The following is a 135,934-nucleotide window of genomic DNA, read 5'->3' on the forward strand; positions in this document are numbered from 1 at the left end:
CGGCAGCCATGTTTGATAAAACACATTAACATTAAATCTAGGGTTGCACCGATACTAGTATCAGTACAGATACCAAATACTTGCACCAGTATCTGTACTCGTGCAAATGCATCGATACTTAAACCGATACCTCCAGATCTTACCAATACGCCATCTTGTGGCGTTTTTTCAAACTTCATGTTCCCATTTAATTTTAAGCTGGAGTGGAGACTTAACTAAAAACTGTTCACTTCTGTTCTGCCAATAAAAAACAGAATTTATGCTTACCTGATAAATTACTTTCTCTTACGGTGTATCAAGTCCATGGATTCATCCTTACTTGTGGGATATTCTCATTCCCTACAGGAAGTGGCAAAGACACAGCTCCCCCTCAGGCTCCGTCCCGCCCAGTCATTCGACCGACGGTTAGGAGAAAAAGGAGAAACCATAGGGTGCAGTGGTGACTGTAGTTTTACAAAATTAAATTTGAACCTGACTTAATTGCCAGGGCGGGCCGTGGACTGGATACACCGTAAGAGAAAGTAATTTATCAGGTAAGCATAAATTCTGTTTTCTCTTACATGGTGTATCCAGTCCACGGATTCATCCTTACTTGTGGGATACCAATACCAAAGCTTTAGGACACGGATGAAGGGAGGGAACAAGTCAGGTAACCTAAACGGAAGGCACCGCTGCTTGCAAAACCTTTCTCCCAAAAATAGCCTCTGAAGAAGCAAAAGTATCGAATTTGTAAAATTTGGCAAATGTATGCAGTGAAGACCAAGTCGCTGCCTTACAAATCTGTTCAACAGAAGCTTCATTCTTGAAAGCCCATGTGGAAGCCACAGCTCTGGTGGAATGAGCTGTAATTCGTTCAGGAGGCTGCTGTCCAGCAGTCTCATAAGCCAATCGGATGATGCTCTTCAGCCAGAAGGAAAGAGAGGTAGCAGTCGCTTTCTGACCTCTCCTCTTACCAGAATAGACAACAAACAAGGATGATGTTTGTCTGAAATCTTTAGTTGCTTTTAAATAGAATTTTAAAGCACGAACCACATCAAGATTGTGTAATAGTCGTTCCTTCTTAGAAACTGGATTAGGACACAGAGAAGGAACAATGATTTCCTGGTTAATATTCTTATTAGAAACAACCTTCGGAAGAAACCCAGGTTTGGTTCGCAAAACAACCTTATCTGCATGGAACACCAGATAGGGTGAATTACACTGCAAAGCAGACAATTCAGAAACTCTTCGAGCAGAAGAAAAAGATACCAAAAACAAAACTTTCCAAGATAATAACTTAATATCTATGGAATGTAAAGGTTCAAACGGAACCCCTTGAAGAACTGAAAGAACTAAATTTAAACTCCATGGAGGAGCCACGGTTTTGAAGACAGGCTTGATTCTAACTAGGGCCTGTGCAAACGCCTGAACGTCTGGTACAGCTGCTAGACGCTTGTGTAACAGGATAGACAGAGCAGATATCTGTCCCTTTAAGGAAATAGCTGACAAACCTTTCTCCAATCCATCTTGGAGAAAAGAAAAATATCCTTGGAATCCTAATCTTACTCCACGAGTAGCCCTTGGATTCACACCAACAAAGATATTTCCACCATATCTTATGGTAAATTTTCCTGGTGACAGGCTTTCTGGCCTGGATCAGAGTATCTATAACTGAATCAGAGAACCCACGCTTAGCTAGAATTAAGCGTTCAATCTCCAAGCAGTCAGTTGCAGAGAAACTAGATTTGGATGCTTGAATGGACCTTGTATTAGAAGATCCTGCCTTGGCGGCAGTTTCCATGGTGGAGCCGATGACATGTCCACTAGGTCTGCATACCAAGTCCTGCGTGGCAGGCGCTATCAAAATTACCGAAGCCTTCTCCTGTTTGATTCTGGCTACTAGCCGAGGGAGAAGAGGAAACGGTGGAAAGACATAAGCTAGACTGAAGTACCAAGGCGCTACTAGAGCATCTATCAATGCCGCCTTGGGATCCCTGGACCTGGACCCGTAAAGAGGAAGTTTGGAGTTCTGACAGGACGCCATCAAATCCAATTCTGGAATGCCCCATAGCTGGGTCAGCTGAGCAAAAACCTCCGGGTGGAGTTCCCACTCCCCCGGATGGAAAGTCTGACGACTCAGAAAATCCGCCTCCCAGTTGTCTACTCCTGGAATGTGAATTGCAGAGAAGTGGCAGGAGTGATCCTCCGCCCATTTGATGATCTTGGTTACTTCCTTCATCGCCAGGGAACTCTTTGTTCCCCCCTGATGATTGATGTACGCTACAGTCGTGATGTTGTCCGACTGAAATCTGATGAATTTGGCCTCCGCTAGCTGAGGCCATACCTGGAGCGTGTTGAATATCGCTCTCAGTTCCAAAATGTTTTTTCGGGAGAAGAGATTCTTCCCGAGACCATATGCCCTGAGCTTTCAGGGAGTCCCAGACCGCACCCCAGCCTAACAGACTGGCATCGGTCGTGACAATGATCCACTCCGGTCTTCGGAAGCACATTCCCTGAGACAGGTGATCCTGAGACAACCACCAGAGAAGAGAATCTCTGGTCTTCTGGTCCATCTGTATTAGAGGAGACAAATCTGCATAGTCCCCATTCCACTGTTTGAGCATGCACAGTTGCAGTGGTCTGAGATGAATTCAGGCAAAAGAGACTACGTCCATTGCCGCGACCATTAATCTGATTACCTCCATGCACTGAGCTACAGAAGGCCAAGGAATGGAATGAAGAACTCAGCAAGTAGTTAAAAGCTTTGACTTCCTGACCTCCGTCAGAAATATTTTCATTTCTACTGAGTCTATTAGTGTTCCTAGGAAGGGAACCCTTGTGAGCGGGGACAGAGAACTCTTTTCTACGTTCACCTTCCACCCGTGAGACCTTAGAAAGGCCAGAACAAAGTCCGTATGAGCCTTGGCTCTGTGAAAAGACGACGCCTGTATTAAAATGTCGTCTAGGTAAGGTGCTATTGCAATGCCCCGCGGTCTTAGAACCGCTAGAAGGGACCCTAGCACCTTTGTGAAAATTCTGGTAATGCGTGTTCAGAAAGGCGAACCTTAGGAACTGATGATGATCTTTGTGGATAGAAATATGTAGGTATGCATCCTTTAGATCCACGGTAGTCATATATTGACCTTCCTGGATCATCGGCAAGATTGTCTGAATGGTTTCCATTTTGAAAGATGGAACTCTGAGGAATTTGTTTAGAATTTTTAGATCCAGGATTGGCCGGAAAGTTCCTTCCTTTTTGGGAACTACAAACAGGTTTGAGTAAAATCCCAGTCCTTGTTCTGCAATTGGAACTGGGTGAATCACTCCCATCTTTAGAAGATCTTCTAGGCAGCGTAAAAAACGCCTGTTTCTTTGTCTGTTCTGAAGACAAACGAGAAATGTGGAACCTTCCCCTTGGGGGATAGTCCTTGAATTCTAGAAGATACCCCTGAGCCACAATTTCTAATGCCCAGGGATCTGGAACATCTCTTGCCCAAGCCTGAGCAAAGAGAGAAAGTCTGCCCCCTACTAGATCCGGTCCCGGATCGGGGGCTACCCCTTCATGCTGTCTTGGCAGCAGGCGCAGGCTTCTTGGCCTGTTTACCCTTATTCCAGCCCTGCAAGGGTTTCCAGGTTGCTTTGGGCTGTGAAGCGTTACCCTCTTGCTTCGCAGCAGCAGAGGTTGAAGCAGGTCCACTCCTGAAGTTGCGAAAGGAGCGAAAATTAGCCTTGTTTTTGGCCTTAAACGGTCTATCCTGCGGGAGGGCATGACCCTTCCCCCCAGTGATATCCGCGATAATTTCTTTCAACTCGGGACCAAAAAGGGTCTTTCCCTTGAAAGGAATGTTTAGTAACTTTGTTTTGGACGACACGTCAGCCGACCATGATTTGAGCCAAAGCGCTCTTCGCGCCATAATGGCAAAACCTGAATTTTTCGCTGCTAACTTAGCTAATTGGAAAGCGGCATCAGTGATAAAAGAATTAGCCAGCTTTAGAGCATGAATTCTATACATGACTTCGTCATATGAAGTCTCCCTCTGGAGCGACTCCTCCAGCGCCTCAAACCAAAAGGCAGCTGCAGTAGTTACAGGAATAATGCAGGCAATTGGTTGAAGAAGGAAACCTTGCTGAACAAACATTTTCTTCAGCAAACCTTCCAATTTTTTATCCATAGGGTCTTTAAAAGCACATCTGTCTTCTATTGGTATAGTTGTACGCTTAGCAAGTGTTGAAACTGCTCCCTCTACCTTAGGGACCGTCTGCCACGCGTCCCGCCTGGGATCATTTATGGGGAACATTTTCTTAAAGATGGGGGGGGGGGGAAACAAAAGGTACCCCTGGTCTCTCCCACTCCCTAGTCACAATATCCGCCACCCTCTTCGGGATCGGAAAAGCATGAGTGTATACAGGGACCTCTAAAAACCTGTCCATTTTACACAATTTTTCTGGGACCACCATGGGGTCACAATCATCCAGCGTAGCTAAAACCTCCTTAAGCAGGACGCGGAGGTGTTCCAGCTTAAATCTAAACGCTAAGGAATCTGAATCTGCCCGCTGAGAAACTTTTCCTGTATCAGAAATTTCTCCTTCGGACAGCCCCTCCCTCACTGCCACTTCAGAGTGTTGTGAGGGTATGACAGATAAATCATCCAAAGCTTCTGATTGCTCCTCCTCTGTTCTTAAAACTGAGCTATCACGCTTTTTTGGAAAAACTGGCAGCTTGGATAGAAATGCCGCAAGGGAATTATCCATGACTGCTGCTAATTGCTGTAAAGTAATAGGGCACAATGCGCTAGATGTACTAGGCAACGCTTGCGCGGGCGTAACTGGTGTCGACACATGGGGAGAGGAAGGAGGACTATCCTCATTACCTTCCGTCAAAGAATCATCTTGGGCTACATCTTTAAGTGTCACTGCATGGTCATTAAAATGTTTAGACATCTTAGCACACTTTAAACATAAATGCAATGGGGGTACCGCCATGGCTTTTAAACACATAGAACAAGGTCTATCTGTAGGCTCAGACATGTTAGACAGACTTAGATAGCACTCAAATACAGAAAAAAACACTTTTTGAAAAAACGGTACTGTGCCTTTAAATAATAAACAGCACACACTTTTTTACCAAATCTCTAAAAAAACATCCAATCTTTATGAAATTTACACCACATGATCCTAATGCTTTGAAAGGATTGCACACCAAGTTTCAAACCAATTAACCCCTTATTGCCCAAACCTGAGCCAATTGAAGCAGGCCACCGTTTAAAAGCACTACAGCACCATGCTACAGACTTTGCTGTAGCCCTACCTTCCTTAGGGATTAGTTTTTGAACGAAATTAAGCCTCCCTGTAGTCCTCCTGCAATCTATGGGCTCTACATGTGAAGCTGCATGAAGCTGTCTTCATTGAAATGAAATTTAGGCCCCCTCCCTCTTCATTCCAGAGTTGTGGGGCCTTCCTGAGTCTAATTAGGTGTCTAAAATTATGCCAGGCGTATTAAAAAACCCTAAAAAGTGTTCCAAACATAATAAACACTTTTGCAAAGTCAGATTATAGTAGAAAAATAATCGATTTTCCCCATAACAGTGTCCACCAGTGATTTAAGCCCTTTTAACTAAGCCATCCTTCCATACAGAGTCTCAGAATATGGCTTACCTTCCTACATGGGGATTTCTGTCAGTCTTCTAGCATTATCAAGTCTTGTTAGAAAAAAAGGAGACTGAGCATACCTTAAGCAGTTAAGCCTGCAAACTGTTCCCCACAACTGAAGTTTGTCCGGTACTCATCAGTCCTGCGTGGGAACAGCAATGGATTTTAGTTACAACATGCTAAAATCTTTTTCCTCTCAGCAGAAATCTTCATCACTTTCTGCCTCAGAGTAAATAGTACAAACCGGCACTATTTAAAAATAACAAACTCTTGATTGAAGAAATAAAAACTACAAATCTAACACCACATACTCTTTACCCTCCCGTGGAGATGCTACTTGTTAGAGCGGCAAAGAGAATGACTGGGGGGCGGAGCCTGAGGGGGGGCTATGTGGACAGCTTTGCTGTGTGCTCTCTTTGCCACTTCCTGTAGGGAATGAGAATATCCCACAAGTAAGGATGAATCTGTGGACTGGATACACCATGTAAGAGAAATTTCAGTTATTTGTATTATTGTACGTCTAAGAGCAGTGCTCCAAAAGCTGCTACTATACAGCTGGAAGCCTACCTGGGAGAGATCACTGTACCTCATTCAGACAAACCCCTGAAGTACTGGGCAGTTAAACTGAGATTTAATGGCCCAAAAATATATTTCTGCCCCATGCAGTAAAGTGGAAAATGAAAGACTGTTCAGCTTAGTGTCAAAACGTCCTTACAGATAAAAGAAACAAACTTACAGCTGAACATGCAGAGATGCTTCTGTTCCTTAAATAGAACTTGCAACTAACGTTTGAAAAATGTATTATAATTGCTAGATTGCCTGTTATACTGCTAGTTCTCATCTTGCACAATTATGCTCAGAACATACTGTACTCTGAGGAACATCCTTAGCTTATTTAATTGCAGGAAGAGTGTTCATAGGACGAATTAAGTTATTTCCTGTTTACACTCATCCTTCAATTATAGGACTAAATTTAGATTACATTTGATTGATAAGCTTTGCCAATGCTCTGTTCACATTTCCAACTCCATACACTTCAATGGAGTTGGACATGTAATGAGAGCATGGGTATAGCTTACCAGTCAATGTAATCTATCCAATAGTGTTGTTGCCCATGATTAAACAGTGCACTGTTATTTTTTTTACTGTATTGCACTTTTGGCTAGTTGTGATTTTACATTTGTTATGTATTGTTATTATTAATATTATTTTATTGTAATATTTTTATTTCTAAACATGTTCTGTGAAATTTCTTTGAGTTTTTACAATAATAAAACTTATTATTTCATCATGTCTTTTGAGTTACAGTTCATCATTATTCTAAAGAAGCTATATGAAATCATTAGTCTGTATTGTGCTTGAGAAACCATCTTGACATAAAAAAAAAAAGTTGGTAATTGATATCGGCGAGTATTTGAAATGAAAAGAAAAAAGTATCGGTACTTGTACTCTGTCTTAAAAAACCCCACATAATTTATGTAAGGACTTACTTAATAAATTCATTTCTTTCATATTGCAAGAGTCCATGAGCTAGTGACGTATGGGATTTACAAACCTACCAGGAGGGGCAACGTTTCCCAAACCTCAAAATGCCTATAAATACACCCCTCACCACACCAATAATTCAGTTTAACGAATAGCCAAGTAGTGGGGTGATAAAGAAAGGGAGTAAAAAGCATAAAAAAAGGAATTTGGAAATAACTGATCTTTATACAAAAAATCATAACCACCATAAAAAGGGTGGGCCTCATGGTCTCTTGCCAATATGAAAGAAATGAATTTATCAGGTAAGTTCTTACATAAATTAGGTTTTCTTTCATGTAATTGGCAAGAGTCCATGAGCTAGTGACGTATGGGATAGTAATACCCAAGATGTGGAACTCCACAGAAGAGTCACTAGAGAGGGAGGGATAAAAATAACAACAGCCATTTTCCACTGAAGAAAATTAATCCACAACCCAAAAACATAATTTATGTAAGAACTTACCTGATAAATTCATTTCTTTCATATTAGCAAGAGTCCATGAGCTAGTGACGTATGGGATATACATTCCTACCAGGAGGGGCAAAGTTTCCCAAACCTCAAAATGCCTATAAATACACCCCTCACCACACCCACAAATCAGTTTAACGTATAGCCAAGAAGTGGGGTGATAAGAAAAAAGTGCGAAAGCATAAAAAATAAGGAATTGGAATAATTGTGCTTTATATAAAAAAATCATAACCACCACAAAAGGGTGGGCCTCATGGACTCTTGCTAATATGAAAGAAATGAATTTATCAGGTAAGTTCTTACATAAATTATGTTTTCTTTCATGTAATTAGCAAGAGTCCATGAGCTAGTGACGTATGGGATAATGACTACCCAAGATGTGGATCTTCCACGCAAGAGTCACTAGAGAGGGAGGGATAAAATAAAGACAGCCAATTCCGCTGAAAATAATCCACACCCAAAATAAAGTTTAAATCTTATAATGAAAAAAACTGAAATTATAAGCAGAAGAATCAAACTGAAACAGCTGCCTGAAGTACTTTTCTACCAAAAACTGCTTCAGAAGAAGAAAACACATCAAAATGGTAGAATTTAGTAAAAGTATGCAAAGAAGACCAAGTGGCTGCTTTGCAAATCTGATCAACTGAAGCTTCATTCCTATACGCCCAGGAAGTAGAAACTGACCTAGTAGAATGAGCTGTAATCCTTTGAGGCGGAGTTTTACCCGACTCGACATAGGCATGATGAAACAAAGATTTTAACCAAGATGCCAAAGAAATGGCAGAAGCCTTCTGACCTTTCCTAGAACCGGAAAAGATAATAAATAGACTAGAAGTCTTTCGGAAATCCTTAGTAGCTTCAACATAATATTTCAAAGCTCTAACTACATCCAAAGAATGCAACGAGTTTTCCTTAGAATTCTTAGGATTAGGACACAATGAAGGAACCACAATTTCTCTACTAATGTTGTTAGAATTCACAACCTTAGGTAAAAATTTAAAAGAAGTTCGCAACACCGCCTTATCCTGATGAAAAATCAGAAAAGGAGACTCACAAGAAAGAGCAGATAATTCAGAAACTCTTCTAGCAGAAGAGATGGCCAAAAGAAACAAAACTTTCCAAGAAAGTAATTTAATGTCCAGCGAATGCATAGGATCAAACGGAGGAGCTTGAAGAGCCCCCAGAACCAAATTCAAACTCCAAGGAGGAGAGATTGACTTAATAACAGGTTTTATACGAGCCAAAGCTTGTACAAAACAATGAATATCAGGAAGACTAGCAATCTTTCTGTGAAAAAGAACAGAAAGAGCAGAGATTTGACCTTTCAAGGAACTTGCAGACAAACCTTATCCAAACCATCCTTAAGAAAACTGTAAAATTCTAGGAATTCTAAAAGAATGCCAAGAAAAATGATGAGAAAAACACCAAGAAATGAAAATCTTCCAGACTCGATAATATATCTTCCTAGATACAGTTTTACGAGCCTGTAACATAGTATTAATCACAGAGTCAGAGAAACCTCTATGATTGAGAATCAAGCGTTCAATCTCCATACCTTCAAATTTAAGGATTTGAGAACCTGATGGAAAAAAAGGACCTTGCGATAGAAGGTCTGGTCTTAACGGAAGAGTCCACGGTTGGCAAGTGGCCATCCGGACAAGATCCGCATACCAAAACCTGTGAGGCCATGCTGGAGCCACCAGCAGAATAAACGAACGTTCCTTTAGAATCTTGGAAAAAGAACTATAGGCGGAAAGATATAAGCAGGATGATACTTCCAAGGAAGTGACAATGCATCCACTGCTTCTGCCTGAGGATCCCTGGATCTGGACAGATACCTGGGAAGCTTCTTGTTTAGATGAGAAGCCATCAGATCTATTTCTGGAAGTCCCCATATTTGAACAATCTGAAGAAATACCTCTGGGTGAAGAAACCATTCGCCCGGATGTAGTGTTTGGTGACTGAGATAATCCGCTTCCCAATTGTCTATACCTGGGATATGAACCGCAGAAATTAGACAGGAGCTGGATTCCGCCCATACAAGTATTAAAGAGACTTCTTTCATAGCCAGAGGACTGTGAGTTCCTCCTTGATGATTGACATATGCCACGGTTGTGACATCGTCCGTCTAGAAACAAATGAACGACTCTCTCTTTAGAAGAGGCCACGACTGAAGAGCTCTGAAAATTGCACGGAGTTCCAAAAATGTTGATTGGTAATCTCACCTCCTGAGATTCCCAAACCCCTTGTGCTGTCAGAAACCCCCATACAGCTCCCCAACCTGTCAGATTTGCATCTGTTGAGATCACAGTCTAGGTTGGAGGAACAAAAAGAAGCCCCCTGAACTAAACGATGGTGATCTGTCCACCACGTCAGAGAGTGTCGAACAATCGGTTTTAAAGATATTAATTGAGATATCTTTGTATAATCCCTGCACCACTGGTTCAGCATACAGAGCTGAAGAGGTCGCATGTGAAAACGAGCAAAGGGAATCGCGTCCAATGCAGCAGTCATAAGACCTAGAATTTCCATGCATAAGGCTACCGAAGGGAATGATTGAGACTGAAGGTTTCGATAAGCTGAAACCAATTTCAGACGCCTCTTGTCCGTCAGAGACAGAATCAAGAACACTGAATCTATCAGGAAACCTAAAAAGGTTACCCTTGTCTGAGGAATCAAACGAACTTTTTGGTAAATTGATCCTCCAATGTTCTTGAAGAAACAACACTTATAAAAGACTGGAAAGGTTCTTTCTAGAGAAAATGAGCAAAGGGAATTGAATCCAATGCTGTGGCCATAAGACCTAAAACTTCTATGCATATATAGCAACTGAAGGAAATAATAGAGACTAAAGGTACCGATAGACGGAACCCAATAACATTATCCCTTGTCTGATAGAGACAAGGACAGTGACACAAACTATCTGGAAACCTAAAAAAGGTGACCCTTGTGTGAGGAATCAAGAGCTTTAGAAAAGAAGATCCTCTAACTATGTCCTGAAGAGTAAGTGAATCATATGAGATTCCGCATCCTCAGAAAATAATCTGAATGAAAACAGAAAAATGAAAATATGCATTTATTGTATCTAATGAAAACAAATAATGCTATCAAAGACCATAAAAAGGCAAAATAGTTTGAATAAAACTCCAAAACCCGGTTCCTCAAAAGAAACTGGAAGAAATACCCCAGAAGATTCCAGGTCTGAGCAGCGCTTGAACCCCATGGGTGCCCAGCCATGCTTCAACAGTACCCAAAATATATAGGACAGAAACACAGTTAAAGAAAGTGTTAGCCTTGCTGGAATAAAATCAAAGAAATTTGGACAAAATAAATTTCAAAGAAGCCTTAACCTGCCCCTTACCAGCCAAGCTGGAATACGGCACGTACATCGCAAAATTAGGGAGCTGATTTCGAACTCCAATTATAGACATGTTACTTGGGAAAAAACTCAGGAATTCGTTCCTTAATAAGAACAACCAAACTAGCATAAGCTTAAAGTTTTAGTCTTAGAACTCAACCTTGAAGCCCAGAGTAACAGTTAAGAATTGAATCCAATTATAAAACAAATAATTGATTATCTTAGAACAAAGGAAATATGGATTTATTTTTTTTTAAAAATCACAAAATTCTTCTAGCTAAAAAAGCTAAAGACATAGATTAACCCTCATTTGCGAAAATATTCAATAAAATGAAGACACAAATGAAATTATTAGCATGATAGTTCAGTTTAAAGGACCAGCCAATACAGTGGACTTGCATAATCAATAAATGCAAAACAACAAGACAAATGCAACAGCACCTAGTCTAGTAAATGTTGTCCCTTTAACAATGCTAAAATAAATCATAATCCGATACTTGATCTTAAAGTAAACAGAGAAAATGAAGCAATTGCAATATCCAAATAAATCACAGGACCAAGAAAAGTACCTGAAACTAAATAATTTTCCATAAATAAGATACAACTATCTAAAGGAAAATAAATACTATTTTGCTATAGAAACAATAGCATAATTAGTAGAATTAGAGATAGCCCCAATAAATTGGAGAACCCTCCAAATTGAGTTTAACTGCTGGCAAAGAATATAGTTTAAAACCTTTGAAGAAGGAATAAAAGAAAATTCTCAGCCTATTCCATTCCCTAGTATAGGGAATTGGAAAGAAAACCTCTAAAGAAATAAATAGGCAGAAATAATGTCAGCTAGTCTTAAAGAACTAGTTACCTTAATATCCAAAATAATCAACACCTTTTCAACAAAGAACAAATGTACTTTAATAATTGAAAAATAATAAAAAAGTAGATTTGTTAGTGTCAATATCTGATGAAGAAAATTTCTGAAAAAAAAAACATCAGAGAAGGATAAATCAGTATGTTGTTGGTCATTTGAAACTTCAATAATTAAAAAAGAAATGAAAAAGACCTAAAAATTTTATTAGAAGGCACGAAGTCAGACAAAGCCTTTAACATAGAATCAGAAAAATATTTCTTATAAGTCTTCTAAATATTTCTTGTAAGAAAAGAAAATATATAAAGCATAAATACTAATGGATTCCGCATGTAAAAGTATAACATAATATCTTATTACAAACCATAGCTAAAGATAAACATTTATAACATTTAAAATAAATGAACTTAGCTTTGGTAGAACTGAAACTCAGTTAAGCGTTTTTCCAAAAGTGGCTTCTGATTCAGAGTCCATTTGAGACATCTTGCAATATGTAATAGAAAAAACAACATATAAAGCAAAATTGATCAAATTCCTTAAATGACAGTTTCAGGAATGGGAAAAAAATGCCAATGAACAAGCTTCTAGCAACCAGAAGCAATAAATAATGAGATTTAAATATTGTGGAGACAACAATGACGCTCAAATTTTTTAGCGCCAAAAAAGCCGCCCACATTATTTGGCGCCTAAATGCTTTTGGCGCCAAAAATGGCGCCACATCCGGAAACGCCGACATTTTTTGGCGCAAAAACGTCAAAAAAATGACGCAACTTCCGGCGACACGTATGACGCCGGAAATGACAAGAAAATTTTTGCGCCAAGAAAGTTCGCGCCAAGAATGACGCAATAAAATGAAGCATTTTCAGCCCCCGCGAGCCTAACAGCCCACAGGAAAAAAAGTCAAATTTTAAGGTAAGAAAAAATTGAATTATTCATATGCATTATCCCAAATATGAAACTGACTGTCTGAAATAAGGAACGTTGAACATCCTGAATCAAGGCAAATAAATGTTTAAACACATATATTTAGAACTTTATATAAAAGTGCCCAACCATAGCTTAGAGTGTCACAGAAAATAAGACTTACTTACCCCAGGACACTCATCTACATGTAGTAGAAAGCCAAACCAGTACTGAAACGAGAATCAGTAGAGGTAATGGTATATATAAGAGTATATCGTCGATCTGAAAAGGGAGGTAAAAGATGAATCTCTATGACCGATAACAGAGAACCTATGAAATAGACCCCGTAGAAGGAGATCATTGAATTCAAAAAGGCAATACTCTCTTCACATCCCTCTGACATTCACTGCACGCCGAGAGGAAAACCGGGCTCCAACCTGCTGCGGAGCGCATATCAACGTAGAATCTAGCACAAACTTACTTCACCACCTCCACAGGAGGCAAAGTTTGTAAAACTGATTTGTGGGTGTGGTGAGGGGTGTATTTATAGGCATTTTGAGGTTTGGGAAACTTTGCCCCTCCTGGTAGGAATGTATATCCCATACGTCACTAGCTCATGGACTCTTGCTAATTACATGAAAGAAATATAAGTTTATTCTCATAAATGAAAATAAAATAAAACCAACATAAGCAGAGGAATCAAACTGAAACAGCTGCCTGAAGAACTTTTCTACCAAAAACTGCTTCCGAGGAAGTAAATACATAAAAACGGTAGAATTTAGTAAATGTATGCAAGAAAGACCAAGTTGCTGCTTTGCAAATCTGATCAACTGACGCTTCATTCTTAAAAGCCCACTGATCTAGTAGAATGAACTGTAATTCTGAGGCGGGGCCTGACCAGACTCCAAATAAGCCTGATAAATGAAAAGCTTTAACCAAGATGCAGAGGAAATGGCAGAAGCCTTCTGACCTTTCCTAGAACCAGAAAAGACAAATAGACTAGAAGTCTTCATGAAATCTTTAGTAGCTTCAACATAAATATTTCAAAGCTCTTACAACATCCAAAGAATGTAAGGATCTCTCCAAAGAATTCTTAGGATTAGGACACAAAGAAGAAACAACAATTTCCCTATTAATGTTGTTAGAATTCACAACCTTAAGTAGAAATTTAAATAAAGTCCGCAAAACTGGATTATCCTGATGGAAAATCAGAAAAGGAGATTCACAAGAAAGAGCAGATAATTCGGAAACTCTTCTAGCAGAAGAGATTGCCAAAAGGAACACTTTCCAAGAAAGTAGTTTAATGTCCAAATAATGCATAGGTTCAAAAGGAGGAGCCTGTAAAGCCTTCAAAACCAAATTAACACTCCAAGAAGGAGAGATTGATTTAATGACAGGCTTGATACGGACCAAAGCCTGTACAAAACAGTGAATATCAGGAAGCTTAGCAATCTTTCTGTGAAATAAAACAGAAAGAGCAGAGATTTGTCCCTTCAAGGAACTTGCAGACAAACCTTTATCCAAACCATCCTGAAGAAACTGTAAAATTCTAGGAATTCTGAAAGAATGCCAGGAGAATTTATGAGAAGAACACCAATATAAGTCTTCCAAACTCGATAATAAATCTTCCTAGAAACAGATTTACGAGCATGTAAGATAGTATTAATCACTGAGTCAGAGAAACCTCTATGACTAAGCACTAGGCGTTCAATTTCCATACCTTCAAAATTAATGATTTGAGATCCTGATTGAAAAACGGACCTTGAGATAGAAGGTCTGGTCTTAAAGGAAGTGGCAAAGGTTGTCAACTGGACATCCAAACAAGATCCACTTACCAAAACCTGTGAGGCCATGCTGGAGCTACCAGCAACACAAACGATTGTTCCATGATGATCTTGGAAATCACTCTTGGAAGAAGAACTAGAGGCGGGGGATATAAGCAGGTTGGTAACACCAAGGAACTGTTAACGCATCCACTGCTTCTGCCTGAGGATCCCTGGACCTGGACAGGTACCTGGGAAGTTTCTTGTTTAGATGGGAAGCCATCAGATCTATTTCTGGAAGACCCCACACATCTGAAAAATCTGAGAAAACACATCTGGATGGAGCGACCACTCCCCCGGAAGTAAAGTCTGACGGCTGAGATAATCTGCTTCCCAATTGTCTATGAACCGCAGAAATTAGACAGGAGCTGGATTCCGCCCAAGCAAGTATCCAAGATACTTCTTTCATAGCTTGGGGACTCAGTCCCACCCTGATGATTGACATATGCCACAGTTGTTATATTGTCTGACTGAAAACAAAATGAACGTCTCTCTCTTCAACAGAGGCCAAACCTGAAGAGCCCTGAAAATAGCACGGAGTTCCAAAATATTGATCGGTAACCTCGCCTCTTGAGATTTCCAAACCCCTTGTGCTGTCAGAGATCGCCAGACAGCTCCCCAACCTGAAAGACTTGCATCTGTTGTGATTACAGTCCAGGTTGGACGAACAAAAGAGGCCCCTTGAACTATACGATGGTGGTCTAACCACCAAGTCAGAGAGAGTCGAACATTATGATTTAAGGATATTAATTGTGATATCTTTGTATAATCCCTGCACCATTGATTCAGCATACAAAGCTGGAGAGGTCTCATGTGAAAACGAGCAAAGGGGATCGCGTCCGATGCTGCAGTCATGAGACCTAAAACTTCCATGCACATAGCTACTGAAGGGAATGATTGAGATTGAAGGTTCCGACAAGCTAAAACCAATTTTAATTGTCTCTTGTCTGTTAGAGACAGAGTCATGGACACTGAATCTATCTGGAAACCTAAAAAGGTGACCCTTGTCTGAGGTATCAACAAACATTTTGGTAAATTGATCCTCCAACCATGTCTTCAAAGAAACAACACTAGTTGATTTGTGTGAGATTCTGCAGAATGTAAAGACTGAGCTAGTACCAAGATATCGACCAAATAAAGAAACACCACCAAGATAATCGACCAAATAAGGAAACACCACCGTTCTCCGATTACATTATCTTTGAAAAGATTCTTGGAGCTGTTGCTAGGCCAAATGGAAGAGCGACAAATTGGTAATGCTTGTCTAGAAAAGAGAATCTCAGAAACTGATAGTGATCTGGATGAACCAGAATATGAAGATATGCATCCTGTAAGTCTATTGTGGACATATAATAACCTTGCTGAACAAAAGGCAGATCTTTTTTTTTTATCCAGTAAATACCAGATCTAGTGCTATAGGAGGTTTTTCAAAAATCTGTAGAATTACAGCTAAAAGATATTCATGATTCTATCGATTGGTCTGACCATAGGGGTGGAAATCTCACAAAACATGAGTACCTTGCATTACAAGCATTGAAAAATAACACTGATTTGGTAATCAGGTGTTCAGACAAGGGAGGTAAGATTGTTGTCCTAGATAGGGTTGATTATATTGCAGAAGCCATTAGGCAGTTGTCAGATACTGAGGTATATGAGAGGTTACCTTACAATCCTATTTTTGTCTATCAAAGAGAATTATTCTTTATTGTAGACTGGGCTGTTAACAATGGTATAACACAGAAAAAAGTGGATTTTTTTTTTTTAAATCATTTTTTTATTGAAGTTATGAGAAAATGTAACATAAAATATATATCCACAAGCAATAATAACATAGAAATAAAATATACATTGTAGAAATACGATTACAAGAAATAACAGATTGTGATTCCACGTATCAATTACAATTATTTAGATAGGGAAATGGTGGAGCTATAACCATAGAGTATAGAGTTATATCTTGTATGATAATTATTTGTGAAAAGGTGGTGAAGTCTATAATGTGGGGAGAACATAAAGATGTGAGACCTCAAGACTAGCTTGATTACGGTGTCATAAAAAGGGTTTGGACTTAGTAAGATGAAACTTCAGTTTTATAATATGTATAGCATGTATTATATTATGGAAACTACAGCTTAGATTTCTTGTGGAATGAGTATGCGGTGAGCTGAGTTGTTAAGTGGGGTATTGGGTTAGGGGAATACAGCAGGCGAGAGCCGCTCAAGTGGAAATAGGGGGATCTTAGTATTAGTAAGCAGTTGCCTTGTAAAAAAAAAAAATATATATATATAAAAGAAAAATATTCAGGTCAAGTAAAATGAAGAGCTAGTATATATGCCAGTCAACACATATTTTCCCTTTGAGAGTTGGTCTAAGTAGAGGTTAACAGCAAACTAATAAAGACGAGCATGTAAATAGCAATTCCATGTAAGAGTACAAATAATCAACCACAGACTAAAAAAGTGTCCCTCTCTCTAGTTATTGGTCATAAGATATCTATAGGCGGAATCTGTATAAAGTTCAAGAGCAGTATGGAGATAGGGACATTAAGCTTGTCTGTTAGGCAATCTCAAAACTTCCTCATCAGTAATATAGGGTAGAAAGTGAGAACATGAATATTATATCTAGTCTTCTGTTAATTATCTATTTATATTGATGTGCAACTATTAAAAATGTATAGAGGTTGGGGGCGGAGCCTGGCTACAGACTAAGATGGCTGCGTTTTGTTAGAGCTCTGTGGTCCCCCTAGTCTTCAACATGTAATCAACGTTTCCCCATAACCTTATAAGAAGCACAGTACCATTTTTTAAAAGCACTCTGATCCGGGGAACAACTGGGGCAGAACATTCAAAGTGGATGGCAGTGCTTGTGGCGGCATAAAGCTAAGTAGCCGCCAGGAGGAGGGCCACGACGGAAAAAAAAGACAAAAGCCTGCACACGGCTGCAAGAAGAAAAAGAACGTACCCGGCACTGAGGCACAGCTGATTCCCTTACCGGCTACTGCCCGCGATACCGCATACACAGAGCGGGCAGCACTGAGGCGGATCACACAGGCGGCGCATCAGCGCAGTCCTCGAGGTCAGACAGAGGCCTACCAAACCGGCGCAGCCGACCATCAGGTTCAAAGGCGAGCAGCTAGGGCTGAACAGAGAGCGCGGTCATCTGACGGTAAGACCGGTCCGTGCTGGGCAATCACAACCTCACTGTCACACAGCCCAGAGAACAGTAAAGGGTAGTTGCAGGTGTCCACCGCCTGAGAAACAGGGTACAGAGCAGGGCATATACCCCTCTAAAAGCTACACAGGATAGCATTGCAGGTCCCAAACGGCCACAGCAACAAATATAAATCCCCTCAAAACAGGGACTACTAACTACTGTTGAGCACTACACTTAAACAAAGAGAAGGGAGAACACAGAGGAGGGCCGCAAATTATAAGCTCAGAGGTCTGAGAGTCACGCTACCAAATTCCCTAGGCAGCTAACTAAGAATAAGAGGGCTGAAGCACTAAAAGTACATCTGACATTTTACTCTGTGCACCCCAGCATTGTTAAACTACACTGAATAGATAAGAACTTGGCACACCTTTTCTGGGCTTTCTCACAGGCTGTGGTGAGTGGGGTGAGGGGCCAGGGCCACAAACACTGTCCACACTGAAGGGAATACAGTGAATAACAAGCAACTAGCATTACACAAAAATTAAAAAAGCAGATAATAAAAACCAAAATTTGGTGCTACATCCCCCCTGCCTGAAACAACGGCTGCACAGCAAAAGCTCAGAGCTTAATAGGAACACGTAGCACAGACAGCGGCCACAGAACATGGCTGCCAAAAGATCTGCTAAACCGCCTAAGAATAAACAATCCACAGCGCTGGATAACTATTTAATTCCAGTCGAACCAACCACACTCACAATGGACACAGAGAGTTGCTCAGCAGTGCAGACAGCGTCTGCCCATGTACACGACCTAGGCACACACAACAGGTCACAAAACTATCTGACCAGGGAGGATATCAAACATCTATCTAAGAGGACATCAGGGAAGCAATGAAAGACTTCAAGACTATGTTTGGGGAGCTGAAAAGAGACATCATGGTTGTGGACCGTCGTGTTACTCAGATTGAAGAGAGACAAGAAACCCTAAGCTCGGATCTACAACATCAAACCAGCCAAATGCAGGCCCAAGAGGGCACAGTGCAAACACTTATGGACCGCATAGAAGATTTAGAGAATAGGAGCAGGAGGAACAATCTTAGACTGCGGGGCATAACCGAAACAGTTGATCCACCCGCCTTACAAAAGGTACATACAAGACTTTATTAAACACCTCAAAAACAACGATGCTGCCCCAGACACCCCGATAGAAAGAGCACACCGGGCCCTACGCCCTAAGCCACCCAACAGGGCGTCACCTAGAGATGTTATTATGAAACTACTGTCCTTTAAAGACAAGGAAGCAATCCTAAGACTTGCCAGAACACAGCATCCACTTGAATTTAGAGGCTCTGAAATACAGGTCTTTTCCGATCTGTGTCCAACGACTCTACAGAAACGAAGGGACCTAAGGTTCGTCACTGCGGTCCTAAGAGACAAGGGACTGCCATACAGGTGGGGATTCCCTACCTGTCTGATTGTCACAAAAAATAATACTTCCCATGTGTTAAAATCTATGGAAGACCTCCCAAACTTCAACCAAGCACTGGGCATCAACATTCGCCAACCACAGGAAGCAGCAGAGGACCCACGGGGTCACCCCGGCCACAACCCTAGGGTGAACCAACAACCTCCAGCTTGATGGGACAACCTCAAGAAAGAAAGGACTATACAGCTAACACTGAAAAGTGAAGTATATCGAACGTTTCTCGAGTCGATGCCAGAAGAGCCCTTAGCAGGCTACACAGGTCGTATATTATAGAGAACTTTGTTGTCAATGTATGAAATAGCCATAACTGTCACTGTTAAATTTACCTAACATGGACTATCTTAGAATTGAGTTGGAATGTTATAGCAAAAAGCCAGTATGTTTACAAATGTGTTGCTTAACCAGTTTTTAAAATGCATTTATAAAGTTTGTATGTTTCAAAGACCAGAATGTTTACGTTTACCACACAGACAGAGGAGTTACCAATGAACACTAACCAGGGGACGGACAAGACACCTAAACACACACTAACTGCAAACACGAGCCAAAGGCGCCTATTAATGACACACACATATGATACATGACGATACTGTAACAAACAAGGCAACATACCATGACATATACCCATTCCACAGGCGACGCTACACGCACAACACAGGATGCAACACCAAACCTGAGAGACACTGGCAGACTATAGAGAAAAGATGACTCCTATGCATTTAGACATCTCAAACAAAGACTGGGAACAAATTCTGCTCGCAAAACATATGTGTTAATAAAGTTAAATAATCTTCTTTTTATGTTTCACTTTGAAAACGTTGATTTACAGTAAATATGTTAATAGTTTGTATAAAAGATTGAAGACAGGGGGACAACTACCCCTAGTATTTTCTTTGTAGTTTTTGCTACTTGTTGCTACTACAAAGTAGTAAACCTTTTACTTCTCCTTCTCTCTACCTCACGTCTAACCCTTTTAGAGGCACCTGCCTCGGCTATCTACAACTGTTCACTTACTCTAACAGTCCTAGACTCACTTACTTTCTCCCACCCCTTTTTTTTTTAATTTTTTTTTTTTCTTCTCTCTCTCTCTCTTCCCTTCTCTTATTCCCTCCCATTCATCCCCCTCTCAAACACCCAGATCTCTCTACCCCAAGGGGGAGCAGAACCACTATGGCACCAAATCAGGGACATGTACGAACACACCCAATAGAATTGGTTTCCATTAATGTTAAAGGCCTAAATAGCCCCAATAAGCAATCTATAGCACTTAGGGACTTCCAGAGAATGGGTGGTGATATCATATATGTGCAGGAAACCCACTTTGACACAGCCCACGAACCTACCTGGATTAGCCGCCAATACCCGACTGCATTCTTTGCGTCTGGGCCACAAAAAAAGAATGGGGTGGGAATTATCTTACACTCTAAACTATCTTTCCAGGTAACACAAACACATAGGGACCCTGAGGGCAGATACTTGATTATAACTGGTTCCCTGTACGGCAGGCCGATCACGTTAGCCACTGTATATTGTCCAAACCACTCACAACACCTTTTTCTCTCCAAAGTCGTACGAAAAATACTAGAGATGAGAATCGGATATCCTATATTTGGGAGGAGACTTTAACGCCCCCCTGGACCCCTCCTTAGACACATCTGATGGTATCTCCAGCGTCCCCCACAGGACACTCAAACGCATGACTGCCACCCTGACAGAATTGATAGTCCACGATGTATGGCGCGCACATCATCCAAAAAGTAAAAACTACACATTTTACTCACACCCACACAGAAAGTACTCAAGGATTGACCACCTGTACACTGACACGTCCGGCCTCACGATAACCCAAAACAGCAATATTGGCGTGATATCTTGGTCGGACCATGCTCCGACTAGCTGCTCAATCCTGTGGCCTAATGTCCCAGTCACGCCATACATATGGCGACTTGATGACACGCTACTCGATGATCCTGTCTTCAGGACAGACATACATAAAGAAATGAAAGAGTTCTTTCAGAATAATGACGATGGCCACATGGAAGGAACTATTGTTTGGGAGGCGCACAAATGTACTATCAGAGGACTTCTGATCAAAAGGAGATCCATTTTAAATAAAACCAAAAGAGAACGCTACCAGGCACTTCTAACGCGAGTAGCTCAAGCGGACCAAAATCATAAACTACAGCCCAACGACGATTCCAAAACAAAAACGCCAGCAGAAGCTAGGGGAAACCTTTTGCAATACTTGCAGGAGGAATACCAAAAAAAGGCGCTCATGATGAGACAACTATACTTTGAACACGGGGATAAGGCAGGGAAGCTGTTGGCTAGAGCGATAGCAAGGAAAAAACTAAAGGCATACGTGCATCATGTCAAGGTATTTGAAATATTATTAAATAATATATAGAGGTATATTTGTCTTTATTTAATAGATCTGTGGATATGAACATGGTCTGTAGGACAAAGGATTAGATCTCCCCCACTCCAATTGCACAGGAGACATTCTTGGCTGAAAGGAGAACAAAGGATTATCTCTGGGAGATATCACACACTCAATATGTTAAATTATGCAATTGTATAATTTAGCAAGGAACTAAAATATAACATAGTTTCAGGATACAGGCAAATATATGGAGACGAAATGTCTGAATTACCCTTTTGGAACTGATCAAAATCATGGAGAGACAGCTTTTATGCACATGGTGTTAATTTTTAAATACACATCTGCACTGCTGGCTAAACAGGAAATATGCTGTTTTAAAGACTCTTACAACTCCTCATGGATTGACCCCATGTGGAGCAATAAAGGCCTTGGAAAACACAGACAAATGCTAAGGTGTGACTCTGGAAGTTCACGTAAGCAGACAGCAAATAAACATTTTTTTTTCTCTCTCTGTTTAAATACATGCCCCAGAATGTATTAAATATAGAAATTTGGGAAATTGTCTAAATTCTATATTATTATTACATGGGTATTTGCTAAGCTTGGGAGGTAACTGTTTTAGTCAGTCAAAAATGTGTAATAACCTCTGTTTTTGCTTATATTTTTAAGACAGATAAATTCAGATATACATAGAAATGATATATATGTTTTGAAAACACAAAAGATCTTACTTAGCCTCTGTGTTTTTAAGAATATAAATAAATACTTATGGACCATACACATACTAATGATTGGATCATCTCTAATAATTATTTCTATTTTTATTGCAGACAACCATTGGTCATGAGCATCAATCTTAGAAAGAGACGGAATGCCGCATGAAATGAATTAAGTCATATCATATAAACATACAAATAAATGTTTATAAAGTTTCACATACATCTTTTAAAATATAGTGAGATGAAAATATGGAAGTTACTTTGATGTGATATGACTATGAGATATATATTTGATGTGATATAACTATGAAATATAAGTTATTTTAATATAATGTTAGATATGTGATGTTTCATATCAAAATGATCAGAAAATTCATTAAGATATAACTTATCCAAAACAAATATTATGAATAGTTGTCGCAGTAAATTATGATAAAAATTAATAACCATTTCATAGAAATACTGACTTAAGCTGTTTCAAATGTTGCTGTGTCTGTTTGTGCTGCCACCTGGTGTTATGTTGCGAGAACTACAGCCAGAAGGTTCTCTCTGGCTGTTAAAAATGAAATTTCCAAGGGCCAATCCGATTTAGACTTCCCAGATAACCAATGGGAAGGTCAGCTCCCGCAGGGCCACCCACAATTTACCAGTGATGGGAAAACCAAATAAAAAGTGAATGCAATGGAGAGAAACACAGATTTTCTGCTGAAGCTAAAACTTGTAACTGGTTCCCGCTGGTGTGAGATACCACTTTACTTGAGCAAAGCGAATCTACCCTTCTCATTGATTGCGATATACACTTATTGGTGATCTGAGGTAAAATAATTCCTACCAAGGAACATCGGATATCGACTGCTTTTTACTTTGGTAACGTATTCAAGGTTTTGTAAGATAAGTTATATGCATAGTTAATTTGTATTTAATAGATTTAAAGAAGCAGTGTGTTTTTCTCAAGTTAGCATTTCACAGCCTATATACATATATTGTTTAAATCTGCGTCTGATTGGCTAAGTAACTCATCTATACAAGTTCTGGTATTGTCAGTTAATTTTGTATTAGGATAAATTGCAATTAAATAGCAGAATATATATTATCCTATTGTTTTATAAACACTGTTTAGAATTGTATTGCTTGGATGTTAAAGGTTTTAATCCCATTGTGTTAAATAAATAAGGCTAAATTGTGAAGGTATATTTTTCTGGGTTTTGTAAGAAGGATAGCATATCTTAAGAGTTGGTTTTAACGCATATAAATTTTGTTTCATTTCCTTTTATTGCAAATATACTTCAATATGTTTATGGATATTAACTAAATAAAAGAATTCAGATATTTATATTAATTGTATGGTCTAGTAGGTGCATGGTTGATAAGGGTTTCTATTTCTTTGTATTGTGTTTATAACCCTGCCATAAACTTATATATATTATTTGGATAGCACTACTAAGATTTTCATAAATATACTGACATAATAATTGGAGGCATTGCATGAGATTTAATAATATCCATCATAATTGATATAATATATTTGTAAGTAAATAGAAATTATTATAAAAGAGAAAAAAAAAAAAATTCATATTTCGATATTAATATTTTGAAGATATAATTTTTTTTTGAAAAGTTGAAATATTGATTTTCATATTTCGAGATTGACATTAATATCTTGAAATATTATTAAAGATTAATTTTGAAAAATTAATAAAAATATTAATTTTTCATATTTCAAAATTAATCAAAAATATTAATTTTTCATATTTTCAAGGTTAATCAAAAAAATATTAATTTTTCATATTTCGGAATATTAATTTTTCATATTTCAAAATTAATAATATTTTTTTTTTTGAAATATAAAATTTTTCTCTCTTTTTATTGGCAAAAATTGTATTAGCATTTTAGTTAATTAAATACTAAACCAATACAATAATGTCTGTAGCCAGAAGTGACTCATTTAATTCTATACATAGCAATGAAATTGGTCCCATAACCATACCTATTACTAAAGGTCAGGTCCTTAAGAAAGATATCTTAAGTTACCTTAAAGGGAAGTTTAATATTGCGGGTGAATTAAATGATTTTATGGATATGCTTGAAACTAGGGCTAAAAATATTACCGTTAATAATAATATGTGGAATGAAGAGAATGAATTCTTCCAGGAATTATTAATGATTAATCAATGCGAAGCTCCCAAAAAGCGAGATGAACTAATACTAAAATCCTGGCCCCTTTTAATATGCATAATTGACGAAATGTCGTTTTGTGTCACAGACAAACGATTGCAAATACAGGAGCTAGAAAATAGTATTCGTTCCTCGCGCAGACGCGAAGAGGGTTTAAAAATAGCCAAAAATAAAATGGATGAATTTGCCCAAAACCTAGCCACCTTAGATAAGCACAATATGGACTTAATCGCGCAGATACAAGATTTAAATAAACAGCTTGCGCAAAGCCAGAGAGAATTAAGCGATTTAAAAAGGTCATATCGCCATAATGAAAACCCCTATATTAGCAATGAGAATAATACAGATAATGCTAACTCCTTTAGCGAACGCGTTAGGGACGAGGTACGAAAATATATAGAACAACATAGACAAATGACCCCTAACGGGTCAGAAGTAGATTTCCCAAATAGACAATCCCCTCAGGATGTAAATCCAGAGGACAGCTGTAGCGCAGCTGATGCGGGGGAGGGAAACTCTAACAGAGAATCCCAAAATAAGTCTGATAAAGTCTATGATTCCCATAAAATAATCACCTTCGTACAACGCGCAGTACCTATATTCTCCAATAAGGGAACAACATCTGTAATTGATCATTTACAGGCTTTTGAAAATGCGTTAGCTATAATGAATGTTACAAGTGAGAAATTGAAAATTGAATTTCTGCCTTGGGTATTTGACAGTAGGCATCACAAATTCTTTGTTTCACTAAAGGATATGAATATTCATTCCTGGAATGGGGTAAAACAACAATGCAGAAAAGAATTCGGGCAATATCGCACTAAAACTGCCGCGAAAATAGCAGTATATGGTTTAAAGTGTCGTGCGAATCAGAGTCCAGTCGAATTCCTTTCTGTATTGAAAAATGCGTACAGTATGGCTGAAGATAATCCCAGATTTGATGGCTCAGAATTTGTAAATTTATTTTTTGAAGCATTGCCTACACCCATCAAAATCAACTTAGCTAGAGATTTTGATGAGGACTGCTCATTGGAATGGCTGATCAAAGAGAGTACGAAGTTATACTCTATTCAGCAGTCCAGTGAGCAGGGGGTTAAAAAGGAGTCAAAACCCAAAATTGTGGCAGAAACTAGGGTGTCACCTAGCCCCCTCAATTTGGAGTCTAACAAGAGGACTTATGCAGAGGTGGCCAGTCAAAACAGGCCATCTCCACAGAGGTTTAATTCTGCCCCTCCCCCTACACAGGTTGAGGCGCAGGGAGACTATAACCAAAGTGGGGGACATAATCAGGTGAATAATTACTCACAAAGAGAATACTCACCAAATAATTGGTATCCGCGCAAGGGTAGATACAATAGACGGCGAAGATATTCTCAGGGTAACCAGACACCCCAGATATATAATGCTCCCCAAAGTACTAACGCTGAACAAGCTGAACCCCAGGGGCAACCACGCCAGAATAGAAATAGTGGCCCTGATTCTGAGGGAACGCAATGGTCCAGGAATCAGTACAATGGGGCACCAAGAGATAGGCCCAGGGGTAGAGGTAACTTGTACAATCAGGTAGATATGCTGTTTACCCAATTAAATCGGTTGAGCGAACAAATCGCTAATATGAGTCAAAAATCTACGGCTCAGCAACCGAACAATACTTTTTTAGGGGTACAGCCAGTGGTCAGCAGTGGACCACAGGCACAGTCATAAATACTGCAGTATCACCTGAAGGGGAGGGGAGAGATATACAAAATGTAGTAATAAATATCAATGATACTAATCATGTTATCTCCCCACAGACCGGAAACGGACAAATTAGCTGTGACAATGAGCGACATCAGCCGGGAAAAATTAACCAAACTTTTCCTCTGCAGTGTTCTCTTAACATTATTTCCACAGATGCAGTACACAAGAACCCAGCTGACCTTGTCATAGGGGAAACAGGTAGGTATGAAATTTCCTCTGCATCGAATGACACAGCGGATCCAGGTAAAACGTGGCGAAGCCCACAGATGTACAAGAATGCAAATTTTATGTGTGAAATGATAGAAACTGCAGGAAGATATTATGTACTAGTTGAGCTGCAAGATTCAGTCTCCAACCCTATCAGGGGATTAATTGACACTGGGTCACAGGCAACTATCTTATCCCACAGGTACTACACACAGCTAAATGAGCTAACACCCCACAAACCTAAAATAAAAGAATTTGACGGTTCTCTGATAGGTGTTGGGGGTGATTCCCTAAAAGTCTACGGTATTGCCTGGTTAAAATTTAAATTGGGGAACAGGGTCATAAGACACCCTGTCATTATAGTGGATCTGCCAACTGATCGTTTAATTATTGGTAGTGATCTCCTGAAACGATTAAGCACCATAATTGATTGCATAAATAATGTAATTTGGTCGCAAGTTAAACGGCCTATCAATTATGAAAAATCTGGTATATCTCACGCCCGACATAGCTGTCACGTGGTGGAAGAGAAACCAGATGCTGTGGAGATTCATTTCAGAAATAACTCTGTACCTGAAATCACTATTCTACAAATAGATGATCAGACTCCTTTTAGTGGCTCTGATGGTAATACTTTTAAAATTTCGCCTGGAAAGATAGCGAATATTTCCCTAGATAGCGATGTATTAACCATATCACTCCACAAGGGGGATCATAAAATCCCTAAGGGGGGAGGCCATGCTCAATACCTCACAGGGATTGAGAGAGTTAAAGAGGATCTATTTATCCCTATGCAAGTGCATGACCTTGGTAAAACCAAGTATGCTAAAATAAATTTAAAACAGGAAGCTAGCTATATAAGCGAAGGTTTATTAGCGCAAATAGCTGAACCTAAAGTGATTAAATATCTTTCTCCCCAAGACCACTGTGTCAACGGCCTGGATGACAGGTCTGACAGCTATAACACCACAGCTAAGTGCTTATTATCTATCTCTATTGGTAATAAGTCAGTGAAGCACCTGTTTTTAGTTTTAAATACTCCCAATAATCAAATATACATTGGCAATGATATCTTACATAGATATGCCATACAAATAGATCTGATTAATTCTTGCCTCTGGAGCAGGTTAAAGGGGGACCCTGAAGTATTTCAGGATGAAAATGCAGCCCTGAAATCAAACCAGCAATTGCCATATGCTGTGAATATGCAGGTATCTAGCGATGTTATAATTCCTGCTGGGGCTGATAAATTTCTGTTACCCTTACAGGTAAAGAGAGGTCAGAAATTAAAAACTTCTGAAACACTGATTTGCCTCTCCCATAGAATACAAAATCTGGGTGTCACAGTAACCTACACTCCTATGGTGAATATTGGAACTGTTCCAATACATATTATTGTGCATAACATGACCCCACAGGATATAACATTATCCAAGGGAACTACCTTAGGATATGCACTGGAATCAAGTTATTACACTTTTGGATTCCAGAATAATGTAATTGGGCTAATACCTGAAGGATACCTAACTGAAGAACAATTAATAGAACAATCCTTTGCATCTATGCCAGAGGGTCTATTTAATATTCAGTCTATTTATCCCTTCAGCTCAGAGGAAGGCATCTGTAAAATTGAAGAAGCCTCTCTAGTGTTTGATCAGCCAATCAAACAGCAAGATTACCCCAATACCCAGAGTCATGGGAGCAATGTAAATTATAATCAAGGGGATCTCACCTCTAGACTGGAAGAAGCCTATGAAATAGGACAGCCTGAAATCTTTCCAGGATTTCAGCAAATAGTCGAAGAGCAAATATCCTTAGCTAATGGCTGTTCCAGCGATGATGAACGCCAACAGCTGCGAGAACTCCTAATGGAATACAAGGATATTTTCGCTAAGGACTCTTATGACTGTGGTACCACAGATTTGCACATTGCAAGAATACAAACAGATCCTAATGCGCCACCTGTATTTGTCAAACAATACAGACTTCCCTTAGCCTCATATGATTCTCTTGCAGAGATCATAAGGAATTTGGAAGAAAGAGGTATTATCAGACAGGTGCACAGCTCTTACAATAATCCTATTCTAGGTGTCCTTAAGCCCAATGGACAATGGCGTTTGTGTGCTGACTTAAGACAGCTAAACAAACGAGTATACATGTCTGGCTGGCCTGTACCATACATTGACCAGTGCCTAGCACAAATGCAGGGATCCAAAATATTCACTGCCATTGATTGTGCACAGGGATATTGGACCATAAAGGTACATGAGGAGGACCAGTATAAGCTGGCATTCTCTTTCCAAAAGGTCCAATATGCATTCCAGAGACTTCCATTTGGATACATAAATTCTGGACATGAATTTGCTGTATTCATACATAAGGCTATGCCTGACGCACTGGAAAGGGGGACCTTATCTTATGTTGATGATGTTTTAATCAAAAGCACCGACTTTGAAAAACACATCACAGAACTTAAACATGTCCTCAGCCAACTTAAAAGGGCAGGTGTCAAATTATCCCTGCAAAAAGCTCAATGGTGCCGCACTCGTGTAAACTTCTTGGGACATGAAGTTACCTCTGACGGATTAAATCCCCAGAAGAAAAAGGTGGAAGCTATAGTGAATTCTAAAAACCCGACTAACTTAAAGGAATTGAGATCATTCCTGGGTATGACGAATTATTCTCGCAAATTCATTGATAATTATGCGGAATTAACTAAACCACTACTACTTCTTCTGAAGAAAGATGTGAAATGGCACTGGGGTGAGTCTCAAGAGACAGCCATCAGAGAGCTGAAGAGAAAACTCACTCAAGCACCTTGCTTAGCGTACCCTGAAGGTGGTAAACCTTTCTTCTTAGAGACAGGTTACACAGATATAAGCATGAGTGCTGTGTTATACCAAAAGCATGATAATTTGAACAAAGCCATTGCTTATGCGAGCAAAAATCTATCACCAGTAGAAATAAAATTTAGCGATTGCGAAAAAGCCCTCTTATCTACTGTATGGGCTCTACAAAATTTCCGCAGCTATATACAGGGCGAGAAAATTATTGTGGAAACGGCCCACCAGCCTTTGCTATATTTGCAAAGTGAGAGAATAAGAGATGGGAATTTGTCTAATAGCCGCATAACAGCGTGGACTCTTTCCTTACAAGGCTGGCCCTTAGAAATTCGCTACAAGCAGAATAAAAAGAATCCAGTCGCACAAGGGCTTGCTGAGCTCCACGACTGTACTGCTAGAGATCCTGGGGAAGAATTATCAGAAGATGATTTTCTGGAAGAACAATTGCTTTCCCCATATAAAATGTACAATGAGGACCATTGTCAAACATTACCTTGGGTATATGTTGATGGTTGTTCTTACCATGCCACTATTGATAATGAGCGCAGATTAGTCGCTGGCATTGGTATAACGGGGGCAAATGGATTCCCAAATATATCTGTAGGTTTCAACATTGGACCAAGATCCAGTCAAGTTGCAGAACTAACTGCTGTTTTCAAAACCATTGAAATGGCTATTGAACATGGTATTCATGAATTTGTGATCATAACTGACTCAAATTATGTGCGTGACAGTTTTGTTGAATACCTGCCAACTTGGAAAAGAAATGGCATGCAGAAAAGCAATAACAAACCAGTCAAGCATGGCAAGTTGTTCTGCGAGATTGATAATCTGGTAGTATCCAATGATTTAACCATACACTGGAAAAAGACCAAGGGTCATTCCAGAATTCTAGGTCCGGATAAGGAAGGCAATGACCTTGCGGATTCATTAGCCAAACAAGGAGCCATAACTGGAGAACTCCTTAATATTGACCACTTAATGGGTGCAATTCAGGTAGAAGCCATTACCAGAAACCAGGCAAAACAACAGAGTGAGCCTAACTTGGTACAATGGAGTCAGGATTCTCCTAGTGAGGACCTGATCACTAGTCAAAAAGAAGACCCCATTGTAGGCATCTTCTATAAACACATAGAAGATCCTGAAAGCAACCCCATCTCAAAAGATGATTGTATTGGCAAAGAAGATCTGAGAATCTTAATAAAATCTAAATCACAATTCAAATTACAGGATGGTTTGTTAATTAGAACCTCCAAAACTGGCATCCAGCAGTGGGTAGTACCCACCAAGTTCAGAGGTCTAATGCTCCAACATGCCCATGATGCTCCCACATCTGGACATCGCGGTGCCAAACTCACGTATGAAATATTGCGTGATTATGCTTTTTGGCCACACATGTTGAAAGACGTTCAAACCTACTGTCAAGGGTGTTTAATCTGCCCACAGTTCCAACCCACTGCACCAATGCATAGAGCGCCATTGCAGAAAAGGGGGATGGTAATGCCATGGTCAGATATACAAATTGATTTTATTGGTCCAGTAACAAGGTCATCAAGAGGTAACAAATACATGTTAACAGTGACATGCCTGTTCACTAAATGGGTAGAGTGCATTAGTGCACCTAACAATAATGCTGAAACATGTGCAGCATTGCTCATCAACCATGTATTTTCCAGATTTGGTTTGCCCCAAAGAATCGAATCAGATCGGGGGACCCACTTCACTAGCGAAGTGATGACAAAAATGTGGAAAATACTAGGGGTTAAAAGAAAGCTCCATATTGCTTATAGAGCTGCCTCAAGTGGTGGTGTAGAGCGTTACAACCAGTCTATTGTTAAAATCCTCAAAAAGTTTGTGAGTGAAACAGGTAAAGACTGGGATGTAAAACTACCTCTAGTCTTAATGGCATTAAGAGCAACTCCAAGTAGTGCTACCAAGATGTCACCTTTTGAACTGATGACTGGTAGAAGAATGGTTCTACCTCAGCATCTGCTGTACCGTACATCAGACCAAAATTTGATAAACGCTGCCAATACACATCAATATGTGGAAAACCTAAGGAAACACCTGCAACATGCCTTTGCATTTGCTCAAAGGAATTTAGAAAGAGCCGCAACTGCCACTAAAACCTATTATGATCTCAAAACATCCAAAAAGGAATATGAAATAAATGATAAAGTTTATCTTTATAACTTTGGAAGAGATCAGGTTAGGGAGAAGAAATTTCTTCCCTCATGGAAAGGTCCTTTCGTCATTACTGACAAAATATCTCCAGTGGCCTATAAAATACGGATCCCCAAAAATGAAAGTTTCATAGATAAATGGGCCCATATCAATCAATTGCGAGCGTGTCATCCCAGATCCCAACTACAAGTCATAGAGGGAGAATGAAGTGTCATATCCCCAAATGAACTAAAGACATACTATAGTTTAAAGATGCCTAACTGATAAACATGAAGGTTCAAAATTGACAGACTATCTACATAGAAGACTGTCCATGATGTGTACGGTCAACATCCTCACCAAATACCACTAACTTTGATCCAATTCAAATACATGTGTCCTACATATTTTTGAATTGGAAAGGGGGATTTATGTCAAGGTATTTGAAATATTATTAAATAATATATAGAGGTATATTTGTCTTTATTTAATAGATCTGTGGATATGAACATGGTCTGTAGGACAAAGGATTAGATCTCCCCCACTCCAATTGCACAGGAGACATTCTTGGCTGAAAGGAGAACAAAGGATTATCTCTGGGAGATATCACACACTCAATATGTTAAATTATGCAATTGTATAATTTAGCAAGGAACTAAAATATAACATAGTTTCAGGATACAGGCAAATATATGGAGACGAAATGTCTGAATTACCCTTTTGGAACTGATCAAAATCATGGAGAGACAGCTTTTATGCACATGGTGTTAATTTTTAAATACACATCTGCACTGCTGGCTAAACAGGAAATATGCTGTTTTAAAGACTCTTACAACTCCTCATGGATTGACCCCATGTGGAGCAATAAAGGCCTTGGAAAACACAGACAAATGCTAAGGTGTGACTCTGGAAGTTCACGTAAGCAGACAGCAAATAAACATTTTTTTTTCTCTCTCTGTTTAAATACATGCCCCAGAATGTATTAAATATAGAAATTTGGGAAATTGTCTAAATTCTATATTATTATTACATGGGTATTTGCTAAGCTTGGGAGGTAACTGTTTTAGTCAGTCAAAAATGTGTAATAACCTCTGTTTTTGCTTATATTTTTAAGACAGATAAATTCAGATATACATAGAAATGATATATATGTTTTGAAAACACAAAAGATCTTACTTAGCCTCTGTGTTTTTAAGAATATAAATAAATACTTATGGACCATACACATACTAATGATTGGATCATCTCTAATAATTATTTCTATTTTTATTGCAGACAACCATTGGTCATGAGCATCAATCTTAGAAAGAGACGGAATGCCGCATGAAATGAATTAAGTCATATCATATAAACATACAAATAAATGTTTATAAAGTTTCACATACATCTTTTAAAATATAGTGAGATGAAAATATGGAAGTTACTTTGATGTGATATGACTATGAGATATATATTTGATGTGATATAACTATGAAATATAAGTTATTTTAATATAATGTTAGATATGTGATGTTTCATATCAAAATGATCAGAAAATTCATTAAGATATAACTTATCCAAAACAAATATTATGAATAGTTGTCGCAGTAAATTATGATAAAAATTAATAACCATTTCATAGAAATACTGACTTAAGCTGTTTCAAATGTTGCTGTGTCTGTTTGTGCTGCCACCTGGTGTTATGTTGCGAGAACTACAGCCAGAAGGTTCTCTCTGGCTGTTAAAAATGAAATTTCCAAGGGCCAATCCGATTTAGACTTCCCAGATAACCAATGGGAAGGTCAGCTCCCGCAGGGCCACCCACAATTTACCAGTGATGGGAAAACCAAATAAAAAGTGAATGCAATGGAGAGAAACACAGATTTTCTGCTGAAGCTAAAACTTGTAACTGGTTCCCGCTGGTGTGAGATACCACTTTACTTGAGCAAAGCGAATCTACCCTTCTCATTGATTGCGATATACACTTATTGGTGATCTGAGGTAAAATAATTCCTACCAAGGAACATCGGATATCGACTGCTTTTTACTTTGGTAACGTATTCAAGGTTTTGTAAGATAAGTTATATGCATAGTTAATTTGTATTTAATAGATTTAAAGAAGCAGTGTGTTTTTCTCAAGTTAGCATTTCACAGCCTATATACATATATTGTTTAAATCTGCGTCTGATTGGCTAAGTAACTCATCTATACAAGTTCTGGTATTGTCAGTTAATTTTGTATTAGGATAAATTGCAATTAAATAGCAGAATATATATTATCCTATTGTTTTATAAACACTGTTTAGAATTGTATTGCTTGGATGTTAAAGGTTTTAATCCCATTGTGTTAAATAAATAAGGCTAAATTGTGAAGGTATATTTTTCTGGGTTTTGTAAGAAGGATAGCATATCTTAAGAGTTGGTTTTAACGCATATAAATTTTGTTTCATTTCCTTTTATTGCAAATATACTTCAATATGTTTATGGATATTAACTAAATAAAAGAATTCAGATATTTATATTAATTGTATGGTCTAGTAGGTGCATGGTTGATAAGGGTTTCTATTTCTTTGTATTGTGTTTATAACCCTGCCATAAACTTATATATATTATTTGGATAGCACTACTAAGATTTTCATAAATATACTGACAATCATATAATTGATAAAGGGGGGGAGACGAGAATAGAGGCAGAATCCATTGCAGACACTTTCAAGAGCTACTATGAAAAACTATATAATATAGCTATTGAAGAGCAAGGGAGACGGGAATACCCGCTTCCTTCGCAAGACGAAGATCTCATCCTAAGGTACCTTGAAGGAACTGAACTCCCCAGACCAAGAGCGGGACTCACTAGACACCCCAATCTCGGCGGAGGAAATTCAGCAAGCAATCAAAGATCTCCCTTCGGGGAAAAGCCCGGGGCCTGATGGCTATGGAATTAAGTACTATAAAATTTACGCCGACATCTTGGTCCCTACCCTTGCAAAGCTGTTTAACGCTCTGTCCCAAACCCCCAAACTCCCAAGCTCCATGCTGGAAGCTTACATTACAGTGTTGCCCAAGCCGGGGAAGCAGCAGGACACTCCAGGAAATTTCAGACCAATATCACTTCTTAACTCAGATGTCAAGATCCTCGCAAAGGTCTTGGCTAACAGAGTGAACAGATTGCTCCCCGGGCTGGTGTCCACTGATCAGGTGGGATTTATCCCAGCACAGGAGGCGAGGGATAATACTCTGAAGGTATTACAGATGATTACACACGCCCAACTGCTTGATACTCCACTCTCCCTGGTCACTACGGACGCTGAGAAAGCGTTTGACCGGGTGAGATGGTCATTCATAAGACTGACGTTACAAAAATTCGGCTTTGGAAATAAAATTATAAATATGATTATGTCCTTATATTCTTCCCCCAACGCGAGAGTTAGGGTAAACGGCACACTTTCTAACTCATTTAACATCAATAACGGCACCAGACAGGGTTGCCCCCTCTCGCCGCTTTTATTCGCGCTTACCATTGAAGTCTTGGCGAGCAGAATCAGAAACAATGCGCATATCAGAGGGTTCTTAATCGGAGGCAAAGAGCAAAAACTCTCAATGTATGCCGATGATGTGCTATTGTCAATTTCGAACTCGCCGGATTCACTACATGAGGCCATGTCGGAGTTCTCAGCGTTCGGAAGCGTGTCAAATTTCTTGCTTAAGCCACAAAAGTCTGAAATTTTGATTATCAAAGAGCGCCCCGACTTGGCTGAAACACTTCGGGCTCATTGTCCGATCAAGCTTGCACACCATTCCATCAAATATTTGGGAATAAAAATCACCCCCAATATACAAGAAACGATAGACATAAATTACAAAAATATCAGAGACAAGATTATAAAAGACCTAGCTAATTGGAAAAACAAGACCATCTCATGGATGGGGCGAATTGGGGTGGTTAAAATGAATATCTTACCGAGGGTCTTGTATGTAATGCAAACCATACCGGTCTCCCCATCTGTACATTACATTCAACAAATTCAGAAGGCAACAGAAGCATACATTTGGAATGGTGTCAAGCCTAGAGTCAGAAGGCTCACCACGTACCTGCCAAGAACTGGAGGTGGCCTGGGAGTGCCCCTTCTGAAAGAATATCAGAGAGCTATCACTCTGCAAAGACTAGCGGAGTGGTGTCATAATCTACGACACAAAGCGTGGATCCAGATGGATAACGATATCCTGGGTCGAGGGAATGTAGGAGCTCTGGCCTGGATCTCAGCCAAGAATAGACCAGACACTATTGCGCAATACCCCCTGATACGGGAGGTGTTTGAGGTGTGGGATAAGATACTCACTAAAGATCCACATATATCCACGTTCCACTCACCGGTCACTCCGATCAGAGAAAACCCAGATTTGGGTATGGCATATAGAACACATAACTGGTGACTCCTACACCTTAGCGGAATCCTCTATAGCTAATATCATACAACAGGGCAAACTCAAAACACAAGCTGAATTATCAGAATGGGCACCTGAGATCTTTGTGTCATGGTTCAGAGTGGCGCAAATGCAACATTACATAACTACGCACAGAGACAGGGCGGCCCTGACTAGACAAAAAACACTCTACGAGACATTGTGCACAATGACCCAGACCCCGTCACACTTAATCTCACTAATTTACAAAGCCCTACTCACAAAGGGAGATATTACCCTGCCGACCTATACCGCAACTTGGCAGGCCGACCTATCCCAAAATATAGATACAAAGGACTGGTTTAAGATCTTTGCGAAAGCCAAAAAAGCTTCAGTCTCCATGAAAATACAGGAAACACATTACAAGCTTTTAAGCAGATGGTACATGACGCCCCAACGATTACACAAAATATACCCACATGTAGACGGGGGATGCTGGAGGAGATGTGGGGAGGAGGGAACACTACTACATATATGGTGGACATGCCCCTATATACAGTCTTATTGGGAAGAAGTACTGGGAGAAATGAGTAAAAAATTGGGGACCATAATTCCACCAAAACCTTCCTATCTGATATATCATGATTTACCCAAGGTGATAGGTGAGGAGAAATACCTGCTCCTCCTATTAATGTTGAACAGTGCGAAGGGCTTAATTCCTGTTCATTGGAAGAAACCACAAGGCCCGACTTTGCAGGAATGGAGAAATAAAGTGGGTGATCTGCTGAGATTGGAGCGTTATCACTACCTCAAAACGGGAAAACTAGCCACGCATGAAATGATGACACTGGTATGGGAGGGTAGAGGCGTATAATGGGAATAGGTGCAGTACAGCAGACCCCCATGGGAGGCATGATGGATTGTAATACTCTCCACCACAAAGAAATCACTACACTGCCCCCCCCCACGTCTTCCCCCTCTCCCCACTTCCATCTTCCCCCCCCCTTTTTTTTTTTTTTTCTCTCTCTTCTCTTCTTTTCTCTCCCCTCTCCCTGCCTGAAGCTCCATTTCTTTTCCTACTTTCACTTTTTCAAGCCTTACGAAAGGTAAGGTAGCAACATCAGGAATTAACCAAGTCTCGGTTGTATGTAATAGAAAGCCGAGCTGTTATCAGAAATTTTTAACCAAAGATCCTGATGTTAGGTTCCAGAGTTTGAGTTTATCTGTTAATACTGAGTTTATAACATAGCGAGCGCTTTGGCTTGCAGAAACAAGCTTGAAAATAATGGACTACCCACTAATGCCTCACTAAGTGAGGAGAAACAAAATAATGGACACATGGAGATAACTAGCGAACAACCTAAATGAATAGAGTAGTTCTGTATTAAGTAATTCACCAAATATGCTGAAACAGCTGTAACCATGAACAAAGAAATGTACCTGTTTTAATAATGTTGTTCTTAATTTCTCTTCAATAAAGCTTGTGTGAAAACTTAAAAAAAAAAAAAAAAAAGTATAGAGGTTTTTAGAGTATTTCAGAGCTAATCATGATAAACTCTTGTGCTTTAGAGTTTATAAAATAGCTGTAAAAAACGTATCCCCCTTTTGCAAAGGGGGTAAAGTAGTAGTGGGGATTTCTATGACCACGAATAGCCAAATAAGATAAACTAGTAGCCTGGCTGGGTCTGTTTGTATTCCTTATGGAAGTATATTAGGTATAGTGACCTACTGAACCTAGTGATGCCCAGAGTGATGGTCAGCTAAATCAACCAACTAGACCAGAATAATAATCGAATATAGGTATGGTTTCCATAGTTGCATATAGATTTGAATAGTATCCCATATAATGCAATCAACTTTTTTGACACCATTTAGTCCACTGATAGGACCGGGGGATTGGTCTTTTGATGTGCCGCTTGATCATTATGACCTACCAACTCCAAAGTGTGCCTTTACTGAACAGCCATCACTTACTTGACTATTCCCTGCAATGACACCCACCCAGGCGACACTGTGGTGTAAATATATTTCAACTGGAGTTTGGCATACTATAAATATATATAGACTTTTTGTTGTTCCATCGATAGAACACTGGATCATCAATATGCCAATGCTGATCCTGCCCTACAAAGATAAATCTGGATCTCTCCATTATGACCCATCTGAGACTCATGTCATTTGGAACATAGTGAAAATAAGAGATATATAATTAATTTATTAATAATATGTAAAGATTTTTCTAATTTCCTGATTTTCACTATATTTATACTAGTAAAAGTGGCCAATATATTTCATTTGTGTTTTGGCCCATACCCACGGTCAGCGGCCGAGGCTTTGTTGGGGGGGTTTAAAATATTAGAACATTACCCTAAAACTACATAAATGGCAACAAAAAAAAAATCTAAGAAGGACAATATAGGTACATTAACACGTATGGAGGGTAGCATGATTAATAGTGACAGGTAGAAGGCTGAAGTACATAAATTCTTCAGTATACAGAAAAGAGGTACCTATGGAGGATACTTTGAAACAAGCTAGAACATACAAGCCCATACCATTAACTGGGTTATCTCTAGAGGATATTTGGATAAAACTGGATAATATTAAAGTAAATAAAACTCCAGGCCCAGATGGAATACACCCAAGGGTTTTACGGGAACTTAGCACTGTTATAGACAAACCTCTACTCTTAATTTTTTAAGACTCATTATTCTCAGCCATAGTACACCAGGACTGGCATAAAGCTAATGTGGCGCCACTTTTCAAGAAGGGAAGCAGGGCTGGTTCAGGAAGTTATAGACCAGTTAATCTGACATCAATAGTGGGGAAGATATTTGAAAGGATTATAATACATTATATTGATTATATTTGTTTAAACAGGATTATGAGTTCAAATCAGCATTGTTTTATGAGAAATAAATCATGTCAAACTAATCTTATTAGATTCTACAAGGAGGTAAAAAAATAATAAAAAAAAATATTATATATACAGTGGGGCAAAAAAGTATTTAGTCAGCCACCAATTGTGCAAGTTCTCCCACTTAAGAAGATGAGAGAGGCCTGTAATTTTATCATAGGTATACCTCAACTATGAGAGACAAAATGTGGAAACAAATCCAGACAATCACATTGTCTGATTTGGAAAGAATTTATTTGCAAATTATGGTGGAAAATAAGTATTTGGTCACCTACAAACAAGCAAGATTTCTGGCTCTCACAGACCTGTATCTTCTTCTTTAAGAGGCTCCTCTGTCCTCCACTCATTACCTGTATTAATGGCACCTGTTTGAACTTGTTATCAGTATGAAAGACACCTGTCCACAACCTCAAACATTCACACTCCAAACTCCACTATGGTGAAGACCAAAGAGCTGTCGAAGGACACCAAAAACAAAATTGTAGACCTGCACCAGGCTGGGAAGACTGAATCTGCAATAGGCAAGCAGCTTGGTGTGAAGAAATCAACTGTGGGAGCAATAATTAGAAAATGGAAGACATACAAGACCACTGATAATCTCCATCGATCTGGGGCTCCACGCAAGATCTCACCTCGTGGGGTCAAAATGATCACAAGAACAGTGAGCAAACATCCCAGAACCACATGGGGGAACCTAGTGAATGACCTGCAGAGAGCTGGGACCAACGTAATAAAGGCTACCATCAGTAACACACTACGCCGCCAGAGACTCAGATCCTGCAGTGCCAGACGCGTCCCCCTGCTTAAGCCAGTACATGTCCGGGCCCGTCTGAAGTATGCTAGAGAGCATTTGGATGATCCAGAAGTGAATTGGGAGAATGTCATATGGTCAGATGAAACCAAAGTAGAACTGTTTGGTAGAAACACAACTTGTCGTGTTTGGAGGAGAGAGAACACCATACCTACTGTGAAGCATGGGGGTGGCAACATCATGCTTTGGGGCTATTTCTCTGCAAAGGGAACAGGACGACTGATCCGTGTACATGAAAGAATGAATGGGGCCATGTATCGTGAGATTTTGAGTGCAAACCTCCTTCCATCAGCAAGGGCATTGAAGATGAAACGTGGCTGGGTCTTTCAGCATGACAATGATCCCAAACACACCACCCGGGCAACGAAGGAGTGGCTTCATAAGAAGTATTTCAAGGTACTGGAGTGGCCTAGCCAGTCTCCAGATCTCAACCCCATAGAAAACCTTTGGAGGGAGTTGAAAGTCTGTGTTGCCCAGCGACAGTCCCAAAATATCACTGCTCTAGAGGAGATCTGCATGCAGGAATGGGCCAACATACCAGCAACAGTGTGTGACAACCTTGTGAAGACTTACAGAAAGCGTTTGACCTCTGTCATTGCCAACAAAGGATATATAACAAAGTATTGAGATGAACTTTTGAGATTGACCAAATACTTATTTTCCACCATAATTTGCAAATAAATTCTTTCCAAATCAGACAATGTGATTGTCTGGATTTGTTTCCACATTTTGTCTCTCATAGTTGAGGTATACCTATGATGAAAATTACAGGCCTCTCTCATCTTCTTAAGTGGGAGAACTTGCACAATAGGTGGCTGACTAAATACTTTTTCCCCCTACTGTATGTATGTATGTATATATATATATATATATATATATATATATATATATATATATATACACACATATACATACACATACACAGTATATATATTTTGCCTTAAAACCTGGAGTACCAATAAATTTCAGAATTTTAGGGTGAACCTCTGGAGAACAACCAGCATTGTTAGGAAGGCTAGGCCTGGGACATTCGGCTCTCATCTTATTACGAGAGTCCCTTTTTAAAGGTTTACATAGCTGAAAATCTCAGATCTTGATGTGATATACCTGGATTTTACAAAGGCTTTTGATACAGTGCCACATGAGAGATTAATGTACAAAATTAAAGGGACAGTGAACACCAGAATTTTTGTTGTTTAAAGGTACACTCAATCAAAATTAAAGTTTCGTTATTCAGATAGAGCAAGCCAACTTTCCAATTTATTTCCATTAACTAAATGTGCACAATCTTTTTATATTTACACTTTTTGAGTCACCAGCTCCTACTGAGCATGTGCAAGAATAAGTGTGTATGCATTTGTGAATGGCTGATGGCTGTCACATGGTATGTGAATGCATTTGTGATTGGCTGATGGCTGTCACATGGTACAGGGGGAGTGGAAAAGGACATAGCTTAAAATTGTCAGAAAAAAAATCTACTACTCATTTGAAGTTCAGACTAACTGCTATTGCATTGTCTTGTTATCTTGCATTTGTTGATTATGCAAATCTACTGTGTTGACTGGTCCTTTAAAAAGATAGATAATCCCTTTATTACGCATTCCCCAGTTTTGCAAAACCAACACTGTTATATTAATACACTTTATTTCTGTGACTAACTTGTATCTAAGCATCTTCTGACCGCCCCTAATTACATGACTTTTAGTTAATATCTATTGACTTGCATTTTAGCCAATTAGTGCAGTGTCTGCCACTAGCCACGGGCATGATCACAATGCTATCTATATGGCCTACATGAGCTTGCTCTCCCCTGCTCTGAAAAGTAAATAAAATAGAGGCAGTCTTCAAGGGCTTAGAATTTATCATATGCACCTTCCTATGTTTGCTTTCAACTAGAATACCAAGAGAACAAAGCAAAATTGTTGATAAAAGTAAATTGGAAAGTTGTTTAAAATGACATGCCATATTTGAAAAATTTAAGTTTTTTTTGGACTTGACTGTCCCTTTAAGAGACTGGGAATAGCTGAAAATGTTAGCTCATGGATAAAAGTCAGGGAGCAACGAGTAGTAGTAAATGGATCATACTCAGATTGGACAAAGGTAATCAGTGGAGCACACCAGGGAACAGTACTGGGCCCTGTTCTTTTTAATATTTTTATTAATAGCAACATCTCTATTTTTGCAGATGATAGAAAGTTGTGTAAGGTCAGTAGGTCAAAGCAGGATGAACTTGCGTTACAAGGGGATCTGCAAAAATTAGAAGTATGGGTAGGTAAATGGAAAAACAAAATATATGCTTACCTGATAAATTTCTTTCTTTCCGGATATGGTGAGTCCACAATGTCATCAACTACTAGTGGGAATATCTCTCCTGTCCAGCAGGAGGCGGCAAAGAGCACCACAGCCAAGCTGTTAAATATCACTCCCCTTCCCATAATCCCCAGTCATTCGTCCGAAGGGAAATGGAAAAATGAATAACACAAAAAGTGCAGAGGTTTAGTCAAAAATAACTGTCCTAAATATAAGGGTGGGGTCGTGGACTCACCATATCTGGAAAGAAAGAAATGTATCAGGTAAGCATACATTTTTTTTCTTTCCTAAGATATGGTGAGTCCACGAGATCATCAAGTACTAGTGGGAACCAATACCCAAGCTAGAGGACACAGATGACTAGGGAGGGAAAAAGACAGGTGGACCTAAACAGAAGGCACCACCACTTGAAGAACCTTCCTCCCAAAAAGAGGCCTCAGCTGAGCCAAAAGTATCAAATTTATAACATTTTGAAAAAGTGTGCAGAGAGGACCAAGTTGCAGCCTTGCAAATCTGTTCCACAGAAGCTTCATTTTTGAAAGCCCAAGAAGACGAGACAGCCCTAGTGGAATGAGCTGTAACTCTCTCAGGAGGCTGCTGTCCAGCAGTCTCATAAGCAAAACGAATCATACTTCTCAACCAAAAGGAAAAAGAAGTAGCAGTAGCCTTCTGATCCTTACGCTTTCCCGAGAAACATACATAAAGGGCAGAAGACTAGCAAAAATCCTTAGTCAACCTGTAAATAGAATTTTAAAGCACGCACTACATCCAAGTTGTGCAACAGACGCTCCTTATGAGAAGGATTGGAACAGAGAGAAGGAACAAAAATTTCCTGAATCATATTCCTAACCAAAACCACTTTAGAAAGAAAACCCAACCTAGTACGTAGGACCACCTTATCCGCATGAAAGACAAGGTGAGGAGAATCATACTGCAAAGCCGAGAGTTCCGAAACTCTCCTCGCAGAAGAAATGGCAACAAGAAACAAAACCTTCCAAGATAACAATTTAATATCTATAGAATGCATTGGCTCAAACGGAGCCTGCTGCAAAACCTTAAGAACAAGGCTAAGACTCCAAAAAGACTTATGCAACAGAATAGATAAAGCAGAAATCTGACCTTTCAGAGTACTGACTGAAAAACCCTTCTCCAAACCTTCCTATAGAAAAAACAAAATTCTAGGAATCCTAACCCTACTCCAAGAGTAGCCCTTAGATTCACACCAATAAAAGTATTTATGCCATACCTTATGGTAAATTTTCAGAGTAACAGGCTTACAAGCCTAGAACATGGTCTCAATGATCGACTAAAAAAAAAAAACATGCTTAGACAAAACTAAGCGTTCAATCTCCAAGCAGTCAGTTTCAGAGAAACAAGATTTGGATGGAAGAAAGGACCCTGAGTTAGAAGTTCCTTCCTCAGAGGAAGCCTCCAAGGAGGCAGAGATGACATGTTTACTAGGTCTACATACCAGATCCTGCGTGGCCATGCAGGAGCTATAAGAATTACCGAAAATCTCTCCTGTTTTATACGAGCAATGACTCGTGGAAGGAGACCAAACGGAGGAAACAGATAAACTAGACCAAACCCCCAAGGCACCGCCAAAGCATCTATCAGAGCTGCCTGCGGATCTCTTGACCTTGAACCATACCTTGGCGTTCTGCCGAGACGCCATCAGTTCCAACTCCGGCACCCCCCATATGAGGGTTAACCTGGAGAACACCTCCGGATGGAGAGTCTACTCCCCGGGATGAAATGTCTGTCTGCTCAGAAAATCTGCTTCCCAATTGTCCACTCCTGGAATGTGGATTGCAGATAGACAACAATCGTGAACTTCCACGCACTAAATAATCCAAGCCACCTCCCTCATGGCTAAGGAACTCAGAGTTCATCCCTGGTGGATGATGTATGCCACAGAGGTGATATTGTCCGACTGAAATCTAATAAATCGGGCTAATGCCAACTGAGGCCAAGTTATCAGAGAATAGTAAATCGCTCTCAACTCCAAGATGTTTATAGGGAGAGCAGACTCCTCCCGAGTCCATAATCCCTGCGCCTTTAACAAGTCCCCGACTGGCATCCGTGGTCACGATCACCCCAGAAGGTCTCTGGAAGCATATGCCCTGAGACAGATGTTCCTGCGAAAAACCACCACGGAAGAGAGTCTTTCGTTGGCACATCTTGATCTATCCTCTGAGACAGATAAAAATGGTTTCCGTTCCATTGCTTGAGCATGCATAATTGCAGAGCTCTCAAATGGAATCAAGCAAAGGGAATGATGTCCATGGAAGCGACCATCAAACCAATCACCTCCATACATTGGGCTACTGATGGCCGAACAGTAGACTGAAGAAAAATCTTCATAGATAGGAAATCTATTATAGTTCATAAGAACACCACCCTTGTAGCTGGAACAAGGGAACTCTTTCCCAGATTCACTTTCCATCCATAGGAACGTAGAAAAAGACGACAAGATCTCCGTATTAGAGTTTGCTTGTTGAAAAGATGGTGTCTGAACCAAAATGTCATCTAAGTAAGGCACCACTGCAATTCCGAGACCTGATGACTGCCAATAGAGCCCCAAAAGCTTTGCAAAAATTCTGGGAGCTGTAGCAAGGGCAAACGGAAGAGCCACAAACAGAAAATGCTAATCTAGAAAAGCGAATCTCAGAAATGTGTTATGATCCCTGTGAATAGGGATAGGAAGATATGCATCCTTCAGGTCTATGGTCGTCATGAACTGACCTTCTTGAACCAAAGGAAGAATGGACCGAATGGTCTCCATTTCGAAGGACGGCACCCTGAGACACTTTAGGTCTAAAATGGGACGCAAAGTTCCCTCTTTTTTGGGAACCACAAACAGATTTGAATAGAATCCTAGACCCTGTTCCTTTACTGGAATTGGAACAATCACTCCCAGAGAGAAAAGATCCTGAACGCAGTTCAAGAATGCCTCTCTTTTTACCAGATCTGCAGACAAACTTGAGAGGTGAAACCTGCCCCTGGGAGGGAGAAAATTGAATTATATCTTGTAACCCTGAGAAACAATGCCCACAGCAAAAGGATCTGGGACATCTCAGAACCACTCCTGACAAAACAGGGAAAGTCTGCCCCCCACTTGATCTGACTCCGGACCGACTCAGCTGAGGGTTTCTTAGATTGTTTCCCCTTGTTCCAGGACTGACTGGGTCTCCAAGAGGACTTAGAATGCTTCTGTTTGGAAGTGGAAGGCTTTTGACCTTTGAAATTACGAAAGGAAAGAAAATTACCTTGACATCCTTTAAATCTAATCTTCTTATCTTGCGATAGATCCTTTTTCACTGGTAATATCAGATATAATTGCTACCAGTCCAGGCCCAAACAAAGTCTTACCCTTGTAGGGAAGCGCCAAAAGCTTAGACTTAATCAACTAGTATGCTAGTGACAGATGGCGTCACTGCAGTACTTATAAGAGGCGCCTAGGGGTGGGTAAGACACACTTGGAAATAAGGTAAAGAGATAATCAGCTAATGAGAAAAAATTATTATGATATAGTATCAATATATAAAGGTATAATGGTATACAGACTAATAGTCCAATAGATGGTGGGTGATGATAGGACAGTCCTTTATTGCAGTGACGAATAGTCCCAGATGATGTGTATTCAAAGCGACAGGCTGCTCCTCTAGGGTGTCATGCCGCGACACAGGTCAAAGGAATCTAAATAAATCAGAATAGAGGGCACCACATAGTGCAGATCATAAAGTTACTTTCAAACAGGTGCAAAAATGGTAGAAGAATCCTACTCACAAGATGTAAAGCACAGATGTGCAATACCAGCAGTCCGGAACCGCCCGTCGTCCGGTAGACCAATAGATGATGTCACCAAGAGGATCCTCGTCTCACCAGCGAGAGTCCAGAGATACCACGGAGGGGAGTCTGTACAGCGATGGTCAGTCCCACAGGTCCAGCGGCCTGCAGGCACTGTGATCGGCTGGGTCAGCTCTATTAGATGACAAGTGCTATTGTCCCCTGATGTGTCACACGCTCCCATCCATACTCAGGGCCCCGTGTTCATATAACCCCTCCGTGGTATCTCTGGACTCTCCCTGGTGAGACAAGGATCCTCTTGGTGACATCTATTGGTCTACCGGACGACGGGCGGTTCCAGACTGCTGGTATTGCACATCTGTGCTTTACATCTTGTGAGTAGGATTCTTCTACCATTTTTGCACCTGTTTGAAAGTAACTTTATGATCTGCACTATGTGGCGCCCTCTATTCTTATTTAAAAGCTTAGACTTGGAGGAAACAGCTTACCAAGATTTAAGCCACAAAGCCCTGCGAGTCAAGACAGAGAAACAAGATATCTTGGCTCCCAATTTAATAACTTGCATGTTAGCATCAGAAATAAAAAATTTGGCTAGCTTAAGAGCCTTAATCCTATCCTGAATTTCCTCCAACAAAGTTTCCTCTAAAATAGATTTAGACAAGGCATTGCACCAATAAGATTCTGCACGTGTCACTGTGGCAATACAAACTGCAGGTTGCCATTGAAGACCATGATGCACATACATCTTCTTCAAATATACCTCCAGCTTCTTATCCATTGGATCTTTAAAAGAACAACTATCCTCTATTAGGGATCGTAGTTCTCTTAGACAGAGAAGAAATAACGCCTTCTACTTTAGGCACCGTGCGCCAAGAATCTTTAATGGATTCAGCAACAGGAAGACGGGTAAAAAGGAATCCCTGGCTTTTCCCATTCCTGCGCAATAATCTCAGTCACACGATCTGGAACAGGAAACGCTTACACAGAAGAAGAGACATCATAAAATCTATTAAGCTTACTAGATTTCTTAGGGTTAACCACAATAGGAGAGTCAGAATCATCCAAAGTAGCCAATACCTCCTTTAATAAAACTTAAAGGTGTTCAAGCTTAAAGGGACACTGAACCCAATTTTTTTCTTTTGTGATTCAGATAGAGCATGCAATTTTAAGCAACTTACTAATTTACTCCCATTATCAAATTTTCTTCATTCTCTTGGTATCTTTATATGAAAAGCAAGAATGTAAGTTTAGATGCCGGCCCATTTTTGGTTTACAACCTGGGTTGTTCTTGCTGATTGGTAGATAAATTCACCCACCAATAAACAAGTGCTGTCCAGGGTCCTCAACCAAAAAAATTGTCTGGCTCCTTAGCTTAGATGCCTTCTTTTTCAAATAAAGATAGCAATAGAATGAAGAAAAATGGATAAAAGGAGTAAATTAGAAAGTTGTTTAAAATTGCATGATCTTTTGAATCATGAAAGAAAAAAATTTGTGTTCAATGTCCCTTTAAACCTAAAGCTTACTTCTTCCACCTCAGACAAAATATTAACACTGTCCGAATCAGAGATTTCACCCTCAGAAGGAACTGAGGTAACGTCCTCCCTACAGTTATGAGGAAGATTGACCTGAATAGTAGCTGCTGAAACTGGCACCTTACTATCTATTAAGTGTTTAGTTTTCCTCTTGAGTTTCCTAGAACAGGAAAAGCAGATAAAGCTGCAGATACCACAGAAGATAAAACTTGAAAACCTCTACAGCTCAGCAGCGCTGAAGTGCATACCGCAACTCCAGGGGACTTGAAGGAGTACACAGATCAATATGCAACTGCACATACACTGAGACAGACTGCAGAAACAACACAGACGTCGATCCGTTGCGTATAATGGAAACACAAGGATCACATGACCAGCACATTCGGAAAAGCGCAGACAAGAAAAAGGCGTGCAATCCTAAAGAAGACATAGTAACAACCGTTACAAACAACAAAAAAACAAAAACATTAGCCAATAATAAAAATCTAGCAGCACCCGGTCCAAAAAGAACAATCCCCAAATCACATAGTGCCTGCATACTGCCTAATGAATCCCATTTAAAGAATTACTAAATTGCATAAAGAACCTGCAGAATATAAATAATTAATCTTCTAAAGTTCAAAGTCTCCTATACCTAGAAGATAAAAAAGCACTTCCCTGCAGTTGAGCTGTCCGGCAGAAAGACAACTCACAAGGCGTGAAAGGACACAAACTCCTTACAGAGACCTGTGGAAAAAAAAAAAAAAGAACAGAGTAACCAACTTTGGCTTTCTATACTTAGGGCAGCAATATGTTAGGAAGTTGGTGCATACTTTGTTTCCGAACTGCTTAAAAGCCACCACTACTCTGCAGCAGAGTTTGCCGTGGACTACAGCTATACCCAAATCCTTGCTTGCAGGGAAAACTATTCCATAAAAGGATTTTATTTCTTCAGACACCAAACTTCACCTCCTCCATTGACAGAGGCAAAGAGAATGACTGGGGATTATGGGAAGGGGAGTGATATTTAACAGCTTTGCTGTGGTGCTCTTTGCTGCCTCCTGCTGGAAAGGAGAGATATTCCCACTGGTAATTGATGTTGTCATGGACTCACCATATCTTAGGAAAGAAATTAGATTCAATACGAGAAAATGCAAGGTTCTACATTTTGGAAGTAAAAAAAAGCAGGCAATGTATTATTTAAATTGGACTAGACTTAGCCAAAACAGAGGAGGAAAGGGATTTGGATAACAAGCTAAAGATGGCTGCACAATGCAGGGCAGTGGCTTCTAAGGCTAATAAGATACTAGAATGTATTAAAAGAGGCACTGATGCAAGGGAGGAAAGCATAATTTTGCCACTATATAAATCCCTGGTAAGACCTCACCTTAAGTATGGAGTGCAGTTCTGGGGACCGATCTAAAAAAAAAAAAAAGACATTGCAGACCTAGAAAAATTTCAGAAAAGGGCCAGAAAGCTAATAAGGGGAATGGAGAATTTAAGCTAAGAATAGAGTTAGTTTTCTCTAGAAAAAAGGCACTTGAGAGGTGACATGGCTACATATATTCAAGGCCCATTTACAGAGATGGCAGAAGCTCTGTTTATTCCAAGAAAATAAAATTGTGGAACTCATTACCAAAGGAGGTAGTGAATGCCTATACCTTAGATACATTTAAAAATGGTTTGGATATATTTCTGTCTAGAAACAAACATAATTCCGGGATATGATTGCTTGTGTTAAATGCTTGACCTTTTTAATGGGATTAATTTAAGCTTAACTGGAGCTTTTTGGTAAGTATATTAGATTTGTATAGGTTGAACTAGATGGACTTTTGTCTTTTTTTCAACCTCATCTACTATGTTACTAACTATGCATATAAAAAAGTGCCATTTTTGTTTAAATGCAAAGGAAATAGCCTGTATAATTTAGATTGAAATAGTTTTTTATTATTGTTGTACAATATTCACAATACATAGGTCATTTCGGTGGAAAAGACAGTAGACAAATTTCAAACAAATACAAGCCATTTAACAGTCTCTAATGGTCCACCGCTTCCTCCCTTTTAATAACTTCTGTTAGTCGCTCTTTACCATGTGTCATCAGTCAAAGCTCCTATTGAAGCCAACAATTATTTATTAAATTTTCCATATCTAAACATATGTAACAATCAACATATTTAACTATTATAACCATTATGCCAGTCAACTGCACAAACCACATTAATGAATTAACAATAAACATTTCTTAACAGATCATCGTACCTTATGAACCTTCAGAGCACACCTTCCAATCCCTCCCATCTTCTCCTATACTCACATCTTTGTCTCCCTCTATCCCTTCTGTTATCTTATCCTTATACTTGCTTCTCATTTAGAATCCAATAGAACCAAACTTGGTTGAAGATTTCAACTGTATCCTGTATGTAAGCAGCTGTCTGACACATGTCAAACATGTTCCTAATCCTTCCAAGTATCTCCCCCCTCTCTGGTACTCCTAGTTTCCAGTGTTTTGCTATAGATGTGCGGGTCACTGTACATAAGATTCTAATTAACTTATTTATTGGTGTGTTAAACCTTAAGTCATCAACATTCAATAATGCCTGCATAGGTGTCAATATAACTTGATCCTCTAGTATGGTGGTTAACATCCTAGACAGGTCGAGCCAAACCCTCTGAACACTTGGGCATTCCCACCACATATGAAAATATGTACCTAATTGTGTGCAACCTCTATAACACTGTGTGGTGCCTCCCTTGACCATATGCGCTGTTTTTAGAGGGGTCAAGTACCAGCAAAAAGTTGTCTTTATATTGTTTTCCCTCAGATCCGCTCCCAATAAGCCTCTAGCCGAGTTTAAAAAAAATCTGGTTCCATGTTGTTAAATCAAATGTTCTCTCTAAGTCTGCTTCCCATCGAAGAATGATAGGAGATTTTGTTGTTGTGTGTGATTCTTGGATGTAAAAATATAAACGTGATACCGCACTTTTCTGTCTAAGCTCTGCGCTGCACAATCTCTCAAAGATGGTTGTGCCTTTGGTCCCTATTCCAAACCTGAGATATGATGTGATAGCCGAAGCTATCTGTAAATATAAAAACCAGGGAAGGTGTATAATTCCAAGTTTATCCTGGAGCTGTTGATACGTCATAATTTTCTTGTTGACCAAGAAGTCTGCTATTCTATATAAATCTTTGTGTGCCCATTTATCTATGAGGCGACTAGATTCTCTGGAAACTATATATTTTATGGGTCTTATTAAAGAATTAGCCGGTAAAAATGCATATTTTTTGTTGTAGTTTTTTAACTGTTTGATCGTCGTCTTGGTAATTAGATTCTGGAAGGTCTTAGGTCTCTCATCAGTATTTTTACCCCATAGTATATCTCCTGGATCATTATAGCCCACAACAAGTGCTTCTAATTTAGGCCATAGTATGTCCTCCTGTTTTCTCCCTAAGAGAGAGTTTTGGGCCAGCCTAGCTGCTGAATAATAGTCCCTCAGATTTGGGAGTCCCACTCCCCCCAGCTGTCTATGTCTAGTGAGTGTGTCGTGAGGTATCCTTGCGTGTCGAGACCCTCTAAGATATTTATGAAGGTCTGTTTGGAGAGCTTTCAGGTCAGATTTATCTATCTTTATGGGTAGGGTACGAAATAAATACAGGAGTCTCGGGAGTACCGTCATCTTAATTGACGAGAGCCTCCCATACCAAGAGAAGTTATAACTCTTCCATTTCTGCAAATCAGCTCTTATCGACTTAAACATGGGTATATAGTTAGCTTTATATAGGTGAGTAGAGTGTGTCGTTAGCCTTATCCCCAAATATTTCAGATCATTTTTCACCCAGTCAAAATCAAAATTTGTTTCAATCAATTTGATAGTTTGCTTTGGTAAGTTTAATGGGAGTGCCTCGCATTTGTCTAGATTCAATTTGTATCCCGAAACGTCCGAAAATTGTTGTATGATGTCATATATGTTGGGGAGAGAAATGAGTGGTTTTGTTACTGTAAGCAGCACATCGTCCGCAAACAGTGCAATCTTGTGTTGGGACTGTTGTATTTGCATGCCAGTAATGATTGGGGAGTTTCTTATGTTTGCAGCTAGTGGCTCAATGCAAAGCGCAAAAAGGAGGGGCGAGAGTGGGCAACCCTGTCTTGTGCCATTAAGAATTTTAAAAGTAGCAGATTGATGTCCTATTGCTCTGATATATGCTGTTGGTGTTGAGTATAAGCTTTTCATTACTCTCATGAATGACCCCGTAAATCCCATCTTTATCAGCACCGTGTTCATGTATACCCAGTCCACTCTATCGAACGCCTTCTCCGCGTCCAATGACAGGATCAGAGAAGGCGTCCGCTCGCGCTGTAAATAGTCTATAACCGTAATCATTAGTCTGATGTTGTCTGGAGCCTCCCTGTTTTTTACAAAGCCAACCTGATCTGGGTGTATGATAGAGGGTAAGATGTGTTTCAAGCGATTGGCAAGAATTTTGGTCAAGATTTTCATATCCTGGTTTATTAAAGATATGGGTCTATAATTTGAGCACAGCGAAGCATTTCTACCTTTTTTGGGAATTACAATTATCTTGGCTTGTAGGAGGTCAGCGGGTATAGGCTGGCCCTCCAATACATGGTTGGCAAATTTAACTATGTGGGGGGTCAATATCTGTTTAAAAAACCTATAGTATTCCCCTGGGAATCCATCCGGTCCCGGGGCTTTGCCTGGTTTGAGCTCTTTTATGGCCAACACCACTTCAGCATGTGTAACAGCCGAGTTTAATTGGTCTTGATCTTCCGCAGTCAATTGTGGTAGCCTCGCGGAGTTAAAAAAAACTCAAGAATAGTCTGTGTTTGGGTGCTGTGTTGGACTTTTTCCCCATCATATAGCTTTTTATAGTAATCTGCAAAAGTGTTCACAATTTCTTGTGGGTGAGATGTGGTATTGCCTGATGTGCTCTGTATATGTGGAATGGACATTGACTGATACTCCTCTCTAATTTTTTTAGCTAAGTACCTATCAGGCTTATTTGCGTAAATAAAATAATTAGCTTTAAGTCTCTGGGCTGCCCTAATAGAATTGTCGTTTAATAATGTTAGTAGATCTGCCTTCTTTTGGTTTAGGGAGTTCAATATAATTTGGGAGCCAGTCTGTTTATGTTCCTTTTCTAAAAGGTTAATTTCTTGTTGAAGCTGAAAATAGCGAGTGCTAGCCTGTTTTTTATAATTTGTTTTTACTTTTATTAATAGTCCTCTAAAAATTGATTTGTGGGCTGCCCACACCGAGATAGGGTTTGCTGTGGAGTCTGTATTGATTCTCCAGTAGTCACTCATGTCTTTTAGTAATCTGTCTTTTGTGTTAGGGTGTTTCAGGCAGGTCGGGTCAAAAGTCCATGTTTTGGTTCTGTTTGGTTCCATAAGGGATCCCAGGAGTAGCTGTGTAATAGAGTGGTCCGACCAAACACAAGTATGTATGTGTGCCTCACGTAATGTAGGTTGCAATATTTGACTTGTGAAAACATAATCAATTTTCGTGTAGCATTTATGCGCTGAGGAATAGTAGGTTGTATCAGTAGTATCTCCGTATAATGTGATCCATGTATCTTGTAACCCATGTGGCCGGAGTAGCTCACCGACTTTTTTAGCTATGCTTTTTAATTTTCTTTTTTGAAATGTTCCCTGTCGTCGCCCTCCCTAGTGCTGCAAGGTCTATATTGAAATCAACTGCCAATATGATTCTCGATCTAGACCAATTGGTGAGCAAATTAGTTATACATCTAAAGAATGGTTCTTGTTGCTCGTTGGGTGCATAGATATTGCATAGGAGTACTTCAGTTCCCTGTATATTACCCCTCACCATTATATAACGGCCCTCACTATCTTTCACTGTGTCCCTGTGTTCAAAACCCAAGGACGAGTGAATCAATATAGAGACTCCCCTAGTTTTAGTGTTGGCGGTAGAATGAAAGTGCTGTGAATATTCTTTGGACCAATATTTGGGTATTTGTGTTTTCAGAAAGTGAGTCTCCTGTAAAACTAAAATATTTGCTCTAAGCTTTCTATATTGTGTTAGTGCAGTCCTCCGTTTTATGTCTGAATTAAGGCCTCTCACATTATGTGAAATCAAGTTAACTCCAGGAAAGTGTAGTATTTCAGCCATAGCAATGTTTCAGTAAAGCAGTGCATACATTAGTATATAACCATCTCTTTTCATTATTTAAATAACCTGGAGTGTCAGATTCTGTTCTATTATGTAGGTCTAATCTTACAGTCCCTGTATTTTTAACCTTGGTGTAGCTCCACAAAAAGGTGTTAACTAAGATGCAGTTGACTCGGCACAAAACAAACCAATTATATAACATAACAAAACTTATATGTTCCTGTAAAAGAAAACAGTAAAAACAACACAAAATATCCCTAATTTGCATTAGTATAACATATAATCAGTGATACCTTGTAGCTCATAATATTACCTTAATTTACCATAGGTGGTAATGAGTAAAGAAATTGAAGAGCAGTGTTAGGTTAACAGAATAATCTATGTATATAGAATATGTTCTAATGGCTTTAGCTCATTGTCTAAGACAGTCTAAGTGTATTGCATATAGTCTCTAAAATACAACCCTGATAGTGTTTAGAAGAGAGTCTCACCAATCTCCCAAATTCGATCTGTTTCCAGTAAAGTTCCAGTCAGATAAGGTATCATGTCTTGGATCGTTTATTATTCACTTTTATCCAACTGGATCTCGAGAGGATGTGTTAAGGTTTGTGTCCCTCTCTTCTCCCCGAGATCGGGGTCAGGCGGTATGTCCGGTGTTTCTATACCTAGGGTCCTGCACACCCCAGGAATCTCCTGTATTGTCTTGATTGAAGTTATCTTACCATCTTTAAGTATGTAAAGGGCAAATGGAAAGCCCCAGCGATATGTGATCTGGCGTTTTCTGAGCAATGAGGTTAATGGTCGAAGTTTGCTTCGTCGCTGCAGTGTTTTCACGCAGAAATCTTGAAAAAATTGCACCACCTTCCCCTGGTATTTAAACGTGGGGTTCTTCCGAGATGCATTCAAGATTTTCTCTTTATCAAGAAACCTGAGGAATTTGATGATTACATCCCTTGGTGGCATATCTTTCTGCGGTCTGGCCCCGAGTGCTCTGTGGGCTATCTCGATATGGTATTCTGTGTCATCCGTAGCCACTGTGATAGCTTTGAAGAGGCCTTGCAAATAAGACAAAAGGTCAGCTGGTCCAATCGATTCCGGTATACCCTTTATCCGGAGATTCGACCTCCTAGTGCGATTCTCAATGTCCTCCATTTTGTCTTGGAGGTCATCTATTTGTTGTTGCTGGAGGGAGATTGTCTGCGACATGACAGCTACATTTTCCTCAATATCTTCCTTGTCATTTTCTAGGGCTTCCACCCTGTTTCCCATTTCAAGCATCTCATTTTTTATATCTGCTAGTCACTGTGGTATGGAAACTATCAATTTTATCCCAGAGTTTTTCAAAATTTGATGCAATGTCCTGCTTTGACACTAGCATGCTGAGGTCGGCTTTGGTTACCGGTGTTTGATCATCTATAGGCTTGCTTTGTTCAGATTCTAAGTCAGAATCCTCTTCTGCCTCCATTGAGGTAGTTTCTAGCTGTTTATGAGCTGCATTGGATCTAAGAAATGTATCCATATAAGTAAGCTTAATGAGTTTGTCAGTTTTCTGAAACCTTCTGGTAGACATTGTGAACCAGGCCAGGAGTGCAGGTTATCTCAATCGTTTCTGTGCAGAATGATTAATATATATATTTTTTACCCTCAGATATTCTTACTGAGAGACAATGTCCCGCTTATTGTATCAGGATTACATTTGTGGCTCAGTTCTCCTTTGCAGAAACATCAGTGGGGTTTATCATAATTGCCAGCGGTGATGGTGTTCAGTTTTTTCAATGGCAGTTTACTTTCTGCTGATGTGTGCAGTTCCTGCAGCTTGCTTTATATATCATCACTACCGTATCTGCACAATCTGTAATCTTTTCATTGAGGTATTATAGTCATGGTTGTGTGCAAAATCAAAAATAGTAGTGTCTCAATGATCACCAAAGACTAAGCTTGCCAGCCTGAGAGATGTTTATGTGCGTATCTTGGCGCTCTTTCTGTAACGCTTCACCATTATTGTTTTGTGTCCCCCACTTGTGGTTTGTGTTCCCTGTAAACCCGGTTACCTCTTGTATGGGCTTTGCATCTTGGTGTCATATCGATCAATGTAGCCGGAACCATCAACAGTCACTCCTGTTCTGCTCCGAGATAGATTTAAGTTAGCTGCGCGTGGCCTCCACTGTATATATTCGTTCTGTGCAAGAGTGCTATCAGGCGATTTTCTTCCCTTTTTCTTGGAGATTTTCCTCTCAGGACTATAGCCGGGAACTGTGCCACCAACCTTAGTGCCTTCTTAGCCTCTTGGTATGCATCTGTTCGGCATTATCCACCTATTTTGCTGTATCACATACCGGAGCTCAGCTCTCACACATCCATCCGTGTGTGCTGCTAGGCTCCACCCAGTTCTCACCAACACATTCCTTACATAGTGAGTGTGATTTTCCAGCCTGTATAATTTAAAGGGACAGTATACACCAATTTTCATATAACTGCATGTAATAGACACTACAATAAAGAAGAATATGCAGATACTGATCTAAAAATACTGTATACAATATTTTAAAAACTTACTTAGAAGCTCCCAGTTTAGCAGTTGATGAGGATAGCTGGAACACCCAGTGAAAGGGACTGGGTAAACAAAAATAGCAGACATTCCCCACCTACCCCCTTCCCTGCATATGAAAAGACAGAGAACAAACAGGAGTCTGCAGGAGTCAGTAAATACACGTATACATCTGCACAATGATGTTGAAAAAAATAAAAAAACTATATATTTTTTTAAAAAACACTACCAGATGGGCTAAATAAATGGATAATCTACAAAACATGTTATGCAAAGAAAAATCTAGTGTACAATGTTGGTTTAAGCTCATATTTAGAAAAACAGAATTTATGCTTACCTGATAAATTACTTTCTCTTGCGGTGTATCCAGTCCACTGATTGATCCATTACTTGTGGGATATTCTCCTTCCCTACAGGAAGTGGCAAAGAGAGCACACAGCAGAGCTGTCCATATAGCTCCCACCCTAGCTCCGCCCCCCCAGTCATTCGACCAAAGGCTAGGAAGAAAGAGGAGAAACTATAGGGTGCAGTGGTGACTGTAGTTTAAACAAAAAAAATTTACCTGGCTTAATTGCCAGGGCGGGCCGTGGACTGGATACACCACAAGAGAAAGTAATTTATCAGGTAAGCATAAATTCTGTTTTCTCTTGCAAGGTGTATTCAGTCCACGGATTCATCCATTACTTGTGGGATACCAATACCAAAGCATTAGGACACGGATGAAGGGAGGGAACAAGACAGGTACCCTAAACATAGAAACATAGATATTGACGGCAGATAAGAGCCATAGGCCCAGCAAGTCTGCCCGACCTTACCTAACAGTATAAACTTATCTAGTTCGTAGGATAGCCCTATGCTTGTCCCATGCATTTTTAAAGTCCCCCACAGTGTTTGTTGCTACTACCTCTTGAGGAAGTTTATTCCATAAATCAATCACTCTTTCTGTAAAGAAGTGCTTCCTCAAATTACTTCTGAATCTACTACCCTTTAGCTTGAGCTCATGACCCCTTGTTCTTGAATAAACGGAAGGCACCACTGCTTGCAAAACCTTTCTTCCAAAAATAGCCTCCGAAGAAGCAAAAGTATCGAATTTATAAAATTTGGCAAAAGTATGCAGTGAAGACCAAGTCGCTGCCTTACAAATCTGTTCAACAGAAACCTAATTTCTAAAAGCCCATGTGGAAGCCACTGCTCTAGTAGAGTGAGCAGTAATTCTTTCAGGAGGCTGCTGGCCAGCAGTCTCATAGGCCAAACGGATGATGCTTTTCAGCCAAAAGGAAAGAGAGGTAGCAGTCGCTTTCTGACCTCTCCTCTTACCAGAATAGATAACAAACAAAGAAGATGTTTGTCTGAAATCCTTAGTTGCTTGTAAATAGAACTTTAAAGCACAAACTACATCAAGATTGTGCAATAGACGTTCCTTCTTCGAAGATGGGTTAGGACACAAAGAAGGAACAACTATTTCCTGGTTAATATTCTTGTTAGAAACAACTTTAGGAAGAAAACCAGGTTTGGTACGCAAAACTACCTTATCTGCGTGGAACACCAGATAAGGTGAATCACACTGTAAGGCGGATAATTCTGACATTCTTCGAGCAGAAGAGATAGCTACCAAAAACAAAACTTTCCAAGATAACAACTTAATATCTATGGAATGTAAATGTTCAAACGGAACCCCTTGAAGAACTGAAAGAACTAGATTTAGACTCCATGGCGGAGCCACAGGTTTATAGACAGGCTTGATTCTGACCAAAGTCTGTGCAAATGCTTGAACGTCCGGTACCTCTGCCAGACGCTTGTGTAAAAGGATAGACAGAGCAGATATCTGTCCCTTTAAAGAACTAGCTGACAATCCTTTCTCCAATCCGTCTTGGAGAAAAGACAATATCCTGGGAATCCTAATCTTACACCATGAGTAACCCTTGGATTCACACCAACAAAGATATTTCCACCATATCTTATGGTAGATTTTCCTGGTGACAGGCCTTCTACCCTGGATCAGAGTATCTATAACTGACTCAGAAAACCCACGCTTTGATAGAATTAAGCGTTCAATCTCCAAGCAGTCAGACGTAGAGAAACTAGATTTGGATGCTTGAACGGACCCTGTATCAGAAGGTCCTGCCTCATTGGCAGTGTCCATGGTGGGACAGATGACATGTCCACTAGGTCTGCATACCAAGTCCTGCGTGGCCACGCAGGCGCTATAGAGATCACCAACGCCTTCTCCTGCTTGATTCTGGCAATCAGACGAGGAAGAAGAGGAAACGGTGGGAAAGCATAAGCCAGATTGAAAGACCAAGGCGCTACTATAGCATCTATCAATGCCGCCTTGGGGTCCCGGGACCTGGACCCGTAGAGAGGAAGCTTGGTTTTCTGACGGGACGCCATCAGGTCCAATTCCGGAATGCCCCATAGCTGAGTCAGCTGGGCAAATACCTCCGGGTGGAGTTCCCACTCTCCCGGGTGAAAAGTCTGACGACTTAGAAAATCCGCCTCCCAGTTGACTACTCCTGGGATGTGAATTGCTGAGAGACGGCAGGAGTGATCCTCCGCCCACCTGATTATTTTGGTTACTTCCATCATTGCTAAGGAACTCTTTGTTCCCCCTTGATGATTGACATAAGCTACAGTCGTGATGTTGTCCGACTGAAATCTGATGAATTTGGCCGCAGCTAGCTGAGGCCAGGCCTGAAGCGCGTTGAATATCGGCCTCAGTTCCAGAATATTTATCGTGAGAAGAGCTTCTTCCCGAGACCATAAGCCCTGAGCCTTCAGGGAGTCCCAGACTGTACCCCAACCCAATAGACTGGCGTCGGTCGTTACAATGATCCACTCTGGTCTGCGGAAACACATTCCCTGAGACAGGTGATCCTGAGACAACCACCAGAGAAGAGAATCTCTGGTCTTCTGGTCCAACTGTATTTGAGGAGACAAATCTGCATAATCCCCATTCCACTGTTTGAGCAAGCATAGTTGCAGTGGCCTGAGGTGTATTTGAGCAAAAGGGACTATGTCCATTGCCGCAACCATTAATCCGATCCATGCACTGAGCTACAGATGGCCGAGGAATGGAATGAAGAACTCGGCAAGTAGTTAAAAGTTTCAACTGTCTGACCTCCGTCAGAAATATTTTCATTTCTACCGAATCTATTAGTGTTCCTAGGAAGGGAACCCTTGTGAGTGGGGACAGGGAACTCTTTTTTATGTTCACCTTCCACCCGTGGGACCTTAGAAAGGCCAATACAATTTCCGTGTGAGCCTTGGCTCTGTGAAAAGACTGCGCCTGAATTAAGATGTCGTCTAGATAAGGCGCCAATACTATGCCCCGCGGTCTTAGAACCGCCAGAAGGGACCCTAGCACCTTTGTGAAAATTCTGGGAGCAGTGGCTAAACCGAATGGAAGAGCCACGAACTGGTAATGCTTGTCTAGAAAAGCGAACCGGAGGAACTGATGATGATCTTTGTGGATTGGAATATGCAGGTATGCATCCTTTAGATCCATGGTAGTCATATATTGACCTTCCTGGATCATAGGTAAAATAGTTTGAATGGTCTCCATTTTGAATGATGGGACCCTGAGGAATTTGTTTAGAATTTTGAGATCCAGGATTGGTCTGAAAGTTCCTTCTTTTTTGGGAACCACAAACAGGTTTGATTAAAACCCCAGCCGTTGTTCCGCAATTGGAACAGGGTGGATCACTCCCATTGTATGTAGGTCTTCTACACAGCGTAAGAACGCCTCTTTCTTTGTCGGGTCTGTAGACAGACGAGAAATATGGAACCTTCCCCTTGGAGGGGAGTCCTTGAATTCTAGAAGATATCCCTGGGTAACAATCTCTAAGCCCAGGGATCGAGAACATCTCTTGCCCAGGCCTGAGCGAAGAGAGAAAGTCTGCCCCCTACTAGATCCGGTCCCGGATCGGGGGCTACCCCTTCATGCTGTCTTGGTAGCAGCTGCAGGCTTTTTGGCCTGTTTACCCTTGTTCCAGCCCTGATAAGGCTTCCAGGTTGCCTTGGGCTGTGAAGCGTTACCCTCTTGCTTTGCAGCTGTAGATGCTGAAGCGGGACAGCTCCTGAAATTACGAAAGGAGCGAAAATTAGCTTTGTTTTTAGCCTTAAAAAGCTTGTCCTGGGGGAGAGCATGGCCCTTTCCCCCGGTGATTTCTGAAATAATCTCTTTCAATTCTGGCCCGAAAAGGGTCTTTCCCTTGAAAGGGATATTTAACAATTTGGATTTTGACGACACATCTGCCGACCATGACTTGAGCCAAAGCGCTCTGCAGCCAACTTAGCTAATTGCAAAGCGGCATCTGTGATAAATGAATTAGCCAGCTTTAGAGCCTTAATTCTATCCATAATTTCGTCATATGAGGTCTCCGTCTGGAGCGACTCCTCCAGCGCCTCGAACCAGAAAGCCGCTGCAGTAGTTACAGGAACAATGCAGGCAATAGGTTGGAGAAGAAAGCCTTGTTGAACAAAGATTTTCTTAAGTAAACCTAACTTTTTATCCATAGGATCTTTAAAAGCACAACTGTCTTCAATTGGTATGGTTGTGCGTTTAGCAAGTGTCGAAACAGCCCCCTCTACCTTAGGGACCGTCTCCCACGAGTCCCGCCTACGGTCAGTTATGGGGAACATTTTCTTAAAAAACAGAATTTATGTTTACCTGATAAATTACTTTCTCCAACGGTGTGTCCGGTCCACGGCGTCATCCTTACTTGTGGGATATTCTCTTCCCCAACAGGAAATGGCAAAGAGCCCAGCAAAGCTGGTCACATGATCCCTCCTAGGCTCCGCCTACCCCAGTCATTCGACCGACGTTAAGGAGGAATATTTGCATAGGAGAAACCATATGATACCGTGGTGACTGTAGTTAAAGAAAATAAATCATCAGACCTGATTAAAAAACCAGGGCGGGCCGTGGACCGGATACACCGTTGGAGAAAGTAATTTATCAGGTAAACATAAATTCTGTTTTCTCCAACATAGGTGTGTCCGGTCCACGGCGTCATCCTTACTTGTGGGAACCAATACCAAAGCTTTAGGACACGGATGAAGGGAGGGAGCAAATCAGGTCACCTAGATGGAAGGCACCACGGCTTGCAAAACCTTTCTCCCAAAAAATAGCCTCAGAAGAAGCAAAAGTATCAAACTTGTAAAATTTGGTAAAAGTGTGCAGTGAAGACCAAGTCGCTGCCCTACATATCTGATCAACAGAAGCCTCGTTCTTGAAGGCCCATGTGGAAGCCACAGCCCTAGTGGAATGAGCTGTGATTCTTTCAGGAGGCTGCCGTCCGGCAGTCTCGTAAGCCAATCTGATGATGCTTTTAATCCAAAAAGAGAGAGAGGTAGAAGTTGCTTTTTGACCTCTCCTGTTACCAGAATAAACAACAAACAAGGAAGATGTTTGTCTAAAATCCTTTGTAGCATCTAAATAGAATTTTAGAGCGCGAACAACATCCAAATTGTGCAACAAACGTTCCTTCTTCGAAACTGGTTTCGGACCCAAAGAAGGCACGATTATCTCCTGGTTAATGTTTTTGTTAGAAACAACTTTTGGAAGAAAACCAGGTTTAGTACGTAAAACCACCTTATCTGCATGGAACACCAGATAAGGAGGAGAACACTGCAGAGCAGATAATTCTGAAACTCTTCTAGCGGAAGAAATTGCAGCCAAAAACAAAACTTTCCAAGATAATAACTTAATATCAACGGAATGTAAGGGTTCAAACGGAACCCCCTGAAGAACTGAAAGAACTAAGTTGAGACTCCAAGGAGGAGTCAAAGGTTTGTAAACAGGCTTGATTCTAACCAGAGCCTGAACAAAGGCTTGAACATCTGGCACAGCTGCCAGCTCTTTGTGAAGTAACACAGACAAGGCAGAAATCTGTCCCTTCAAGGAACTTGCAGATAATCCTTTCTCCAATCCTTCTTGAAGAAAGGATAGAATCCTAGGAATCTTTACCTTGTCCCAAGGGAATCCTTTAGATTCACACCAACAGATATATTTTTTCCATATTTTGTGGTAAATTTTTCTAGTTACAGGCTTTCTGGCCTGAACAAGAGTATCAATAACAGAATCTGAGAACCCTCGCTTTGATAAGATCAAGCGTTCAATCTCCAAGCAGTCAGCTGGAGTAGGACCAGATTCGGATGTTCGAACGGACCTTGAACAAGAAGGTCTCGTCTCAAAGGTAGCTTCCATGGTGAAGCCGATGACATATTCACCAGATCTGCCTACCAAGTCCTGCGTGGTTACGCAGGAGCTATCAAGATCACCTACGCCCTCTCCTGATTGATCCTGGCTACCAGCCTGGGGATGAGAGGAAACGGCGGGAATACATAAGCTAGGTTGAAGGTCCAAGGTGCTACTAGTGCATCTACTAGAGTCGCCTTGGGATCCCTGGATCTGGACCCGTAGCAAGGAACCTTGAAGTTCTGACGAGAGGCCATCAGATCCATGTCTGGAATGCCCCACAGTTGAGTAATTTGGGCAAAGATTTCCGGATGGAGTTCCCACACCCCCGGATGCAATGTCTGACGAATCAGAAAATCCGCTTCCCAAGTTTCCACTCCTGGGATGTGGATTGCAGACAGGTGGCAGGAGCGAGTCTCCGCCCATTGAATGATTTTGGTCACTTCTTCCATCGCCAGGGAACTCCTTGTTCCCCCCTGATGGTTGATGTACGCAACAGTCGTCATGTTGTCTGATTGAAACCGTATGAACTTGGCCCTCGCTAGCTGAGGCCAAGCCTTGAGAGCATTGAATATCGCTCTCAGTTCCAGAATATTTATCGGTAGAAGAGATTCTTCCCGAGACCAAAGACCCTGAGCTTTCAGGGATCCCCAGACCGCGCCCCAGCCCATCAGACTGGCGTCGGTCGTGACAATGACCCACTCTGGTCTGCGGGAGGTCACCCCTAGCGACAGGTTGTCCAGGGACAGCCACCAACGGAGTGAGTCTCTGGTCCTCTGATTTACTTGTATCTTCGGAGACAAGTCTGTATAGTCCCCATTCCACTGACTGAGCATACACAATTGAAATGGTCTTAGATGAATACGCGCAAAAGGAACTATGTCCATTGCCGCTACCATCAAACCTATCACTTCCATGCACTGTGCTATGGAAGGAAGAGGAACGGAAGGAAGTATCCGACAAGAGTTTAGAAGTTTTGTTTTTCTGGTCTCTGTCAGAAAAATCCTCATTTCTAAGGAGTCTATTATTGTTCCCAAGAAGGGAACTCTTGTCGACGGAGATAGAGAACTCTTTTCCACGTTCACTTACCATCCGTGAGATCTGAGAAAGGCCAGGACTATGTCCGTGTGAGCCTTTGCTTGAGGAAGGGACGACGCTTGAATCAGAATGTCGTCCAAGTAAGGTACTACAGCAATGCCCCTTGGTCTTAGCACCGCCAGAAGGGACCCTAGTACCTTTGTGAAAATCCTTGGAACAGTGGCTAATCCGAAAGGAAGCGCCACGAACTGGTAATGCTTGTCCAGGAATGCGAACCTTAGGAACCGATGATGTTCCTTGTGGACAGGAATATGTAGATACGCATCCTTTAAATCCACCGTGGTCAAGAATTGACCTTTCTGGATGGAAGGATTGTTCGAATGGTTTCCATTTTGGACGATGGAACCTTGAGAAACTTGTTTAGGATCTTGAGATCTAAGATTGGTCTGAACGTTCCCTCTTTTTTGGGAACTACGAACAGATTGGAGTAGAACCCCATCCCTCGTTCTTTTAATGGAACAGGATGAATCACTTCCAGAAGATAACCTTGGAAGACTATTTCTAGCGCCCAAGGATCCAGAACATCTCTTGCCCAAGCCTGAGTGAAGAGAGAGAGTCTGCCCCCCACCAATCCGGTCCCGGATCGGGGGCCCGCATCTCATGCTGTCTTGGGAGCAGTGGCAGGTTTCTTGGCCTGCTTTCCTTTGTTCCAGCCTTGCCTTGGTCTCCAGGCTGGATTGGCTTGAGAAGTATTACCCTCCTGCTTAGAGGACGTAGCACTTGGGGCTGGTCCGTTTCTGCGAAAGGGACGAAAATTAGGTTTATTTTTGGCCTTGAAAGACCTATTCTGAGGAAGGGCGTGGCCCTTGCCCCCAGTGATATCAGAGATAAACTCTTTCAAGTCAGGGCCAAACAGTGTTTTCCCCTTGAAAGGAATGTCAAACAATTTGTTCTTGGAAGACGCATCCGCTGACCAAGATTTTAACCAAAGCGCTCTGCGCGCCACAATAGCAAACCCAGAATTTTTCGCCGCTAACCTAGCCAATTGCAAGGTGGCGTCTAGGGTGAAAGAATTAGCCAATTTAAGAGCACGAATTCTGTCCATAATCTCCTCATAAGAAGAAGAATTACTAATAATCGCCTTTTCTAGCTCATCGCACCAGAAACACGCGGCTGTAGTGACAGGGACAATGCATGCAATTGGTTGTAGAAGGTAACCTTGCTGAACAAACATCTTTTTTAGCAAACCTTCTAATTTTTTATCCATAGGATCTTGGAAAGCACAACTATCTTCTATGGGTATAGTGGTGCGCTTGTTTAGAGTAGAAACCGCCCCCTCGACCTTGGGGACTGTCTGCCATAAGTCCTTTCTGGGGTCGACTATAGGAAACAATTTTTTAAATATGGGGGGAGGTACGAAAGGTACACCGGGCCTGTCCCATTCTTTATTAACAATGTACGCCACCCGCTTGAGTATAGGAAAAGCTTCGGGGGGCCCCGGGGCCTCTAGGAACTTGTCCATTTTACATAGTGTTTCTGGAATGACCAGATAATCACAATCATCCAAATTTGATAACACCTCCTTAAGCAGAGCGCGGAGATGTTCCAACTTAAATTTAAAAGTAATCACATCAGGTTCAGCTTGTTGAGAAATTTTTCCTGAATCTGAAATTTCTCCCTCAGACAAAACCTCCCTGGCCCCCTCAGACTGGTGTAGGGGCCTTTCAGAAACAATATCATCAGCGGCCTCATGCTCTTCAGTATTTTCTAAAACAGAGCAGTCGCACTTTCGCTGATAAGTGGGCATATTGGCTAAAATGTTTTTGATAGAATTATCCATTACAGCCGTTAATGTTGCATAGTAAGGAGTATTGGCGCGCTAGATGTACTAGGGGCCTCCTGTATGGGCAAAACTGGTGTAGACGAAGGAGGGGATGATGCAGTACCATGCTTACTCCCCTCACTTGAGGAATCATCTTGGGCATCATTTTTACTAAATTTATTATGACATAAATCACATCTATTTAAATGAGAAGGAACCTTGGCTTCCCCACAGTCAGAACACAATCTATCTGGTAGTTCAGACATGTTAAACAGGCATAATCTTGATAACAAAGCACAAAAAACGTTTTAAAATAAAACCGTTACTGTCACTTTAAATTTTAAACTGAACACACTTTATTACTGCAATTGCGAAAAAGTATGAAGGAATTGTTCAAAATTCACCAAAATTTCACCACAGTGTCTTAAAGCCTTAAAAGTATTGCACACCAAATTTGGAAGCTTTAACCCTTAAAATAACGGAACCGGAGCCGTTTTTATATTTAACCCCTTTACAGTCCCTGGAATCTGCTTTGCTGAGACCCAACCAAGCCCAAAGGGGAATACGATACCAAATAATGCCTTCAGAAAGACTTTTCTATGTATCAGAGCTCCACACACATGCAGCTGCATGTCATGCTGTTCTCAAAAACAAGTGCGCCATACCGGCGCGAAAATGAGGCTCTGACTATGATTAGGGAAAGCCCCAATAGAATAAAGTGTCTAAAACAGTGCCTGCCGATATTATTTTACAAAAAATACCCAGATTAAATGATTCCTCAAGGCTAAATATGTGTAAATATGATCGATTTAGCCCAGAAAATGTCTACAGTCTTAATAAGCCCTTGTGAAGCCCTTATTTACTGTGTGAATAAAAATGGCTTACCGGATCCCATAGGGAAAATGACAGCTTCCAGCATTACATCGTCTTGTTAGAATGTGTCATACCTCAAGCAGCAAAAGACTGCTCACTGTTCCCCCAACTGAAGTTAATTCCTCTCAACAGTCCTGTGTGGAACAGCCATGGATTTTAGTAACGGTTGCTAAAATCATTTTCCTCATACAAACAGAAATCTTCATCTCTTTTCTGTTTCAGAGTAAATAGTACATACCAGCACTATTTTAAAATAACAAACTCTTGATTGAATAATAAAAACTACAGTTAAACACTAAAAAACTCTAAGCCATCTCCGTGGAGATGTTGCCTGTACAACGGCAAAGAGAATGACTGGGGTAGGCGGAGCCTAGGAGGGATCATGTGACCAGCTTTGCTGGGCTCTTTGCCATTTCCTGTTGGGGAAGAGAATATCCCACAAGTAAGGATGACGCCGTGGACCGGACACACCTATGTTGGAGAAATAGGTGGGGGGACAAAAGGGACACCTGGTCTATCCCACTCCCTAGTAACAATATCCGCAACCCTCTTAGGGATCGGAAATGCATCAGTGTATACAGGAACTTCTAGGTACTTGTCCATTTTACACAACTTCTCTGGGACCACCATAGGGTCACAATCATCCAGAGTAGCTAATACCTCCCTGAGGCTAATGAATCTGACTCTGCCCGATGAGAAACCTTTCCTGAATCGGAAATTTCTCCCTCAGACATCAAATCCCTGACCTCCATTTCAGAGCGTTGTGAGGGTACATCAGATAAGGCTACCAAAGCTTCAGACTGCTCATAATCTGTTCTTAAAACAGAGCTATCACGCTTTGTAGTAAAAACTGGCAGTTTGGATAGAAAGGCCGCAAGGGAATTATCCATAACTGTCGCTAGTTGTTGCAATGTAATAGGGGCAGACGCACTAGAGGCACTAAGCGTCGCTTGCACGGGCGTAACTGGTTGTGACACATGGGGAGAGGTAGACGGACTATCCTCATTACCTTCAGTCTGAGAATCATCTTGGGCCACATTTTTAAGTGCAACAATATGATCTTTAAAGTGTATAGACATATTAGTGCAATTGGGACACATTCTGAGAGGGGGTTCCACCTTGGCTTCTAAACACATTGAACAAGGATTTTCCTTAGTGTCAGACATGTTTAACAGACTAGTAGCATACACAAGCAAGCTTGGAAAACACTTTAATCAAATAAAAAACACAATTTGAAAAAAACGTTACTGTGCCTTTAAGAAATAAAAAGAGCACACAATTTTACAAAACAGTGAAAAATGCACCAATCCTTTTGAAATTTTCACAGTATGTACCTAAGGCTTTAATATGATTGCACAGCAAGTTTCAGAACTATTAACCCCTTAATGCCAAAACCGGAGCAGCACCTTGCCACAGCTTACTGCTGTGGCCCTACCTGCCCTTAGGGATCAGATTTGGGGGAAAAAAGCTTCTCTGAGGCCCTCAATCAGTCTCTGGACCCTCCATGTGAAGCAGCCTGAACTGTCTTTCAATTCTAACTGCGCATCTGAGGCGCGAAATTAGGCCTCTCCCACTCCACTCCGGAGCTGTGAGGCCTACAAAAATCCCTTTCAAGTGACTAAATTTAAGCCATGTGGATAATAACCCCAGAAAAAACACTCCAAAGTGCTTACAAAGTGTCTCCAACGAGTATTTCTTAAATAAATAATCGATTGCCCTGAATTAGTGTCAACCAGCCCAATTAGCCCTGTTATGTAAGCATTCAATTCTATACTGAGTCTCAGAACATAGCTTACCCTCCCCACATGGGGATATTGTCAGTCTTCTAGCATTATCTCAGTCTTGTCTAGAAATAAATGACTGAACATACCTCATGCAGTCAAGCCTGCAAACTGTTCCCCCCAACTGAAGTTTTCTGGTACTCCTCAGTCCTGTGTGGGAACAGCAGTGGATTTTAGTTACAACATGCTAAAATCATTTTCCTCTCAGCAGAAATCTTCATCACTTTTCTGCTACAGAGTAAATAGTACAAACCGGTACCATTTAAAATAACAAACTTTTGATTGAAGATAATAAAAACTACAATTCTAACACCACATTCACTTTACCCTCCCGAGAGAGAACTAGTGCGTATAGCAGGCAAAGAGAATGACTGGGGGGCGGAGCTAGGGGGGGAGCTATATGGACAGCTCTGCTGTGTGCTCTCTTTGCCACTTCCTGTAGGGAAGGAGAATATCCCACAAGTAATGGATGAATCCGTGGACTGGATACACCTTGCAAGAGAAAGGGTGTTTTCCCTTTACATATAATTCATTTTGGTCCACTAGATGGTGCACTACAACAGGAATGATTGCTACACAACATCTATAAATGTTTGAGGAATATGCTTTTTGTTTTTTTAAATACATTATTATTATAGATCACCTTGACTATTCTTTCTTCATCCTCCAACCTGTAGTGATGATATCATTGTATGGGCTATATAAATGTATCATCTAAAAAACATTTATGCAAAGAAGAATTTAGTGTATAATGTCCCTTTAAGAAGGTTTAAGTTACAAGGCGCTGTTTAAATTTTAGTATACTGATAGAAGGTCCAGCCCTGGCCTTTAATCTATTTCTTATTATATCTTTTGTTTTCATAAGTATCTTTAAATATAATCCATATATTGATTTCTACAGATTACTACAAAGTACCCAAGAGTGGCCCGATCGGACTGTGATAGGGACAAAAATCAAGGATATTTATTTTGATTGTATTATTGTGCTAAGTTTGTAATTATTGATATTTATTGATATAAGTATATACTACTTAAACCTCTATGTTCTTTTCCGCTATGTATGTCCTCAATAAAAATAAAAAAAATGATTTTTTTCTCACTGAAGAACCCTACTGTCCTGGTCCTCTTCTTCACAGAGTCCTGGCCGTACCAATAGGAGGTCCTTTACAAAAAACAATATAAAATGATCTAAGAATATTCAGTATTATAAAAACAAGAATTGGGGAAGTAAAGTATTTACTGGGGTAAAGACTTAACTGGAGGCGCTAATTGCTGGCACTGTGTGAGTCAGGGTGAAGCTGCTGAAGTACTGTATACATAAGATATGTGTCTGTACAACCCTCTAGTACAATCACACAGGGGAAATGTTGATTCAGGAAGATATGGTAAACTACACAGCGCTATACCTTTAAATGAAAACCATAAAACAGAATTCTCTTATGAGCTACAAACTAACGGTGGATAAAAAAATATCACAGTTTAGAAAGAGAGATACATTAGTTGAAAAATATAGCAAACAAACCAAGCATCCTAAAAAATGTTTTCTATTGTGCGAAGCGTAACTAAGATTAGCTCAAAATGTATCTATTTAAATACACATAAGTGGAAGAAAGCAAAAAAGTCTCAAACTGAAATGTTAAATTCTTATTTAATACCGGATTGTTGACAATGTATTATGAAAGTAATATTAGCTAGAGCCCATGAAAGTCAGATACACATGAATGTCCATAAAAATAGACGAAAAGGTTAAAAACAATAGGAAGTATTCTGCTAACGGCACAGTCACTTGAACCCAGGTATCCTAATGATGGCTCCAGGGGCGTAACTAACGTTGATGCAAAGGTCGCCATTGCGACCGGGCCCAGCAGGTCTCCCAAACAGGGGGGCCCAACAAAGCAGGTGGTTGTTTTTTTTTTTATTATTATTAATTTTTTTATTTTTTAGGGGGCACATGCCAATGATCATTGATGATGCCACAATTGTCAGTTTGTACTTTGTTGTGACTGTCACTGGCTGGCGGGTGCTGATGTCACAGTGAGTGAGTCTAGACAGTCTCTGGGGACGGCGGCCCGCGGGTGCTCTCTGCTGCGCTGCCCGGCCAGAACTTTCCATTTTGGCACGCACTGATCTCTGACTTCTCTTCCCTCCTGAGTACTGACGGCTGTACGCACGTGTATCACAATTCACAACAATTGTCTCGTGACTGCACGTGCGGTGCAGCAGTCAGGATCAGGAGTCTGTCGACAGTGGAGTGTGTGGCGTGGGAACGTCTGGGACAGCCAGAGCCAGTGTGACAGACTACTGAGGAGAACGGAGTGGAACTGTGGAAATCCGTTCAACCTCAGGTAAGCTGCTCAGACTGAGGGAGGGGGGGGCCACGGCGCGGGGGCACGGTGAACAGTACTGCGGGGGGGGGGGGGGGCCGGGAAGGTGCGGGGGGGCCGGGCATGGTCACTCACGGTGAGCTCACTCAGCTGAGTCAGAGTCACTGTGACTGACTGTCAAGTTAACTGAAGGGCTAATGGACATACTGAACAGGCAGGCTACAGGTGAGAGCATAGAAAGATGCCTGTATAAGCTGAGTATTTGTTTATGTGCAGGTTGAAGTAATTATATGCCCAGCAGGCAGTTTATATGTTATATGTATGGTATGGTTTTTTATGTGTAACTTGATGCATAACAGACAGGCTATGTGTGTATAGCAAGCAGGAATATCTGTTTATATGTATGCTATATGTAACTATATGCACAGCCGGTATATATAGCATAATCACAAAATAACTGAGTATATGAGCTCAGCCTGGGTAGCTGTTTATGTGAAAGATATATGTAACTATATGCATAATGAACATATATATGTGGCTATATAACAAGCAGGGTGTCAGTTTGTATGCATGCTATATGTAGCTATATACACAGCAGCCAGGATCACTTTGACTGTATAGCATAATGTCAAGAGGTGTATGTGAGCTGGCTTTCTGCCTATGTGCATAATATATGTAACTATATGCACAGCAAGCAAGACACTCTACAATCCATATACCTGTAGTAAGGGGGATCACTTTCAGCATGAATTTGTTTATTTCTGTTTGGTTGTACTCCCTCCCCTGTGTCTCTTTCCCTCCCTCCCCTGTGTCTCTCTCCATCCCTCCCTCCCTCCCATGTGTCTCTCTCCATCCCTCCCTCCCTCCCATGTGTCTCTCTCCATCCCTCCCTCCCCTGTGTCTCTCTCCCTCCCTCCCTCCCCTGTGTGTCTCTCCCTCCCTCCCTCTTGTCTCTCTCCCTCCCTCCCTCCCTCCCTGTGTGTCTCTCCCTCCCTCCCCTGTGTCTCTCCCTCCCTCCCCTGTGTCTCTCCCTCCCTCCCCTGTGTCTCTCTCCCTCCCTCGTGTCTCTCTCCCTCCCCTGTGTCTCTCTCCCTCCCCTGTGTCTCTCTCCCTCCCCTGTGTCTCTCTCTCTCTCTCTCCCACCCCTGTGTCTCCCTCCCTCCCCTGTGTCTCTCTCCCTCCCTCCCTCCCCTGTGTCTCTCTCCCTCTCTCCCCTGTGTCTCCCTCCCTCGTGTCTCTCTCCCTCCCTCCCCTGTGTCTCTCTCCCTCCCTCCCCTGTGTCTCTCTCCCTCCATCCCCTGTGTCTCTCTCCCTCCATCCCCTGTGTCTCTCTCCCTCCCTCTTTACCTCACTCCCTCTCTGCCTCCCTCCCTCTCTCCCTCTCTCCCTCCCTCTCTCCCTCCCTCCCCTGTGTCTCTCTCCCTCCCCTTTGTCTCCCTCCCCCCTCCCCTGTGTCTCCCTCCCCCCCTCCCCTGTGTCTCCCTCCCCCCTCCCCTCTGTCTCCCTCCCTCCCCAGTGTGTCCCTCCCTCCCCAGTGTGTCCCTCCCTGTGTGTCTCTCCCTCCCTCCCCTGTGTCTCTCTCCCTCCCTCATGTCTCTCTTTCTCCCTCCCCTGAGTCTCTCTCCCTCCCTCCCCTGTGTCTCTCTCCTTCCCTCCCCTGTGTCTCCCTCCCTACCCTGTGTCTCTCTCTCTCCCACCCCTGTGTCTCCCTCCCTCCCCTGTGTCTCTCTCCCTCCCCTGTGCCTCTCTCCCTCCCTCCCCTGTGCCTCTCTCCCTCCCTCGTGTCTCTCTCCCTCCCTCGTGTCTCTCTCCCTCCCTCGTGTCTCTCTCCCTCCCCTGTGTCTCTCATCTTCCCTCCCCTGTGTCTCCCTCCCTCCCCTGTTTCTCTCTCCCTCCCTCTTTACCCCTGTGTCTCTCTCTGCCTCACTCCCTCTCTGCCTCACTCCCTCTCTCCCTCCCTCCCTCTCTCCCTCCCTCTCCTGTGTCTCTCTCCCTCCCCCTTCCCCTGTGTCTACCTCCCCCCTCCCCCATCCCTGTGTCTACCTCCCTTCCTCCCTCCCTCCCCTGTGTCTCTCTCCCTCCCTCCACTGTGTCTCTCTCTCTCCCTCCCTCCGTCCCCTGTGTATCTCTCTCTCTCCCCCTCCCCTATGTCTTTCTCCCTCCATCCCCTGTTTCTCTCTCCCTCCCTCCCCTGTGTCTCTCCCCCCCCCCCTCCCTGTGTCTCTCTCCCTCCCTCCCATTTCTCATTTTAACAGAATTTCTTTTACTGTTTTACATGTTTAAAAAAAAAAAAAAAAGAGAGAAAAATGAAATGTATAAAAAGCATTTTTTTTACGGGGGGGGGGGCCTTCATGGATTCTTGCACCGGGGCCCTGAGGTTTATAGTTACGCCTCTGGATGGCTCGCTAACTACTTACATCCAGTGCCCTCAATCAAATGAGGTAAGGATTAGGTGGTGGTGAGCGGCTACAGATGTAACGCCTTCCCAGGGGGGGTAAAAATCTTCAGCTTGTTAGTAGAAGGAGCCCGAAAGGCACCTCTCCCAGATCACAGCGTCAGCTTCCTCTCAGAAGTGTTTATAAAGAGGGAAGAAACAGAACACACATAGTGTGATATTGTTTAAATAAAACGCGTTTATTTATGAGGAACAAAGGTACTTACAGACAAGACCTCAATCTCTATGAGGTATCGCCACTGCTTAATACAATATCAACACGATTTCAAAGTCCCAATACAAGAACTGGAGCAGCCGTGTTCAACACCAAGGTACAGCCTTACGCGTCTCAAAGTTTTATGCAACTTCTTCATCAGAGGCGGTGTTGAATCTGGCAAGTTGGATAAGATTTAAAGTCTCCCGCCGTTTGCATAGAGTGGGTGTGTGAACCGGCTGCTCATTGATTGGCTGATTTCAAGTTAGTCACATTCTACAATTTAAATGTTTCTAATGCAGTTTTCTACCTTTCGTTCTATGTTAATACATTTGTTTCTTAGATGCCTAATAGAAAACTAAGGTTTCAAGAAAAATGAATAATACAAAGAAAAATACATATAAACGTAAAAACCTCCAAAAGGCTGAATCTACACACATTGATACTGAATAGCAATGTTAGCGTAAAGACTCACACACAGAGCTATCAACTACACATTGGTGAGTAAAACAATCCACTATAAAATATAAGTAAAGGTAAAAAAGTCTATTTCCTAATCTAAACATAGGCGTACATAGTAACGATAATATATATTTTAAATAAAAACTAAATGCAATAAAAATTGGAATGAAACAACCATTCTTAAGATTACGAGTAAAGAAACAAACTACGCTATGTGCATATAATTAGCACAAAACACGCAAGAAATACCTACTCTGAGATTCAAATAGTGGATAAAAGTATTAGTCTATTTACGGATTAAAAGTTCACCTATACCATAGATCATTGATGAGTTATAATTTGATCTGGACACATTAGTCTGAATTGTAATCATTTCAGTTTTAATGCAAACGGTCAAAATGATTTTTATGAATTGGTATTCAATTGGATTACAGGTCCTGGAAATCGGACTTATCTAAACTGGCCTGTCACACACAGCAGGTATCTGTGCTTGGTTACCTTACATGGGGGAAAAGAAAAGGAGTCTCGATATTTAGCGTATAAAGAGCCAATGTACACATGTTTGTGTGTAATTAAAACTAGCTTCGTGTAAAGTTATATTTTACAGTTCTATTGTTTATAGAATAGTAATTCATGATTTATAGATAGCCTGTATAATGTTCAAATGAGAAACAATTGGTTGGGGCTAACTATAAGTAACAGAAGAAGATCTATACTGAACTATAATTAATGGTTTGCTAGAACAAGAGGTTCAAAGTATCAGTATTGCCTACCTATTTGAACTAGAGTTCTAATATATTTTTATATATAATGGGCTTTAATTTTACAAACGGTACATTGTATATTTCATATACTCTAAAGTTAACAACTATCTCCAAGTATCAGTAAGGTGGCGGAGATATCTACGATTGTATTTAATTCATGGTGGTATTAAAGTTTATAAACTTTTTGTACTCAAGCATTCCTAGAACACAGGGAATCTCTACTGCCCATATGTGGAAACAAAGTCTGCTTATAAGAAGGCCACAATATCAATATCTTTATTTAATCCCCTTGGATACAGTGTATTAAAATGGTGTATCCAAAAGGTCTCTCTTTGCCTCAATTTTTTGACTCTGTCTAGAACTGTAAAATATAACTTTACACGAAGCTAGTTTTAATTACACACAAACATGTGTACATTGGCTCTTTATACGCTAAATATCGAGACTCCTTTTCTTTTCCCCCATGTAAGGTAACCAAGCACAGATACCTGCTGTGTGTGACAGGCCAGTTTAGATAAGTCCGATTTCCAGGACCTGTAATCCAATTGAATAACAATTCATAAAAATCATTTTGACCGCTTGCATTAAAACTGAAATGATTACAATTCAGACTAATGTGTCCAGATCAAATTATAACTCATCAATGATCTATGGTATAGGTGAACTTTTATTCAGTAAATAGACTAATACTTTTATCCACTATTTTTTTTGCAAACTTTAGAATGAATCTCAGAGTAGGTATTTCTTGCGTGTTTTGTGCTAATTATATGCACATAGCGTAGTTTGTTTCTTTACTCGTAATCTTAAGAATGGTTGTTTCATTCCAATTTTTATTGCATTTAGTTTTTATTTAAAATATATATTATCGTTACTATGTACGCCTATGTTTAGATTAGGAAATAGACTTTTTTACCTTTACTTATATTTTATAGTGGATTGTTTTACTCACCAATGTGTAGTTGATAGCTCTGTGTGTGAGTCTTTACGCTAACATTGCTATTCAGTATCAATGTGTGTAGATTCAGCCTTTTGGAGGTTTTTACGTTTATATGTATTTTTCTTTGTATTATTCATTTTTCTTGAAACCTTAGTTTTCTATTAGGCATCTAAGAAACAAATGTATTAACATAGAACGAAAGGTAGAAAACTGCATTAGAAACATTTAAATTGTAGAATGTGACTAACTTGAAATCAGCCAATCAATGAGCAGCCGGTTCACACACCCACTCCATGCAAACGGCGGGAGACTTTAAATCTTATCCAACTTGCCAGATTCAACACCGCCTCTGATGAAGAAGTTGCATAAAACTTTGAGACGCGTAAGGCTGTACCTTGGTGTTGAACACGGCTGCTCCAGTTCTTGTATTGGGACTTTGAAATCGTGCTGATATTGTATTAAGCAGTGGCGATACCTCATAGAGATTGAGGTCTTGTCTGTAAGTACCTTTGTTCCTCATAAATAAACGCGTTTTATTTAAACAATATCACACTATGTGTGTTCTGTTTCTTCCCTCTTTATAAACACTTCTGAGAGGAAGCTGACGCTGTGATCTGGGAGAGGTGCCTTTCGGGCTCCTTCTACTAACAAGCTGAAGATTTTTACCCCCCCTGGGAAGGCGTTACATCTGTAGCCGCTCACCACCACCTAATCCTTACCTCATTTGATTGAGGGCACTGGATGTAAGTAGTTAGCGAGCCATCATTAGGATACCTGGGTTCAAGTGACTGTGCCGTTAGCAGAATACTTCCCATTGTTTTTAACCTTTTTGTCTATTTTTATGGACATTAATGTGCATCTGACTTTCATGGGCTCTAGCTAATATTACTTTCATAATACATTGTCAACAATCCGGTATTGAAAAGGAATTTAACATTTCAGTTTGAGACTTTTTTGCTTTCTTCCACTTATGTGTATTTAAAGAGATACATTTTGAGCTAATCTTAGTTATGCTTAGCACAATAGAAAACATTTTTTAGGATGCTTGGTTTGTTTGCTATATTTTTCAACTAATGTATCTCTCTTTCTAAACTGTGATATTTTTTATCCACCGTTAGTTTGTAGCTCATAAGAGAATTCTGTTTTATGGTTTTCATTTAAAGGTATAGTGCTGTGTAGTTTACCATATCTTCCTGAATTAAAAATATTCAGTGTTCGTTTTATATAAAACTAAACAAATACCAAATAGTGCACCCAACAAATATTTGGGGAAACTAATTTTCCCGAATATTTGTATTGAATAATTTGGCCAAACCAAATTTTTCATGGCTGCACATCAAGTTAAATTCTGTGTAAAGTCTTGGCATTAATTTAACCTATGAGAAATATATATATATATATATATATATATATATATATATATATATATATATATATATATATATATATATATATATATATATATATATATATATATATATATATATATATATATATTAATTAAACAAAGTTTTGTGTTTCAAGACGGTCATTATGTCACTTGCGTTGAATAATATTTATCCATTTGTGTAGTGTGTGCGGTTTTCTTATGTTTGCTTGACAAGTGGATTATCTTTTTTTTGCAATATATGCAAATATTATGGTGCAATATAGGAATTGGTTTGCTCTGCTATATATCACTGCTGAATGCTATACTCAGTGTCTGAACTTGTGTATGTAAAACTGTAGTAATATTATATCTTAAAAGGCCATTCATTTAATACTTCATTTTGTTATATAAGGAATGTATTATTCTTTTTCCATTCAAATCAGTTAGCATTACACTTCTGCTAACATAACAGTGTATTGTAAAAAAAAAAAAGAATTCTGCTTACAAAAAAGGTTTAAATGCTCACCTGTATGATGCAAACATAACTGTTATTTAACAAACTTTTTTAGTACAAATATCAGTTTTATTGTGAGATGCATATTATTACTTCATTTCATTGTTTTTATTTTCTTTGAGGAATTAGACATGTTGGCATTTATTTTTCAAATGTCTGCAATAATTCTGATAGGTAAATAAAAACACTTTTAGCTGCATTATCTGAATTAGTGTTTATTGCCAGATACACAGGCCCAGGAACCGGAGCAGAAAATAGAGACAAGGTGGTAATAACTCAAAGGACTGTCTCAAACAATACTTGCTCACTAACAGGAAAGACACAGTTAGCTAGAGAAGTCAGCGTAAACCCAACACAGGGACCCATCCAGGAGGAATCTGATAAAGTCCCTGACAATAACCAATAAGGGGAACCTAACACTTAAAAGACAGAGGGGGTTTGGTAAAGTACCTACTATGGTAAACCAGGCTGTTAATAGGAAAGAGGGGTCAGAAGCAAGCCTGTCAAGGTTGACCCAGTATAGGTAAACAGTAATGTGTCCCACCATCGGCATGAGACTTCTCAGTCCCTAATCTGCTTCTTAGGTAGAACATAAGCATAATAGGCAGGGAGGTAGAGAGTCACTGTGAGACCCTTATATAAGAAACATGATGCTGTGGTTTTAGCAACTCCAAAAGTAAAGAAAAGTGTGTATTAGTTATGAATCAAGCCAGACTCAAGATACCCATCACCCAGTCTGATAACATACCCCAAGTGAGTCCAAAGTCAATGTACTTCACATTATATCATATCACAATAATGGGCGTGAACAATAGTATTTTATAACAATGAAAAAAACCCAATATCAGTACAAAGCCTTAAAATGCCCCAGATCTATAGAAATATTTTGTGGCTGTGGTCAGCTACAGTAGTCACAGGAAATATTTCTTATGGCTACAGCTTTTCCTGTCAGTCAGCACCAAGAAACCCATTTTAACCCTTATGTGACACTTTAACATAGTCTGTTGAATATAGCCTGGCATCTCAAGATTTACAAAAGTTAACCAGTACCTATCAAAAGTACCCTCTCCCAAGCACTCTTAGTAACCACAGTACCTGCTAGCAACATATATAATATAAACCTACATACAGGTGCGTAAGGCATAAGTGAACATCAATAATAGAAGTAAAAATTATATGAAGATGCTTAAGAGAAAACGGTCTAATAGTGTTAAATAAAGGCAGTTAGGACATATCTGCAGCTGATGTAGACACTAAACCACCCGGCCCTCCTCACTGATCACATGACACCACCTAGCCGCTCACACAAGAAACCCAACTCCTCCTCATCTACCCCTTAGATTCATTGACATGCATAGACCAACCATAATCAAAACATCCACAATGCTAAGACCTGAGGGGTAAGGGCTTCTCAGGACATTATGATGTGACAGATTTGAGCCAAAACCCCTCTGGACTGAAATCAGAAAAATTATATTAAATAGGTAGCACTGAAGTGTCTATTAGTGATCTGTGAGCAACTACTTATGGGAGCTAATGCCTTGAGATCACAGTTTATGTAAAGAGAGATGGCTGCTGTTTAGGTATCAACAAATAAAAACAGTGGCCACTATAGTATACCATAATGGTTTGTGTTGCATTTGCCACATGTAAAGGAAGAAAACATTTAGACATAGAATGGGGAAAGCCTCGTGTATTTTGTGTGTTGTTATTAACGTATGAAATGTTTTGAAGCACTAGCAAAAATGTATAGCCAAGCAAAGTGAGGTAGGAAAAAGGAATAAGAACCATAAACGGAAGAGGGAAAAAAAAAAGAAAAAAAAAAGGGATGTGCTAAAGAAAAAAAATCAACTCTAAAAAACATAAGGGTGGGATTTTGTGGACTCTCACCATATTAAGTAAATTAATTTATCAGGTAAAACATAAATTATGTTTTCTTTCATACAGGTAGTGAGAGAGTCCACGGTCCATTACTCCTGGGAACGAATACCCAAGATGTGATCTCTTTGAAGCATTCTTGGGATTAGGACACAAAGAAGAAACAACAATACCTCTGCTAATGTTATCTCAAGAAACAATCTAAGGCAAAAGTAAAAAGAAGTAAGTTAAACTGCTTTATCCTGATGAAAAATCAAATGGAGGAGGGTCACAAGAAAGAGCAAATAACTCAAACTATTTTAGGAATTCTGAAGGAATGCAAGGAAAACACATGATCGCACACCAAGAAATAAAGGCCTTCAAGACCTTTGATAGATTCTTTTAGTTACAGGCTTACGAGCATGAATAAAGATTTCAATCACAGAATCCGAGAAATGCCTATGTTTAGTTTCCATGCCATGAAGTTCAGATTCTTGAGATCCGGATGGAAAAATGGACCTTGAGACAGAAGATCTAACCACAGAGGCCAAGGAGGACAGCTGAACATTTAAACCAGATCTGCATACCAAATTCTGTGAGGCCGAACTAGGGCATCCAGGATTACTGAAGATTTCTCTAGGCTTACCTTGGAAATCACTCTGGGTAGAAGTACCAGAGGAGGAAACAGATAAGCAAGCTGAAATTATCAAGAGCATCGACTAACTGCAGGAGGATCCCTGGACCTCCCAAAGTACCTGGTAAGTTGTTCAAATGAGAAACCATCAGAACTATCTCTGGGAGACCCCAAAGATCCACAATCTGATTCAACACATCCTGGTGAAGAGACAAGTCCCCTGGATGTAGAGATTGACAAAAGTTGTTCACCACTGGAATATGAATTGCAGAAATTAGACAAGAATTGATTTCGGTCCGTAAGACAGATGGTTAACATTAGCCACATCTGTAGGTAACCTTATCTCCAGAGGATCCTAAACTCCCTGTGCTCTCAAGGACCCCCAAACAGCTCCCCAACCTGAGAGACTTGAATCTGTAGTTAGTCCAGGTAGGACAAGCAAAAGAAGCCCCCTAAATAATAACTGATGATCCAGCCACCAAGTCAGAGACTGACTTGTATTGGGATCCAAAAATATATCTTTTGAGACAGCTAAGTACAGTCTCTGCACCATTGACTAAGTATACAAAGTAGGGCTAGGCAATATGGGCAAAAAACATAATTTATGCTTACCTGATAAATTTATTTCTCTTGTAGTGTAGTCAGTCCACGGGTCATCCATTACTTATGGGATTATATCTCTTCCCCAACAGGAAGTTGCAAGAGGATCACCCAAGCAGAGCTGCTATATAGCTCCTCCCCTCACATGTCATATCCAGTCATTCGACCTAAACAAGACGAGAAAGGAGAAACCATAGGGTGCAGTGGTGACTGGAGTTTAATTAAAATTTAGATCTGCTTTAAAAGACAGGGCGGGCCGTGGACTGACTACACTACAAGAGAAATAAATTTATCAGGTAAGCATAAATTATGTTTTCTCTTGTTAAGTCTAGTCAGTCCACGGGTCATCCATTACTTATGGGATACCAATACCAAAGCTAAAGTACACGGATGAAGGGAGGGACAAGGCAGGAACTTTAAACGGAAGGAACCACTGCCTGAAGCACCTTTCTCCCAAAAATAGCCTCCGAAGAAGCAAAAGTATCAAATTTGTAAAATTTTGAAAAAGTGTGAAGTGAAGACCAAGTTGCAGCCTTGCAAATCTGTTCAACAGAGGCCTCATTTTTAAAGGCCCAGGTGGAAGCCACAGCTCTAGTAGAATGAGCTGTAATTCTTTCAGGAGGCTGCTGTCCAGCAGTCTCATAGGCTAAACGTATTATGCTAAGAAGCCAAAAAGAGAGAGAGGTAGCCGAAGCCTTTTGACCTCTCCTCTGTCCAGAGTAAACGACAAACAGGGAAGAAGTTTGACGAAAATCTTTAGTTGCCTGCAAATAGAACTTCAGGGCATGGACTACGTCCAGATTATGCAAAAGTCGTTCCTTCTTAGAAGAAGGGTTAGGACACAATGATGGAACAACAATCTCTTGATTGATATTCCTGTTAGAAACTACCTTAGGTAAGAACCCAGGTTTAGTACGCAGAACTACCTTGTCTGAATGAAAAATCAGATAAGGAGGATCACAATGTAAGGCAGATAACTCAGAGACTCTTCGAGCCGAGGAAATAGCCACCAAAAACAGAACTTTCCAAGATAACAGCTTGATATCAATGGAATGAAGGGGTTCAAATGGAACGCCTTGAAGAACGTTAAGAACTAAGTTTAAGCTCCACGGCGGAGCAACAGTCTTAAACACAGGCTTAATCCTAGCCAAAGCCTGACAAAAAGCCTGAACGTCTGGAACTTCTGCCAGACGTTTGTGTAGAAGAATAGACAGAGCAGAAATCTGTCCCTTTAACGAACTAGCAGATAAGCCCTTTTCTAAACCCTCTTGTAGAAAAGACAATATCCTAGGAATCCTAACCTTACTCCATGAGTAACTCTTGGATTCGCACCAATATAAATATTTACGCCATATCTTATGGTAAATTCTTCTGGTAACAGGTTTCCTAGCCTGTATTAAGGTATCAATAACCGACTCCGAGAAGCCACGCTTTGATAGAATCAAGCGTTCAATCTCCATGCAGTCAGCCTCAGAGAAATTAGATTTGGATGGTTGAAAGGACCCTGAATTAGAAGGTCCTGCCTCAGAGGCAGAGACCACGGTGGACAGGACGACATGTCCACTAGGTCTGCATACCAGGTCCTGCGTGGCCACGCAGGCGCTATCAGAATCACCGATGCTCTCTCTTGTTTGATCTTGGCAATCAGTCGAGGAAGCATCGGAAATGGTGGAAACACATAAGCCATGTTGAAGACCCAAGGGGCTGTCAGAGCATCTATCAGCACCGCTCCCGGGTCCCTGGACCTGGATCCGTAACAAGGAAGCTTGGCGTTCTGGCGAGACGCCATGAGATCCAGATCTGGTTTGCCCCAACGATGAATCAGTTGAGCGAAGACCTCCGGATGAAGTTCCCACTCCCCCGGATGAAAAGTCTGGCGACTTAGAAAATCCGCCTCCCAGTTCTCCACGCCTGGGATGTAGATCGCTGACAGGTGGCAAGAGTGAGACTCTGCCCAGCGAATTATCTTTGAGACTTCCAACATAGCTAGGGAACTTCTGGTTCCCCCTTGATGGTTGATGTAAGCCACAGTCGTGATGTTGTCCGACTGAAATCTGATGAACCTCAGAGTTGCTAACTGAGGCCAAGCTAGAAGAGCATTGAATATTGCTCTTAACTCCAGAATATTTATTGGGAGGAGTTTCTCCTCCTGAGTCCATAATCCCTGAGCCTTCAGGGAATTCCAGACTGCGCCCCAACCTAGAAGGCTGGCGTCTGTTACAATCGTCCAATCTGGCCTGCGAAAGGTCATCTCCTTGGACAGATGGGGCCGAGAAAGCCACCATAGAAGAGAATCTCTGGTCTCTTGATCCAGATTTAGCAGAGGGGACAAATCTGAGTAATCCCCATTCCACTGACTTAGCATGCACAATTGCAGCGGTCTGAGATGCAGGCGCGCAAATGGTACTATGTCCATTGCCGCTACCATTAAGCCGATTACTTCCATGCACTGAGCTACTGACGGGTGTGGAATGGAAAGAAGGACACGGCAAGCATTTAGAAGTTTTGATAACCTGGCCTCCGTCAGGTAAATTTTCATCTCTACAGAATCTATAAGAGTCCCTAGGAAGGGAACCCTTGTAAGTGGTAATAGAGAACTCTTTTCCACGTTCACCTTCCACCCATGCGACCTCAGAAATGCCAGAACTATCTCTGTATGAGACTTGGCAGTTAGAAAACTTGACGCTTGTATCAGAATGTCGTCTAGGTACGGAGCCACCGCTATGCCTCGCGGTCTTAGTACCGCCAGAATAGAGCCCAGAACCTTTGTAAAGATTCTTGGAGCCGTAGCTAATCCGAAGAGAAGAGCTACAAACTGGTAATGCCTGTCTAGGAAGGCAAATCTTAGGTACCGATAATGATCCACTGTGGTCATGTACTGACCCTCTTGGATCATGGGTAGGATGGTTCGAATAGTTTCCATTTTGAAGGATGGAACTCTTAGGAATTTGTTTAGGATTTTTAAGTCCAAGATTGGTCTGAAGGTTCCCTCTTTCTTGGGAACCACAAATAGATTTGAATAGAATCCTTGCCCGTGTTCCGTCCGCGGAACTGGGTGGATCACCCCCATTGGTAAGAGGTCTTGTACACAGCGTAGAAACGCCTCTTTCTTTATTTGGTTTGCTGATAACCTTGAAAGATGAAATCTCCCTTGTGGAGGAGAAGCTTTGAAGTCCAGAAGATATCCCTGAGATATGATCTCCAACGCCCAGGGATCCTGGACATCTCTTGCCCAAGCCTGGGCGAAGAGAGAAAGTCTGCCCCCTACTAGATCCGTTTCCGGATAGGAGGCCCTCTCTTCATGCTGTCTTAGGGGCAGCAGCAGGTTTCTTGGCCTGCTTGCCCTTGTTCCAGGACTGGTTAGTTTTCCAGCCCTGTCTGTAACGAGCAACGGCTCCTTCCTGTCTTGGAGCGGAGGAAGTTGATGCTGCTCCTGCCTTGAAGTTACGAAAGGCACGAAAATTAGACTGTTTGGCCTTTGATTTGGCCCTGTCCTGAGGCAGAGCATGGCCCTTACCTCCCGTAATGTCAGCGATAATTTCTTTCAAGCCGGGCCCGAATAAGGTCTGCCCTTTCAAAGGAATATTAAGCAATTTAGATTTAGAAGTCACATCAGCTGACCAGGATTTAAGCCATAGCGCTCTGCGCGCTTGGATGGCGAATCCGGAGTTCTTAGCCGTAAGTTTGGTTAAATGTACGACGGCATCAGAAACAAATGCGTTAGCTAGCTTAAGTGCTTTAAGCTTGTTCATAATTTCATCCAATGGAGCTGTGCGAATGGCCTCTTCCAGAGACTCAAACCAGAATGCCACCGCAGCAGTGACAGGCGCAATGCATGCAAGGGGCTGTAAGATAAAACCTTGTTGAACAAACATTTTCTTAAGGTAACCTTCTAATTTTTTATCCATTGGATCTGAAAAGGCACAATTATCCTCCACCGGGATAGTGGTATGCTTAGCTAAAGTAGAAACTGCTCCCTCCACCTTAGGGACCGTCTGCCATAAGTCTCGTGTGGTGGCGTCTATAGGAAACATTTTCCTAAATATGGGAGGAGGGGAAAAAGGCACACTGGGCCTATCCCACTCCTTGCTAATAATCTCTGTAAGCCTTTTAGGTATAGGAAACACGTCAGTACACACCGGTACCGCATAGTATCTATCCAACCTACATAATTTTTCTGGAATTGCAACCGTGTTGCAATCATTCAGAGCCGCTAATACCTCCCCTAGCAATATGCGGAGGTTCTCAAGCTTAAATTTAAAATTAGAAATTTCTGAATCCAGTCTCCCTGGATCAGATCCGTCACCCACAGAATGAAGCTCTCCGTCTTCATGTTCTGCAAACTGTGACGCAGTATCGGACATGGCTCTCACATCATCCGCGCGCTCTGTCCTTAACCCAGAGCTATCACGCTTGCCTCTTAATTCTGGCAATTTAGATAATACTTCTGTCATAACAGTAGCCATGTCTTGCAAAGTGATTTGTAAGGGCCTCCCTGATGTACTTGGCGCCACAAAATCACGCACCTCCTGAGCGGGAGGCGAAGGTACTGACACGTGAGGAGAGTTAGTCGGCATAACTTCCCCCTCGTTGTCTGGTGATAATTTCTTTGCATGTAAAGTGACATCAATGCATTTAGTACACAAATTTCTATGGGGCTCCACATTGGCCTTCATACACAGTGAACAAACAGACTCATCTGTGTCAGACATGTTTAAACAGACTAGCAATGAGACTAGCAAGCTTGGAAAATACTTTTCAAATAAATTTACAAGCAATATAACAAACGCTACTGTGCCTTTAAGAAGCACAAAAAGCTGTCACAGTTGAAATAACAATGAACCAAATTAGTTATAGCAACCAAATTTTCACAGTAAATGAATTAAGTTAGCAAAGGATTGCACCCACCAGCAAATGGATGATTAACCCCTTAATACCCAAAAACGGATAACAATTTAATAATTAACGTTTTTATCACAGTCAAAACACACTGTCACAGGTCTGCTGTGACTGATTACCTCCCTCAAAATGAATTTTGAAGACCCCTGAGCTCTCTAGAGACGTCCTGGATCATGGAGGATGAAGTAGGAAGATTGTGACTGAATTTTTACTGCGCAAAAAAGCGCTAAAATAGGCCCCTCCCACTCATATTACAACAGTGGGGAAGCTCAGTTAACTGTTTCTAAGTAGAAAACAAGATAGCCATGTGGTAAAAATCATGCCCCAATAAGTTTTATCACCAAGTACCTCACAAAAAACGATTAACATGCCAGTAAACGTTTTAAACATACATTTTTTAAAATTATGAAGTGTTATTAATAAGCCTGCTACCAGTTGCTTTTACTGCAGTTAAGGCTCATACATTACTTCAGTATTAACAGTATTTTCTGAGTCAATTCCATTCCCTAGAAAAATACATTGAGTGTACACACACTCATCAGCCTAATACCAGTCGCTATCACTGCATTTAAGGCTGAACTTACATTACATTGGTATCAGCAGTATTTTCTTCAGTCAATTCCATTCCTCAGAAAAATAATTTACTGCACATACCTCGTTTGCAGGGGGACCCTGCATGCTATTCCCCTTTTCTGAAGTTACCTCACTCCTCAGAATGTGTGAGAACAGCCATTGAATCTTAGTTACGTCTGCTAAGATCATAGAAAACGCAGGCAGATTCTTCTTCTAATGCTGCCTGAGAGACAAACAGCACACTCCGGTGCCATTTAAAATAACAAACTTTTGATTGAAGAAATAAACTAAGTTTAAAAACACCACAGACCTCTCACAACGACCTATCTTTAGTTAGGTTGCAAGAGAATGACTGGATAGGACATGTGAGGGGAGGAGCTATATAGCAGCTCTGCTTGGGTGATCCTCTTGCAACTTCCTGTTGGGGAAGAGATATAATCCCATAAGTAATGGATGACCCGTGGACTGACTACACTTAACAAGAGAAATGAAAATCACGATTTTGGACCCAGAATTTTTTTTTGCGATTTCTTATAATTGACTAGAACACCTTAATTTTTCAATATTTTTTTTATTTAACACTACAGAATCTTAATGAACATGTTTCTCAATGTCCAATACACTCTGGGAGCATAAAAATACAACCACAATAAAATTAGCTGCCTGTGCTGTGGTTACATAGTAGACACTAGCCAGTTCTTAGGTGTTCTGACACAACATTGTCATGTTTTCTTGGGCAGCCAGTCTAGCTGTGGTACGATTAACATATGAAGCAGTGTACGCATGGAGAAACCTGAAAAGTGCTAACTTTACAGCAGTATGATTTGTGCATAAGTGCAGTAAAGGTAGTGCAATACACACTGCTGCATTTGTTATTCATTTAGATGAGTGACTATCCAGCAAACATGAGGGATGTGGCATTGACAAGGTCAATCCTGACATCCTGCCATATTATATCACACAGCTATTCTGTAGTACATAACAGAATACTAAGAACAGTTATAGTTAGAGTACATAATACAATCAAGTGAACTCAACACATACAAAGCTAATTGAAATTAAATTAGCTGGCCAGTTCTTACCACATTTTCCATGTTTTCTTAGGCAGTCAATCTAGCTGTGATATGAGTAACATATGAAGCATGGAGAAACCTAAAAAGTGCTGACAGTTCAGCAGCATGATTTGTGTTTATAAGTGCAGTAAAGGTAGTACAATGCACACTGCTTCATGTGGTAGTCATTTAGCTGAGTGACTGTCCAGGAAAACATGGGGGGTATGTGTCATTGACTTTCATCCTCCCTCTCTGCCTCCGTTTTCATGACGAACAGAGAAATAATAATAAAAAATTAAAAAAAAACACAGGTACTCTAGTGGTTTTTAAATCGCAGCAATTAATCACGGTTTTAAATCACATATGCGATTAAATCGTGCAGCCCTAATACAAAGCTTCTCTTTGAAAATGAGTAAATGGAATTGCATCTGAAGCTGCAATTATAACACCTTGAACTTCCATACAAAGCGGAACGGAGGGAAAAGAGAGAGACTGAAGGTTTAGACAAGCTGACACCACCTTTAACCTTCTCTGATATGTTAGAGAAAGGCTAATGGAGACTAAATCTATTTGAAATCCTAAAAACGTTACATTACCTTTGTTTGAGGAATCAAATAACTTTTTTGAAAATTGATCCTTTAACCATTTTGTTGAAGAAACAACAAGAGTCAGTTGGCATGAGATTCTGCTATAGGAAAAGACGGAGCTTGAACCAAGATGCTGTACAGGTATGGAAACACTACAATACCAGAGTACTGATCACAGACAAAAGGGCACCCAGAACCTTTGTGAAAATTCTTGGAGCTGTAGCCAAACCAAATGGTAGAACAAGAACCTGAAAATGCTTGTCCAGAAAGGCAAGCATCAGAAACTGGAAATGTTCTCTGTAAAATGAAACATGAAGGTAAGCATCCTGTCATGAGCGCTTCCGTTCATCGCTGTGTCGCCGCGGCTCCCGGAACTCCTCTGTGTCTCTGACGTCATGTTGCTTAGCAACATGACGCTTTCTCTCTCACCCCTCTGATGACGGTTACGCTCCTGCCCTTTAAATCTCGGCGGGAGATCTGAATCTGGGCCCGTTTGTTTGTTTCCCTGGATTGTGAGTACCATATCAGTTTTGTTCTTCTGTGTACCGACTTCTGCCTGCCTGACCAAGCCTTTTGCCTAATCCCTACTTGCTGATATTTGGACATTGACTTCTGCCTGCCTGACCTTGCCTGTAGCTATTACCCTTTTGCTGATACTTGGATGCCGACTTCTGCTTGCCTGACCCTGTCTTTTGCCTATACCTTTTGCTGATATTTTGATGCCGACTTCTGCCTGCCTGACCTTGCTTTGGCCTTTACCTTTAAACCTATTCTGTTTGTTATACACCTGCTTAAAAGGGACATTTACTTTTACAAGCTGCAAAAGAGAACTTTGCCTTTCTGTTTTTTATACACCTGCTTAAAAGGGACATTTACTTTTACAAGCTGCAAAAGAGAACTTTGCCTTTCTGTTTGTTATAAACCTGCTTAAAGGGACATTATACTTTTACAAGCTGCAAAAGAGAACTTTGCCATTCTGTTTGTTATACACCTGCTTAAAAGGGACATTTACTTTTACAAGCTGCAAAAGAGAACTTTGCCTTTCTGTTTGTTATAAACCTGCTTAAAGGGACATTATACTTTTACAAGCTGCAAAAGAGAACTTTTCCTTTGTTTTACAAGCCTGCTAAAGAGGACCTTTTTCAGAAGCTTCAAGTAAGAGCATTTCCTTTTTGTTCTTTGTACTACTTAAAGGGACATTTTAACCTTTGTGGCTTTCCTGCATTCTGGAACAATATTCATTTTTGTTATCTTCTAATCTGCTTCCTGAGTGGGTCACGTCCTGGATATTTCTCAGTGTGCTAGCGTGTGCTTTCAATTCACGCCAGCAGTTGGGTTACATCCCGGATTGATTCCAGAGCGGCTGACATTACAAACGGGCCATAAAAATGGACCCCACTGAATTATCTATGGCCGTGGCTCACCAGGGACAGCTCTTGGGTTCTCATGCCACTCACTTGCAGTCTCTGGACACTAAACTTGATCAAATTACTGCTTTATTACAAAATTTGGTTGCTACCGCACCTCCCAATCCTAATCCCAATCCAAATCCGATTGAGGCATTACCTCCTCCGATTCCTAACAATCAGTCTCAGGTACAACTAAGTCCCAGGATTCCTCTTCCGGATAAATATGATGGGAATCCTGAAGAATGTAGAGGCTTTTTGAATCAATGCCGTCTTCATTTCCGAAATAGCCCTACTCTCTTTGCTACTGCCTCTTCTAGAATCACGTTTCTTATTTCCTTAATGAAAGGAAAAGCCTTGGCTTGGGTGTCACCTTTGCTAGAAAAGAATGATCCTATACTGTTGGATGTTGATACATTTCTATCTACATTCTCAAACGTATTCGATAAACCTGGAAGGTCATCCGCTGCTGAAGCGACTCTCCTGGATTTACGTCAAGGAAATCAACCAGTCTCTCAATATGCAATTGAGTTCCGCACCCTTGCCTCTGAAACCACTTGGAATCAGGGAGCACTCAGAGCCGCTTTCCGTAAAGGACTTTCTGAGCGTCTCAAGGATGAATTGGTGTATCGTGAACTTCCAGAGTCCTTAGAAGCCTTAATAAATCTCTGTATCAGTCTCGACGCCAGGTTCCGTGAACGCCAACAAGAAAAGGATAGAACACAGAGGACTTCCACTCGAACTCCTTTTCGTTTAGCTCCTCGTTTTTCTAATCCAGTCACTCCAGCCTCTCCTACTACTGATCAGGCTGAACCCATGGAAGTAGGAAGTATAAAATTAACTGAGACTGAACGCTTAAGAAGACGGACTCTTGGCTTATGTCTGTACTGTGGCCTTAAAGGACATTTATTAAGGGATTGTCCTACTAGGCCAGTAAAAGCCAGGGCTTAACTCTAGTCCAGGGAACTGAGTTAAGCCAAAATAGTGGTCATTCCCTATACAAGAAACTCTTTGTTCCAGTAACTCTTCTAATTGGACATAAGAAGATCTATACCCAAGCTCTAATTGATTCTGGTGCTGGAGGTGTGTTCATTGACTCTACATTTGTTTCTACTCATTCTATACCCTTACTAAAGAAGGAGTATTCCATTTCAGTCTCTACGGTCAGTGGAGATCCTTTGGGTTCTGGATACATTCAGTTTTCTACTCAACCCTTAATCCTCACTGTAGGAATACTTCATTCTGAGACAATTTGTTTCGATGTCATTCCCACTCCGCAATTTCCCATTATCTTGGGATTACCCTGGCTCCAGATTCACAATCCCATTTTTTCTTGGACTTTCGGTGAACTCACTTCCTGGGGATCTACATGCCAGACTAAATGTCTTCAAAAGATTACTAAGTTACCACTCACTATTGCTCTCACAGTTGAAACTCCGGAATCCTTACCTATGCATTACCATGACTTTGTGGATGTCTTCTCCAAAAAAGAAGCGGAACGTCTTCCTCCTCATCGCCCTTTTGATTGTCCCATTGACCTCCTTCCTGGGGCTGCCTATCCTCGAGGCAAGACATATCCACTTTCTAAACCAGAAAACATGGCTCTGGAAGAATATATAAAAGACAATCTGGCTAGAGGATTTATTCGACCCTCCTCTTCCCCTGTAGGGGCTGGTTTCTTTTTTGTGGGAAAAAAGGATGGCGGATTAAGACCCTGTATTGATTATCGTGGATTGAATCAGATTACCATCAAGAACAGTTATCCTCTGCCCCTTATTCCTGAACTTTTTACTTATCTTCAGGGAGCCACCATTTTCACCAAACTCGACCTACGTGGTGCATACAACTTGATCCGTATACGCAAAGGAGATGAGTGGAAGACTGCCTTTAACACTCGATTTGGGCATTATGAATATTTGGTCATGCCCTTCGGGCTATGCAATGCTCCGGCGGTTTTCCAGCATTTTGTAAATGAGATCTTTCGTGATTTTTTGAATATTTTTGTTATCATATACCTGGACGACATCTTAATTTTTTCTCAGAACCACCAAGATCATGTGCACCACGTCAAGAAAGTACTTCAACGTCTAAGAGAATTCCATCTGTTTGCTAAACTGGAGAAATGTTCTTTCCATCAAAAATCCATACCCTTTCTGGGTTATGTAATATCGGCATCTGGATTCGAAATGGACCCTACTAAACTTTCTGCCATTTTGGATTGGCCTAGACCTGATTCTTTGAAGGCTTTACAACGTTTCCTAGGCTTCGCCAATTATTACAGAAAGTTCATCAAGAATTTTGCTACTATTACTTCTCCTCTTACTTCTCTCACAAGAAAAGGACAAAACTGTAAAGTATGGCCGTCTGAGGCTATAGAAGCTTTTGAATCTCTCAAAGAAGCTTTTTCCTCAGCTCCTATCCTTCGTCATCCAAATCCTGAGTTTCAATTTATTCTGGAGGTGGATGCTTCCTCTGTTGCTGCTGGAGCGGTTCTGTCTCAACGAATACCAGAGACTGGAAGGATTCATCCTGTTGCTTTTTTCTCTAAAAAATTCACTCCTTCCGAATTTAACTATGACGTAGGGAATAAAGAGTTGCTTGCCATCAAGATGGCATTGGATGAATGGAGACATTGGCTGGAAGGTACTTCTTTGCCATTTACTATACTTACTGATCATAAGAACCTTCTGTATCTCCAAACAGCCAAACGACTAAATTCCAGGCAAGCACGCTGGTCCTTATTCTTCTCTCGGTTTCACTATAATTTGTCTTACATACCTGGTTCAAAAAATATTAAAGCAGACGCACTTTCCAGACAATTTCAAGATACCCCAGTTCCTGAGTCTGGTACCATTCTCCAACCTCATGAAGTCATTGCCCAGTTAACAACTTCTTGGTTACAAGAATTACAGTCCGCTCAAGAGCATCTTCCTTTGTCCTGTAAACATCCCAATGGTTTACTCTTTGTTCCTGAACGCCTTCGTTCCAAGATTTTATTTTGGGCTCATGATAGTCCCCTTTCTGGACATCCTGGCATCAGTATTACCACTCGAAACCTCAAACAACATGTCTGGTGGCCTACACTCTCTCAAGATGTGAAGGATTACGTCTCAGTATGCACACAATGTGCCATGAACAAAACTCCACGCCAACTTCCTTCAGGATTACTCCAACCATTGCCTATACCTCACCAGCCTTGGACTCATGTATCCATGGACTTTATTACCGATCTTCCCTTGTCCACTGGGAACAATACTATCTGGGTGGTGGTCGACAGGTTCACTAAGACGGCTCATTTTGTACCCTTGCCAGGATTACCATCTGCCAAAAGACTCTCTGAACTTTTTATTCTACATATTGTAAGAATCCATGGATTTCCTCTAGATATTGTTTCAGATAGAGGGGTACAATTCGTTTCTCGATTTTGGAGGTCACTTTGTAAACATTTTGGTACTACTATATCTCTCTCTACTTCTCACCACCCACAATCGAATGGTCAGACTGAAAGAGTAAACCAGTGTCTTGAAACATATCTTAGACATTATGTGGATCATTATCATTCTAACTGGACTTCTTACCTTCCTTTGGCTGAATTGGCCCATAATGCCCGGTACAATTCCTCCCTTCAGACTTCTCCTTTTCATGCAGCTTACGGATATCAGCCTAGGACATTCCCTTTGCATACTTCCTCCACAGTGAATCCTGCTTCTGATCTTACAGCCCGAAGATTAACTCGACATTGGCAGAAGATACATCGTATTCTTTCTGTAACTTCTAGACGTTACAAGTTCTTTTCGGATCTTCGACGGAAAAAGGCTCCCAAATATCGCCCTGGTGATAAAGTTTGGATTTCCTCTCGATTTCTTCGCCTGAAACAACCTTCTAACAAATTGGGACCACGATATGTGGGTCCTTTCCGAATACTGGGTCAAGTATGTTCCACTGCTTATCGGGTAGCTTTACCCAAGTCTCTCAAAGTCCATCCGGTATTCCATGTTTCTCTTTTAAAACCTGTGATGATTAACAGGTATTCTAAGCCTTTTTCTAAACCTCCACCGTTATTGGTGCATGGACACCCTGAGTTTGAGATCAGCCATATTCTAGATTCCAAATTGCGGGGCAAGAAATTGTATTATCTCATTCATTGGAAGGGTTATCCAGTCACGGAACGTTCTTGGGAACCTGCTCATCAAGTAAATGCTCCTATATTGGTCAAGACCTTCCACAAGACTCATCCTGATAGACCTGGTCCTGTCCCCCGGAGGGGTCCTTGAGGAGGGGGTGCTGTCATGAGCGCTTCCGTTCATCGCCGTGTCGCCGCGGCTCCCGGAACTCCTCTGTGTCTCTGACGTCATGTTGCTTAGCAACATGACGCTTTCTCTCTCACCCCTCTGATGACTGTTACGCTCCTGCCCTTTAAATCTCGGCGGGAGATCTGAATCTGGGCCCGTTTGTTTGTTTCCCTGGATTGTGAATACCATATCAGTTTTGTTCTTCTGTGTACCGACTTCTGCCTGCCTGACCAAGCCTTTTGCCTAATCCCTACTTGCTGATATTTGGACATTGACTTCTGCCTGCCTGACCTTGCCTGTAGCTATTACCCTTTTGCTGATACTTGGATGCCGACTTCTGCTTGCCTGACCCTGTCTTTTGCCTATACCTTTTGCTGATATTTTGATGCCGACTTCTGCCTGCCTGACCTTGCTTTGGCCTTTACCTTTAAACCTATTCTGTTTGTTATACACCTGCTTAAAAGGGACATTTACTTTTACAAGCTGCAAAAGAGAACTTTGCCTTTCTGTTTTTTATACACCTGCTTAAAAGGGACATTTACTTTTACAAGCTGCAAAAGAGAACTTTGCCTTTCTGTTTGTTATAAACCTGCTTAAAGGGACATTATACTTTTACAAGCTGCAAAAGAGAACTTTGCCATTCTGTTTGTTATACACCTGCTTAAAAGGGACATTTACTTTTACAAGCTGCAAAAGAGAACTTTGCCTTTCTGTTTGTTATAAACCTGCTTAAAGGGACATTATACTTTTACAAGCTGCAAAAGAGAACTTTTCCTTTGTTTTACAAGCCTGCTAAAGAGGACCTTTTTCAGAAGCTTCAAGTAAGAGCATTTCCTTTTTGTTCTTTGTACTACTTAAAGGGACATTTTAACCTTTGTGGCTTTCCTGCATTCTGGAACAATATTCATTTTTGTTATCTTCTAATCTGCTTCCTGAGTGGGTCACGTCCTGGATATTTCTCAGTGTGCTAGCGTGTGCTTTCAATTCACGCCAGCAGTTGGGTTACATCCCGGATTGATTCCAGAGCGGCTGACACATCCTTTAAATCTATTATGGACATAAAATGACCTTTATGAACAAAAGGCAGAATAGTCCAAATATTTTCATTTTTGAAAAATGGAATACTTACAAACTTGTTCAGAACTTTCAGATCCAGAACTGGTCTGAAAGTACCTTCCCTTCTTTGGAACGAAGAGATTAGAGTAAAATCCCATCCCCTGTTCCTGCAAAGGAACTGGAACAACTACTCCCGTACCGCCCAGATCGGAGACAGACTGGAAAAAAGCTTGAGCTTTTACAGGATTCCTTGGAACATTGGACAGAAAAACAAAAAAACAAAAAGGGAGGTCTTGTTCTGAATCCTATTCGATATCCATGAAAAAAATATATTCAGAACACAGGGATCTGGAACAGACTGAAACCAAGCCTCCTAAAAAAGCCTTAATCTTGCCCCGATCAGAACTTCTGGATCGGGGGCCACACCTTCATGCAGATTTAGTAGTAGGGATAGATTTCTTACCCTGCCTTGACTTGTTCCAGTTAGCACTAGGTCTCCAGACTGAGCCAGAGGTGCATTACTTCTGAGCAGAGGAGTCAACCTTTTGTTCCTTATTCTGACAAAAGGAATGATAACAATTAAAGCTTTAGATATCCCTCTTTTATCCTGAGGAAGAAAAGCCCCTTTACCTCCTGCAACGGTAGATTTTGACACCATATTAGGAGACCAGGATTTAAGCCATAAGGCTCTCCTAGCAAGGACTGGACATGGTTTTGACATTAATCTTCATAATATCAAATACATCACACAAAAAAAAAAAAAAAAAAAAAAGGATTGGCAATTTTGAGTAAACCCAAAATATTAGCACAAGCATAGTATTCTAAAAGATTAGATAATAGTAGTTGAAGCAGCAGCCACATCAGCAATAGCAATAGCTGGCGTGAGCAAATAGCCTGCTTCTAAAAAGGAACGTCTATGAAAAATACTCTTATTTTCCTCTTTAAAGGGTCTTTAAAAGAAGTACTGTATTCCAAAGGAATAGTAGCACGTTTAGCCTGAGTGGAAATGGCCAGATGCCTTGAGAACTGTTTCCCACAAATAAAAATTAGCAGCAGGTAAAGGATATAACTTTTTAAACCTTGCAGAAGAAGTAAATGAATTACGTGGCTTAGAAAATTCCCTTGAAATCATGACAGCATTAGGAAAAGAGAAAACCTCAAAGAGATTAACAGTCTTAAAAACTGAATTTAAAATGATTAAAAGGCTTATCATCAGAAACTTTAGGATCTTTGACACCTAAAGTAATTAAGGCCTCCTTTAAAAAACAACGAATATGTTCAACTTTAAACGAAACAAACATAAAAAAAAACCCATAAGGTTCAACATCAGTTGAAGATACCTTATCACCTGGTCTTGTACAAGGTCAAATATGAACTGACCTTTTACGCTTGTTTGAAGGCAGGAGAGCAGCCAGCGCCTCAGAAACTGCAGCTTTGATAAAAAAATTTTTTACAGTAAATGAAACATTATCAATATTCTACTGTATTGAACAAACAGATTGTGCATTAATAAGCAATGAAACAGCAATAGGTTGGTCTGGTTGCATTAATAATTCTAAACAAGAGTCACATAAATGAGCCAGAGAAGGAACCTCAGCTTTTTTTTTTTTTACAATAAGCACAATTAATGGTAGAAAGGTGTTCAGGGGACTCAGTTTCTTTGGTAGATTTGTGGACAAAATCATACTGCTTCATTATACAGGGAGTGCAGAATTATTAGGCAAATGAGTATTTTGACCACATCATCCTCTTTATGCATGTTGTCTTACTCCAAGCTGTATAGGCTCGAAAGCCTACTACCAATTAAGCATATTAGGTGATGTGCATCTCTGTAATGAGAAGGGGTGTGGTCTAATGACATCAACACCCTATATCAGGTGTGCATAATTATTAGGCAACTTCCTTTCCTTTGGCAAAATGGGTCAAAAGAAGGACTTGACAGGCTCAGAAAAGTCAAAAATAGTGAGATATCTTGCAGAGGGATGCAGCACTCTTAAAATTGCAAAGCTTCTGAAGCGTGATCATCGAACAATCAAGCGTTTCATTCAAAATAGTCAACAGGGTCGCAAGAAGCGTGTGGAAAAACCAAGGCGCAAAATAACTGCCCATGAACTGAGAAAAGTCAAGCGTGCAGCTGCCAAGATGCCACTTGCCACCAGTTTGGCCATATTTCAGAGCTGCAACATCACTGGAGTGCCCAAAAGCACAAGGTGTGCAATACTCGGAGACATGGCCAAGGTAAGAAAGGCTGAAAGACGACCACCACTGAACAAGACACACAAGCTGAAACGTCAAGACTGGGCCAAGAAATATCTCAAGACTGATTTTTCTAAGGTTTTATGGACTGATGAAATGAGAGTGAGTCTTGATGGGCCAGATGGATGGGCCCATGGCTGGATTGGTAAAGGGCAGAGAGCTCCAGTCCGACTCAGACGCCAGCAAGGTGGAGGTGGAGTACTGGTTTGGGCTGGTATCATCAAAGATGAGCTTGTGGGGCCTTTTCTAGTTGAGGATGGAGTCAAGCTCAACTCCCAGTCCTACTGCCAGTTTCTGGAAGACACCTTCTTCAAGCAGTGGTACAGGAAGAAGTCTGCATCCTTCAAGAAAAACATGATTTTCATGCAGGACAATCCTCCATCACACGCGTCCAAGTACTCCACAGCGTGGCTGGCAAGAAACTGTATAAAAGAAGAAAATCTAATGACATGGCCTCCTTGTTCACCTGATCTGAACCCCATTGAGAACCTGTGGTCCATCATCAAATGTGAGATTTACAAGGAGGGAAAACAGTACACCTCTCTGAACAGTGTCTGGGAGGCTGTGGTTGCTGCTGCACGCAATGTTGATGGTGAACAGATCAAAACACTGACAGAATCCATGGATGGCAGGCTTTTGAGTGTCCTTGCAAAGAAAGGTGGCTATATTGGTCACTGATTTGTTTTTGTTTTGTTTTTGAATGTCAGAAAACATAATTTATGTAAGAACTTACCTGATAAATGCATTTCTTTCATATTAGCAAGAGTCCATGAGCTAGTGACGTATGGGATATACATTCCTACCAGGAGGGGCAAAGTTTCCCAAACCTCAAAATGCCTACAAATACACCCCTCGCCACACCCACAAATCAGTTTAACGAATAGCCAAGAAGTGGGGTGATTCATATGAGATTCTGCTAAATGTGAAGACTGAGCAAGTACCAAGATATCGTCCAAATAAGGAAATACCACAATACCCTGTTCTCTGATTACAGACAGAAGGGCACCGAGAACCTTTGTAAAAATTCTTGGAGCTGTTGCTAGGCCAAACGGCAGAGCCACAAACTGGTAATGCTTGTCTAGGAAAGAAAAACTCAGAAACTGATAGTGATCTGGATGAATCGGAATATGCAGATATGCATCCTGTAAATCTATTGTAGACATATAATGCCCTTGCTGAACAAAAGGCAGGATAGTCCTTACAGTTACCATTTTGAATGTTGGTATCCTTACATAACGATTCAATATTTTTAGATCCAGAACTGGTCTGAAGGAATTCTCCTTCTTTGGTACAATGAAGAGATTTGAATAAAACCCCAGCCCCTGTTCCAGAACTGGAACTGGCATAATTACTCCAGCCAACTCTAGATCTGAAACACATTTCAGAAATGCTTGAGCCTACGCTGGATTTACTGGGACACGGGAAAGAAAAAATCTCTTTGCAGGAGGTCTTATCTTGAAACCAATTCTGTACCCTTCTGAAACAATGTTCTGAATCCAAAGATTGTGAACGGAATTGATCCAAATTTCTTTGAAAAAACGTAATCTGCCCCCTACCAGCTGAACTGGAATGAGGGCCGCACCTTCATGTGGACTTAGGAGCTGGCTTTGCTTTTCTAAAAGGCTTGGATTTATTCCAGACTGGAGATGGTTTCCAAACTGATACCGCTCCTGAGGATGAAGGATCAGGCTTTTGTTCCTTGTTGTGACGAAAGGAACGAAAACGACTATTAGGGGCTCCATGTACTAAGCCGTCAATTCATCCGTCATTTTAGTCGCGGCTAAACTCGCCGTTACTCGCCGCGGGCGAAATGGTGTCCGCTGTAGCTATGTACTAATAATCCCACAACAAATAGACACCTCTAGCCCGCCGCGAGCAGTGGCGGAATATTGATAAATTTGACGCCTCGCTCGCCGCGAATAAGCTGATGTACTTAACTTTCAGTTCAATTGTCTGGCCAATTGTTAACACGTGACATGTAAGGTGTCATGAACGTCATAGTAGAATTCTGTACATGAGTACCCTCCATCTCCTAATAGAAGATATAATAAATATAAATATTAATATAAGAATAATTATAAAGATTCAGAACTATACAATACAATTAAACTATACAGATTACAGTCGACAAATTGGGCGCAATTTTGGTACATTGAAATGAGAGACATATTAGACGCCAGTTATGCTTACCTAGAAGCCATCCGTCAGGCATATTTCCCTCCTCGAACTTCCGGTATAACCCAGTCTGCCTTAAAATGTAAGAATCATGACAGGATCCAGGAAAGTTAGAACGGACACTGATAATCCTCATGTGGGGGTCACAGACCATCTGGACATTCAAGGAATGGAAATGCTTTCGATTCCTATAGATCTCCTCACGAGCTTGAAGTGGTCTTACAGCAACATGGGTACAGTCTATGGCACCTAGGACATTGGGCATCCCAGCCATCCTATAGAAATTTGACTTGATAGATTGCCATTCTTCAGGGGTAGATGGCAAACAAACATATCGATGAAAAATAACCATCATAGCCCCTATTACTTTGGATAAGTGGCGTGAAAAAGCAGATTGACTCATTCCAATAATGACGCTAGAAACTGCCTGAAAGGAGCCTGTTGCAAAAAAATGCAATGCCGCTAATAGTTTGAGAAGTCCCGGAATAGCTTGTGAACGAGCAGTCATCGGCTCCAAATGATCTTCAATCTCTCGATACAGGTGTAATATCGATTCACGATCAAGCCGGAATCTTTGTATGATCTCTCGGTCAGAAAGGCCGTGCAAACCAACCCGTGGAAGGAATACACGGGGGACTCGAACTCTCCTTCTTCTAACCAATCGATTAGCTACATTTCCAGTATTCTGTCTTCTAGCCCGGATTCGCATCAAACGGAGAATAAACAAAAACAGAATTCTCTCCATAGCTGCTGAAATGAACAATGTAAGTACAATGCTGATATTACTGCCTTTTATATATGTCTAGACTGGCGTCTAGAGTGACTTTCCTATTGTTTTGTACCTTGCCCGCCACCTAAAAGGTGGCGAGGCAAAAATAACGAGGTGGGAGCGGAAATTGACGCGAGCGGACAAATAGATTTTTTAGTACATTCGTTTTTGGCGAGTTGGTGGTCAAATGTGTCTAATTACAGTAAAAAATGGAGAGGTAGCGAGGTATGGCGGATAAGTACGCTCGCAATTTTAAAGATGCGAGTTTTTACATAATTGACGGCTTTGTACATATCAGTTTGCGAGTTTGGGCGCGAGATTTGTTGCGGGTAGCTCGCTGACTGCTTAGTACATGGAGCCCTAGACCTGAATTTACCTTTAGATTTTTTATCCTGTGGCAAAAAAGTTCCTTTCCCTCCAGTAGCAGTTGAGATAATAGAATCCAACTGAGAACCAAATAATTTATTACCCTGGAAAGAAAGGGAAAGCAGAGTAGACTTAAAAGACATATCAGCATTCCAAGTTTTAAGCCATAAAGCTCTTCTAGCTAAAATAGCTAGAGACATATACCTGACATCAACTCTAATGATATCAAAGATGGCATCACAAATAAAATTATTAGCATGTTGAAGAATAATAATAATGCTATGAGAATTATGATCTGTTACTTGTTGCGCTAAAGCTTCCAACCAAAAAGTTGAAGCTGCAGCAACATCCGCCAAAGATATAGCAGGTCTAAGAAGATTACCTGAACACAAATAAGCTTTTCTTTCTAATCTGTCAGACGGCACAGGATATAATTGCTTAAAACGTTTAGAAGGAGTAAATGAATTACCCAAATTATTCCATTCCCTGGAAATTACTTCAGAAATAGCACCAGGAACAGGAAAAACTTCTGGAATAACTACAGGAGATTTAAAGACCTTATCTAAACGTTTAGATTTAGTATCAAGAGGACCAGAATCCTCAATTTCTAATGCAATTAGGACTTCTTTAAGTAAAGAACGAATAAATTCCATTTTAAATAAATATGAAGATTTATCAGCATCAACCTCTGAGACAGAATCCTCTGAACCAGAAGAACCATTATCAGAATCAGAATGATGATGTTCATTTAAAAATTCATCTGAATAATGAGAAGTTTTAAAAGACTTTTTATGTTTACTAGAAGGAGGAATAACAGACATAGCCTTCTTAATGGATTCAGAAACAAAATCTCTTATGTTATCAGGAATACTCTGAGTATTAGATGTTGACGGAACAACAACAGGTAATGGAACTTTACTAAAGGAAATATTATCTGCATTAACAAGTTTGTCATGACATACAATACAAACAACAGCTGGAGGAACAGCTACCAAAAGTTTACAGCAGATACACTTAGCTTTGGTAGCTCCAGCACCAGGCAGCGATTTTCCTGAAGTATCTTCTGACTCAGTTGCAACGTGGGACATCTTGCAATATGTAATAGAAAAAACAACATATAAAGCAAAATTGATCAAATTCCTTAAATGACAGTTTCAGGAATGGGAAAAAATACCAGTGAACAAGCTTCTAGCAACCAGAAGCAATAAATAATGAGACTTAAATAATGTGGAGACAAAAGTGACGCCCATATTTTTTTAGCACCAAATAAGACGCCCACATTATTTGGCGCCTAAATGCTTTTGGCGCCAAAAATGACGCCACATCCGGAACGCCGACACTTTTGGCGCAAAAGAACGTAAAAAATGACGCAACTTCCGGCGACACGTATGACGCCGGAAACAGAAAAAAAAAATTTGCGCCAAAAAAGTCCGCGCCAAGAATGACGCAATAAAATGAAGCATTTTCAGCCCCCGCGAGCCTAACAGCCCACAGGGAAAAAGTCAAATTTTAAGGTAAGAAAAAAATGATTGATTCAAATGCATTATCCCAAATATGAAACTGACTGTCTGAAATAAGGAATGTTGAACATCCTGAGTCAAGGCAAATAAATGTTTGAATACATATATTTAGAACTTTATAAAAAAGTGCCTAACCATAGCTTAGAGTGTCACAGAAAATAAGACTTACTTACCCCAGGACACTCATCTACATGTTGTAGAAAGCCAAACCAGTACTGAAACGAAAATCAGCAGAGGTAATGGTGTGTGTGTATATATATATATATATATATATATATATATATATATATATATATATATATATATATATATATATATATATATATATATATATATATAAAAGAGTATATCGTCGATCTGAAAAGGGAGGTAAGAGATGAATCTCTACGACCGATAACAGAGAACCTATGAAATAGACCCCGTAGAAGGAGATCATTGAATTCAAAAAGGCAATACTCTCCTCACATCCCTCTGACATTCACTGCACGCTGAGAGGAAAACCGGGCTCCAACCTGCTGCGGAGCGCATATCAACGTAGAATCTAGCACAAACTTACTTCACCACCTCCATAGGAGGCAAAGTTTGTAAAACTGATTTGTGGGTGTGGTGAGGGGTGTATTTGTAGGCATTTTGAGGTTTGGGAAACTTTGCCCCTCCTGGTAGGAATGTATATCCCATACGTCACTAGCTCATGGACTCTTGCTAATTACATGAAAGAAATGTATATTTGTGAATGTTGAGATGTTATATTGGTTTCACTGGTAAAAATAAATAATTGAAATGGGTATATATTTGTTTTTTGTTAAGTTGCCTAATAATTATGCACAGTAATAGTCACCTGCACACACAGATTTCCACCTAAAATAGCTATAACTAAAAACAAACTAAAAACTACTTCCAAAACTATTCAGCTTTGATATTAATGAGTTTTTTGGGTTCATTGAGAACATGGTTGTTGTTCAATAATAAAATTAATCCTCAAAAATACAACTTGCCTAATAATTCTGCACTCCCTGCAGAAACAACAAAGCAATAAACACTATAACCCCCTTAAAAAGCTCTTGATGAATGGAAATCATCACCATCCAGCAGAAGACATAAACATTACATCCGAAGGGCAGATATAACGCTCATCAGAATGAATTAACGCGTGCAACCCCCGTCCCCAACAGCTATAAGGAATTAAGTGCGCCAAAACCCGAAGTGTGCAAAGCAGAGAACAAACATTCATAACCTGAAGCCGAAGTGTGAAAGAAGCAAAGTAAGACTAAAAAGACAAGCACTAAGACAAGCGTTAACCCGACGTGCACAAACCCAAAGGCAGACATGCATAATTCAAACGAAGCACGCCAAAAAAGCTGACGAGTGCAAAACACAAACAGCAAGGGGAATAATGTCAAGGATTTCATCCCAGGGCTATATATATTAACAAAATATATAAACAAACTAAAAAGTGCCCATAACATAATTATAGAGTGTCTAAATGTTAATAAATGATACTTACCAATAGACCAGCAAATAAGTTGCAGACAGCCAAACCAGTATGGAAACATATCAGCAGAGGTTAAAGAATAGGAGTATATCGTACATCCATAAAGGGAGGCAAAAACAAGTTACTTGATACCAATTATGGAAAATTTATGAAAAATTTCCAATAAAGTGAAAAAAGAATTACAATCCATAACCCATATACATCTCTCTGGCAAACATTGTACTCTTAGGGGAAACCCGGCCTCAATATAAACTGAAAAAATGAAATGCACATCTTCATTCTTCAACCACCTCCAGCAGAGGCAACGTTTGAGAATCTTTGCCTCCTACTAGTGTTAGGGAAGAGCAAATCCCAGGGAGTAATAGATCCTGGACTCTCAATACCTGTATGAAAGAAAAGTGCTGTACTGCTAGAGCGCTGATTGGAGAACAGTTCAAACCGTAAACTCACAAATATGAGTTTTGAAGTAGGCGGCCAGATAACGGGGTATTTGAATGGCACAGCTAGATTAAAGAGTAAGATCTTTATTAGAAGTGATCAATTTAAGTCCCTGTAAAATGTCGCTTAGATTCCGGACCTGATTTTAAAACATGTAAAGTTTGCCATCACTAAGTTTATAATCTGCTCCCTATCATCTTACATATTGTGATCTGTGCACTCAGCTTTGCATGCAGATATTTTACAGTTCAGCGACTCATTTCTGAAGTATATATATATATATATATATATATATATATATATATATATATATATATATATATATATATAAAAATTACTTTTTTCTTATCTCTTTAAGAGCTACATTACTGCACATTATATATCAGTAGTGGGTAGGTGAGGATTACACAGCTATAAACGAAATATTACTGCTAAACATGTATCTAAATAAACACTTTATTCTGTCTGTATCCATTGGAGGAAATATAATTTATTTACAAGAGACAAAATGTCACATAACAGAATCTTCCCTGTTCTTAATATGCGTTAATTACCTGTAGCCGTATTTATAGGAACTTCATCCTCCTCAGTCTTCACCTGATCACACGTGTACAGATCTTCTGTTATCTCAACTTTCACTATATCAGCGTTATCTGCGTCTGTACAAATAAAGCATATTCAGTTTTTATATCACATGATCTAGTTTTTAGAACTGTACCATAAAACAGTTTGGGCCAGATTACAAGCTAAATTATTGCACTCTCGTAAGCAGGCAAATTTGCAATAATTAACCAGCTATTACTAGTGGCTAGTTATTGCTACTGCAAGCTTGCGGTAGAAATTACCACTTAAAAATTAACAAGAGATCAGATCTCGGATTAATTTTATAAATCTGCCCCACATGCTCCCCAAAATACTGTCTAAAGTAGTTTATTAAAAAATAAAGATGGCAGCATTTTTATTTTTTAAATCAAATTACTGCACTAGGCAATATTTTGTGGTTAAAGTTGGTGGGAGTGGGTTGTAAGAAAAAAGAGGAAACGGTACTGAAATATGCCTTTACATTGTGGTCAATGGGAACTGTGTGTTCCCAGTAAATAGATGTATATACTTACTAATATACATACATACATACATATATATATATATATATATATATATATATATATATATATATATATATATATATATATATATATATATATATATATATATATATATATATATATATATATATATATATACATATATATATATATATATATATATATATATATACATATATATATATATATATATATATATATATATATATATATATATATATATATATATATATATACACATACTAACACATAAATATATTTGTATAGAAGTATATATATATTTTATTTTTGCTGCAAACGCTGCACGACTTACCCCCTTTACTGGCGCTAAAGTTCTATGAGCTCATGGAAGCGTGCTCTCGTGAACGCAATGCTTTCTAGCGAAGCAAATGCGAGCTCGCGTTCGCATTGTGGCTAACTTAATACAACACTTACCTATACAATACAAATGATCATGCGCTGGTATTACAAAGTGGAGCGCTAATATCGCTTTCATGAAATCGATATTTAGCGCTCCACTTTTAATCTAGCCCTTTATCTATTTCCCAGACAGACAATAGCACCAAATACTCACACTGGACTCTTTCCCTCTTTCTTATCATTTACTTATCTTACATCACTTTAGCTAAAAGGGAAGTTTAGACAACATTCATGTACGTACAATTTTAGTATGCGTGCCTCAAAAAACATAAATTATGCTTACCTGATAATTTCCTTTTCTTTCGTGGGAAAGAGTCCGCAGCCGCATTCATTACTTATGGGAAATAAGAACCTGGCCACCAGGAGGAGGCAAAGACCCACCAGCCAAAGGCTTAAATACTCCTCCTACTTCCCCTATCCCCCAGTCATTCAGCCGAGGAACAAGGAACAGTGGAAGAAGCATCAAGGTAAAAGAGTGCCAGAAGATGAAAACGACGCCTCAAAAACGTGCGGGGGCTGTTGACTCTTTCCCACGGAAGAAAAGGAAATTATCAGGTAAGTATAATTTATGTTTTTTCTTCCTAATGGGAAAGAATCCAAAGCCGCATTCATTACTTACTTATGGGGAATTTATACCCAAGCCAAAGAGGACACAGAATGCCAAAACGGGAGGGTAAGAGGGGACCACATGAAGGCACCACCCAAAAGACATTCCCAAAACAAAAAAACCCGTTACGTCCGAAAACAGGGAACAAGAACCCCTTGAAAAAAAGGCAGCTCCAAGACGCAAATCTACCAACAGGTCATCAAACCTGAATGGTCACCACGAAGACGTAGCCGAGATCATGGACCCCAAGGACACTATCTCTCAAGGCAACAGCCCAGTCAAAGCCCCTCAACCAACTAGGGGACCCAACGAACCATTCCCTAAGGGAACACAAGCCTAACAGAAGGAGGAAACCCCCAGGTCGTCAAGGAGATAACCCAAATCCGTTTGACAGGCGTACTCTAACCCATGTCCCAATGACAGGAGCGGCAGCAGAATACAAGAGAAAACCGGAAGAGAACAAACAGATCTCAAGGACCGGAAAGCGTTCAAGCAGCTAAACATCAGGGATCAATGGCACTCCTATGAAAAAACGGTCACCAAGGGAAAAAACCCTTACCAGCTAATAAGAGAAAACAAAACCCAGTCCCGCACCCCGGACCACAGGAGACTGAGGGTGCCGTACTAGCAAGGACCAATTCCAGAGATGGAAAAAAAATCAATGAAAAAGATGCCGGACATAAAAGGAGAAGCTAGTGGTGCGAGAAAGAAGCGGAGCCCCTCCTATAAAAGAAATACCTCACCTTGCTCCTGTGCAACTAAGACAGCACAGCCCCTACGGGCCGCAGAACCTCATCTCCAATCAAATCCCCGGCAACAGAAGGAACCCAAGGATCCAACTCCCCCAGAAGATTCCCAACTAGTACCAAAAACAGCTAATTAGCAGCCAAGTTAATTAGCAGCCGAGGAGCAGATAACAGTAACGTGTTTCGACTGCAAAACCCTTCAAAAGTCTGCTCTTCAGCAGACTCCCTGTACGCCACAGCATCGCTGTTCACACAGCCTATAAACTTAGCTAGGGTTAGTGCAATGAGTCAAAAACAACCCATCCAATCGACTGGTAGCCAGACCATCCAAAAGGACACAACGGCCAGCAACCGGCACACACCTCCGCTCAAGAAAAAAATAAAAAAGGAGGGGGGAATAATCAGTCAATAAAGAAAAAAAAAAACACGACTAGAACTCTGAACTCTAAAAAAGGGTGACAAGAATCCTAACCTCTGAGAGAGACAGACAGACAGACAGACAATCTCTTGAGCCCCCTAAGCCAGTCAGGCGACTAAAATACAGAAGCGGGGAAAAAGACCAATACGCTAATCGACCCCTACAGGTCGAGAACGAGACCAGGGCATGAGGCAAACAGCAGGGCCGTAGTCATGGAGACAAAATCCCAAACCCAGCTTCACAACCGGGTATTTAACCGGAAACTTCCAAACTCCACATAAATGAGAGACAAAGGAGGGCATCCTAATCTCAACCCTAAGTTTCAAGGAAACATAGGGACAAAAAAAAAACATAAAAAAAAAACAATAGGAGTAACCAGACTGCCAGAGCCCTAGATCCGCTTCCAGATACCCATTGGATCTAATAAGGAGGACCCAAAGTAAAACTCCCCAAGTCTGATCTGACGACTATCTCCGCAGAGGAGACACTGCGATGAAAACCGCAACACTGAATCCAACAGACATTAGATCCTAGGACAGAGGTGAAGCTGGTCCTAAGCCCTAAAAGGGGTGACATAGAGTTATAGAGTTAGATAGAGTTAACTACTAAGCCACATATCCCTTCAAATTTGTGCCAGACTCAAAGAGTCCACGGATCGTTCAAACTAGACAATGACCACAAGTCTAAAAGCATCTTGAAATGCCATAACCGCACAAAGTATTAAGGACGATCCCCTTCACCGGGGCTGCAAAGGAACACAGTGAGACATCACCGGCCCTATGTGTGAAGCAGAACTGCCACAGGCCAGCCCAAGCACTTATGACATCCAGACCCTGTAAATGAAGTATTAGTGGGGGGTTTTTGTATGAAAAAACAAAAACAAAAAACAAACCAGCACGGACCAGCCAAGCCAAACGTGCGTCACTAACAAGTCACACAAACAACTTTGGATGAAATCTGGAAACAAGTACTATAAAAGAACATAAATTGAGCAATCCCAGAATTCCCATAGGGAAGACAAACAAAGTAAATAATCCTAACCGGATAAAAAAAAAAAACAAGGCACCCGCAGGCATCCGCCCAGAAGGAACCATGCCTCTGTAGTACCTGTCAGACAGAGACCTTAACCTTCAGAAAAACGACTGGGACCCGGCAAACCATGCGGGCACGAGAGACAAGATTGGCAGACTTGCAATAACAGGACCAAATTACAGTCCTCATCTGAGGTCGACTCAGAATCAGATATTAAAATAGTCTCTGCATTAGAATCCTCCATAGCTAAGACTTAAAATAAGAACGCAATTTGGAAAAAAAACTGGCACCTGACACCTACAATGGCTGGGGCACTCACCACCTCCTATGACTAGGCCTCAGCGGAGCAGACTCTTTCCTCCGTCGCCACTCAGTCAGGAATGCGGAAGGGGAAGACCCACCCAAGTGTAAACACGCATGGTTACCAGATGCCCCGCAAAATCCAAAAAGTGCGCCACCCAAAGGAGGCAAAACTAGGCCCCATTACAAACTAACAAGTCTGAAAAAAAATCGTAGCCCAAGGTCAGCCTAGTAAAGCGATACATGTCTCAGCCTCAGAGCCCAAATTCCCGTACACAAGCAGGATGATCACATAAGAAACATGATAGACAAACCCCATCCTGTTCGCTAATCCCCCTGAAAAGGGAGAAAATCCCTTGATTCCTAGATCGAAGTAAAAGGTGCCTCAACGAGGCCCATACTGAACTGTCATAACAAATCACATTACAGCAACGTAATAAAATGAAACGATCTTACTGGAATCCACGCCGTGGAACAGGAACACAGCCCTTCAAGTGTGACGAATAGTAGCATCGCCTCCGCCATGGACTTGAGAGGACAGCAGGTAGCGAAACGAAGTTCGGCAACGCCAAGTGCTGAAAAGGAGCTGTGAATACGAGTCCGGATGGTGTCGCAGGGGAAGCTCCCACTGCATCTCCGGACTCTCACTTTCGCCCAGGTCCTCCACGAGAGGCTGACAGGACTACTTAAAACTCCTGTCTCTTGTCGAAGGGTAGCACCCTCCATAAGAGACAAAATAAAAAAATAAATTAAAGTATAATAAAAAAACTTCTGACACTTCTCTGCCAACCTCCTGGGACGAAAGGCAAAGAATGACTGGGGGATAGGGGAAGTGGGAGGAGTATTTAAGCTTTGGCTTCTGGTGGCCAGGTTCTTATTTCCCATAAGTAATGAATGCGGCTGTGGACTCTTTCCTATTAGGAAGAAAACAGCATGCGTGCACACTCACTTGAAACCTGCATGCCGCAGACAAAATATGCATGCACACTCACACTTGTAACCTACATGCTTCAGGCAAAACATGGATGCATACTCACTTGAAAGCTGCGAGCCTCAGAAACAGCATGCGTGCACTCACTTATAACCTGCGTACCTCAGACACACATGTGAGTGCACATTCAGATACAACATATGTGCACATTCACTTGTAACATGCGTGCCTAAAACACAACATGCGTGCACTCACTTCTAACCTGCATACCTCAGACACACATGTGCGTGCATATTAATTTATAACCTGCGTACCTCAGACACAACATGCATGAACACTCACTTGTAACCTGCGTGCCTCAGATACAACATATGTGCACACTCACTTGTAACATGTGTGCCTAAAACACAACATACGTGCACACTTACTTCTAACCTGCGTACCTCAGAGACACACCGTGTGCACACTCACTTGTAACCTGCGTGCCTCAGACACATCACATGAGCACACTTATATGTTACCTGTGTGCCTCAGACACAACATGTGTGCACACTTACTTATAACCTGCATACCTCAGACACAATATGCGTGCACACTCACTTGTAACCTGTGTACCTCACTCACAACAAACGTGCACACTTACTTCTAACCTGCGTACCATAGACACAATATGCGTGCACACTTACTTCTAACCTGCGTACCTCAGACACAACATGCATGCAAACTTACTTGAAACCTGCGAGCCTCAGAAACAGCATGCGTGCACACTTATAACCTGCGTACCTTAGACACACATGTGAGTGCACATTAATTTATATCTTGTGTACCTCAGACACAACATGCATGAACACTCAATTGTAACCTTCGTGCCTCAGATACAATGTACACGTACACTCACTTGTAACCTGCGCGCCTAAAACACATGCTTGCACACTCACTTATAACCTGCGTGCCTCAGACAACATGCGTGTGCACTCACTTGTAACCTGCGTGCCTAAAACACATGCTTGCACACTCACTTATAACCTGCGTGCCTCAGACAACATGCGTGTGCACTCACTTGTAACTTGCGTACCTCAGACACAACATGCGTGCACACTCACTTCTAACCTGCATAACTCAGAGACACAACATGTGTGCACACTCACTTGTAACCTGCGTGCCATCACATGAGCACACTTACATGTTACCAGTGTGCCTCAGACACAACATGCGTGCACACTTTTAAACCTGCGTGCCACAGACACAACATGCGTGCACACTCACTTGCAACCTGCGTGCCTCAGACACATCACATGAGCACACTTAAATGTTACCTGCGTAGCTCAGACACAACAACACGTGCACACTCACCTTGGCATGATAAAGTCACTGCTTTTCTTATCCAATATGTGTGCACACTCACTTATAACATGCGTACCTCAGACACAACATGCGTGCACACTTGTAACCTGCGTGCGTCAGACACAACATGTATGCACCCTTACTTATAAACTGTGTGCCTCACTCACAACAAACGTGCATACTCACTTGTAACCTGTGTGCCTCACTCACAACAAACGTGCACACTCACTTGTAACCTGAGTGCCTCACCCACAACAAACGTGCACACTCACTTGTAACCTGTGTACCTCACTCACAACAAACGTGCACACTCACTTGTAACCTGTGTACCTCACTCACAACATGCGTGCACACTTACGTATAACCTGCGTGCCTCAGACACAATATGCGTGCACACTTACCTGTAACCTGTGTACCTCACTCACAGCATGCGCGCACACTTACTTATAACCTGCGTACCTGACACAACATGCGTGCACACTTACCTATAACCTACGTACCAGACACAATATGCGTGCACACTCACTTATAACATGTGTACCTCAGACACAACATGCGTGCACACTTCCATGTAACCTGTGTACCTCACTCACAACAAACGGGCAACCTCTAGTTTTTATAACTTTACCATTAAACAGTTTATGTATTTCCCAGACATACAATAGCACCAGACACTCACACTAATACTTCCTCTATATTATTGTACATTTTAATGTAAAGGACAGTAAATAACAGGTAGTTACAAGATTTTCCTGCAGTCGTGTATTAAATTAGCGTAACAGGTGATGTTTTGTTTGTTTTTGGAATGCATTAACACTCAGACATAGATTACGAGTGGAGCTAATTATTGCGCCTATGCGAGTGCGATATTTGCGCTCCTCTCAGTAATACCAACGCAGGTAAATGTGTGCTGATATTACTAGTGAGGCGTAATGCGAACACGAATGCCTTAAAGCCTTGCGCTCACAAGAGCGCATTTCCATAGGCTCCAAAGGGATCCTCATTCTCAACCGCAAGACACTGCAAACGACCTAGTGCAGCGCAGGGGGCAAATCGCACAATTTTGGGCAGCAATAAAGAAATATATATGTATTTGAATATATACATATTTATTTCTAAGCAGTGGAGAAAAGGATGCACTCGCTAGGATTTTCAAATGGTTACCTTTATTACTTGTAACGTTTCTGGGTATTACTCCTTTCGTCAGACATCAACAAAAACGTTGTTTTATTAAATGTATGACAAAGGGGGTAATACCCCGAAACGTTACAAGTAATAAAGGTAACCATTTGAAAATCCTGGCGAGTGCATCCTTTTCTCCACTGCTTATACTTTGATCTTGGAAGCACCCTGGGTAGATGTCCGTTAACCGTGAGTGCTGGCCCTTTGTATACATATTTATGTGTTTAAATGGGTATATAAAGAATAGTTGTCTCTTGATGTATATGCAGGCAATTTTTTGCAGCAGTAAAAAAACATAATTTATGCTTACCTGATAAATTTATTTCTCTTGTAGTGTAGTCAGTCCACGGGTCATCCATTACTTATGGGATTATATCTCTTCCCCAACAGGAAGTTGCAAGAGGATCACCCAAGCAGAGCTGCTATATAGCTCCTCCCCTCACATGTCATATCCAGTCATTCGACCGAAACCAGACGAGAAAGGAGAAACCATAGGGTGCAGTGGTGACTGGAGTTTAATTAAAATTTAGATCTGCCTTAAAAGACAGGGCGGGCCGTGGACTGACTACACTACAAGAGAAATAAATTTATCAGGTAAGCATAAATTATGTTTTCTCTTGTTAAGTGTAGTCAGTCCACGGGTCATCCATTACTTATGGGATACCAATACCAAAGCTAAAGTACACGGATGAAGGGAGGGACAAGGCAGGAACTTTAAACGGAAGGAACCACTGCCTGAAGCACCTTTCTCCCAAAAATAGCCTCCGAAGAAGCAAAAGTATCAAATTTGTAAAATTTTGAAAAAGTGTGAAGTGAAGACCAAGTTGCAGCCTTGCAAATCTGTTCAGAGGCCTCATTTTTAAAGGCCCAAGTGGAAGCCACAGCTCTAGTAGAATGAGCTGTAATTCTTTCAGGAGGCTGCTGTCCAGCAGTCTCATAGGCTAAACGTATTATGCTACGAAGCCAAAAAGAGAGAGAGGTAGCCGAAGCCTTTTGACCTCTCCTCTGTCCAGAGTAAACGACAAACAGGGAAGAAGTTTGACGAAAATCTTTAGTTGCCTGCAAATAGAACTTCAGGGCACGGACTACGTCCAGATTATGCAAAAGTCGTTCCTTCTTTGAAGAAGGGTTAGGACACAATGATGGAACAACAATCTCTTGATTGATATTCCTGTTAGAAACTACCTTAGGTAAGAACCCAGGTTTAGTACGTAGAACTCCCTTGTCTGAATGAAAAATCAGATAAGGAGGATCACAATGTAAGGCAGATAACTCAGAGACTCTTCGAGCCGAGGAAATAGCCATCAAAAACAGAACTTTCCAAGATAACAGCTTGATATCAATGGAATGAAGGGGTTCAAATGGAACGCCTTGAAGAACGTTAAGAACTAAGTTTAAGCTCCACTGCGGAGCAACAGTCTTAAACACAGGCTTAATCCTAGCCAAAGTCTGACAAAAAGCCTGAACGTCTGGAACTTCTGCCAGACGTTTGTGTAGAAGAATAGACAGAGCAGAAATCTGTCCCTTTAACGAACTAGCAGATAAGCCCTTTTCTAAACCCTCTTGTAGAAAAGACAATATCCTAGGAATCCTAACCTTACTCCATGAGTAACTCTTGGATTCGCACCAATATAAATATTTACGCCATATCTTATGGTAAATTCTTCTGGTAACAGGTTTCCTAGCCTGTATTAAGGTATCAATAACCGACTCCGAGAAGCCACGCTTTGATAGAATCAAGCGTTCAATCTCCATGCAGTCAGCCTCAGAGAAATTAGATTTGGATGGTTGAAAGGACCCTGAATTAGAAGGTCCTGCCTCAGAGGCAGAGACCATGGTGGACAGGACGACATGTCCACTAGGTCTGCATACCAGGTCCGCCTCCCAGTTCTCCACGCCTGGGATGTAGATCGCCGACAGGTGGCAAGAGTGAGACTCTGCCCAGCGAATTATCTTTGAGACTTCCAACGTCGCTAGGGAACTTCTGGTTCCCCCTTGATGGTTGATGTAAGCCACAGTCGTGATGTTGTCCGACTGAAATCTGATGAACCTCAGAGTTGCTAACTGAGGCCAAGCTAGAAGAGCATTGAATATTGCTCTTAACTCCAGAATATTTATTGGGAGGAGTTTCTCCTCCTGAGTCCATAATCCCTGAGCCTTCAGGGAATTCCAGACTGCGCCCCAACCTAGAAGGCTGGCGTCTGTTGTTACAATCGTCCAATCTGGCCTGCGAAAGGTCATCCCCTTGGACAGATGGGGCCGAGAAAGCCACCATAGAAGAGAATCTCTGGTCTCTTGATCCAGATTTAGCAGAGGGGACAAATCTGAGTAATCCCCATTCCACTGACTTAGCATGCACAATTGCAGCGGTCTGAGATGCAGGCGCGCAAATGGTACTATGTCCATTGCCGCTACCATTAAACCGATTACTTCCATGCACTGAGCTACTGACGGGTGTGGAATGGAATGAAGGACACGGCAAGCATTTAGAAGTTTTGATAACCTGGCCTCCGTCAGGTAAATTTTCATCTCTACAGAATCTATAAGAGTCCCTAGGAAGGGAACCCTTGTAAGTGGTAATAGAGAACTCTTTTCCACGTTCACCTTCCACCCATGCGACCTCAGAAATGCCAGAACTATCTCTGTATGAGACTTGGCAGTTTGAAAACTTGACGCTTGTATCAGGATGTCGTCTAGGTACGGAGCCACCGCTATGCCTCGCGGTCTTAGTACCGCCAGAAGTGAGCCCAGAACCTTTGTAAAGATTCTTGGAGCCGTAGCTAATCCGAAGGGAAGAGCTACAAACTGGTAATGCCTGTCTAGGAAGGCAAATCTTACCGATAATGATCCTTGTGAATCGGTATGTGAAGGTAGGCATCCTTTAAGTCCACTGTGGTCATGTACTGACCCTCTTGGATCATGGGTAGGATGGTTCGAATAGTTTCCATTTTGAATGATGGAACTCTTAGGAATTTGTTTAGGATTTTTAAGTCCAAGATTGGTCTGAAGGTTCCCTCTTTCTTGGGAACCACAAATAGATTTGAATAGAATCCTTGCCCGTGTTCCGTCCGCGGAACTGGGTGGATCACCCCCATTAGTAAGAGGTCTTGTACACAGCGTAGAAACGCCTCTTTCTTTATTTGGTTTGCTGATAACCTTGAAAGATGAAATCTCCCTTGTGGAGGAGAAGCTTTGAAGTCCAGAAGATATCCCTGAGATATGATCTCCAACGCCCAGGGATCCTGGACATCTCTTGCCCAAGCCTGGGCGAAGAGAGAAAGTCTGCCCCCCACTAGATCCGTTTCCGGATAGGGGGCCCTCTCTTCATGCTGTCTTAGGGGCAGCAGCAGGTTTCTTGGCCTGCTTGCCCTTGTTCCAGGACTGGTTAGTTTTCCAGCCCTGTCTGTAACGAGCAACAGCTCCTTCCTGTTTTGGAGCGGATGAAGTTGATGCTGCTCCTGCCTTGAAGTTACGAAAGGCACGAAAATTAGACTGTTTGGCCTTTGATTTTGCCCTGTCCTGAGGCAGAGCATGGCCCTTACCTCCCGTAATGTCAGCGATAATTTCTTTCAAGCCGGGCCCGAATAAGGTCTGCCCTTTGAAAGGAATATTAAGCAATTTAGATTTAGAAGTCACGTCAGCTGACCAGGATTTAAGCCATAGCGCTCTGCGCGCTTGGATGGGGAATCCGGAGTTCTTAGCCGTAATTTTGGTTAAATGTACGACGGCATCAGAAACAAATGCGTTAGCTAGCTTAAGTGCTTTAAGCTTGTTCATAATTTCATCCAATGGAGCTGTGCGAATGGCCTCTTCCAGAGACTCAAACCAGAATGCCGCCGCAGCAGTGACAGGCGCAATGCATGCAAGGGGCTGTAAGATAAAACCTTGTTGAACAAACATTTTCTTAAGGTAACCTTCTAATTTTTTATCCATTGGATCTGAAAAGGCACAACTATCCTCCACCGGGATAGTGGTACGCTTAGCTAAAGTAGAAACTGCTCCCTCCACCTTAGGGACCGTCTGCCATAAGTCTCGTGTGGTGGCGTCTATAGGAAACATTTTCCTAAATATGTGAGGAGGGGAAAAAGGCACACCGGGTTTATCCCACTCCTTGCTAATAATCTCTGTAAGCCTTTTAGGTATAGGAAACACGTCAGTACACACCGGTACCGCATAGTATCTATCCAACCTACATAATTTTTCTGGAATTGCAACCGTGTTGCAATCATTCAGAGCCGCTAATACCTCCCCTAGCAATATGCGGAGGTTCTCAAGCTTAAATTTAAAATTAGAAATCTCTGAATCCAGTCTCCCTGGATCAGATCCGTCACCCACAGAATGAAGCTCTCCGTCTTCATGTTCTGCAAACTGTGACGCAGTATCGGACATGGCTCTCACATCATCCGCGCGCTCTATCCTTAACCCAGAGCTATCACGCTTGCCTCTTAATTCTGGCAATTTAGATAATACTTCTGTCATAACAGTAGCCATGTCTTGCAAAGTGATTTGTAAGGGCCTCCCTGACGTTCTTGGCGCCACAAAATCACGCACCTCCTGAGCGGGAGGCGAAGGTACTGACACATGAGGAGAGTTAGTCGGCATAACTTCCCCCTCGTTGTCTGGTGATAATTTCTTTACATGTAAAGCCTGACTTTTATTTAAAGTGACATCAATGCATTTAGTACACAAATTTCTATGGGGCTCCACATTGGCCTTCATACACAGTGAACAAACAGATTCATCTGTGTCAGACATGTTTAAACAGACTAGCAATGAGACTAGCAAGCTTGGAAAATACTTTTCAAATAAATTTACAAGCAATATAAAAAACGCTACTGTGCCTTTAAGAAGCACAAAAAGCTGTCACAGTTGAAATAACAATGAACCAAATTAGTTATAGCAACCAAATTTTCACAGTAAATGAATTAAGTTAGCAAAGGATTGCACCCACCAGCAAATGGATGATTAACCCCTTAATACCCAAAAACGGATAACAATTTAATAATTAACGTTTTTATCACAGTCAAAACACACTGTCACAGGTCTGCTGTGACTGATTACCTCCCTCAAAATGAATTTTGAAGACCCCTGAGCTCTCTAGAGACGTCCTGGATCATGGAGGATGAAGTAGGAAGATTGTGACTGAATTTTTACTGCGCAAAAAAGCGCTAAAATAGGCCCCTCCCACTCATATTACAACAGTGGGGAAGCTCAGTTAACTGTTTCTAAGTAGAAAACAAGATAGCCATGTGGTAAAAATCATGCCCCAATAAGTTTTATCACCAAGTACCTCACAAAAAACGATTAACATGCCAGTAAACGTTTTGAACATACACTTTAAAAGTTATGAAGTGTTATTAATAAGCCTGCTACCAGACGCTTTTACTGCAGTTAAGGCTCATACATTACTTCAGTATTAACAGTATTTTCTGAGTCAATTCCATTCCCTAGAAAAATACATTCAGTGTACACACACTCATCAGCCTAATACCAGTTGCTATCTGCATTTAAGGCTGAACTTACATTACATTGGTATCAGCAGTATTTTCTCAGTCAATTCCATTCCTCAGAAAAATAATTTACTGCACATACCTCGTTTGCAGGGGGGCCCTGCATGCTATTCCCCTTTTCTGAAGTTACCTCACTCCTCAGAATGTGTGAGAACAGCCAGTGGATCTTAGTTACGTCTGCTAAGATCATAGAAAACGCAGGCAGATTCTTCTTCTAATGCTGCCCGAGAAACAAACAGCATACTCTGGTGCCATTTAAAATAACAAACTTTTGATTGAAGAAATAAACTAAGTTTAAAAACACCACAGACCTCTCACAACGACCTATCTTTAGTTAGGTTGCAAGAGAATGACTGGATAGGACATGTGAGGGGAGGAGCTATATAGCAGCTCTGCTTGGGTGATCCTCTTGCAACTTCCTGTTGGGGAAGAGATATAATCCCATAAGTAATGGATGACCCGTGGACTGACTACACTTAAAGGGCCATAATACCCAAATGTTTAAACACTTGAAAGTGATGCAGCATAGCTGTAAAAAGCTGATTAGAAAATATCACCTGAACATCTCTATGTAAAAAAGAAAGATATTTTACCTCAAAAGTTCCTCAGTAGCTACCTCTCATTGTAAAGGATTTCTAAGCAGCATTTTAGTGTGTTTGTCCTGGGACATCTGAAGGGACTAGCATCGTGCACTCTCATATTATTTCACCAATCAGGTAAAGGAAGCTTACTATGAAATCTCATGAGAGTTAAGTCAAATCTCATGAGATCACAGTAAGAGTTCATGACCTCAGCACTGCTGATGCTGATTGGCTGCTGTTCATTTCTTCATTTTTTTTAATTTGTTTACCTGCAGCTGGGAGCAGCTGAGTATAACTTTTTACACAGAACTTACTCTGCTGAGCTGAGGAAATTGTGAGGTAAAATATCTTCCTTTTTTACATAGAGATGCTCAGGTGATATTTTCCTGTCAGCTTTTTACAGTTATACTGCATCAGTTTCAAGTGATTTAGCATATGAGTATTATGTCCCTTTAACAAGAGAAATATGTTGTGCTTTTGAAAATGGATGTGCGCTGATACCTCTTTGTTTGTGTAATTACTGGGTCATATTGGCAGCACTCCCAGATGTTGATTTAAACTTTTTGTAAGGTGTGCTAAAAAAACAAATTTTGTATTTGTATTTAAAATTACCAGGGAGACTGGCCATCTCCCATTGGTTTAAGCACCCCACCCAAGTTCAGGTGTGCTCATTACAGTGTTAAAGAGTTGTGAATAAAAAGCCAGGGAGTCTCATTCTATTATGAAGAGTAAAAGCAGGAATGTTTCAGCCCTCTGTGGCAAAAGGACTTAGAGAAACACCAGTCGAATTGGGGCACCTTGTAAGCGGTGACTGGCTAAGCAAAATATGGCCATATTGTGTGACTAAGTTCCCAATATTATTTAAAAAAAGAATAGTTGTCTCTTGATGTATATGCAGGCAATTTTTTGCAGCAGTAAAAAATATGTTGTGCTTTTGAAAATGGATGTGCGCTGATACCTCTTTGTTTGTGTATTTGAATATATACATATTTATTTCTAAGCAGTGGAGAAAAGGATGCACTCGCTAGGATTTTCAAATGGTTACCTTTATTACTTGTAACGTTTCTGGGTATTACTCCTTTCGTCAGACATCAACAAAAACTTTGTTTTATTAAATGTATGACAAAGGGGGTAATACTCCGAAACGTTACAAGCAATAAAGGTAACCATTTGAAAATCCTGGCGAGTGCATCCTTTTCTCCACTGCTTATACTTTGATCTTGGAAGCACCCTGGGTAGATGTCCGTTAACCGTGAGTGCTGGCCCTTTGTATACATATTTATTTATTTATGTGTTTAAATGGGTATATACACATAAATATATATGCTTATAAGCATATATTTAAAGTGAAAACACAGTCCCCCATTGATCCCAATGTAAAGGCACATAAGGTAACTTTTTTTTTTTTTCTAACACCCTACTTCAGAGGTCTGACCCCTGGTTAGCGCTAAGCGCAAAGTGAAACCGCAAGCTCGCGGGAGCATTATCCAGCCACTTGTCATGGCTGGTTATTTAACATGCGACTGTGAACAGGCAAATTATCCCCTTTACGGACGCACGTTAAAATAGCACTTCACTTGTAATCTAGCCCTTATTTTTCTGAAGCCCAACCCCACCCAACATTTGCCGTCTATGGAGGAGCCGATCAGGACTTGTTATTGGAATAGAAAAGGCTAACCATAGTCATTGCTGTTATCAGATCTGCCCTGCAGAAGCCAGTTAGGGGCAGATATGTAGCAGGGTTACACATGCATTTCTAAATTTCATAACTGGAACTCTAGTTTCAGACTTAAATTACATGAAAAGAGGCAAAATAAATCAAGAAAGCACATCGCAAAGTGTTTTTTTAGTGCACTTGATTAACTGTTTATATTATAATCTCAGTGTTTACTGTCCCTTAAAGTGATGGTAAACTTGACGTTTCTAAGTGATATTTTAGATGGAATTTAATTGATCATGATGATGTGGTGTAACCTACTTTTTAATCTAGCCGTGTCATAATACCCCGTGCTCCAGCCGCCCACTTCAGAACTGATTTTTTTTGTGAGCTAGCGGTTTAACTGTTCACCAATCATCGCTCTAGGAGTACTGCACTTTTCTTTCACACAGGTCGTGAGAGTCCATGATCCCTTACTCTTAGGAATTACTCTTCACTACCACTAGTAGAAGGCAAAGATTCCCAAACCCCAAGAGCCCTATAAAACCACCCCTCACACATACGTCAATCTTTACTTTGCCTTTGCTTCAACACTTTTTTTTTGTGAGCTAACAGTTTTAACTGTTCTTCTATAAGCACTGATTGGAGAATAATTAAAACCGGTCGCTCATATACAAAAAAAATAAAAAATAAATACTTTTGAAGTTGTCAGCCAGATCGGGGGTATTAGAATGGCACGGCTATAATAAAAAGTTACAGCGCATCATCGCTAAAAGTGATCAAAGTCCCTGTACAATATTGCTTAGATTATGGTCCCGATTTTAAAACATGTAAAGTTTACCATCTCATTAAGGTCTCTGGGCTTTAATTCTCTATATCCTCCAGTATAAAACTACAACATGAACTAAAGGGTTAAACTCATTTTGCTATCTTTGCTTATAAACCAGACAGTAAACTACAAGGGAGAGCAGTAAGTAACTGTGTGCACAGCCCCGGCAGACTCTCACGTATTACTACTCACCGGCAGGGAGGGACCAATGTATTTCAGTCTGATGACTATTCATGTCATCTGTCTCATCCTGTTCCTTCACATTTAATAGCCCAGTGCCCGGGTTTTCCTCTAGACGCCCTGTAATTACAGCAGAACACTACCTTATAGTACACGGTACACAGTGTAAAAAGCTTTTATAACAGCAGTTTGTAGTTTAATCCAATGCTCTTTTCTCCCCCTTCTTCCTTTTGTCCACCTAAAAGGGTTAATAGGGACCAGCTTTTGGGTCCAAATAAACCAGCAGCAGTAAGCATTGTAGTTATTTTGCATGTATCCAACTCCTTGGTCCACCTTAAAAGAACACTAAATTCAATATTAAAGAATCAGTCTACAGTCTATAGATAATCGCTTTATTATCCATTCCTCAGTTTTGCATAACCAACACAGTTATATAAATGTTTTACCTCTGCGATTACCTTGTAGCTAAGTCTCTGCAGTCTGCCACTTATTTCAGTGCTTTTGACAGACATGCAGTTTAGCTAATCAGTGCAGACTCCTAAATAACTCCACGGGAGTGAGCACAATGTTAACTATATGACTCACATGAACTAGTACTGTCTAACTGTGAAAAACTTTCGAAATGCTCTGAGCTAAGAAGTGGTTTTCAGCGGTTTAGAAATCAGTTTGAGCCTGCCTAGGTTTAGATTTTCAAAAATACCACAAAGGGAACAAAGCACATTTTATGATAAAAGTAAAATGTAAAAGTTGTTTAAAATTGCATGCTCTATCTGAATCATGAAAGTTTAATTTTGAGTAGACTGTCCCTTTAAACTTTCAAAATTCAGATAGAGTACGCAATATTAAACAACTTTCCAATTGACTTTCATTATCTAACTATACAGTCTTCTTATATACACAGTTTCTGAGGCACCAGCTCCTACTGAGCATGTGCAAGACTTTACTGTATATACGTATATGCATTTAGCGATTGGCTGATGGCTGTCATATGAGGGAGGTGGGAGGGAAATGTAACTAACGTAAATTTGTTAGTTTAAATTTAAAATAAGTGTTTTTACATTGTCATTTTATACATTTTTTGATTATGTAATTTTACTATGTTTAATGGTCCTTTAACTAAGAAGAGAAAGGTCCCATGTTGTATCCTCCTGATTGGTAAATGTGTGTTATAAAACAGTGTATATCATAACAATAGCGCTCTCTGATGAAGGACCCTGCGTGTCTATACCAGCGTGGTTTTACATGATATAAGAAAGGTTACAGAGCAAACCTAAAGAAAGGTGTTCTACCCGTTTACCTTTTGTATCTATGTACAGATGTCACTGTTATGTTTTGAGATATCCACAATGCAGGGCTAAGCAGAGGATGCTATTAGAGGTGTCAGTGTGCAGTAAACCCAGGAGGCTGAATAGCTAATAACACTGTATGATTATTGGTTGATACAAGTGTCATTCAGAAGTATACTAATGAGAGGATGTACCTGCTAGACTACATCACAATACCAGCGCCACGGAAAGAAAAGGACATACTTCTGCAACCAGCTACGAACTGAAGAGCTGCACCATATAATATATAATAAATTTATGTAACCATCAGTAACAGAATATTAGAAGCCTCAGTACTCAGAACAAACACTGATGCTATATATAGATTGCACTCCTGAGCTTACCACAGTATGCTCCAATGACAAAACCTGCTGCCATATATAGATCCCACCCCTGAGCCTACCACATTTATGCTCCAATGACAAACGACTTCCATATATAGATCGCACTACCAAGGCTACTCAGTATGATCTAATGACAAGCACTGCTGCCATATATAGAGCAAGCTCCTGAGCCTACCTCAGTATGCTCTCATGACAAACACTGTTGCTATATATAGAGCAAGCTCCTGAGCCTACCTCAGTATGCTCTCATGACAAATACTGCTGCTATATATAGAGCACGCACCCGAGATCTAACTAAATGGAGACTAAGAGAATTAGGTAAACTTAATAATTAAAGTTAATTGGATTTTTGTTCAATCTTATTAAAGCCCTGATTTTGATACCCCTGTATGTGACCAATAACACCACATACACATCATAGTATCTACACAGCTCTGTGCATATAAACCTTATTAAACCTCTGATTTAGTGCTCCCTGTATGTGACCAATAACACCACATACACATCATAGTATCTACACAGCTCTGTGCATATAAACCTTATTAAACCTCTGATTTAGTGCTCCCTGTATGTGACCACCAACACCACATACACATTATAGTAACTACACAGCTCTGTGCCTACAAACCTTATTAAACCCCTGATTTAGTGCTCCCTGTATGTGACCAACAGCACCACATACACATTATAGTAACTACACAGCTCTGTGCCTGCCTATAAACCTTATTAAACACGATTTATTGCTTCCTGTATGTGACCAATACCACATACACATTATAGTAACTACACAGATCTGTGCCTATAAACCTTATTAAACCCCTGATTTAGTGCTCCCTGTATGTGACCAATACCACATACACATTATAGTAACTACACAGATCTGTGCCTATAAACCTTATTAAACCCCTGATTTTGTGCTCTCGGATCTGTCTTTTCATATGCATGGAAGAGGGGGGGGGGGGGGAAGAGTGTCTGCTCCCAGCCCCTTTCACTGGGTGTTCTAGCTCATCTTATCAACAGTGCTAAACTGGGAGCTTCTAAGTAAATTTTTAAAAGGTTTTATACTGGATTTTTAGATCAGTATCTGTGCATATTCTTCTTCATAGTAGTGCCTATTACATGAAGTTATATGAAAATTGGTGTATAGTGTCCCTTTAAACATTAAAGGGACAGTTAAGTCCCAAAAAAACTTTCATGATTTAAATAGGGCTTTTTTTTTTTTAACATCTTAATTTACATTTATCACCAATTTTGCTTTGTTCTCTTTGTATGCCCCTGTGCCGCTGCTTTGAGGGCTCTGAATTAGCAATGCACACTGCGCAAGTGCAGTTATCAGACGAGCCGACAGCGGCCTCATGTAAACAGTGAATCAATAATGCAAGAAAAGATTCACTGTTTACATGAGGCCGCTGTCGGCTCGTCTGATAACTGCACTTGCGCAGTGTGCATTGTTAATTCAGAGCCCTCAAACCAGCGGCACAGGAGCGTGCTGAAGATCAAATACATAGGGCATATGGTGCATCTGCTATTGGATGCGCCATGTGTCAATCAAATTTCAGAATCAGTATTTTTTTACACAGAGATGGCCAGGGACAGGCAATCCTGCAAATAAAAAAGTAATTTACTCTGTCTTAAACATTGTTTAGTAAAGAAATAAGAGCATACAAGGTATATTTGTAATGAAAGCTTTAGGAAATAGCATTGTCATTATAGTGAATTTACCATCACTTTAAATAAATGCTAGATAGAATGATGCATTCAAAGAAAAGATTAGTCTGAAAATAACATGTATATGTATTTTTAAAAGTTTCATTAGCTGTTTATACAATGACAAAATAAGTGTAAAGTTTTAGTGTCTATAAAACAATGAGAGCTGCCATGTTGTAACTGAGGTTACATTCTCTGCTGTGGCCAATTAGGGACAGTTATAATCAGGTCACTAGAGTGTGCAGTCAATGGTTGTATGGAATATAACAGTGTTCTGCACTTCCATCTCTATCAGGAACTAAAAAACTCACAATTTCAGAATGGAATAACAGGAAAAGGGGACAAAGTGAATAATGAAAGTATTTTGCAGAGTTTGTTCTATATATACGATTTATCATTTTATATTACTATTTCAAAGTTTTTAATGTCCTTTTGAACCCCTGATTTAGTGTATGTGACCAACACCACCACATACACATTATTGTAACTACACAGCTCTGAGCCTATAACCCTTATTAAACCCCTGATTTAGTGCTCCCTGTATGTGACCAACACCACCACATACACATTATAGTAACTACACAGCTATGTGCCTATAAACCTTATTAAACCCCGGATTTAGTGCTCCCTGTATGTGACCAACAGCACCACATACACATTATAGTAACTACACAGCTATGTGATTATAAACCTTATCAAACCCCTGATTTAGTGCTCCCTGTATGTGACCAACAACACCACATACACATTATAGTAACTACACAGCTATGTGCCTATAAACCTTATTAAACCCCTGATTTAGTGCTCCCTGTATGTTACCAACACCACCACATACACATTATAGTAACTACACAGCTCTCTGCCTATACACTTTATTAAACCCCTGATTTAGTGTTCTTGTATGGAGAGAGAGAGAGAGAGAGATGGGGAGAGAGAGAGAGAGATGGGGAGAGAGAGAGAGAGATGGAGAGAGAGAGAGAGAGAGAGAGAGAGAGAGAGAGATGGGGGGTGAGAGAGAGATGGGGTGAGAGAGAGATGGGGGGAGAGAGAGATGGGGGGAGAGAGAGAGAGAGAACAAAAGAGGAGAGAGAGAGATTATGTATTTTTTATTTCTGAGACATTAGACATTTCTTTATTGAAACTGTTTGTACCCATTTGTGAATCTCCGTATTTAAACATCAATTCTAGTGGGAGGTTTTCTGCGAGTTACCCACACAAATATGCTGTTTTTTTTAGCAGACCATGCACTTTTAGTAACGAACTTTAGTTTGCATTAATACCCAAATATGAAAAAAGCAGTCATATGAAATGCAAAATTATTTTTGTGTAATTATAATTATTCTACAACCTACATGACAAGTGTCAACAGTATGTCAATCTCATCTTTAAGAGAAAATGGCTATACAACACACATACATATATATTTCCAGTAAAAAAAAATGCACTCTCAGGGTTTTCCAAACAAAAAAGACACCTTTATTGGATGACATTTCAGGAATATGATATCCCTTTTATCAGATCAAAAAGTAATTTTTTTTTACTAGAACTATTATCTGCACCCAGGTGGCTGATCTTGGAGGGAGAATTCGTGGCAGTTTTCAATGGGGGCAAAATCCCCTTTTAAACCTAATTTCTCAAGGTTCACTTGGGGTGGATGCCAGAGGATCGGTGGGGCGCCCCCCTCCAACCCCCCAGATGGAGGCACAAAAATAATAATTGTGTAGATGGAGGAAATTACAGTACATCGGGCTTTACCCACAGCCGTTTGGGTAATGTCCATTTTACTTGGGTAATCCTAGGATTACCCGGATATCTGACTATACCCGTAACACACACACACACATTATATATATATATATATATATATATATATATATATATATATATATATATATATATATATATATATATATATATATATATATATATATATATATATATATATATATATATATATATATATATATGAAAATTCTGGACCAAAACCGAAAATTCAGGATGCCCTTGGCCGAAAACCGAAACCGAAAATGACCTTTTCCCCAAATGAATTTAAAATAGGTTTTTTCTATAATTGTATTAATAATATTAGACTTTTTAAAGAATTTAATTACTCTAAAATGAAAAACTACAAGCCATTAAAATAAATAACCACACTTTTATTGAATGTAAATCACCAAAATTAGACAGAAAATAAACTTAATAAACCAATATAAATAAAAATCTGTTAAATCTGTTACCATTATATAGGACTGAATGAAGAATAATTGTTGATATTAAATAGTGCTCCAGAAATGGGTTGGCTTCTAAGCTTAGATTCCAACTTTTTAAAATAAAGATACCAAGAGCACTAAGAAAAAATTAATAGAAGTAAATTAGAAAGTTGTTTAAAATCACATGCTCTATCTAAATTATGAAAGAAAATTTTTGGGTTACCTATCCCTTTAAACAAATCTCTGTATAAGACCCTTCTAAGTTTGCTATTGATATTTGTTTGTTGGAAGCTCATCTTTTACTGACAGTTCTCTGTATAAGGCTCTTCAGTTACTAGCACCTCTCTGTATAAAGCTCTCCTGTTACTAACATCTCTCTTTATAAGGCTTTTGTTACTAGCACCTTTCTGTATAAACCTCTTCTGTTACCAACATCTCTCTGTATAAGGCTCTTGTTACTAACAGCTCTCTGTATAAACCTCTTCTGTTACTGACATCTCTCTGTATAAGACTTCTGTTACTGACATCCCTCTGTATAAGACTTCTGTTACTGACATCTCTCTGTATAAGGCACATCTGTTACTGACAGCACTTTGTATAAGGCTCTTCTGATACTGGCTGCTCTCTGTTTAAAACACTTATGTTACTGTCTTCCCTCTGTATAAAACACTTGTGTAAATTACAACTCTCTGTATAATCCTCTTCTGTGAATGACAGCTCTCTGTATAATGCACGGGTGCTTATTACAACTCTCTCTATTAATAGGGTACCTTAGTGCTTTATACAGAGAGATGTGATTCACAGAAGTGCCTTATACAGAGAGCAGCCAGTAACATAAGTACCTTATAGAGAGAGAGAATCCAGTAACAGAAGTTCATTATACAGGGAGCAGACAGTAACAGAAGAGCCTTATACAACAAAGTGGTGTCAGTAACAGATGTGGCTTATACAGAGAGCTTTTAGTAATGTAAGATCATTCTACAGAGAGATGTTATTAGTAATAGAAGTGCATTATTCAGAGAGCTGTCAGTCACATGAGTGCCCTATATAAAAGAGAGAGATGTAATAAGCAGCAGTGCATTATACAGAGAGCTGTCATTCACAGAAGAGGCTTATACAGAGCTGTAATTTACAGAAGTGTTTTATAGAGAGAAGACAGTAACATAAGTGCTTTATACAGAGAGTTGTCATTCACATATGTGAATGAGAGCGCTCTGTTTAAGGCACTTATGTTAAAGACAGTTCTAATAGTTTAACATTTGCTAAATACTTGTGCTCTATAACAAAACATAAAAAATAGTGGATCCTTAAAAGCAGCATTAGTAATATCTTAACTTCAGTTCCCATGTCAGCTGACTAAAATTAAGTCAGGAAGGTTTCCACGTATGTTATTATCCTGCCTATGGGACTTTGATTGAAGACTACAGAGTATTGCTGTTTTTGCTGCCTAAGGGTTAACTGCTGCTGCTAAAAAGGGATTGGACTTAAAAGTTGCCAATCACTCCTAAATAGTTAGTGATAAAAAAAAAAAAACGAGTGGAGAATAAATGTAAAGATGGTACAAGTGCTTCGCTAAAAGTACTAAACACTACCAGTATCTACACATAAACACAGGCAGGGAATAAATATGCTCTGTCTGCGCTCAAGCACAAATGAATAAATAGTAGGGACTATGTATCATACCATCTCCAGAGCAGTTTTCTTCTCTGCTCCTGAAGCCATGCTGTCTCAAAATAGTCGCAAAAGCTAACGCTAGTCTCGCTAGTTACGAACACGCACCGCAAGACATCATGGGATCTGTAGTTTCATTGATAATTTCTACAGTGACATGAGCATGTTTGTGTATGGAACATGAGAGATTATAAATATGATACTTTGCGATCTCGCACTTATATTAAGCCAGCCTTGCTCGCCATATTTTATGACTCATTCTCATGACCTGCAATGCACATCGAAAAATGTTTTGCAGATCAGGGTTCCGCTCATATGTATTAAATAACATCTCCTGCCATATTAGTAAGGAGGAAGAGGGTTAACCTGCTGTTAGTGTGGAGGAAGAGTTTCTCCGGTTCAGCAGTTCAGCTCCCTTAGAGACAACGGAGGTTTGATTTACAGCTTTGTAGTGCCTGGAGATAGAGGGGGGTTGCTCCGTTTTAGGCTGCTGTAAATCAAACCTTCCTTGTCTCTAACAGAGCTGAACCTGCACCGGAGCAACTTTTCCTCCTCACTAAGGTCAGCAGCACTAAATCAACAAAATACCGGAGCCTTTCAGGAAGTGCACGCACTGCAGATTCTTCAGATACAAACCGCTCTAGATAGGAAGGGAGGGAGGAGGCTGTGCTGTTCATGCGTGAGTGGCATTATGGGAAATGTAGTTTACTAACCTAATGGTCTAGAAAGCCTCTAGCTGCACCGGTCTAAATTTAGGTGTGGATGGATGCGGTTAGCGGCGGCCAGCAAGTGTAAGTGTGGCACAAATGTAACATGCAATTTTCGGCCAGCTTGTCTCTCTTTCGGCCGAAATAAGATAAGCCCATTTTCGGCCGAAAATTCTGTGTAAAGTCTTGGCATTAATTTAACCTATGAGAAATATATATATATATATATATATATATATATATATATATATATATATATATATATATATATATATATATACACCTGCAACACCACACATATCATCGGAAAAAAAATTTGACATACGTTATAGAATTACCTGTAACACCACACATATCATATACCTTTTGACATGTCAGGGATGTAAGAAACAGTACGTGGGGCGCACGAAACGTGCCCTACGTGACAGGGCCCTCCAACATTTGAGGGACATAGGAAATCCAGATTGTACTACCCCAATAGCGAAACACTTTAGGCAGAAACACAATTCAGACGATTCATTATTGACTATACAAGGCATAGACCATGTGCCAAGACATAGAAGAGGGGGAGACAGGGAGAGACGTTTGGACCAGAGGGAAGTGTTTTGGATATTTAATTTAAAAACCAAGCACCCTTCTGGTCTAAACTCCATTATGGATGTAGATTTATTTTATTGAATCTTTAATAAAATTCTTCCTTTGTAGATATAATTTTGACAAAGGATACATTTGAGTTGATTGTAGATAAAAGATATATTTCAAAAATGAAGTTTTAAATATTAGTATGCATTGCTTTCCAAATATTCTAAATATAAAGTCTTTTGCTTGAACTAAGTTTTTTGCCCATAAGGGGTTAATAAAATACAGGTGCCTGCAATTATCTTAACTCCTTACCTTTAAATAGTACTAGTAGGTGTGGACACAAACTATGCCAGTGAACAAGGGCTGAGATCTGGCCCGAAACATGTTTGGCTATTTTTAGTCCTGAACATCTTGTTGCAGGCCTGTGACTGTTGTGAAACTTTTAACTTTTGTGTTGAATAAATTTTGAACTTTTTAAACAAATTTCTCAAGTCCTCTTTCTGGAGTAGCGGGATTAGGATTACAGAGTGTGTTTACTACTATTGTTTTGGATCTACACAACGGAGATCATTTATCCCTGCACACAGAAGAAAGGACGTTTTTCAAAGAAAGAAATTAAATACCGCTGAAGAAAGGCTATAGACTGTACTTTAAAAGGGGTATGTGTTGAGCGCCGCTGCTATTTCTGTTTTTTCCTTACAGGATATCGTTGGTTTGCAGCAGGCAGCTTGTCTCCCATTTCCCCAATTTTGTTCCTAAGATTGTTGTTTAAAATCTATTGCCTATATAAGTGCGGTGATTAACAAATGAAAAACATGCTGCAAATAAATTTGTAGACAATGCATACTTACTCTAACTTCACTTTGAACTTCTTCCTGAGCTCCATATTGGCAGTAAATGTGTCCAGCGGATCCCAGTGACGCTTCGTATACCGGAGCCTGATACAGACTACGTCACTCAGAAGGGGACGGTCGCCAGTGCGGTGATCCACAAGCTGTAGCTGAGGAATCGGATTCACGCGCTGAGAGGAGGACGCACTCCATGACACGGAACAGTAAGACCAATTGCTCTTCTATTTCTCAAATAATATACATACGGAAATTGACAAGTATATCTGTTTGAATACTGGCTAAAGTTTGTGCTTTGAATGGACATTTTGGGATTTACTTTCTGTGAGGGAGTACATAATCCATGACATACAGCAAAAAAACATTGCACTTTTTCTGTTTGTTTAAGCATATACAGGACTAATACATTTGCTAATACAACACAGAAATTATATACTGAATTTGTGTGCTCTACGGGATAAGGTCATAACAGCTGCAATATTGAAGGATAAGGAACTCAAGGAAAAAAAAATATTATCCATTTGTATTAAGGAATAAGAAGTTTTTTTCACCTTTTTATACAGGATTCAAGTAACACACTCTGCTGAAAGACACTCTTTTCTGCCTGTCTTAGTTACACTCTGGCACACATTATGGATGGAATTTATGTGTTAAAGGACATCACATTAGATCAGGATTCCACTGACATGGATGATATTTTTTAGGACATAGAAACTGTCCTAGATGATTTATTCCAACAAATGGACAATCTTAGAAAAAACAGAATTTATGTTTACCTGATAAATTACTTTCTCCAACGGTGTGTCCGGTCCACGGCGTCATCCTTACTTGTGGGATATTCTCTTCCCCAACAGGAAATGGCAAAGAGCCCAGCAAAGCTGGTCACATGATCCCTCCTAGGCTCCGCCTTCCCCAGTCATTCGACCGACGTAAAGGAGGAATATTTGCATAGGAGAAATCATATGATACCGTGGTGACTGTAGTTAAAGAAAATAAATTATCAGACCTGATTAAAAAACCAGGGCGGGCCGTGGACCGGACACACCGTTGGAGAAAGTAATTTATCAGGTAAACATAAATTCTGTTTTCTCCAACATAGGTGTGTCCGGTCCACGGCGTCATCCTTACTTGTGGGAACCAATACCAAAGCTTTAGGACACGGATGAAGGGAGGGAGCAAATCAGGTCACCTAGATGGAAGGCACCACGGCTTGCAAAACCTTTCTCCCAAAAATAGCCTCAGAAGAAGCAAAAGTATCAAATTTGTAAAATTTAGTAAAAGTGTGCAGTGAAGACCAAGTCGCTGCCTTACATATCTGATCAACAGAAGCCTCGTTCTTGAAGGCCCATGTGGAAGCCACGGCCCTAGTGGAATGAGCTGTGATTCTTACAGGAGGCTGCCGTCCGGCAGTCTCGTAAGCCAATCTGATGATGCTTTTAAGCCAAAAAGAGAGAGAGGTAGAAGTTGCTTTTTGACCTCTCCTTTTACCAGAATAAACAACAAACAAGGAAGATGTTTGTCTAAAATCCTTTGTAGCATCTAAATAGAATTTTAGAGCACGAACTACATCCAAATTGTGCAACAAACGTTCCTTCTTTGAAACTGGATTCGGACACAAAGAAGGCACGACTATCTCCTGGTTAATGTTTTTGTTAGAAACAACTTTCGGAAGAAAACCAGGTTTAGTACGCAAAACCACCTTATCTGCATGGAACACCAGATAAGGAGGAGAACACTGCAGAGCAGATAACTCTGAAACTCTTCTAGCAGAAGAAATTGCAACCAAAAACAAAACTTTCCAAGATAATAACTTAATATCAATGGAATGTAAGGGTTCAAACGGAACCCCCTGAAGAACTGAAAGAACTAAATTGAGACTCCAAGGAGGAGTCAAAGGTTTGTAAACAGGCTTGATTCTAACCAGAGCCTGAACAAAAGCTTGAACATCTGGCACAGCCGCCAGCTTTTTGTGAAGTAACACAGACAAAGCAGAAATCTGTCCCTTCAAAGAACTTGCAGATAATCCTTTCTCCAAACCTTCTTGAAGAAAGGATAGAATCTTAGGAATTTTTATCTTGTCCCAAGGGAATCCTTTAGATTCACACCAACAGATATATCTTTTCCATATTTTATGGTAGATTTTTCTAGTTACAGGCTTTCTGGCCTGAACAAGAGTATCAATGACAGAATCTGAAAACCCTCGCTTTGATAAAATCAAGCGTTCAATCTCCAAGCAGTCAGTTGGAGTGAGACCAGATTCGGATGTTCGAACGGACCTTGAACAAGAAGGTCCCGTCTCAAAGGTAGCTTCCATGGTGGAGCCGATGACATATTCACCAGGTCTGCATACCAAGTCCTGCGTGGCCACGCAGGAGCTATCAAGATCACCGATGCCCTCTCCTGATAGATCCTGGCTACCAGCCTGGGGATGAGAGGAAACGGTGGGAATACATACGCTAGTTTGAAGGTCCAAGGTGCTACTAGTGCATCTACTAGAGTCGCCTTGGGATCCCTGGATCTGGACCCGTAGCAAGGAACCTTGACGTTCTGACGAGAGGCCATCAGATCCATGTCTGGAATGCCCCACAACTGAGTAATTTGGGCAAAGATTTCCGGATGGAGTTCCCACTCTCCCGGATGAAATGACTGGCGACTCAGAAAATCCGCTTCCCAATTTTCCACTCCTGGAATGTGGATTGCAGACAAGTGGCAGGAGTGAGACTCCGCCCATTGAATGATTTTGGTCACTTCTTCCATCGCCAGGGAACTCCTTGTTCCCCCCTGATGGTTGATGTACGCAACAGTCGTCATGTTGTCCGATTGAAACCGTATGAATTTGGCCTTTGCTAGCTGAGGCCAAGCCTTGAGAGCATTGAATATCGCTCTTAGTTCCAGAATATTTATCGGGAGAAGAGATTCTTCCCGAGACCAAAGACCCTGAGCTTTCAGGAGTCCCCAGACCGCGCCCCAGCCCACCAGACTGGCGTCGGTCGTGACAATGACCCACTCTGGTCTGCGGAAGCTCATCCCCTGTGACAGGTTGTCCAGGGACAGCCACCAACGGAGTGAATCTCTGGTCCTCTGATCTACTTGTATCGTCGGAGACAAGTCTGTATAATCCCCATTCCACTGACTGAGCATGCACAGTTGTAATGGTCTCAGATGAATTCGCGCAAAAGGAACTATGTCCATTGCCGCGACCATCAAACCTATTACTTCCATGCACTGCGCTATGGAAGTAAGAGGAACAGAATGAAGTACTTGACAAGAGTTTAGAAGTTTTGATTTTCTGGCCTCTGTCAGAAAAATCCTCATTTCTAAGGAGTCTATTATTGTTCCCAAGAAGGGAACTTTTGTTGACGGAGATAGAGAACTTTTTTCTACGTTCACTTTCCACCCGTGAGATCTGAGAAAGGCCAGGACGATGTCCGTGTGAGCCTTTGCTTGTGGAAGGGACGACGCTTGAATCAGAATGTCGTCCAAGTAAGGTACTACTGCAATGCCCCTTGGTCTTAGCACCGCTAGAAGGGACCCCAGTACCTTTGTGAAAATTCTTGGAGCAGTGGCTAATCCGAACGGAAGTGCCACAAACTGGTAATGCTTGTCCAGAAAGGCGAACCTTAGGAACCGATGATGTTCCTTGTGGATAGGAATATGTAGATACGCATCCTTTAAATCCACCGTGGTCATGAATTGACCTTCCTGGATGGAAGGAAGAATTGTTCGAATGGTTTCCATTTTGAACGATGGAACCTTGAGAAACTTGTTTAGGATTTTGAGATCTAAGATTGGTCTGAATGTTCCCTCTTTTTTGGGAACTATCAACAGATTGGAGTAGAACCCCATCCCTTGTTCTCCTAATGGAACAGGATGAATCACTCCCATTTTTAACAGGTCTTCTACACAATGTAAGAATGCCTGTTTTTTTATGTGGTCTGAAGACAATTGAGACCCGTGGAACCTCCCCCTTGGGGGAAGCCCCTTGAATTCCAGAAGATAACCTTGGGAGACTATTTCCAGCGCCCAAGGATCCAGAACATCTCTTGCCCAAGCCTGAGCGAAGAGAGAGAGTCTGCCCCCCACCAGATCCGGTCCCGGATCGGGGGCCAACATCTCATGCTGTCTTGGTAGCAGTGGCAGGTTTCTTGGCCTGCTTACCTTTGTTCCAGCCTTGCATTGGCCTCCAGGCTGGCTTGGCTTGAGAAGTATTACCCTCTTGCTTAGAGGATGTAGCACTTGTGGCTGGTCCGTTTCTGCGAAAGGGACGAAAATTTGGTTTATTTTTAGCCTTGAAAGACCTATCCTGAGGAAGGACGTGGCCCTTACCCCCAGTGATATCAGAAATAATCTCTTTCAAGTCAGGGCCAAACAGCGTTTTCCCCTTGAAAGGAATGTTAAGCAATTTATTCTTGGAAGACGCATCCGCTGACCAAGATTTTAGCCAAAGCGCTCTGCGCGCCACAATAGCAAACCCAGAATTTTTCGCCGCTAATCTAGCCAATTGCAAAGTGGCGTCTAAGGTGAAAGAGTTAGCCAATTTGAGAGCATGAATTCTGTCCAAAATCTCCTCATAAGAAGAATCTTTATTGAGCGCCTTTTCTAGTTCATCGAACCAGAAACACGCTGCTGTAGTGACAGGAACAATGCATGAAATTGGTTGTAGAAGGTAACCTTGCTGAACAAACATCTTTTTAAGCAAACCCTCTAATTTTTTATCCATAGGATCTTTGAAAGCACAACTATCTTCTATGGGTATAGTGGTGCGTTTGTTTAGAGTAGAAACCGCCCCCTCGACCTTGGGGACTGTCTGCCATAAGTCCTTTCTGGGGTCGACCATAGGAAACAATTTCTTGAATATAGGGGGAGGGACGAAAGGTATGCCGGGCCTTTCCCATTCTTTGTTTACAATATCCGCCACCCGCTTGGGTATAGGAAAAGCTTCGGGGGGCCCCGGGACCTCTAGGAACTTGTCCATCTTACATAATTTCTCTGGAATGACCAAATTCTCACAATCATCCAGAGTAGATAACACCTCCTTAAGCAGAGCGCGGAGATGTTCCAATTTAAATTTGAATGTAATCACATCAGGTTCAGCTTGTTGAGAAATTTTCCCTGAATCTGAAATTTCTCCCTCAGACAAAACCTCCCTGGCCCCCTCAGACTGGTGTAGGGGCACTTCAGAACCAATATCATCAGCGTCCTCATGCTCTTCCGTATTTTCTAAAACAGAGCAGTCGCGCTTTCGCTGATAAGTGGGCATTTTGGCTAAAATGTTTTTGATAGAATTATCCATTACAGCCGTTAATTGTTGCATAGTAAGGAGTATTGGCGCACTAGATGTACTAGGGGCCTCCTGTGTGGGCAAGACTGGCGTAGACGAAGGAGGGGATGATGCAGTACCATGCTTACTCCCCTCACTTGAGGAATCATCTTGGGCATCATTTTCTCTAAATTTTGTGTCACATAAATCACATCTATTTAAATGAGAAGGAACCTTGACTTCCCCACATACAGAACACAGTCTATCTGGTAGTTCAGACATGTTAAACAGGCATAAACTTGATAACAAAGTACAAAAAACGTTTTAAAATAAAACCGTTACTGTCACTTTAAATTTTAAACTGAACACACTTTATTACTGCAAATGTGAAAAAGTATGAAGGAATTGTTCAAAATTCACCAAAGTGTCTTAAAGCCTTAAAAGTATTGCACACCAAATTTGAAAGCTTTAACTCTTAAAATAACGGAACCGGAGCCGTTTTTATATTTAACCCCTATACAGTCCCTGGTATCTGCTTTGCTGAGACCCAACCAAGCCCAAAGGGGAATACGATACCAAATGACGCCTTCAGAAAGCCTTTTCTATGTATCAGAGCTCCTCACACATGCATCTGCATGTCATGCTTCCCAAAAACAAGTGCGCAATAGAGGCGTGAAAATGAGGCTCTGCCTATGATTAGGGAAAGCCCCTAGAGAATAAGGTGTCCAATACAGTGCCTGCCGGTTATTTTACATAATTCCCAAGAATAAAATAATTCCTCAAAGCTATGAAGTATTAAAAATGCTTATATATCAATCGTTTTAGCCCAGAAAATGTCTACCAGTCTTAAAAGCCCTTGTGAAGCCCTTTATTCTTATGTAATAAAAATGGCTTACCGGATCCCATAGGGAAAATGACAGCTTCCAGCATTACATCGTCTTGTTAGAAATGTGTCATACCTCAAGCAGCAAAAGTCTGCTCACTGTTTCCCCCAACTGAAGTTAATTCCTCTCAACAGTCCTGTGTGGAAACAGCCATCGATTTTAGTAACGGTTGCTAAAATCATTTTCCTCTTACAAACAGAAATCTTCATCACTTTTCTGTTTCAGAGTAAATAGTACATACCAGCACTATTTTAAAATAACAAACTCTTGATTGAAGAATAAAAACTACAGTTAAACACCAAAAAACTCTAAGCCATCTCCGTGGAGATGTTGCCTGTACAACGGCAAAGAGAATGACTGGGGAAGGCGGAGCCTAGGAGGGATCATGTGACCAGCTTTGCTGGGCTCTTTGCCATTTCCTGTTGGGGAAGAGAATATCCCACAAGTAAGGATGACGCCGTGGACCGGACACACCTATGTTGGAGAAAGAGATATAAGATTAGAGTTGGATATTAAAACTTTCCAACTATACCAAACTAACTCCAGAATTCCTAGGGGTCTAAGAATATCAAAGTTTCCATCCTTTCAAGTCACCTGTCAGGACTTCATAAATAAATGGAATGAGGTGCTAACAACCTGTTCTAGATCCCTTATAAATTTGATAATTGAATATAAAAAGAAACAAAGACTCCAATTAATTCATAATATGCAAGAATTGCAAATGGAGCTTAAAAAACATCAGGCCCATCAGGAATTTAAAGATTATGATAAACAATTTCAAGAAAACATGAAATCTTTTAAAAAAGAGCTTTGGTTATTCAAACAACAAAAAATGCATAGAGACAAATTGGACTATGAATTGAATAAGGTTTATAGATGGAGTCATACTAATGATTTTAAGACACCCTACAAAAATAGAATGCAACATAAGAATACACATAAGAAGTTAGGGCCTAAACAAGACAAAAAAGTC

The 135,934-nt window shown here is 40.7% G+C and overlaps 1 long non-coding RNA gene across 1 annotated transcript; it reads right to left on the reverse strand.

Annotated features, from left to right (window-relative positions):
• Positions 1-53,775: 53,775 nt before the first annotated feature.
• Positions 53,776-121,004, reverse strand: LOC128655665 (uncharacterized). The gene is made up of 4 exons (XR_008401873.1): positions 120,904-121,004; positions 119,436-119,543; positions 103,135-103,239; positions 53,776-55,761 (listed from the first exon to the last, which is right to left on the reverse strand). It is a non-coding gene; the product is annotated as an uncharacterized LOC128655665 (long non-coding RNA).
• Between the last annotated feature and the right edge of the window lie 14,930 nt (positions 121,005-135,934).

This window comes from Bombina bombina, chromosome 4, assembly GCF_027579735.1.
Source record: "Bombina bombina isolate aBomBom1 chromosome 4, aBomBom1.pri, whole genome shotgun sequence".
NCBI classification, from domain to species: domain Eukaryota; kingdom Metazoa; phylum Chordata; class Amphibia; order Anura; family Bombinatoridae; genus Bombina; species Bombina bombina.